Source organism: Staurois parvus, unplaced genomic scaffold (assembly GCF_062004578.1).
Source record: "Staurois parvus isolate SC_StPar_1 unplaced genomic scaffold, SC_StPar_1.0 ptg001161l, whole genome shotgun sequence".
In the NCBI taxonomy this organism is placed as follows: domain Eukaryota; kingdom Metazoa; phylum Chordata; class Amphibia; order Anura; family Ranidae; genus Staurois; species Staurois parvus.
In genome coordinates this window covers 1364768-1508946 of record NW_028318957.1, presented here as the reverse complement: position 1 = coordinate 1508946, position 144179 = coordinate 1364768, and the positions used below count along the sequence as shown (strand labels likewise).

General features: G+C 46.3%; 2 protein-coding genes across 3 annotated transcripts; one reads left to right on the top strand and one right to left on the bottom strand.

Moving 5' to 3' along the window:
• The first annotated feature begins 52921 nt into the window (after nt 1-52921).
• Nucleotides 52922-119019, top strand: VANGL2 (VANGL planar cell polarity protein 2). Of its 2 annotated transcripts, XM_089659489.1 has the most exons (8): nt 52922-53074; nt 73745-74023; nt 76561-76684; nt 83803-84407; nt 91816-91952; nt 98664-98799; nt 101839-102070; nt 109208-119019. In XM_089659489.1, the coding sequence occupies exons 2-8, from the start codon at nt 73953-73955 to the stop codon at nt 109466-109468; spliced, it is 1566 nt and encodes a 521-aa protein (XP_089515615.1). In that variant the 5' UTR covers nt 52922-53074; nt 73745-73952; the 3' UTR covers nt 109469-119019. The 2 variants fall into 2 exon arrangements, with proteins under 2 accessions (XP_089515615.1, XP_089515616.1); XM_089659490.1 differs by lacking the exon at nt 52922-53074 and having other exon boundaries at nt 73319-74023.
• Nucleotides 119020-124438: 5419 nt separating this feature from the next.
• On the bottom strand, nt 124439-142626 carry LOC149439098 (SLAM family member 9-like). The gene is made up of 5 exons (XM_089659488.1): nt 142428-142626; nt 137105-137422; nt 131609-131851; nt 130042-130146; nt 124439-125226 (listed from the first exon to the last, which is right to left on the bottom strand). Exons 1-5 carry the CDS (start codon nt 142486-142488, stop codon nt 125204-125206), a joined length of 750 nt encoding a protein of 249 aa, XP_089515614.1. The 5' UTR covers nt 142489-142626; the 3' UTR covers nt 124439-125203.
• Nucleotides 142627-144179: the final 1553 nt, after the last annotated feature.

Here is a 144179-nt window from a genome sequence, read left to right as displayed (position 1 = left end):
CCGGGCAATAGGGGATCATGGGGCCCCTGTGTCCTTGCCCAAACTCAAAAAAGCCTATTAAAAAGGTACCAGGGGCATCTCATGGGGCCCTCTACTGACCCCGGGCCCTCGGGCAGTGCCCGAGTTTCCAAATGGTCAGTCCGCCCCTGGTAATAACACTGAGGCCCTGGATGCGCAAATAGCAATGTATTGAGGAACTAGTAGAACAGTACAACAGCCCAGTGAGGTGGGACGCCCGTCTGGGAACTCTGTCAATGCAATGGAGAGTCAGCGGTGGTAGGTCCAAGCTGAAGAGCGCTTGCCAAGGGAGGTGGAGTGCTGTGTGATTGGTCTAACCCAAGAGTAGATGTAAGTCCTGCTCTTTTTGTACTCTTCTGGAATCTTTCCCTAACACTAGTACTGTCCTAACAGAGAGGTGAGTTCTCCTTACACTAGCCACTTCACAATTGCATGCCAAAACCTGGGGGCAGGGAATTAAAATGACTTTACTTGACTCAAAATGGCCACCAGGGTCACCTGGATGCAGCGTAGCCATCGGAACACTTCTTCAGGGAACCGAGGAAACCCGTTTCCTCTTGACTTCCTCTCCAGCTCTGGTCCACCTACAGTAGAGAAGACTAGGGGCGGACTGACAACTCATGGGGCCCCCAGGCAATAGGGGATCATGGGGCCCCTGTGTCCTCACCCACACTCAAACCACACCCAAAAAAGCCTATGAAAGGTACCAGGGGCATCTCATGGGGCCCCCTACTGACCCCGGGCCCTCGGGCAGTGCCTGAGTTCCCAAATGGTCAGTCCGCCACAGGAGAAGACAGACTGCACCTGCCTACACGGGTGCCAGTTGAGGGAAACTGGGATCAGAATAGTTGAAATGCCTGATCCAATCCAGGTTGGGCCAGCATCAACATGCGCCATCCTGTGTCCATAGCATAAATGTGAAGAGGAATGTTGTCTGATATAGGATTGGGTGGAAAGTTCATGTCTGTTGGGTGCCAGGTGAGAAAAACCGTGACTGGATCATGCGTTTCAACTAATCTGATCTCAATCGGTTCTTCCAAACCGAGTCCAAACTACAGGTGTCAATATGCTCTCTCCTGCGTTCATAGCATGAACATTTTGTGATATGGGATTGGGGGTCAAGCGTCGGTTGAGCGTCAGTTGAGGAAAACCGAGATCATATTGGTTGAAATACCTGATCCAATTTCTATTGGTTCTTCTATGTTGAGCCATGTTAATGCTGCTGGTTCTTCCAGGAGGGTGCATGTTAAAGCTGAAGGTGTCAACGTGCGACCTCCTGTGTCCATAGAGTCCATCTGAACGCCTGGAAGACCCTAATGTTCATATAACATCCAAAGATTGTCCTAAAGATCCTACTAAAAAGTAGAAATCCAGCCAGTTTTTATTTTTATTGGAATGTGGAAGGCTTGGAACCAGGGGCGGACTGACAACTCATGGGGCCCCTGGGCAATAGGGGATCATGGGGCCCCTGTGTCCTTGCCAAAACTCAAAAAAGCCTATGAAAAAGGTACCAGGGGCATCTCATGGGGCCCCCTACTGACCCCGGGCCCTCGGGCAGTGCCCGAGTTTCCAAATGGTCAGTCCGCCCCTGCTTGGAACCTCAGCCAGGTTTTTTTTTGCCATCTGTGTCCCCCTTGGCGAGGTTTCCTCAACTTCCTGTCTTGGTGACAGGATATCATAGACACGAGGTAGTGGGAGAGCTCTACTTTGGGGGGCAATAACAACAAAAACACTTGTTTAGTACAGTGAGAGCAGATAGAATTTCCTCCCTCCCCTTTTTTTTTTTTGGCCCAGTGACACCAGTTTCCTTCAAGGTGAAAATCAGACAAAAAAAAGGAAATGGAGAAATAGTACTTGCTTCTGGTAGCTAGCAATGAGAAACCGAACCATTGGCTTGACTATGTAGGTGAAAAGCTGAAGACTCGGATGTAGCACGGCCTAGGTTCCTCCAAGTATGGTCCTGCTCTAAGCTATGGAAGCCTCTAAAGTTGGGCAGATATAGATGGCTTTAAGGCAATTCATAAATTCAAAGTAAACTGATGTAGCTTTGCAATGAAAACCCAACAGAGGCTTTTACCCTTCCCTAAAACAATTTTGGCAGAAGGTCCTCCTGTAGGATGGGTTGATGCCACACCTCCATTTTTGGTCATCTCCAGGTTTCCCTTACTGGCCTTTCTTTAGGTGTGACATCATCTCTTGAATCTTCTCCAGATCAGCTGGGTGTGCAAACAAAGCTCCACAAACACTGGGGACTTGGCCAGGAGCTTCTAGTGAAAGTTCTGCTTTATCACCTCTGGTGCTGCAGGGCCCGCATAATTCCATTCCAGTTCTCTTGAGTTGGTGGGAGGGGCAGCCAGGTAAAGCAAGTTCTTCCCATCCCTGAGGTCATGAGATGGGGAAAAGTCAATAGACGTCTAATGGCCTCCTACAGGTGTAACAATGCAGGAACCATACTGGGAACCTCCTACAGGTGTAACAATGCAGGAACCTTACCGGGAACCTCCTACAGGTGAAACAATGCAGGAACCTTACTGGGAACCTCCTACAGGTGTAACAGTGCAGGAACCTTACAGGGAACCTCCTACAGGTGTAACAGTGCAGGAACCTTACAGGGAACCTCCTACAGGTGTAACAGTGCAGGAACCTTACAGGGAACCTCCTACAGGTGTAACAGTTCAGGAACCTTACCGGGAACCTCCTACAGGTGTAACAGTGCAGGAACCTTACAGGGAACATCCTACAGGTGTAACAGTGCAGGAACCTTACAGGGAACCTCCTACAGGTGGAACAATGCAGGAACCTTACCGGGAACCTCCTACAGGTGTAACAATCCAGGAACCTTACAAGGAACCTCCTACAGGTGGAACAATGCAGGAACCTTACCGGGAACCTCCTACAGGTGGAACAATGCAGGAACCTTGCCGGGAACCTCCTACAGGTGGAACAATGCAGGAACCTTGCCGGGAACCTCCTACAGGTGTAACAATGCAGGAACCTTGCCGGGAACCTCCTACAGGTGTAACAATGCAGGAACCTTACAGGGAACCCATCTTTATTTTCAGCTACCCTAGAGTTCTAGATTATCATTGTAGGAACACTTTTTACAAGTCATTTTTACAAGCGATTTTCTCAGTTTGACGAGCTTGGCTCTCCAGACGTGGCCTTCCATAGATTTAGGATTCTTCTATTGTATAATGTTTTTATTACGGTTCTCAGCGAGTTTAATAATGTCCACGGCACTTCCAATTTCAGATGGTCTAGTAATTGCCTGCTAGGGTAGACTTGAATGGCCGAAATTATGCATAGGTACAGAGCCGGGAACTCTGCACAGGGATGGTGGGAACCCCTCATAATGGTCGTTGTGTGTACAGACCCTGGAACTAAGCGCAAAGATGGTGGGAAGCCCTCATAAAGGGCACAGCTGGTGTACAGACCCAGGAACTTAGCACAGGGATGGTGGAAACCCCTCATAATGGGCACAGTGTGTGTACAGACCCGGGAACTAAGAGCAAAGATGTGGGAAGCCCTCATAATGGGAACAGCGGGTGTACAGACCCGGGAACTCAGCACAAGGGGGTTGGGAAACCCTCATAATGGGCAAAGCGGGTGTATAGACCCGGGAACTCAGCACATAGATGGTGGGAACCCCTCATAATGGGCACAGCGGGTGTACAGACCTGGAAACTCAGCACATAGATGGTGGGAACCCCTCATAATGGGCACAGCGGGTGTACAGACCCAGGAACTCAGCACATAGATGGTGGGAACCCCTCATAATGGGCACAGCTGGTGTACAGACCCAGGAACTCAGCACAGGGATGGTGGGAACCCCTAAAAATGGGCACAGCGGGTGTACAGACCTGGGAATCTGCACAGGGATGGTGGGAACCCCTCATAATGGGCACAGCGGGTGTACAGACCCGGGAACTCAGCACAAGGGGGTTGGGAAACCCTCATAATGGGCACAGCGGGTGTACAGACCCGGGAACTCGGCACAGGGATGGTGGGAACCCCTCATAATGGGCACAGTGTGTGTACAGACCCGGGAACTCAGCACAGGGATGGTGGGAACCCCTCATAATGGGCACAGGTGTACAGACCCAGAACTCAGCACAGGGATGGTGGAAACCCGTCATAATGGGCGCAGTGGGTGTACAGACCCGGGAACTCAGCACAGGGATGGTGAGAACCCCTCATAATGGGCACAGCGGGTGTACAGACCCGGGAACTCAGCACAGGGAAGATTGGAATCTCCTCTTCCCCGATGATCTCTGAGACTGTACAGTGCAACTTTTATAGCAAGTCAAAAGGTGAGAGGCTGCAGCAGGGGATGATCTGTGTCCGACATAAACAAAGAAAATTTGCAAAAGTCAAACAATTCCCTTTTTTATTTAAAATTTATTTATTTTTTTTATTTTTGTTCAATACACATGATGTCTAGCAGAGCACGCCATGCCATGGGGCACCAGGGAGCCTTGCAGGGCGACACAGGGCGCTATTTGTAACTTCAACACGCGATGTGCGTTGTGGAACGAGAACTGAAGATTTATGCGTAGAAAATCGCATCCGGCTTCTGACACTTAAGACCTGGAAGGAGGTTTTTTTTTTTTCTTTCCCCTTGGGGGTCATTATTATTATTATTTTTTTTTTTTTTTTTTAAATGAAAGCCAGTTTTACCGGACTATCCGATGTCCTCCCTGGTGCAAGGAATTTCAAGAATACAAAGTCTCGCATGCAATCCTTGTCCCCCGTCACCTGCAGGTCAAATCTCAAGCTTGCGTTTTTTCAGCTGCTTGTTTTCTATTTGCAGTTTGTACCTTTTTGTGTTGCTATGGATAGTTGTACGCGTTCACATTGTTGTATAAAAAGTCATATCAGGATATGTTCACTTGATATTCCTGTTTGTGCGATGCTTTTTGTTTTGTGTTTTTTCTTTTTCACTTTTTGTTTTTCGTTTTTTTTTCGCTTTTTTTTGTTTTTGTTTTTTTTTCCATTAAGATCTGTACTATGCACAATATAGTATAATACGAAGGATAGGAAATTGACTTTAGTTGGAAGCCCAAAATGATGAGCCAAGAAAGGTAGGCGCTTTGCGCTGGGAATCCAGTCCTGTTCCCCACAGAAATATTGCTGTCCGTGAAGCAGTTCTAGACTGCTGTTCCTATTCACTAAACCAGGGATCTTCAAAATTTTATCTGACCCATAGCTAGGGTCGGTGGTGTATCCTCCAGGCTCGGTGAACAAACTGAGTATTCGGATCAGTTGGTCTCTGATGTTGATGGGGACCCTGATTTAAAGGGGACTATGTTGTATGGAGGGACTCAGATGTAGGGGGGCACTATGTTGTATGGAGGGACTCAGATGTAGGGGGGCACTATGTTGTATGGAGGAACTCTGATGGTGACCCTGATGTAATGGGGCACTATGTTGTATGGAGGAACTCTTTTGAGGACCCTGATGTAAGGCGGGACTATGCTGTATGGAGGAACTCTGATGGTGACCCTAATGTAAGGGGGCACTATATTGTATGGAGGGACTATGATGGGGACCCTGATGTAGGGGGGCACTATGTTGTATGGAAGAATTCTGATGGGGACCCTGATATAACGGGACACTATGTTGTATGGAGGAACTCTGATGGGGACCCTGATGTAATAGGGCACTATGTTGTATGGAGGGACTGTGATGGGGACCCTGATGTAATGGGGACACTATGTTGTATGGAGGAACTCTGATGGGGACCCTGATGGTGGGAGCACTATTTTGTGTGGAGGAGCTTTGATGGTGACCTTAATGTAAGGGGGCACTATGTTGTATGGAAGAACTCTGATGGCAACCTTGATGTAATGGGGCACTATGTTGTATGGAGGAACTCTGATGGGAACCCTGATTTAAGGGGGCACTATGTTGTATGGAAGAATTCTGATGGGGACCCTGATTTAAGGGGGGACTATGCTGTATGGAGGAACTCTGATGGTGACCCTGATGTAAGGGGGCACTATATTGAATGGAGGGACTATGATGGGGACCCTGATGTAATGGGGCACTATGTTGTATGGAGGAACTCTGATGGGGACCCTGATATAAGGGGGCCACTGTTGTATGGCAGAACTCTGATGGGGACCCTGATATAAGGGGGCACTATATTGAATGGAGGGACTATGATGGGGACCCTGATGTAATGGGGCACTATGTTGTATGGAGGAACTCTGATGGGCACCCTGATATAAGGGGGACACTGATGTATGGAGGAAATTTTGATGGTGACCCTGATGTAAGGGGGCACTATGTTGTATGGAGGAACCCTGATGGGGACCCTGATGTAAGGAGGCACTATATTGTATGGAAGAACTATGATGGGGACCCTGATGTAAGGAGGCACTATATTGTATGGAAGAACTATGATGGGGACCCTGATGTAAGGGGGCACTATGTTGCATGGCGGACCCTGATGTAAGAGAAGACTCCTTTTTTTTGTTAAAGTATTTTGATGTGAAAGGAGGGGGCCTCTGATGCAATAGAGGCTTCTGATGCGAGGGGGAGGGGGGCACTTTGATGTGATGGGTTGATCTTCTGATATGAAGATATTTCTTGGAATGTATTCATTTAAATTTCATTTGTTCATGAAACTGATTTTTTCCTTTTTTTTTTTTTTTTTTTTTTGTCCGTAAATATTTCTAAAATATATGATGCAAACCTCAGACTGAAAAGTTTGGAGATCCCTATTCTAAACCCTGAAGAAGGGGGCATCTTGTGACCTCTATTCTTAGTATAATACTAAGGATGGGCAATTGACTTTAGTTGAAAATCCAAGGTGATAGGCCAAGAAGCGTAGGCATAGTATACCACACATTTGACTCCCTCTATGTTCTCGGTCATTTGTTTTGTACTGGATATAATAAATAAATTGGGAACACTAAGCGGTTCTAGACTGTCTTTCTGAACCCTGAGGAAGGGTTCTCATGACCTCCATCATAAGGATAGGCAATCGACTTTAACTGAAAGCCCAAGGCGATGGGCCACGTAGGGCAGGCATGACACACCAGCTTTTGTCTCCCTCTTTTCGCTCTGTCATCTTTTTGTTCTGGGAATCCTATCTTTTCCACAAGAATTATGTCCTACACAAAGCAGTTCTAGACTGCCTTTCCTATCTTCTAAATTCTGAAGAAGGCGGTATCATGTGACCTCTATTCTTCGTATAATACTAAGGATGGGCAATTGACTTTATTTGGAAACCCAAGGTGATAGACCAAGAAGGGCAGGTATACCACACTTTGGGCTCCCTCTATCCTCTCAGCCATTTGTTTTGTACAGGAAATCCTATCATATTTTTGTGGGAATTTTGTCCTTCAGAAAACTGTTCCAGACTGCCTTTCCTATCTTCTAAACTCTGAAGATGTGGGCATCTTGTGACTAAGGGTAGACAGTGGTCTTTAGTTGGAAGCCCAAGACTATAGGCCGAGAAGGGATGGCATGGCACACCACATCAACTCGCCATATCAGCCCAAGAGTAGGCATGGTACACCACCCTTTTGACTTTTTCTCTCATCTGAGACAGATGTGAGATGGAGTCAAAAGGGTGGTGTGTACTGGGAACCCTAGGATGTTCGGCACAGGAATATCATCCTACACCAAGCAGTTCTAGACCGCCTTTCCTATCTTCTAAATTCTGAAGAAGGTGGTATCATGTGACCTCTGTTCTTAGTATAACACCAAGGATGGGCAATTGACTTTATTTGGAAACCCAAGGTGGTAGGCCTAGAAGGGCAGGTATACCACACTTTGGACTCCCTCTATCCTTTCAGTCATTTGTTTTGTACAGGATATCCTGTATTTGTGGGAATTTTGTCCTACACAAAGTAGTTCCAGACTGCCTTTTTCTATCTTTTAAGCTCTGAAGATGCGGGCATCTTGTGACTAAGGGTAGACAATAGTCTTTAGTTGGAAGCCCAAGACTATAGGCCAAGAAGGGAAGGCACATCACATCACATCAACTCACCACATCAGCCCAAGAGTAGGTATGGTACACCACCCTTTTGACTTCTTCTCTCATCTGAGACAGATGTGAGGTGGAGTCAAAAAGGGTGGTGAGTACTGAGATGGTCACATGATACCTGCCCTTCTAGGCCTATCACCTTGGGTTTCCAAATAAAGTCAATTGCACAGCCTTCGTATTATACGAGGTCACATGATACCACCTTCTTCAGAATTTAGAAGATAGGAAAGGTGGTCTAAAACTGCTTGGTGTAGGACAATATTCCTGTGCCAAACATCATAGGGTTCCCAGTACACACCACCCTTTTGACTCCATCTCACATCTGTCTCAGATGAGAGAAGAAGTCAAAAGGGTGGTGTGTACTGGGAATCCTATCATGTTTGGCACAGGAATATTGTCCTACACCAACAGGGGCGGACTGACAACTCATGAGGCCCCCAGGCAATAGGGGATCATGGGGCCCCTGTGTCCTTGCCCAAACTCAAAAAAGCCTATGAAAAAGCTACCAGGGGCATCTCATGGGGCCCCCTACTGACCCCGGGCCCTCGTGCAGTGCCCGAGTTTCCGAATGGTCAGTCCGCCCCTGTACACCAAGCAGGTCTAGACCGCCTTTCCTATTTTCTAAACCTCAAAAAATGGGGCATCTTCTTACCTCCTATCCTTCGTAGAATACTAAAGATGGGCAATCGACTTTAATTGGAAGCGCAAGATGATAGGCCAAGAAGGGTACGCATGGCATACCACCCTTTTGGCTTCCTCTGTCACCTGCTTTGTAGAGTGAATCCTATGATCTGTTTCAGGAGGATATTGTCCTACATGAAGGAAAGGCAATATAGAATGGCCATCTTCTAAACTCCTGAAGGTAGAGACCTCTTGTGACCTCCGAAACATGCATTCTCACAGTGAAACTAGTTTCTTTTTGAACCAATTTGTCCACCAGTTTATCCTCAAAAATTTATTGCATTATCCAAGGTCCACTAGAGCAAACTTTTTAACTATGACTTCTACAATGCTCTAATATGGAACTATGGTCCATCTTGGGATCCAGGACTGGCTTTCACCAAACTATATGATGCCAATCAATTCACAGTAGATGTCTCACAGCCTGGTCCTGTATGAATAATAAGCTGGAGAAGTCCTATTTTTTTCTTTTTTTTTTTCGTGAGACAGTTCTCGCTTGCAACATTTCGGAAACTCTGCAATCGATTAGCAGCCTGTTCTCTTAACGAGTTTCCTTTTTTATTTATTTAGGCACCATGACTGATGTTTGTTTAGAAGGGGCTTCACAGTCTGCTGATAAACAGAAGAGAGGGGAAGTGAAAACAAACCGTTCTTGAAGGAATTTATCTCAGCTATCAGGATCATCCATTCTGTAAATCCCTAGTAAAGAGTCTTCTAGTCTGAACGAGAAGGACTAAAGTTGGCCATACTCGGTTGGAAGTTCGAAAACGACTGTTTTCGAGATGTTCCTTCAATTTTATAATGGTGAATTGGGCACAATTTATGATTTATTTATTTTTTTTGACTGTAGGGATGAGGAAAATCAAAGGCGATTGGGCATAAAACTCTCCTCAGCCAGCACCTGGTGGTGCAAGGCCATGTTCAGTGGTCGACCCCCAAATGCTTGCATGGTCTTTTTTCTTAGGGTGCCCAATGCTGCAACATATTGGCAGTTTGTTTCCAGTGTAATAATCTGAAAGGGCTCTTTGCTGGGTAGACCTTTTCCCGCGAGTGACGGTTTTGGAGCTCTGTCCACCCTTCAACGATAACGAGCATCTGTGACTGCCAGAGGTGCTCGTTATCTTCGAGTTGGAGATCAGAAACGACCCAATTAGCGCCAATGAAGCCGAAAATCAGGAGCAACGCTCGCCATTATCAGGCTTTTTACAACCGGCGTGGTTTTGTTGCAAAATATAAATGGTAGTTTAGCGTACAACGCGGGTATTGTTCAGAGAGCAAACAATCCGGAAACATCTGCCGAATGAGCCGCATTAAATGTTGAAGAATACATGCTGCTAATGTTCATTCTGATGAAGAGTTTCCATTGAGCTTCAGTCGCGTCTTCGCCAAAGCTTCTGAAAAACGTTTGGCAGAGAGAGAGAGCACTGAGATATGATATTCAAAGGCAAGACGTTCGAAGGAGGGCATAGGATATGAAATTCAAAGGGAAGAAAGCGAAAGGAGAGTGTAGAGGGATACTAAATTCAAAGGCAAGATGGTAAAAGGAGAGCATAGAGGGACTTAATTCAAAGGAAAGATGGTGGAAGGAGAGCGTAGAGGGATACTAGAATCAAAGGTGAGATGGTGGAAGGAGAGTGTAGAGGGATACTAGAATCAAAGGTGAGATGGTGGAAGGAGAGTGTAGAGGGATACTAGAATTAAAGGTGAGATGGTGGAAGGAGAACGTAGAGGGATACTAGAATCAAAGGTGAGATGGTGGAAGGAGAATGTAGAGGGATACTAGAATCAAAGGTGAGATGGTGGAAGGAGAACGTAGAGGGATACTAGAATCAAAGGTGAGATGGTGGAAGGAGAATGTAGAGGGATACTAGAATCAAAGGTGAGATGGTGGAAGGAGAGCGTAGAGGGATACTAGAATCAAAGGTGAGATGGTGGAAGGAGAGCGTAGAGGGATACTAGAATCAAAGGAAAGATGGTGGAAGGAGAGCGTAGAGGGATACTAGAATCAAAGATGAGATGGTGGAAGGAGAGCGTAGAGGGATACTAGAATCAAAGGTGAGATGGTGGAAGGAGAACGTAGAGGGACACTAAATTCAAAGGCAAGAAGGTTCAAAGAGAGCACGGAGGGGGTGTTTACATCTATTTGGGAAATGGGGGAAAAAATCTTGCTGATCCTTCAGTACAATCCTTGCGTTCTCTCGAACCTCCCTCCCAGTGCTGAGATCGGGCGCGGCGGAGTCGTTTTAGCCAAAGGCGGCTAGGCAGGGCTGACACCACTCTGTCCACAATAATGCTGCGTGTAGTCTGGACTTTTCCTGGACTTGCTGTGACGGATGAAACCCGATGACATGTACATGTAGTGCACAGATTTATATACTGCTAAAAGCTAAAGATTCAAGTTTGTCTTTCAGATTTGATTGGTCGGGGTGGGGGGGGTGGGGGCACGTGGTGGGGGAAGGGGATGAGTGTAATGGCTACTTTTTTATTTTTAGAATTTTTTTTGTACAATTAAATGATAAATATTACAACAATGGCTTAAAATATCTTCTAATTTAGATTTTTTTTTTTAAACGTAAATACGCCTTTAGTTAATACCACCCCCCCATAGTATAATTGCAGTGGGGGATGGGGAGGGTAACATGACTGTCATATGGCAGTAGTTTGCAGCTGACTTTGTGAGGGTGGAATGGCTGGCATGTGGCGGAGGAAGTCTAGAGGGGGGGTCTCGGTTCCTGTTTGAATGATCTGGTCAGGTGGGATGGGATTGTGCAGACAGGGACGGTTCCATCTGCTGGGAGAGGAGATCCTTCTCCATGTGTGTTCACTTCTTGGCTCATTACCCCATGTGAGGAGAGTAAACATCTGACACCGCCGGACGGCTTAAGAAGGAATCTGTCACCTCTGACACCAGATCATGGCGTTGGATGGGACACAGCGGAAATCACTTGAACTTATGTTCATGCTGCAGTTGCTGAGTAACCCGCAGTGGAAAATCACATTCCATTGAAATCACAAATTTTGTAGCTGAAATGCAACAGTTCCTCACTCTGTGCAGCTTTCTAAGTACACTTGTTGGAGGTTATTTTTATACAGTTGAAAACAGGGGCGGACTGACAACTCATGGGGCTCCCACGCAATAGGGGATCATGGGACCCCTGTGTCCTTGCCCAACCTCAAAAAAGCCTATGAAAAAGGTACCAGGGGCATCTCATGGGGCCCCCTACTGACCCCGGGCCCTCGGGTAGTGCCTGAGTTTTCAAATGGTCAGCCCGCCCCGGTTGAAAATGAAAACCTTTTATAGACCTGCTAATACGTCCCTGCTCCATCGAAAACGTAAATCTGCGTATAGCATTTTTTTCTGGTTCCTCCCTCAGCCACATGTTTGATTTACATTTTTATATCAAATACTTCCATTTTCAGTGCATTTATTTTAGTACCTAGTGACATCATCACTAGGTCTCTGTGCTTCTCAGTGCAATGCAGATCATGGCTGGTGGGAGGAGCTGGCAGGGTGGTGTACAGAGTTCTCAAAGGAATTACATTCTGTAAGGCTTTTAATGCTGCCGGATCTTTACTGACAAAGTGACTTCCTATCACGGTGACAACCACTCCTCACATTTTTTGTTATGGGTGACCCGAGGACAGGAAGCGATGGGAAAATCCTCCTTGATGGGGTACAAATGTACATTAAAAAAAAAAAATGTATTATTACTTTTTTTAGTAATTTAAATAATATTGTTATATTTTTGTTCTAATATTAGTATTGTATATTTTGTAGTAGTAATAATAATAATTTTATATTTTTGTATTCATTTATTTAAATTATATATATATATATATATATATAATATAAATATTTATTTAAAAAAAATCTATATATATTTATTTAAAAAGAAAAATATTAAAAAAATATATAAAAAAAATTATATATATATATATATATATATATATATTATATTTTCTTTTTAATATTTTTCTTTTTTAAATAAATATATATAGATTTTTTTTAAATAAATATTTATATATTTTTAAATAAATTATATATAGATTTTTTTTGTAGTAATATACATTTTATTATTATTGTTGTTTATATATGTTTGTAGTAGTAATAATAATATAACTTTATATTCCAAACCTTGGTTCATTTCCAAATTTTATTTTTTGCATTTTTAAACTTTTGTCCCAATAGTTTATTTCCATTAAATCATTATTTTTTATTTTGTTCCTACAAATATTTATTTCAAAATGTAGTATTTTATTTATATATATATATATATATATATATATACCGGTGTGTGTGTGTGTGTGTATATGTATATATATATAATATAAAATACTACATTTTGAAAAAAAAATATTTATATTTATATATTTAGATAGATATAGATATATATATATAGATAGATATAGAGATATATATATATATATATATATATATATATATGTGTGTGTGTGTATATATATATGTGTGTGTGTGTATATATATATGTGTGTGTGTATATATATATATATATATAATATGTGTGTGTGTGTGTGTTTGTTCCAAATATTTTTTTTTTTTGTTCCAAATAGTTTTTCTAATAAATTATTTGTAATAATTTATTGGAAATAAACTATTATTTGGAACAAAAATAGGTATATATTTAAAATAAAAAATAACATATATTTGGAACAAAAATATATAATACATTTTTGGAAATAAACTATTGGGACAAAAACTTAAAAAAATTAATATAAAATAAATTATTTGGAAATAAACGATTGTTTGGAACATAATAATAATATTTTATTTTTCTTACAAACATGTATAATGTTTTATTACTTCTACTCTAAATATATATAATAATTTTGTGTGTGTATATTATAAATATATATAGTTTGGGAAACCAACCAGACAGACATTTTAATTGTTCCGTTTTCCTGTCCAAAGTTGAATATAAAATGAATCGGCCTGAATTAATCTGGGTTAGAAGATGTCTTTCCCTGCACCTGGAGCTCCCCTTGAAGAGGTTGCTGTCAGTCAGTCTCCTGGCGGCGCGGCCTCCCTGCCTTGTAGTGACTTGTACGGAGTCAGCGTGGCATTTCTGATTGTTACAGTGAAACCTGCTGAACCGGCTCCCGGCTTTGTTTACAAATGGATTCCCATTCTGAATGTATTAGATTTCCATAATCGTACAAACGGCGGCTCGCAAAACGCGCTGATCTCATTCCTGCGGAGTCATTAGGGTTTTCTGTCTGAGCGGCGAGAGAATTAAACGTGTCGCTGCGTGGGAATCCAAATGAGTCTTTTATTTTTTTATTTTTTTTTACGTTCTAAATCTACTCGATAAAAATTGTGAGTTGTTGGAACCTCAACCCATATAAAATGATTGCCCACCACACCCCGCACTGCACTCCCTGAGGTCTCCCACGCAGTGCGCTGCTTCTCCCAAATAAAAAAAAAAGACTGGAAACAATGGGATACATTGTACTCGCCGAGCTTGTTACAATGTATCAAAAATCTTTCTTCTGTTTGTGATACAACACTCTGTTTTAGCTGCAACTCCTAGTAAGACGAGTTAATTGGGGATCAGTGGGAAAATGCCCCTTACGTTGGTGGTAAATGGGAAGAATGCCCCCCCCCCCCTTACAGTGGTGGCCAGAATGGCACCTTTGCAGTCATACAGAGGTGGCTGTGCCAAGTGATGGTGTCTGCATAGGTCCAGGTCCAACACCACATGGCACAGCCAGCGGTATGACTGTGAGGGTGTTCTTCTGGCCACTAATGTAAGGAGAGCATTCCTTCCACTTTGCCCCTTACGTTGGTGGTGGTAAGTTGAAGGAATGCTCCCCTTACATTGGTGGTAATAAGTGGAAGGAATGCTCCCCTTACATTGGTGGTAATAAGTGGAAGGAATGCTCCCCTTACATTGGTGGTGGTAAGTGGAAGGAATGCTCCCCTTACATTGGTGGTAATAAGTGGAAGGAATGCTCTCCTTACGTTGGTGGTGGTAAGTGGAAGGAATGCTCTCCTTACGTTGGTGGTGGTAAGTGGAAGGAATGCTCTCCTTACATTGGTGGTAATAAGTGGAAGGAATACTCCCCTTACATTGGTGGTGGTAAGTGGAAGGAATGCTCCCCTTACATTGGTGGCCAGAAGAACACCCTCGTGGTCATACCGTTGGCTCTGCCAAGTGGTGTTATACTTGGACCTATGCAGAAATTAGATGGGAGGTCAGTTGGCCACAGCACAAGGAACCCTTAAGTAAGATTGGACCACTGGAGATCATTGGGAAAATGCCCCTTAGATTGGTGGTGGTTTTTCCCAATGATCCCCAATGGGCCAATCTTACTTAAGGGTTCCTTGAGCTGTGGCCAACTGACCTCGCATCTAATGTGGTCTGCATAGTTCCAGGTCCAACACCACTTGGCACAGCCAGCAGTATGACTGTGAGGGTGTTCTTCTGGCCACCAATATAAGGGGAGCATTCCTTCCACTTACCACCACCAATCTAAGGTGCATTTTCCCAATGATCCCCAATGGACCAATCTTACTTAAGGGTTCCTTGAGCTGTGGCTAACTGACCTCCCATCTAATGTCTGCATAGTTCCAGGTCCATCTGGTAGGAGGTCCATTAGCCACAGGTCAAGGAACCCTTAGTAAAATTAGTCCATTGAGGATCATTGGGAAAATGCCCCTTCGATTGGTGGTGGTAAGTGAAAGGAATGCTCCCCTTACATTAGTGGACAGAATATCACCCTTGCAGTCATACCGCTGACTCTGCCACGTGGTGTTGAACCTGGAACTATGCAGACAACATTTGGATGGGAGGTCAGTTGGCCTAATCTTACTAGGGGTTCCTTGAGCTGTGGCTAACTGACCTCCCATCCGAAGTTGTCTGCATAGTTCCAGGTCCAACAACACTTGGCAGAGCCAGCAGTATGACTGCAAAGGTGTAATTCTGGCCACCACTGTGAGGAGGACATTCTTACCACTTGCCACCACCACCAATGTAAAGGGGAATTTGCCCACTGATCACCAATGGCCTAACCTTACTAGGGGTTCCTTAAGCTGTGGCTATCAGGGATCCACTTACCACCACCAATCTAAGGGGCATTTTCCAAATGATCCCCGATGGTTTAATCTTACTAGGGGTTACTTGAGCTGTGGCTATCGGGGATCAGTAGGAAAATGCCCCTTAGATTGGTGGTGGTGAGAGGAAGGAATGCTCCCCTTACATTGGTGGTCAGAATAACACCCTTGCAGTCATACCACTGGCTCTTCCAACTGCTGTTGGTCCTGGAACTTTGCAGACAACTTCCTAACTAGCCACAGCTCAAGGAACCCCCTAGTAAGATTAGGCCATCTGTGGGAAAATGCCCCTTTACATTGGTGGTGGCAAGTGGTAAGAATGTCCCCCTCACAGTGGTGGCCAGAATGAAGCCCTTGTAGTCATACTGCTGGCTCTGCCAAGTGCTGTTGAATTTGGAACTATGCAGTCACTATCAGATGGAAGGTCAGTTAGCCACAGCTCATGGAACCCCCTAGTAAGATTAGTTCATTGGGAAAATGCCCCTTAGATTGGTGGTGGTGAGAGGAAGGAATGCTCCCCTTACATTGGTGGCCAGAAGAACACCCTTGTAGTCATACTGCTGGCTCTTGGACCTGGAACTATACAGATAACATGGGATGGGAGGTCAGTAGGCCACAGCTCAAGGAGCCCCCTAGTAAGATTAGTTCATTGGGAAAATGCCCCTTAGATTGGTGGTGGTCAGAGGAAGGAATGCTCCCCTTACATTAGTGGCCAGAAGAACACCCTCGCGGTCATACTGCTGGCTCTTCCAAGTGGTGTTGGACCTGGAACTATGCAGATAACATGGGATGGGAGGTCAGTAGGCCACAGCTCAAGGAACCCCCTAGTAAGATGCCATCTGTGATACATTGGTGGTGGTGTCAAGCTCAAGGAACCCCTAGCCGCCCCTGGAGGAAACCTAGGATTCCACGAAACCCTGGCTTTTGCATTTGAAATCTGCCTAGCAACAAGAAAAACGCAACAAAAACGCAACGCAGAAACCGTTCAAACGCAAACTGCATAGGTGTGAACCTAGCCTAAACATTTTCCGCAGAGTTTTGCGTTTTTTGCAGAAACGCAGTACGGTCCATTTAACATGATTCCCTATGGGACGCGTTCACATCTCCGCGTCTTCACCCGCTGCGTTTTCTGGAAAGGGTCAGGGAAATTTTTTGAATGCCAAAAGTTGCGTTTTTGGTTCTATAGACTTCAATGGAGATGCTGCAGAAAAGTATGTAGTGCGTTTCTTATGCATTTTTGCCTCGTTATTGATGCGTTTTTGCTGCGTTGATGCATTTTTGATGCTTTTTGCATTCAAAATCTGCCTAGCAACAAAAAAAACGCATCAAAATGTGTTAAAAAATGGAAATGGAGCCTAACCCCAGGTTTACATCTAAGCATTTTCTGCAGCGTTTTGCGTTTAACATGACTTCCTATGGGACGCGTTCACATCTGTGTTTTCACTCGCTGCGTTTTCTGGACAGGGTCGGGGACTTTTTTTTTTGGAATGCCAAAAGTTGCATTTTTGGTTCTATAGACTTCAATGGGAACGCTGCAGAAAAGCATGCAATGCGTTTTTGCTGTGTTTTTGCCACGTTTGTGATACGTTTTACGTTTTAAATCTGCCTAGCAACAAGAAAAATAAAATAAAAAATTAAAAAAATGCAAAACATGTAAAAAATGCCAGCGCAAAAATGAAACGCACTGCAGAAACGGCTCCAACGCAACCTGTGTAAGGTGTGAACCTGGCCTTACAAAGGGGCGCATGGGCGTTTACGAGACCTGCACGTGCAAGACGGCGCTCTGGGACCCGGCAGAGACCTGTGTCATGTCCGTGATTCCTGTGCATGCGCACAGATGCTGCTGGTCTCTGAAAGACCCCAGAAATAGCGTCTGTGCCCATGTGCAGGACCCCTCCGTGCACACGCAGACATGCCACGAGTCTCTGCTGTATGCACCTGGCAGAACGCCGCCACGTCCGCGCATGCGCAGGGATTTTAAAGATGGTGGCAGCAGGCAAGTATTACAGGAGTGGAGAAAAGAAAACTAAAGCGGCCTCCACATGTAAGGACCGGTAAGCTGCAACATAGAGAACTACAAGGGACACTTTGGCCGCGCAGAGTTGTGGCAACACGTTGGCCAGCGCAGAGTTGCGGCGGCGCGTTGGCCGCGCAGAGTTGCGGCGGCGCGTTGGCCGCGCAGAGTTGCGGCGGCGCGTTGGCCGCGCAGAGTTGCGGCGGCGCGTTGGCCGCGCAGAGTTGTGGCGGCGCGTTGGCCGCGCAGAGTTGTGGTCAGAGGTGTTCTTCAGCCGTAGTGGCCACCTACGCACAGTGTGAAAATGAATGAATTACTCCGCAGTGGAAAATGGAGACATTTGGAGGGAAAGCCGAGCAGATGAAGATATTTATAAACAGGTCAATCGTCCAAATGGCGAACATTTGGCGGCGCGCTCCTGCCGCTCACGCTCCATGGGAGGGGGGAGGGGGGGGGTCTGTGATGTCTCAACGTCTCCTTGCCTACCTGCTTACTGAGCTGTCATCTGTCATTACAGAGCTAAGGGGGAGACGCTGTACAGAGGGCGGCGACATGTACACCACATGTATGGGACGCGCCCGCCGCGCGCTCTTCTCGCTGTCTGTGTCGGTTAGACTCAAGGCCTCGCATCCGAGCAGAAAGACGTCCTGTATTCCTCCAGTCCAGTCTGTGATAGGAGGAATAATAAAACTGGATTTGAATGACTCCAGCTGTTCTATTTATGTTTTTGAGATATATATATATATATACACACAGAGATATATACACACACGCATATACACACACATACATACATACACACACACACACGCATATACACACACATACATACACACACATACATACATACATACATACATACATACATACACACACACACACACACACACACACACACACATACATACATACATACATACATACATACACACACACATACATACTAACATGTACACACACACATACATACACACACACACACACACACACACACACACACTAACATGTACACACACACATACATACATACACACACACACATACTAACATGTACACACATACACGCATATATATACACACACACACATACATACACACATATATACACACACATACATGCATACACGCATATATACACACACACACACACATATATGTGTGTGTATATATATATGTGTATGTATGTGTGTATATATATATATGCGTGTGTGTGTGTATATGCGTGTATGTATGTGTGTGTGTGTATATATGTGTGTATGTGTGTGTATATGCGTGTGTGTGTGCAAATATGCGTGTATGTATGTGTGTGTGCATATATGCGTGTGTGTGTATGTGCGCGCGCGTAAAAATAAATTTACTGGTTTTTTTTATAATTTTTATTTTAAAAATAAGATATATTTTTGCATATATATCCAAATATTAAAAATTAAAGTCCATTTAATTTTAACATATTAAATTATTTTAATTTCATTAATATTTGAAAAAAATTATATATGTATGTATGTATAGAGAGAGAGCGAGAGAGTTGTGTGTGTATATATATTTTTATTACATTTTAATGATTTTTGTGATCATTTTTTTTTATTAATAGTAGTAATAATAATACAAAATATTCTTTTCCCTTTTTTTTTTTTTTTTTTTTTTTTTGCCATCTGCATCGGTAGCGTGCAGGTTTAGGGAGACTATAAGCAAATACCTGGAAGAAAAACGAAATATATATATATATATATATATATATATATATATATTATATTCTTGTATGTATCTCTGCAAATCAGCCTGTGTGAAAGGTGTGAGGACATCTGCATAAATGCCGGTCATCTCTGAGGCTCAGGGGGGAAAGGAACATTGCCGCATCCCTGCGTGATGATGAATGTCTAAACGACGCAAAAAAATATTTTTAAAGGAAATGTACAATGACTTTTATTTTATTTATTTATTTTTTTTTTTACTGTAAATAATCAAAATATGCATTTAAAAATAACAAGAGAAAAAAAAAAAGCTATGTTTGTAGGCGGAGTATGTAGGTACATATGGGGGGGTGGGGGGTGGCAGACATATTGGAACATAATCGGTTGTGCTTGCAGTGCTACACAATGGTTGTTTTTGTGTTTTTAGTCTTCATTCACACCTTGTAGTCTCCTTTCATACCAGCAATGTTTACAGACGCTCTCACATTTGTATGGAAGCTCCCGGGTAAGGAGGTGGGTAGGAGGAGAGAAGGGTTCAGTTTTTGTTCAGGCCCATAAACACCTGAAACCACTTGTCGCTTGTTTACTGGCTTTACCATTGAAGTCTATGGAGTCAAAAACATGTTACGCAGTTCCAAAAATAGCTCTTGTACCTTTTTTTTTTTGTTTGTTTTGTTTTTTTGAGCTTCAAGTGGCTGAGCGCCAAGATGAGAACAGATTTGGATTCCCATTGTCTCAAAAATGGTCAGCTGTGAATGGGGGGCCAAGCGACAGCAGAACAGGCAAATTCTCAGCTGTGTGTTTGAGCCGTAGCGCACCGCAATCCACGTAATGTATTTGTGCGTCACAAGCCATTGAAATCGATGGGCTGCCTTCATGCAATGCATCTCAACCTTCACAAATGTGTGACTGGGCGTGAAGAGTCTACAGCAGCCATTCTCAGAGTTCTTTGGAAGCCTAGGGTTCCTCCCGATGTTTCTATTGGTTTCTTGAGCTGTGGCTGGTTGACCTCCTATCTGATGGTGCCTGCATAGTTCTGCCTCTGATGCCACTTGGCAGATTCAGTTGCATGAGCCCAGTGATGTATTTAGTGGTGTGTATAGGGGACGTTCTTCCAACTGGAGACCAACGTAAGGGGGGGCATTCTTCCAACTGGCCACCAACGTAAGGGGGGGCATTCTTCCAACTGGCCACCAGCGTAAGGGGGGGCATTCTTCCAACTGGCCACCAGCGTAAGGGGGGGCATTCTTCCAACTGGCCACCAACGTGTGGGGGCATTCTTTCAACTGGCCACCAACGTGTGGGGGCATTCTTTCAACTGACCACCAACGCAAGGGGAGAATTCTTCCAACTGGCCGCCAACGCAAGGGGAGAATTCTTCCAACTGGCCGCCAACGCAAGGGGAGAATTCTTCCAACTGGCCGCCAACGCAAGGGGAGAATTCTTCCAACTGGCCGCCAACGCAAGGGGAGAATTCTTCCAACTGGCCGCCAACGCAAGGGGAGAATTCTTCCAACTGGCCGCCAACGCAAGGGGAGAATTCTTCCAACTGGCCGCCAACGCAAGGGGAGAATTCTTCCAACTGGCCGCCAACGCAAGGGGAGAATTCTTCCAACTGGCCGCCAACGCAAGGGGAGAATTCTTCCAACTGGCCGCCAACGCAAGGGGAGAATTCTTCCAACTGGCCGCCAACGCAAGGGGAGAATTCTTCCAACTGGCCGCCAACGCAAGGGGAGAATTCTTCCAACTGGCCGCCAACGCAAGGGGAGAATTCTTCCAACTGGCCGCCAACGCAAGGGGAGAATTCTTCCAACTGGCCGCCAACGCAAGGGGAGAATTCTTCCAACTGGCCGCCAACGCAAGGGGAGAATTCTTCCAACTGGCCGCCAACGCAAGGGGAGAATTCTTCCAACTGGCCGCCAACGCAAGGGGAGAATTCTTCCAACTGGCCGCCAACGCAAGGGGAGAATTCTTCCAACTGGCCGCCAACGCAAGGGGAGAATTCTTCCAACTGGCCGCCAACGCAAGGGGAGAATTCTTCCAACTGGCCGCCAACGCAAGGGGAGAATTCTTCCAACTGGCCGCCAACGCAAGGGGAGAATTCTTCCAACTGGCCGCCAACGCAAGGGGAGAATTCTTCCAACTGGCCGCCAACGCAAGGGGAGAATCCTTCCAACTGGCCGCCAACGCAAGGGGAGAATCCTTCCAACTGGCCGCCAACGCAAGGGGAGAATCCTTCCAACTGGCCACCAACGCAAGGGGAGAATCCTTCCAACTGGCCGCCAACGCAAGGGGAGAATCCTTCCAACTGGCCGCCAACGCAAGGGGAGAATCCTTCCAACTGGCCGCCAACGCAAGGGGAGAATCCTTCCAACTGGCCGTCAACGCAAGGGGAGAATTCTTCCAACTGGCCGTCAACGCAAGGGGAGAATTCTTCCAACTGGCCACTAATGTAAGGGACCTGAAATAATTTTATTTAAGCTTCCTCGTAGTAATAAGGATGAGAAAATGTGCACTAGACTGTCAGTTAGACTCCTAAAACAAAAAATGAATATATGTGCAGACATTATCTCTGCTTGAGTAACAAGCAAACAGCCGGCTCAATAAGGTGCTGACAGGCAAGGAGGTATTCTGTCTGAGTTGGGATCCTGAGCAGCCCAGGGGTGGTGATGGAAGAGACATTACCTGCTGGAAAATCCGAAAAAGACCAAATAAGTAGTCAACGTGCAACAGTACGGCACTAGCAAAAACAACAGTAATTATGTTAGTATTTTGGTTTTGGCGCAGTCGAGCGCGGAATGCTTGGTTAGTTCCTCATTGCTGCTGATGGTGCCTGGCTATTGCCTCAATTACCGGCAGAAGTGCCTAAAATGGATTTGAACTCCATGTTGGCTTTGGGCCATTTTCACAAGGTTGAGACCCAATTCTTCCACCAACGTGATGATGGATAGCATATAACCAACACCAAATTTTTACTTGGAGACCACCAGGCCGTTCATTTCATCAACAATCTTCCTATATTAGATTTTATTTATGCAGCTTATCTATAAAAGCCAACCTTGTAGAGACATCCAAAGGCTCTGAGACCACTTTTGGGTGCCGCCATCTTGAATGTGATATCAGCAGCCCTAAAAGGGACACTCTACAGAAGAGGTAGGCAACTCTGCACTCCAGCTGCGGTGAAGCTACAAGTCCAACCATGCTTCTGGGAGTTGTGGCGGTAAACGTCGCTCGGGGGACGTGTGGTTTTTCGGTAACCGGAGGACTGACATTGCTTGCACCTGTTTATATAGTATTCCCCTTCCCATTTCACATCTTGGCTACTAGGTAAGGTATGTAGGGAGGGGTGGGGCAGAGGAGTTGGGCCAGCACAGACCGCAATTAGACATTGCCAGAGGAGGAGAAGACTGTCGTGTGCAAGGGGGGAGGTTGCCGTGCTAGGAAATTGACTCTTAGAGGAGTCGAATTGGCTAGAAGGTTCAAAGGCACGTTGCAAGCCAGTAGAGAAAAAAAATGTATGGAAAGGAACTCTGCATGGAGAAACAGAAAAATCAAGAATTTTAGCTTACTAGCAAGCTTTTGGAGCTGGTGACAGGACCTCTTTGTTGTAAAGTCACCAATTTTTTTGTTTTTGAGAATCTGTTCCACTTCCAGCTGTTTTCAAGCCATGGAAATGGCCATCCACGAGTAGGCCTACAGCCTCAAATTCGTCAACTTCGTTAGGTGTTTATACAGCTTGCTTTGTGGGATTTACCACTGAGCGTGCCAGCAATGTGCGGTGGGGGGTGGTGGCTTTGTACAAGTCTTTCTTTTCATGTTGGTTGGCCAAACTCTTCCTTGGCTTCTGCACTGCAGGCCGGGAATCCCAAGGAGAATGTTTAGATGGTGGTGGGGCTGGAGGTGGGGAGGGGGGTTTCAGCTCAGGAACGTCATCTGAGGTCTGGACAGTTGGACGGGAGAATGATGGATTGGCCAAAATGTTTTTACTGTGCTGATGGCAGCTGGAGGGTCTCCACGGGCAGCAGGTTGAAATGACTTTGTCGTTGGCCACCGATTTGCCCTTTGTGCTTGGATGAAAGCAACAAAACCAGCGCAGTCCTCTCCAAGTCTTGTGTTGATCGCCTCAAAAACATAGCAAAATATAACGATTTGTCAAAGAAAAAAGGGGAATCTGCCGAAACTGAAAGCAGGAAAGAGACCTACATGTCCTATTTTTTATCTTCAAGATTTCTGAAGTCACCAAGTGGCTTGTATACGTGTTGGCAAGAACATCTATGTTGTCCGCAGGAGTCGATCAACTTGTCCATTTCTGCAGCGTGAAGTTGGAAATGAAACCATTTTTGATTGGGCTGTTGTGGGCAGAAAGGTCTTTTTCTGTTGGCCCAAGATTGCCTAGTCTATGGCTGACGTTGTAGCCATCTAACACTGGCTGTTCCTGTCCATGGCAAGGCCTTCCCGAGTGTCTTCTTACTGGCCCAACCTTTTTTACTTCAGAGGAACCCTTGATTTCAAGGGTTCCTCCAGATCTGAAAATGATTTCAAGGGTTCCTCCAGATCTGAAAATGATTTCAAGGGTTCCTCCAGATCTGAAAATGGTTCCTCCAGATCTGAAAATGGTTCCTCCAGATCTGAAAATGGTTCCTCCAGATCTGAAAATGATTTCAAGGGTTCCTCCAGATCTGAAAATGGTTCCTCCAGATCTGAAAATGGTTCCTCCAGATCTGAAAATGGTTCCTCCAGGTCTGAAAATGGTTCCTCCAGGTCTGAAAATGATTTCAAGGGTTCCTCCAGGTCTGAACATGATTTCAAGGGTTCCTCCAGATCTGAAAATGGTTCCTCCAGATCTGAAAATGATTTCAAGGGTTCCTTCAGATCTGAAAATGGTTCCTCCAGATCTGAAAATGGTTCCTCCAGATCTGAAAATGGTTCCTCCAGATCTGAAAATGATTTCAAGGGTTCCTCCAGATCTGAAAATGGTTCCTCCAGATCTGAAAATGATTTCAAGGGTTCCTCCAGAACTGAAAATTTCATTTTCAGATCTGGAGGAACACTTGAAATCCTTTTCAGATCTGGAGGAACCCTTGCTGAACATTCATTGGGGATTTAGTGGTCAGAATGGGCACCCTTAGAGACGGCAAAAAAGGTCACTAAAGATTGAGCGTTATACCATTGGCTCTTCCAAGTGGCATTGGTTCAAGAACTATGCAGACACCATCAATGGGAGGAATACCTAACTTTTGTAGAGTGGTGATCGGAATGCCACCTTTCTAGATGGCTTGGAAAGATCATTGATGTCAAGCTGCTGACTTTGAGATATATATGTATGTGTGTGTATATATTCTGCAATATGCTGTCCCATCAATTTGTGGATGTCTTCAGCACACTTTTTTTAGACTTTGTAGTATATATTATTTTATTTATTTATTTTTTTTATTATGGAGAATGTTCCGGGAAATGCTGGAACACCAAAAGAAGGGTGGAGGGCGGGAACAGAGTCTGGAATCGCAGCAGCAAGACTCCTCTGTTGTAGTATCCAAGGCATATAAGATGTCGGGGACTACCTCTGCTCCACCCAGAACTGAAGTCTCCATCACTCCGAGAGCAATGCCACTTTAGCTATGGGACTGTCTCAGCTGATTGTCACATCTGTGGTGGTTCTGAGCATGCTCCGTCAACAGGCGCTGCACAGGCAGGTAAGAACAGGCCTTGGATTACGCCGAGGAGCATCTGGTGAAAGATTTGATTGCTCCAACGAGATCATGGCCGTCTTAATTCCCCTTGTAGCAAATCATCTCTTTACAAAGAGGATATTTAGAGGAGAGTGCATTGTGTGTGTGCGTGTCATTCTATAAATCCCCTTCTAATTATCAATGGCATCATAAGAACCGTAGTCATGTGACGGCGATAATTGAGTGCCGAGCTTAGATGTGTTCTGTGATATATCTCTTAATGCAACCGATTGTATACCCGGGATCAAGGAGGAGTGATGGGGCTTAATGACACTGCGAGACACAGGGCTGGGGCTCTCCATATCTGTATGGACTCTGCACAGTCCCACTTCTCCTGTCCTGGATGCCGGGTGTCATTCTCAGTATCTCCTCTTATTCTGTATGTATGGACTCTGCACAGTCCCACTTCTCCTGTCCTGGATGCCGGGTGTCATTCTCAGTATCTCCCCTTATTCTGTATGTATGGACTCTGCACAGTCCCACTTCTCCTGTCCTGGATGCCGGGTGTCATTCTCAGTATCTCCTCTTATTCTGTATGTATGGACTCTGCACAGTCCCACTTCTCCTGTCCTGGATGTCGGGTGTCATTCTCAGTATCTCCCCTTATTCTGTATGTATGGACTCTGCACAGTCCCACTTCTCCTGTCCTGGATGCCGGGTGTCATTCTTGGTATCTCCTCCTATTCTGTATGTATGGACTCTGCCAGGGGCGGACTGACCATTTGGAAACTCGGGCACTGCCCGAGGGCCCGGGATCAGTAGGGGGCCCCATGAGATGCCCCTGGTACCTTTTTCATAGGCTTTTTTGAGTTTGGGCAAGGACACAGGGGCCCCATGATCCCCTATTGCCCGGGGGCCCCATGATCCCCTATTGCCTGGGGGCCCCATGAGTTGTAAGTCCGCCCCTGGACTCTGCACAGTCCCACTTCTCCTGTCCTGGATGCCGGGTGTCATTCTCGGTATCTCCTCTTATTCTGTATGTATGGACTCTGCACAGTCCCACTTCTCCTGTCCTGGATGCCGGGTGTCATTCTCGGTATCTCTTCCCATTCTGTATGTATGGACTCTGCACAGTCCCACTTCTCCTGTCCTGGATGTCGGGTGTCATTCTCGGTATCTGTCCTTATTCTGTATGTATGGACTCTGCACAGTCCCACTTCTCCTGTCCTGGATGTTGGGTGTCATTCTCGGTATCTGTCGTTATTCTGTATGTGTGAGGGACCGCCGAGCGGCACCACTAGCACTCCACTGGTCAGGCGTGCCCAGAGCGCGGAGTCTAAGCCCCAGGGTACTTGTTCACCAGGGCCCCTGATGGTGGGGATGGACTTGTAGTACCCCGAGACCAGGTCGCCTCTACTGAGCACACCTGTCAGTGGTAGTGGTGTTCGCCAGGGGCTCCAACCAGGGAGAGCCAGATGTGAGGAGGTCGGGTGACCCCGATGGGATGGATGGATGGCTGAGCAAGTGCGTAGTCAGACAGGCCGAGTCGGTATTGTAGAGGACGGTAAGGTACAAGGGAGCAGGCAGAGAATCGTCGGGTCACACGCCAGGTCAGCAGCAGGAGGTCAGATCTAATAAGGGGCATCCAGGGAGAGAGGTCAGGCAAGCAAGGGTCTGGGCAGGAGAAATCAGCAAGGTCAAAGGCAATCCGGGTCAATAACTTACTAGGCACAGGTACAGGAACACAGGAAGCAGGTAAGACCAGAAGGCAACGAAATGACAGCTCAGGGACCTTTAAATATCCCGCCCTGCGCTGCCATTGGTGCCCAGCGGGCGGCCGCGGCTTCTACTGCGCATGCGCGAACTCGAACGCCGCGGCCGGCCCGGACCTAGTGCCCGTGTACTGGGTGGAGCAGTGCGCCTGCGCCGGGCCCAACGCGGCGGGGATCGAGGAGATCCCTGACAGTATGTGTGGACTCTGCACAGTCCCACTTCTCCTGTCCTGGATCCGGGTGTCATTCTTGGTATCTATCCCCATTCTGTATGTATGGACTCTGCACAGTCCCACTTCTCCTGTCCCGGATGCCGGGTGTCATTCTCGGTATCTCCTCTTATTCTGTATGTATGGACTCTGCACAGTCCCACTTCTCCTGTCCTGGATGCCGGGTGTCATTCTCGGTATCAGTCCTTGTTCTGTATGTATGGACTCTGCACAGTCCCACTTCTCCTGTCCCGGATGCCGGGTGTCATTCTCTCTCAATAATGGAAATCTCTTTGTAAACCTCTCTGACTGACAGACATGAAGTGGTGGAGTTTGGTACCATTAGGTGACGCTTTGTTTTATACACATGGCAGACGGTTTATCCTTTATATAAACATTTCTACTTGCTCTGCTCCTCCAAGACAGGACTTCACTAGTCCCAATCACTCTGTCAAGCTCTGCTGATTTTTATAAAGCTACAATTATTATTATTTTTTTTATGTTTTCAAAAGGTAATTGAATGTAATTAGGATTTATTTTTAGGATTTATTTTTAGGATTTTATTTAGGATTTTATTTTTAGGATTTATTTTTAGGATTTTATTTAGGATTTTATTTTTAGGATTTTATTTAGGATTTTATTTAGGATTTTATTTTTAGGATTTTATTTAGGATTTTATTTTTAGGATTTTATTTTTAGGATTTTATTTTTGATTGGATTTTTAGGATTGTATTTTTAGGATTTTATTTTTGATTGGATTTTTAGGATTTTATTTTTAGGATTTTATTTTTAGGATTGCATTTATTGTTGATGGCAGTAACCTACAACCATTTTCAATAATGCTTAAAGAGTAACTCCTGTGAAGTCTTTCCAAAGCCATTTCGATAACCATTCTCAGCTGAAACCTTAGGATATATTTTGTGTGCCCATATTCCTCTTTTTTTTTTTTTTTAGGTGGACCATTTTAGTAATTCTGCAAATCTATGTGAATAAGTTCATGGTGTGGCACAATACTCCTCCTATAGAACCATTAAAAAAAAAAAATCCAGTGACTTTGCCAAGACTGAGATGAGGTCATCAATCCGTTGCAGGAAGTCTGAAGCCTTTCCCCAGTTTCCTGTCTCCCGGTGATCACTCTGTGGCTGTACATAGTAACTTTGTAGCAAGTCGCAAGGTGAGAGGCTGCATCAGGGGCCGATCTGTGCCAGACATTTTGTGAACACGGTCCAGAACAGCTCAGGCACCAGGATTTGCATGGTTGTGACATCTCTGAGGCAGGGTCCCAGTCCAGGAAGTCAATGGTGACCCTGTGTGATACCTGAATAAATGATGGTTCCATTCTTCTGGAGATAATAGGAGTAAGGGAATTATCAGGGAGAGAACTATGATCTCTGTGGGACATAATAAATACCTTGAAGTCTAAGTCGGTGTTGATATACAGGGGCACAATTTTTTTGGAGAGCGTCCATTCATATGGCAAACCTTAGAGAGAATTGTTAGACCAATCCGATATCACGCAAGATCTATGAGTAGAGGCCTGAAAATGTAATCCTTTCCCTAATTCCCATTCATCGAACATAAGTTTAGTGACACATTTTGGTCATCTCCACCATATGGCTCTATGGAGTTGGTCTAGGCACCAAAATCGAGCATTGGTGAAGGCCCAGCATTGGTGAAGGCCCAGCATTGGTGAAGGCCCAGCATTGGTGAAGGCCCAGCATTGGTGAAGGCCCAGCATTGGTGAAGGCCCAGCATTGGTGAAGGCCCAGCATTGGTGAAGGCCCAGCATTGGTGAGGGCCCAGCATTGGTGAGCGTTGGTGAAGGCCCAGCGTTGGTGAAGGCCCAGCGTTGGTGAAGGCCCAGCGTTGGTGAAGGCCCAGCATTGGTGAGCGTTGGTGAAGGCTCAGCATTGGTGAGCGTTGGTGAAGGCCGAGCATTGGTGAAGGACCAGCATTGGTGAAGGCCCAGCAGTCAGGCTGTTGCTGCTGATGTGTGTTTTTTGTATATAGAGACCTTTTTGTATCTGCTGTGCTTTGTAGGGATCTGTTTTTTGTATCTGATGGAGAAAGACAGGACTCTGGATAATGTCTCTCTCCAGACCAGGCTTGGATAATTTCCCGTAATTGGAGCAGAAGGGGGGCATTTCAAGGGCAAAGACTTCCCAAGGTGGATTATAGCAGGGGCAATGGTGCTGATGGAATGAAGACATTTTATATTTTATTTTGGTTTTCTTCCACTATTAGCTCTGTTTTTGGTTATTTTAGGCAGGCAGAACCCTTGTATTGGAATGCTTTTGTAGGTTCACGGCATTTGTCTCCTCCTCCTTTTTTGAACAGTGATGACCTCCTCCTTTTTTGAACAGAGATGATGCAGCACATGGCTTAGCCAGCTGTTGTTGGCTTCTAGCACCACCCAGGGGCGGACTGACAACTCATGGGGGCCCCTGGGCAATAGGGGATCATGGGGCCCTTGTGTCCTTGCCCAAACTCAAAAAAGCCTATGAAAAAGGTACCAGGTGCATCTCATGGGGCCCCATACTGACCCCGGGCCCTCGGGCAGTGCCCGAGTTTCCAAATGGTCAGTCCGCCCCTGGCACCACCCCTAGGCTTAGTGCTCCTTGCCAATGGGCAACTAGTTAAGCATCGTCAAATTCTCGCTGTGTGGCTGAAGGATCAGAACTGCCCATCCTTTATAAAAGTGTGGAGAGAACGTTTGGATGCAAACTGGAGACCATCATGTGCTGTAAAGGTGTAGGTTGCTCACATGCATGTTTTTGTTCCTCTCCCTAAAGCATCATTCTTATATTCGGAAGGTCAAGTCAGCATCTCAGGTCTGTGGGCACATTTTAGGACTTTTTTTTATTTTTTTTATTTTTCTGCCTCATGACCCAGAAGGCCTCAACATTGATGAACTTTGATGGCATGATCGTAGAAAAGATTTGGTCCCTGTACCTAAAGCGTTCTTCTAATACTTGATGATCAGGTTGTTGTCTCAGCTCTATGACCCAAAAGAAATCCATGTAGATGAACTTTGTCTACAGTCATTCCATCATCAATGTTTGGCTCCTCTCCTTAAAGGGTCATTCTGATGCTTGAATATCAGGAAGCTATCTTAGGTCTGTAGGAACCTTTTGGATTCATCTTTTTCCCTCGTATTTTTGTATCCTAAAGATCCAGAAGATTTCCATGTTGATGAACTTTATCTATAGTCATTCCATCATCAATGTTTTGTTCCTCTCCCTAAAGCGTCTTTCTGATACTTGAAGATTGGGGCGCCATCTTAGGTCTGTGGGCTCCTTTTTGACTCCTCTTTTTCCAGCCTCCTGACTCAGAAGACCACCACGTTGGTGAATATTGTCTATGGAATGATTGTAGACCATGTTTCGTTCCTCTCTTTAAAGCATCATACTTATTCTCGAAGATCGGGCCGCTCTTTTACGCCTTTGGGTATCTTATGCCTCTTCTTTTCCAGCCTAATGACACAGAAGGCCTCAACATTGATGAACTTTGATGATGGAAGATTTGTAGACTGGCCCCTCTCATAAAAGCTCCATACTTGTACTTGAAGATCGGGTCACTATTTTAGATATGTGGGCACATTATGACTAATTTTTTCCAGCCTAATGACCCAGAAGACCTCTACATTGATGATGGCATGATCGTAGAAAAGATTTGGTCCCTGTACCTAAAGCGTTCTTCCCAAAAGAAATCCATGTAGATGGAACTTTGGCTACAATCATTCCATTATCAATGTTTGGTTCCTTCTCCCAAAGCGTCATTCTGATACTAGAAGATTGGGGCACCATCTTAGGACTGTGGGCTCCTTTTTGACTCCTTTTTCCAGCCTCCTGACCCAGAAGACCATCACATTGGTGAATATGGTCTATGGAATGATTGTAGACAATATTTGGTCCCTGCCTCTAAAACACCATACTTTACTTGAAGATCAGGTCACTATTTTAGATACGTGGGCACATTATGACTCCTCTTTTCCAGCCACATGACCATGAAGACTTCCATGTTGATGAACGTTATCTACAGTCATTCCATCATCAATCTTTAGCTCCTCTCCTTAAACAGTCATTCTGATATTTGAATATCAGGAAGCTATCTTAGGTCTGTAGGAACCCTTTTTGATTTGTCTTTTTTCCTTGTATTTTTGCAGCCTCATGATCCAGAAGACTTCCATGTTGATGAACTTTATCTACAGTCATTCCATCATCAATGTTTTGTTCCTCTCCCTAAAGAGTCATTCTGATACTCGAAGATTGGGGTGCCATCTCTGTAAAGCATCATACTTATTCTCGAAGATCGGGCCACTGTTTTACGTCTTTGGGTACCTTTTATTATACCTTTTCTTCTCCAGCCTAATGACCCAGAAGACCTCTACATTGATGAACTATGATGATGGAAGGATTGTAGACTGGTACCTGTCATAAAAGCGTAATTCAGATACTTGTAGATCGGGTTGCCATCCCAGGTCTGTGGGCACCTTACGACTCCTCGTTTCCAGTCTCAAGACCCAGAAGGCTTCCATGTTGATGAACTTTATCTACAGTCATTCCATCATCAATGTTTTGTTCCTCTCCCTAAAAAGTCATTCTGATACTAGAAGATTGGTGAATATTGTCTATGGAATGATTGTAGACCATGTTTGGTTCCTCTCTGTAAAGCATCATACTTCTTCTCGAAGATTGGGCCGCTGTTTTAGGTCTTTGGGTACCTTATGCCTCTTCTTTTCCAGCCTAATGACCCAGAAGACCTCAACATTGATGAACTTTAAAGATGGCATGATCGTAGGAAAGATTTGGTCCCTGTACCTAAAGCGTTCTATTACTTGATGATGAGATTGTTGTCTCAGCTCTATGACCCAAAAGAAATCCATGTAGATGAACTTTATCTACAGTCATTCCATTATCAATGTTTGGCTCCTCTCCTTAAAGGGTCATTCTGATACTTGACTATCAGGAAGCTATCTTAGGTCTGTAGGAACCTTTTGGATTCGTCTTTTTCCCTGATCTTTTTGCAGCCTCATGACCCAGAAGACTTCCAAGTTGATTAACTTTTTCCACAGTCATTCCATTATCAATGTTTTGTTCCTCTCCCTAAAGTGTCATTCTGATACTTGAAGATTGGGGCGCCATCTTAGGTCTGTGGGCATCTTTTGACTTGCCTTTTTTTCTTTTCAGCCTTCTGACCCAGAAGACCACCATGTTGGTGAATATTGTCTATGGAATGATTGGAGACCATGTTTGGTTCCTCTCTGTAAAGCATCATACTTATTCTCGAAGATCGGGCCACTGTTTTAGGTCTTTGGGTACCTTATGCCTCTTCTTTTTCAGCCTAATGACCCAGAAGACCTCTACATTGATGAACTTTGATGATGGCATGATCGTAGGAAAGATTTGGTCCCTGTAACTAAAGCGTTCTTCTATTACTTGATGATGAGATTGTTGTCTCAGCTCTATGACCCAAAAGAAATCCATGTAGATGAACTTTATCTACAGCCGTTCCATCATCAATGTTTTGTTCCTCTCCCTAAAGCGTCATTCTGATACTCGAAGATTTGGGCGCCATCTTAGGTCTGTGGGCTCCTTTTGACTCCTCTTTTTCCATCCTCCTGACCCAGAAGACCACCATGTTGGTGAATATTGTCTATGGAATGATTGTAGACCATGTTTGGTTCCTTTCTGTAAAGCATCATACTTCTTCTCGAAGATCGGGATGCCTAAAACATTAGGTCTTTGGGTACCTTTATGCCTCTTCTTTTCCAGCCTAATGACCCAGAAGGCCTCAACATTGATGAACTATGATGATGGAAGGACTGTAGACTGGTCCCTCTCATAAAAGCGTAATTCAGATACTTGTAGATCAGGTTGCCATCCCAGGTCTGTAGGCACCTTACGACTCCTCGTTTCCGGCCTCAAGACCCAGAAGGCTTCCATGTTGATGAACTTTATCTACAGTCATTCCATCATCAATGTTTTGTTCCTCTCCCTAAAGAGTCATTCTGATACTAGAAGATTGGGGTGCCATCTTAGGTCTGTGGGCTCCTTTTGACTCTTTTTTTTCAGCTTCTTGACCCAGAAGACCACCACGTTGGTGAATAGTGTCTATGGAATGATTGTAGACCATGTTTGGTTCCTCTCTGTAAAGCATCATACTTCTTCTCGAAGATCGGGCCACTGTTTTAGGTCTTTGGGTACCTAATGCCTCTTCTTCTCCAGCGTCATTCTGATCCTCGAAGATTGGGGCGCCATCTTAGATCTGTGGGCATCTTTTGACGTGCCTTTTTTTTTTTTTTCTTTTTTCCAGCCTCCTGACCCAGAAGACCTCCGCGTTGTAAAAAGTAACTGTTTTCTTCATCGTTAAATTCTCCATAAAAGGTTTCTTTTTCTTGGTTCTTCCCCTCCTGCTGATCAGAATGACCGCTTCGCAATTAAACAGGACTTGCTGAAATGTTTTATTTTTTTTTTGCTATTTTTTTTCTCTCTTCAGTAGTTTTTTTTTTTTTTCTTTGTTTCCGTGTAGAATTGTAATGTTTGCCATCTCTTTACAAATCCTGCTGGCAGGGATTTCTATGAGGTGAAAAGGTTCTGGTCTGTCTGGGCAACAATGTAGAGCTTCTCCTTCCCGGCTGAGAGGTGTTCAACGAGAGTTCCTGCAGCCATTCCCAGATTGATTTAAGGTGTAATGGCTCCGAGGGCGAGGGGGGCCAGGGGGGTGAGGAGGGCGAGGGGGGTGAGGAGGGCGAGGGCTTCACACGGCTGCTGTTGGCAGCGACCATTTTTTTTGGCACGGCGTGAATTATGTTCCTTTATTGTTGTCTAACACAATAGAATGCTGTTTAGAGGAGGAATTATTTTGTTAAAGGGTCAGTCCACCTAGAACTGATCTGATGGTGGATGGTGGAGAGTTAAACCGGACGACGTTCATATCGTAGGGACTCGAGGTTCCCGGGTCTGTACACCTGAGCCCATTATGAGGGATTCCCACCATTCCTGCACTGAGTTCTCAGGTATGTTCCTCTGCTATGGCCATTATGAGGGGTTTCCACCATCCCTGCGCTGAGTTCTCAGGTATGTTCCCCTGCCATGGCCATTATGAGGGGTTTCCACCATCCCTGCACTGAGTTCTCGGGTATGTTCCCCTGCTATGGCCATTATGAGGGGTTTCCACCATCCCTGCGCTGATTTCTCAGGTATGTTCTCCTGCTGTGGCCATTATGAGGGGTTTCCCAGGTTTGTACATCTGCTGTCCATTATGAGGGGTTCTCGCCATCCCTGTGCTGAGTTCCCGGGTCTGTACACCCGCTGTGCCCAGTATGAGGGGTTCCCGCCATCCCTGTGCTGAATTCCCGGGTCTGTAAACCTGCTGTGCCCATTATTAGGGGTTCCCACCATCCCTGTGCTGAGTTCCCGGGTCTGTACACCCGCTGTGCCCATTATGAGGGGTTCCCACCATCCCTGTGCTGAGTTCCCGGGTCTGTACACCCGCTGTGCCCAGTATGAGGGGTTCCCGCCATCCCTGTGCTGAGTTCCCGGGTCTGTAAACATGCTGTGCCCATTATGAGGGGTTCCCACCATCCCTGTGCTAAGTTCCTGGGTCTGTACACCCGCTGTGCCCAGTATGAGGGGTTCCCGCCATCCCTATGCTGAGTTCCCGGGTCTGTACGCCCGCTGTGCCCATTATGAGGGGTTCCCACCATCCCTGTGCTGAGTTCCCGGGTCTGTACACCCGCTGTGCCCATTATGAGGGGTTCCCGCCATCCCTGTGCTGAGTTCCCGGGTCTGTAAACATGCTGTGCCCATTATGAGGGGTTCCCACCATCCCTGTGCTAAGTTCCTGGGTCTGTACGCCCGCTGTGCCCATTATGAGGGGTTCCCGCCATCCCTATGCTGAGTTCCTGGGTCTGTACACCCGCTGTGCCCATTGTGAGGGGTTCCTACCATCCCTGTGCTGAGTTCCTGGGTCTGTACACCCGCTGTGCCCATTGTGAGGGGTTCCCACCATCCCTGTACTGAGTTCCCGGGTCTGTACACCCGCTGTGCCCATTGTGAGGGGTTCCCACCATTCCTGTGCTGAGTTCCCGGGTCTGTACACCCGCTGTGCCCATTGTGAGGGGTTCCTACCATCCCTGTGCTGAGTTCCTGGGTCTGTACACCCATATATACACAGAAACAAGGTATTTAAAACTTTTAGTGTACCCGGTCAGATTACATACAATGATGCAAAGCCCAAGGCCCCCACATGACCGTCTAACACGCCTCATAAAGTAGTCCAAAATTCCTTTTACCTTCCATGGCTGAGCCCAATCCTCCATTTGTGTCTCCCCCCCTCCCAGACACTGCAGCTCACAGTGGGGAGGGTTTCAGCAAAGTAGGCAATGCTGTCAATCAAGAAAGCAGTGGGTGGAAGTGGGTGTGGCTAGGTGATGATTGACCAGCTATGCCACGCCTCCTGTAACATTTTCCTATCATAGTGGACACAGCCTAAATGAGAGTGGCAACTCCGCTCCACTCCAACAGGAGCAGTGCAGCATCGTTGTCACCCCAACTGTAAATCCATCTTTGTCACCTATCTGCAGATGTGATATATAATATTTTATTTTTAGATATTTTATTATGATTTTTTTTAGATATTTTATTATAATTTTTTTTAAATTAATAATTTTTTTTTTTTTTTGCCTTTTTAAGCTGAGATGAGATCTTATACATGTATTACTCAAACTCCTTTTTTAAAGCAAATTATTTTTCTCAAGGGGCGTTGACATGTATTGGGGGCGGAGTTTGATCTGCTAATAAATTACCAACTTGGTGGCTTTAATCCAATTAACTGAAAACCGCTGAAGCTCATCAACTAATCTTGATTGGCGGATTAATTAAACTTCAGGCTCTCCGGCGTGGAGGTAATGAGGTTAAACTTTCCACTGGTTATTGGAAATGAATTTTGACCAATCATGATGGGTCTTTTTTTTTTTGAGCTCCAGGCAGAGGAAAAGACACCAAGTAATGCAGCTCTGTATTTATTTCTGCAGCATTAAATTCATTTCAATTTTTTTTTTTTCTAATGCATGCAGGGTCAGTAGCTGAACATGACCTGCTATCGGCTCGTTACTGTTCCTGTACAGCAGAGCTCAGACTGGGTGAGGTAGAAGCAGCACAAGGCGACAATCAATTGTGCTGCAGTGTTAACCAGAAACATGCTGATAGGAGGAGAAAGCAGAGTGACAGATATGAGCTCAGCAGTCTACCGCTTCTCCTTTCACTGTCCAGTCACAGGTTGGGGCTATGTTCGGGATGGTCAGGCGAGTGATGCTAGACGTCAGACCGGGAACATCTAGTGGCAGAAAAAAAATATTGCTGGGGAAATCTGTCCAATCACAGATGCAAGAGGGACTTATGTCGGCCATAGGTGGGTCGAAAATTGGCTGATTTTTCGGCCGAAAAAAAATTGGCTGATTTTCACACTGTTAGTGGGTTAATTGGTCCGTTTTTCAGGTTTTTTGCACAGTTTTTTTTTTTATCGGTCATGTTGGAAAATTTGCAGCCGATTTGGACGATTTTCCCGGCAATGATGGGCAAATCGGACAGTTGTTTTACCAATGAAAAAATCTGCGCATGAGCCGTGACCTGCAAGGGACAGAAGTTGGGGTGAACTTTATGCTTTAGTCGGCCGAACGTGTTTTTTTTTTTTCGAAAAATCGTCCAATGTTCGACCGGTCTATGGCCTGCTTAAACCGTAGAAGAGAAAATACAGGTCTCGTCCTGCCAGACAGGGCTGTGCTTTATGGCAGAGCTGTGTAAAACCGCTTCCATCTATTTAATTTTGTGTATGTATCAGTTTGCCTGGGATTCAGATATATACAGTCAGGTCCATAAATATTGGGACATCGACACAATTCTAACATTTTTGGCTCTATACACCACCACAATGGGTTTGAAATGAAACCAACAAGATGTACTTTAACTGCAGACTGTCAGCTTTAATTTGAGGGTATTTACATCCAAATGAGGTGAACGGTGTAGGAATTACAACAGTTTGCATATGTGCCTCCCACTTGTTAAGGGACCAAAAGTAATGGGACAATTGGCTTCTCAGCTGTTTCATGGCCAGGTGTGTGTTATTCCCTCATTATCCCAATTACAATGAGCAGATAAAAGGTCCAGAGTTCATTTCAAGTGTGCTATTTGCATTTGGAATCTGTTGCTGTCAACTCTCAAGATGAGATCCAAAGAGCTGTCACTATCAGTGAAGCCATCATTAGGCTGAAAAAACAAAACAAACCCATCAGAGAGATAGCAAAAACATTAGGCGTGGCCAAAACAACTGTTTGGAACATTCTTAAAAAGAAGGAACGCATCGGTGAGCTCAGCAACACCAAAAGACCCGGAAGACCACGGAAAACAACTGTGGTGGATGAGCGAAGAATTCTTTCCCTGGTGAAGAAAACACCCTTCACAACAGTTGGCCAGATCAAGAACACTCTCCAGGAGGTAGGTGTATGTGTGTCAAAGTCACCAATCAAGAGAAGACTTCACCAGAGTGAATACAGAGGGTTCACCACAAGATGGAAACCATTGGTGAGCCTCAAAAACAGGAAGGCCAGATTAGAGTTTGCCAAACGACATCTAAAAATGCCTTCACAGTTCTGGAACAACATCCTATGGACAGATGAGACCGACATCAACTTGTACCAGAGTGATGGGAAGAGAAGAGTATGGAGAAGGAACTGCTCATGATCCTAAGCATACCACCTCATCAGTGATCATGGTGGTGGTAGTGTCATGGCGTGGGCATGTATGGCTGCCAATGGAACTGCTTCTCTTGTATTTATTGATGATGTGACTGCTGACAGAAGCAGCCGGATGAATTCTGAAGTGTTTCGGGAATATTATCGGCTCATATTCAGCCAAATGCTTCACAACTCATTGGACGCTTCACAGTGCAGATGGACAATGACCCAAAGCAGACTGCAAAAGCAACCAAAGAGTTTTTTAAGGGAAAGAAGTGGAATGTTCTGCAATGGCCAAGTCCATCACCTGACCTGAATCCGATTGAGCACTTCACTTGCTGAAGACAAAACTGAAGGGAAAATGCCCCAAGAACAAGCAGGAACTGAAGACAGTTGCAGTAGAGGCCTGGCAGAGCATCACCAGGGATGAAACCCAGCGTCTGGTGATGTCTATGCGTTCCACACTTCAGGCTGTCATTGACTGCAAAGGATTTGCAACCAAGTATTAAAAAGTGAAAGTTTGATTTATGATTATTATTCTGTCCCATTACTTTTGGTCCCTAACAAGTGGGAGGCACATATGCAAACTGTTGTAATTCCTACACCGTTCACCTGATTTGGATGTAAATACCCTCAAATTAAAGCTGACAGTCTGCGGTTAAAGCACATCTTGTTCGTTTCATTTCAAATCCACTGTGGTGGTGTATAGAGCCAAAAATGTTAGAATTGTGTTGATGTCCCAATATTTATGGACCTGACTGTACATACATACATATATATATATATATATAATTATTATTTTTTTTTTTTTTACTTTATTTATTTTTTATTTGTTTTTTATTTGTTTATATTTTTTGTTTTATTTGTTTTTTTATTTATTTTATTTTCTTATTTGTTTATTATTTTTTTTAAAAATGCATCGGTCACATAGGATGACATTGACTATTTATTATGATCTTTTACAGACCATTGTGCATAAATCTGTCCATCAATCAGCCATTAATATATATATATATATATATATATATATATATATATATATATATATGTATATATATATTTATTTTATTTGTTTATTTTGTTTATTTTTTGTTTATTTGTCTTTTATTTATTTGTTTTATTTGTTTTATTTTTTTATTTTTTTTTACAAAATCCATCGGTCACATAGGATGACATTGACTATTTATGTTCTTTTACAGACCATTGTACATAAATCTGTCCATCAATCAGATTATATATATATATATATATATATATATATAATCTGATATATATATATATATCGGTATATACTTTTATTTTTTTTGTTTTGTTTTTTTTGTTTTATTTATTTTTGGATTTGTTTTTTATTTATTTGTTTATTTTATTTTTTTATTTGTTTTATTTTTTTACAAAATCCATCAGTCACATAGGATGACATTGACTATTTATTTATGTTCTTTTACAGACCATTGTACGTAAATCTGTCAATCAATCAGCCATTAATAAATATATATATAAAATAAAATGAACAAAAAAAATAGTATATATATATATATATATATATATATATATATATATATATATATACTTATTTTTTTTGTTCATTTTATTTTTTGTTTGTTTATTTTGTTTATATTATTTTTTGTTTTATTTTATTTTTTATTTGTTTTATTTATTTATTTTTTTTACAAAATCCATCGGTCACATAGGATGACATGACATTGACTATTTATTTATGTTCTTTTACAGACCATTGTACATAAATCTGTCCATCAATCAGCCATTAATAAATATATATATATTTTTTTCTTTCGCTTTTTACAAATGTGGGGCTCTGTCGAGGTACTCCCAACGCACATCTGTGTGGCTCGGACGCCATTATGTTTGTACAACAAAGATATCCCTTGCCCAGGTTAATCAATATTTTGCAGATGAACCGCCACTTTTTTTTTTTTTTTGTTCTGCAACCAGAGTTGCCGCTAATTAAAGGTACCTGACAGCGGCTGTCTTGGCAATCCCCAAAAATGGCCGCTGGATGAGGCGTCTTCCGAAAGACTTCATACCGTCTGAGACAAAAGTCCTTTTGATCTCGGCGTTCCCATCATCCCTCATTCTACCTCCCGACTAAGATTTATTACAGATACGAATTCCCCTCATCAATTATTTACACTGTGCCCTCCCGTTCCCCAGGGCGGTCTGCGCTGCACCGTGGGCGTGCACCAAAAAGAGAAAAAAAAAATACTTCAAATTTTATTTTTTTTTCCCCTACCGATGAAAAACGCGCTCTTCCTCCCCTCGTATTTTGGAAACTAAAAACCCAAATCGTTTTGCTGATAGACGTTGGGCCGGCTGCGCTCCATGGGTTGGGTGAGGTGGCTGCCAGACGGCTCATTAGGGGCTCGAATTAATGGGGCCGAGGCGGTGCGCTCTCCTGTAGGGTGTCACACTTAATGACTCCATAGTCAGGCTGGGCGACGCTTAGGTCGGCTCTAATGTATTCTGGCGTTACTGTCCCTCCATGGTGTCATTCGATGCAAAAAGGGGTGTTCAGAGGCCCTGCGCCCTTCCCTGCCATTGTCAGAGGTTGCAGCGGATCTGCCGTGTGTGTACAATGCTGGTATCTCTGTAATGTATGCGAGTCCTGATGAGGGTCCAAACTGTGCTATGGGGGCTTCTGTACCCCCTCTACTCCCTGTGCTGACTCGGCATTCTGCAGAGCAGTCCTCACAACAGACGTTTATTTAGTGTGCGTGGGATTTTGTTTTAAATTTATTTTTCTAATAAATATATCTCCGGCTTACTCTATCTCATTCTCTGGCTTGCTCTCTCTTTCGCTCTCGTTCTCTGGCTTGCTCTCTCTTTCGCTCTCGTTCTCTGGCCTGCTCTCTCTTTTGCTCTCATTCTCTGGCCTGCTCTCTCTTTCGCTCTCGTTCTCTGGCCTGCTCTCTTTCGCTCTCGTTCTCTGGCCTGCTCTCTCTTTCGCTCTCGTTCTCTGGCCTGCTCTCTTTCGCTCTCGTTCTCTGGCCTGCTCTCTCTTTCGCTCTCGTTCTCTGGCTTGCTCTCTCTTTCGCTCTCGTTCTCTGGCTTGCTCTCTCTTTCGCTCTCGTTCTCTGGCTTGCTCTCTCTTTCGCTCTCGTTCTCTGGCTTGCTCTCTCTTTCGCTCTCGTTCTCTGGCTTGCTCTCTCTTTCGCTCTCGTTCTCTGGCCTGCTCTCTCTTTCGCTCTCGTTCTCTGGCCTGCTCTCTCTTTCGCTCTCATTCTCTGGCTCTCTCTCTCGTTTCGTTCTCCGGCCTGCTCTCTCTTTCGCTCTCATTCTCTGGCCTGCTCTCTCTTTCGCTCTCATTCTCTGGCCTGCTCTCTTTCGCTCTCATTCTCTGGCCTGCTCTCTCTTTCGCTCTCATTCTCTGGCCTGCTCTCTCTTTCGCTCTCGTTCTCTGGCCTGCTCTCTCTTTCGCTCTCGTTCTCTGGCCTGCTCTCTCTTTCGCTCTCGTTCTCTGGCTTGCTCTCTCTTTCGCTCTCGTTCTCTGGCTTGCTCTCTCTTTCGCTCTCGTTCTCTGGCTTGCTCTCTCTTTCGCTCTCGTTCTCTGGCCTGCTCTCTCTTTCGCTCTCGTTCTCTGGCCTGCTCTCTCTTTCGCTCTCATTCTCTGGCTCTCTCTCTCGTTTCGTTCTCCGGCCTGCTCTCTCTTTCGCTCTCATTCTCTGGCCTGCTCTCTCTTTCGCTCTCATTCTCTGGCCTGCTCTCTTTCGCTCTCATTCTCTGGCCTGCTCTCTCTTTCGCTCTCATTCTCTGGCCTGCTCTCTCTTTCGCTCTCGTTCTCTGGCCTGCTCTCTCTTTCGCTCTCGTTCTCTGGCCTGCTCTCTCTTTCGCTCTCGTTCTCTGGCCTGCTCTCTCTTTTGCTCTCGTTCTCTGGCCTGCTCTCTCTTTCGCTCTCATTCTCTGGCCTGCTCTCTCTTTCGCTCTCATTCTCTGGCCTGCTCTCTCTTTCGCTCTCATTCTCTGGCCTGCTCTCTCTTTCGCTCTCATTCTCTGGCCTGCTCTCTCTTTCGCTCTCATTCTCTGGCCTGCTCTCTCTTTCGCTCTCATTCTCTGGCCTGCTCTCTCTTTCGCTCTCGTTCTCTGGCTTGCTCTCTCTCTCTCTCTCGTTTCGTTCTCCGGCTTGCTCTCTCTTTCGCTCTCGTTCTCCTGGCTCGCTCTCTCTCTGGCTCTCGTTCTCCTGGCTCGCTCTCTCTCTGGCTCTCGTTCTCCTGGCTTGCTCTCTCTCTGGCTCTCGTTCTCCTGGCTTGCTCTCTCTCTCTCTCTCGTTTCGTTCTCCGGCTTGCTTTCTCTTTCGCTCTCGTTCTCCTGGCTCGCTCTCTCTCTGGCTCTCGTTCTCCTGGCCCTCTCTCTCTCTGGCTCTCGTTCTCCTGGCTCGCTCTCTCTCTGGCTCTCGTTCTCCTGGCCCTCTCTCTCTCTGGCTCTCGTTCTCCTGGCTCGCTCTCTCTCTGGCTCTCGTTCTCCTGGCTCTCTCTCTCTCTGGCTCTCGTTCTCCTGGCTCGCTCTCTCTCTCTGGCTCTCGTTCTTCTTGCTCGCTCTCTCTCTGGTTCTCCTCCTCCTGGCTCGCTCTCTCTCTGGCTCTCGTTCTCCTGGCTCGCTCTCTCTCTGGCTCTCGTTCTCCTTGCTCGCTCTCTCTCTGGCTCTCGTTCTCCTGGCTCGCTCTCTCTCTGGCTCTCGTTCTCCTGGCTCGCTCTCTCTCTGGCTCTCGTTCTCCTGGCTCGCTCTCTCTCTGGCTCTCGTTCTCCTGGCTCGCTCTCTCTCTGGCTCTCGTTCTCCTGGCCCTCCTCTCGGTCTTGCTTGTTACCTTGCGCCTCCCTTAGTGATTTAAAAATCCAGAATATTCGTTATTCAGAACATGTATAATGTAAAACCAGCCAACTTATTTCATGGGATCGGAAGGCATCATTTCATCAGGGCCTGGAAGAAGAAAAATATTTTTCATTTATATATATATATATTTATTTATTTTATTGTAAATAGGGTTTCTAAGGCTTCAGAATTTATTCATAGTGCTTGTAGTGTACCGCTACATGATCGATTTTAATTTTAATTTTTTTTTTTTTTTTTTTTAATACATCTTCTCAATAAAACATTTACCTACCTTGTGTTTTGTATAGTAAAAGTTTAACTATTCATGGAGGGAAATAGCAGACTGTGCTTAGTGTGAGGGAGGACATTGACTCCCATTGGTCATTACAACCTTCCAAATGCTCCCATGCAGTTTAGTGTAACAGCTCTTGCCAGCCTACGCGTAGGGGAAGGTTTGGGGTAGAGGGGATCTCCCAGCTGTTGTTTCTGAAAATTGTTTGTGTCATGGGTATGGCGATAAGTATTTGGATACTCAGCTGGGGGAGGGGTAAGACAGGAGCCCTGTACCTAGAAATACAGATTTTTAGTTTTTTTTTTTTTTTTTTCTAGAACAAATTGTGAAGCTGGCAGGTATCATGGAGGCAGGATGAAGCACCCTAAGTTGCCTTCCTTGTATTCTGCTTTCATTTTGTTGGGGGTTCACTTTAACACCCCTGGGGAAGGAGCTGGTGCTTGATTATGTCTTTATTTCACCCTTTCATGTGTGACTGCGGTCTAATTGATTTTATCTCTGCAGCGTTTCACCAAGTACGCTGACTGCACTATCTGATCATTTTAAAATTCACAGCTTGAACCGGCCCCATTGTCATCATATGTAATATGCGGCCACAACCAAAAAAATTTATAAGAAAAATAATAATTGCTGAGAAAGGCACTTTAATAAAGGTGCTCCGTAGTTTCCCTTTCCGTCTGAGGTCCCTCAGAAGGGCCCGTATTGAGCCGGAGCATTAAGAGGTGTCAGTGGGTGGTGTCAGTGGGTGGTTTTAATGGCGGAACAATAGGCCTAAGACTTGCTAATACGCCATCACTGGGCCGAAGGGGGTCATTTATGGCTGGGGGGTGAGCGGACTATACAGATGGATACATCTCAGGAGATCCCATTTCCTTCCCCTTTGTTTCACATTGACTGGGGTCAGCCTGACCTGGTCCATACAAAGAGGGCGGCTGTGGAGGATTCTGGGTAATCTGGACTTCTCATCTATGGGAAATTACCTGGAACTGGGAAAAATGAAAATGATGGGTTCTGTGCTTGAGATGTGCGATACAAATATATTTACAAATGATAGAGGAGCCCAATATCTATATATATATATTTCTGAATTTGTAAAACTGTATACAAAAATAAAGCTTTTCTCTGTTAACTGTTATAATTATAATATCCAAAAAATAACTAATTGCAAATTTAAAAAATATATATATATATCTGTGTGTGTATATTTATTTATTTTTTAGGATATTAGAATTATAACAGTTAAAAAAAATAAAAATAATGCTGCACAGAGAAAAGATTTATTTTTGTATACAGTTTTACAAATTCAGAAAAGTGTGTGTATGTATATATATATCATTGGTATTAGTGGGAGGAATAGTGCCCCATCATTGGTATCAGTGGGAGGAATAGTGCCCCATCATTGGTGTCAGCGGGAGGAATAGTGCCCCATCATTGCTGTCAGTGGGAGGAATAGTGCTCCATCATTGGTGTCAGTGGGAGGAATAGTGCTCCATCATTGGTATCAGTGGGAGGAATAGTGCCCCATCATTGGTGTCAGTGGGAGGAATAGTGCCCCATCATTGGTGTCAGCGGGAGGAATAGTGCCCCATCATTGCTGTCAGTGGGAGGAATAGTGCCCCATCATTCGTGTCAGCGGGAGGAATAGTGCCCCATCATTGGTGTCAGTGGGAGGAATAGTGCCCCATCATTGGTGTCAGTGGGAGGAATAGTGCCCCATCATTGGTGTCAGTGGGAGGAATAGTGCCCCATCATTGGTGTCAGTGGGAGGAATAGTGCCCCATCATTGGTGTCAGTGGGAGGAATAGTGCCCCATCATTGGTGTCAGTGGGAGGAATAGTGCCCCATCATTGGTGTCAGTGGAAGGAATAGTGTCCCATCATTGGTGTCAGTGGGAGGAATAGTGCCCCATCATTGGTGTCAGTGGGAGGAATAGTGCCCCATCATTGGTGTCAGTGGGAGGAATAGTGCCCCATCATTGGTGTCAGTGGGAGGAATAGTGTCCCATCATTGGTATTAATGGGAGGAATAGTGCCCCATCATTGGTGTCAGTGGGAGGAATAGTGCCCCATCATTGGTATTAATGGGAGGAATAGTGCCCCATCATTGGTGTCAGTGGGAGGAATAGTGCCCCGTCATTGGTGTCAGTGGGAGGAATAGTGGCCCATCATTGGTGTCAGTGGGAGGAATAGTGCCCCGTCATTGGTGTCAGTGGGAGGAATAGTGCCCCGTCATTGGTGTCAGTGGGAGGAATAGTGCCCCGTCATTGGTGTCAGTGGGAGGAATAGTGCCCCGTCATTGGTATCAGTGGGAGGAATAGTGCCCCGTCATTGGTGTCAGTGGGAGGAATAGTGCCCCGTCATTGGTGTCAGTGGGAGGAATAGTACCCCGTCATTGGTGTCAGTGGGAGGAATAGTACCCCATCATTGGTATCAGTGGGAGGAATAGTGCCCCATCATTGGTATCAGTGGGAGGAATAGTGCCCCATCATTGGTATCAGTGGGAGGAATAGTGCCCCATCATTGGTATCAGTGGGAGGAATAGTGCCCCATCATTGGTATCAGTGGGAGGAATAGTGCCCCATCATTGGTATCGGTGTTGGTATTGGTATGGTATAATTGTTCCTTGTCATTGGTGTCAGTGGGGAGGAATTGTGCCCCATTGTTTGGATCAATTGGCAGAAAAGTGTCGTATTTGTGGGAGGAATAGTATCCCAAGGGCCGGATTAAGGCAACCAAAGGGCCACAGTTGAGAGACCACTGCTTTAGAGTACCCCAATATTGGACATTATGTGACCCTCCCACATTGTACTGCTTGGAGCCTAAGCAGGCAACTGAGTTTTAGTTTTTACCTTGCATCCAGATACGGTGACACCAACACAGGATGTGACGTGAAATCTCCCCAGTGGGGACATGGAGCGCACTAACAAATGAACAGAATCTGTAACCCTTCCTTGCTCCAGCCAGGTCTTTGATCCGCTTGGAGCCGGAACGTTGGCATTGACGTGGGTTTAGCGGCTAGAGATGATCAATTGCCACAAAGTAGCGGAATGTGGATGAAGTCATTGATAAATATGTATGAATCGTCACACAATACTTGATACGTGGTTAGAATCTGGAATTGTGGTGGCTCATACATTGGCCGATTTTTGAGCTTTGTACGCCGATCGGTTTGCTCCATCTCTAGGTTGGGTATTGATGACACGAAGCGGTAGAAGTCGTATTTGGTAGACGGTACAATTTTGACCATCTCTGGATTGGAGCGGGTTTGCATCGCTGTTGATGATCTGCCTTGCGATCGATCGATCGCGTGTTCCCGTCGCCGGGCCAGACTCGGTGACCTGCGCGTCGTCTTTGTCGCTCTCTCCCGTAACATAATGGGAGTCTGTGATTGGTCTGCGCTTTGTACGCGCTCCCCGTTCTCCTTTTGTCTGGCGGCCTGTGCCATGTCACGGATAATGTACTCGTCCCTCCTCTCCATACCGGAGCCCCGTGTGTTCGGCCTCTACAATACCACAGATGGGAAGAGAAGGACGCATTGTTCCTCGGTGTCATAGGCCGCCATTAACCCTTTGTGGGGGGCGGGGAGTGTGGGGGCCATTGTTCTGCTTTAGGAGGACATAAATGTTTAGGAATGTTGTCTGTCAGCTCCGGGAATATTCTACTACCCTGCTGACCTTCCTGGTCAATCATTGGCCTGTGTAGGGGGGGATTGGGGTGCTGGGATCCCGCTCTGCCCATGGCCATGTTATCACTTTACACAGATTTCCCATTTGGATTGGCTTTCTTCAAAAGTCTCCCTAGTGTGTGTGTGCGCGCGTGTGCGTGTGTGTGCGTGCGTGCGTGCGCGTGTGTGCGTGTGTGTGTGCGCATGTGCGTGTGCGTGTGTGCGCGTGTGTGCGCGCGTGTGCGTGTGTGTGCGTGCGTGTGTGTGCGTGCGTGTGTGTGCGTGCGTGTGCGCGTGTGTGTGCGTGCGTGCGTGCGCGTGTGTGTCTTTCCACGGGGTCGTGTTCTTCCAGAAATGTTACCATTGACTAATATAGATTGAGTGGACGGCTAATTGGTTTTCTCCCAATTCTCAAAATTTCTGTTCTTTACCTTCATCTCTGTCATTCTCTCGATTATTCTTTCTACACCCGGCATGTCTCCTGTCTACCCAAAATTCCATCCAATCTATTCCATTCATCCCTTCCTAACACTCTCTCTCCCTCCATCCATTCATCAATCCCTTTCTAGGATTCTGTTTATAAATTCATCTGACCCTTTATAACTCTCTGTCCATCAATTCATCCATTTATTTCTAACTCTTTCTCTCCCCTCTCTCCTCTCTCCCCTCCCCCCTCTCTCCCCTCCCCCTCTCTCCCCTCTCTCCCCTCCCCCTCTCTCCCCTCCCCCTCTCTCCCCCCTCCCCCTCTCTCCCCCCTCCCCCTCTCTCCTCCCCCCTCCCCCTCTCTCCTCCCCCCTCCCCCTCTCTCCTCCCCCTCTCTCCTCCCCCCTCCCCCTCTCTCCTCCCCCCTCCCCCCTCTCTCCTCCCCCCTCCCCCTCTCTCCTCCCCCCTCCCCTCCCCCCTCCCCCTCTCTCCTCCCCCCTCCCCCTCTCTCCTCCCCCCTCCCCCCTCTCTCCTCCCCCCTCTTCCTCTCTCCTCCCCCCTCCCCCCCTCTCTCCTCCCCCCTCTCTCCTCCCCCCTCTCTCCTCCCCCCTCTCTCCTCCCCCCTCTCTCCTCCCCCCTCCCCCCTCTCTCCTCCCCCCTCCCCTCTCCTCTCCTCTTCCCCCTCTCTCTCCTCTTCCCCCTCTCTCTCCTCTTCCCCCTCTCCCTCCTCTTCCCCCCTCCCCCCCTCTCCCCTCCCCCTCTCTCCCCCCTCTCCCCTCCCTCCTCTTCCCCCCTCTCTCTCCTCTTTCCCCCTCTCTCTCCTCTTTCCCCCCTCTCTCCTCTTCCCCCCTCTCTCTCCTCTTCCCCCCTCTCTCTCCTCTCCTCTTCCCCCCTCTCTCTCCTCTCCTCTTCCCCCCTCTCTCTCCTCTCCTCTTCCCCCCTCTCTCTCCTCTTCCCCCCTCTCTCTCCTCCCCCCCCCCCCTCTCTCTCCTCTCCCCCCCTCTCTCTCCTCTCCTTCCCTCTCTCTCCTCTCCTCCCCTCTCTCTCCTCTCCCCCCCTCTCTCTCCTCTCCTCTTCCCCCCCTCTCTCTCCTCTCCTCTTCCCCCCCTCTCTCTCCTCTCCTCTTCCCCCCCTCTCTCTCCTCTTCCCCCCCTCTCTCCTCTTCCCCCCCCTCTCTCCTCTTCCCCCTCTCTCTCCTCTTCCCCCTCTCTCTCCTCTTCCCCCTCTCTCTTCCCCCTCTCTCTTCCCCCTCTCTCTCCCCCCTCTCTCTCCCCCCTCTCTCTCCCCCCTCTCTCTCCCCCCTCTCTCTCCCCCCTCTCTCTCCCCCCCCTCTCTCTCCCCCCTCTCTCTCCCCCCCTCTCTCTCCCCCCTCTCTCTCCCCCCCTCTCTCCCCCCTCTCTCCCCTCCCCTCTCTCTCCCCCTCTCTCCCCCTCTCCCCTCCCCTCTCTCTCCCCCTCTCCCCTCCCCTCTCTCTCCCCCTCTCCCCTCCCCTCTCTCTCCCCCTCTCCCCTCCCCTCTCTCTCCCCCTCTCCCCTCCCCTCTCTCCTCCCCTCTCTCCTCCTCTCCCCTCCCCTCTCTCCTCCTCTCCCCTCCCCTCTCTCCTCCTCTCCCCTCCCCTCTCTCCTCCTCTCCCCTCCCCTCTCTCTCCTCTCCCCTCCTCTCCCCTCCCCTCACGTCCCCTCTCTCTCCCCCCCCCTCCCCTCCCTCCCTTCTCCCCTCTCTCCGCTCCCTCCCTTCTCCCCTCTCCCCCCCCCCTCTCTCTCTCTCCCAGTCATTTTTTCCTATATTCTTTGTTGTTCTGGTAACTCAGGGGTGTGTTCTTTGCCTACATGCTTGGTACTAAAAGGAGGCAAACAAATGCCCATTGTGGGTTTAGCCAATCATCTTTGTATATTCTGGTCCGTGTACCTCAGGGGTGTGTCGTTTGCCTACATCCCTGGTTGTAAGAGGTGGCCCTGTTTCAGAAGGTTAGATGTATGTCTCTGTTCATCCCCGGAAAGTTGTTCCCTTTCCCATTTTTTTTCTTTCCCAAATCGGCTGTGATGCTACTCATTTCCCAACACCCCCACCACACGTTCTCTCGGCAGATTTCTACAGCGCCATCATAAACACCAACTGCCTCCAGTATGAATAATAACTCAACAATCCCAGATTTATTTATTTATGCATTTTTTTTTTAATTTTTTTTATAAATTTGGTAACCATATGTCCCTTTGCACACTCCGATATGCTTTGAATAAATCGCATTTCCCAGTTTTGAGTTTGTGAAATTCCTCATTCTTCCCATCCATCCCTTCTATCCCTGACAGTAACATTTCATAGCCGGTTTCCACAAGGCGGGGTGGAATGCGATAGCGGATTACTAAGAAGGAGATTCGGGTTTTTTTTTTTTTTTTATGGCGGCTGTTCAATATTCGGAGACACCGAGAGCCTCTGATGATGGATGGAGTTGAGATGAGGTAATGAACTTGCCGAGTGCGATCGTGAGACAGGCAGTTTAGGGTTTCCTAACGTCTGCTTGGATTTCCAGAGCCAGGAAGGAATTAATAATCATCCCCTTTAAATTGAGCCTTTCATTATGGAGCCCGCATGCCTCTCTCTTCACTGGGCCATTGTCAGTCAATGAGCGGGGGGGCCTTTGCGGAACGGCGGCCATTTTCAAGTGCTAATCTGTGGACAGGCCTGCAGACCTCCATTCATCACTCCGCCTCGCAAGCTGGCAGCTCTCGAAATATAGAACATATATCCTCTCTCCAGTTTACACGCGCCAAATGGCTAATCTTATTTCCGCATAATGCATGTCGATAACGCGCTGTGTTTCTTTTCTTCCATAGTAAAAAACATAATCCATTTTGCACCGGCCCGGCTGCCGGGAATTGGGGGGGGGGTGGGGGGTATAGGCGCAGGAGAGGAAAATTAATGGGTTTAGCTTTGTTCCTTGTAAATATGTAAGCTTGGAGATTTTCTGAGGAGAGATGAAGGACAACCGGGCTGGTTTTTATTTTTGTGCATTTGTTTTTTATGTTTAATTGGTTTAAAAGGATCCTTTTAGTTAATAAGTCCTAAAAGTATAATCAAATTAGCCATTTGTTCAACCCAACTAATTATTGACGAGAGACGAGAACGTAGCCTAGGCTTTTGAAACTGATGAGGTTGAGTGGTGGAGTGGGCCATATTTTCATTGTGACTCGAAACTTTAGCCATTGTTCTTGTGATCCCCTAAATTTTGGGACCATTCTATGGATCCGTGGTGGGCTGGTGGCACATGCTTTCTTCTATCTCTACTTTGGTTAACCAGCTGTTGTTGCATCACCTTCATACTTAAGGCTATACCATGAAAGGAGTGTGTTGGTAATATAACTTCCATGTCTTGGTCGGCCTTTCTCAACCAGGGTGTCCTGAGGTTTCTTCAGGGGTGCCTTGGCAAAATGTCTAAAAATTGCCCAAAACTTGTATACAAGCCATGCCTGCCTTTTAGTTACACAAAGCCACAAGTTTTCATTGTGTGTACCATTACGACCTTCTAGCTGCCGGTGTCCTGACAACTAATGACATCATCCGTTAACAAGGAGGATGACAGCATCCTAGTTTGACCCTTCCCTGCCGCTTTCCATCAATGCCGGGGTCACATTAGCTCAGTGATGGAGAAAAACTGATGGAGAAGAGAAACACTGGAATACTACTCAGTACCAGTGTGCAAAAGTGTATTTGCTTTGGAAGAATAAATCGCCTCTAATGTTGGGTGTCCTACATGCGTGGATGGTGCTGCATTTATATAAAACTATTAGAATCATTTTTCACATTTTAGAATGGGGCTCCCTTTTAAAATTATGGACACTTTTGAGGCATCCTATTTTAGAATGGTGTGCCTCAAGACTGTCCATAATTTTAAAGGGTGTCTCGGGACTTTCCATAATTTTAAAGGGTTCCTCGGGACTTTACATAATTTTAAAGGGTGCCTTGACTGAAAAAAAGGTTGATAAAGACTGGTCTATGTAAAGATGCCCCCACCACCCAACATTAACATCCACTAAGTCATTGTTTAAATAGGTTTGTGTGGAGGAATTCGAGTGGCTTACACAAAGCCCTGACCTGAACCCTATGGGACACCTTTTGGGATGCATTGGATTACCGATTTGTGAGCTAGGTCTTCTCATCCAACATTAGTACCTGACCTCATAAATGGTGGCCAACTCCATAAAGACATGGTTTTGGAACACCTTGGGGATGAATGAGAACATCAGTTGTGAACAAGGCCTTCTCATCAAATATCAGTACTGGACATCATAAATGGTGGCCAACTCCATAAAGACATGGTTTTGGAACACCTTGGGGATGAATGAGAATATCAGTTGTGAACAAGGCCTTCTCATCCAACATCAGTACCTGACCTCATAAATGGTGGCCAACTCCATAAAGACATGGTTTTGGAACACCTTGGGGATGAATGAGAATATCAGTTGTGAACAAGGCCTTCTCATCAAATATCAGTACTGGACATCATAAATGGTGGCCAATTATATAAAGAGCTGGTTTTGGAACACCTTGGGCGTGAATGAGAATATCAGCTGTGAGCCATGTCTTCTCATCCAATATCAGTACCTGACCTCATAAATGGTGGGCAACTCCATAAAGACATTTTTGCAACACCTTGTTGATTATTATTATTAATATACAGGATTTATATAGCACCAACAGTTTGCTCAGCGCTTTACAATATAACGGGAGACAGTACAGCAACAATACAGTTCAATACAAGAGGGATTTGAGGGCCCCGCTCCTTGGAGCTTACAATCTAGGAGAATGAGAACCTCAATTGTGAAGAAGGCCTTCTCATCCAACATCAATACCTGACCTCATAGATGATGGCCAGCTCCATACAAACATGGTTTTGGAACACCTTGGGCATGAATGAGAACATCAATTGTGAACCAGGTCTTCTAATCCAATATCAGTACCGGACATCATAAATGGTGGCCAACTATTTATAGAGTTGGTTTTGGAACACCTTGGGCGTGAATGAGAATATCAGCTGTAAGCCAGGTCTTCTCATCCAACATCAGTACCTGAACTCGCAAATGATCTTTTGGCTGAATGGTCACAATTTCCCACAGATGGACCCTAAAATTTGAAGAGTGGAGACTGTTGTAGCTTCAAAGGGAGACCAACACAAAATGAATGTCTGGTTTTGGAATGGGATGTCTAATAAGCTCCAGTTTGAGTATCTATCTATCTATCTATCTATCATCTATCCAGTCGTATCCGACCCTTGGCAATTGCATGGACCGTCACTCATAAGCGACTTTTTCCATGAATTCTGTTAGCAATTATTTTACAGGGTAGGTTGCCAGGTCTTTCTCCAACCCCTACCATGCAGGAGAACCCACATGGCCAGAAATTGAGTAGCTATAAGTTTCCCCATTTTGTACCAAGATGTATCTGCCTTGTCCCTGTACTGGTACATGACTGCTTTGTGTATCGAGTTCCATCTCAAATGGTGCACCTGCAGTGAAGTACTTCCCTCAGTCCCACCTTCCAAAGCTTTTATACCAAGGGGGAAGCTTTTGTATGCTATAGCATGTGCCTTTGATGGTCAGAATGGCTTGCCGTCACATGGGACGGCCCTATATCAGCCCACACTTGCCTGTGTGCTTTGAAGAAGAGGCAATTTGGGTCACCAAACCAAATTGCACTGCTACATCCTCCTATCAGTAAAGGCGTTCGTGATGATATTATTGCTCCTTACGACTTGCTCTTTCCTCTACTTAATCCTAATATCTTCTTCTTAGCCCTTGGCATCAATTAATTAATTCATTCATTAGCTAATTGACTCCAATCTCTTTTTTTTTCACAGATCGTGTTCTGAAAGAAGTTTGCTCTGAGGGATCTCGATGTTCGAGGGGTCAAGACTCCATGTTCTCAAGTTTCTGAATCGACATTCCTCCTTAGGATGTACAAAGGACCTTAGGATTACTTAGATCAATCAAACCTCATCCGTATTTTGCTCCTAACTAGGTGAGTTGCATGGGATGTTCTGTAGTCTATCGTCTATATTGTCCTGGAAATCTGGATGGCGCGTTTCCCTTCTCTTTACTGTGGCCATGGTTGTGTCAGCCTGATTACGGCAAGTGTGTAGGTCCTATGAATATACACTGGTTCCTTTTTGTTTGCTGGATGTCAGGATTCGCGCTCACATTTACAATTTAGGAGAGAAAAATGTCTTGCAATGTCCTCCATCCTATTGCATAAATCTGAGAAAACTACGGGCAGCCATTATTGTAAAAAATGCAAATTGCCTGGCTATCATATTGATCTCACTGACCCAGAACATTTATTCAAATCTCGCGTTCTATTTTCCACTTACTGCGCATCTCTCCTCGGTAGGGATCAGCAAAATGATTTTTAATTTTTTTAATTTTCATGCAAATTTTCCGGGAAAATTCTGGTGAAATTTTGGCAAACATTTGGCTGTTGTGGCAATTTTGGCAAGTGACATGGATACACACAAGTTGCAGCGTTGTCTAAGTGACCGTGGTCTTCACCAGAGCTCCTGGGAAATCTGGGATCACTAGGATTTCCAACCAAATGGGAAATCTGGGATCACTAGGATTTCCAACCAAATGGGAAATCTGGGACCAATAGGATTTCCAACCAAATGGGAAATCTGGGACCAATAGGATTTCCAAACAAATGGGAAATCTGGGACCATTAGGATTTCCAACCAAATGGGAAATCTGGGATCACTAGGATTTCCAACCAAATGGGAAATCTGGGACCACTAGGATTTCCAACCAAATGGGAAATCTGGGACCACTAGGATTTCCAACCAAATGGGAAATCTGGGATCACTAGGATTTCCAACCAAACGGTCACCAGGTCCTAGCCTTTGGGATTGCCCCACTAAGTGGGAGGTGGAGCTGAACGACTATGGTGTGGAGTTTGTACGTGAACATCTAGGCAGAAGTGTAGTCAGGTGCATTCAGAGGTTGCTAGTAGACAGCAAGCAAGAATGTAGTGAGGACAATCCAGATCCACAGTAAGCCAGACAATCGGGAGTAAGAATAGCTCTCGTGCACAAAGGATAGCTGGTGTTTCGGGATGGGTTTGGTTTGACCTTGGTTTTGGACTGAACCCAGCCACTGTCGCCCCATCAGCTGCGGCTGGGGAATTCTCCACTTCACAACTGGATGTACAACTGGATGTATACAGAAGGTCGGGGATGTTCATGACATCATTGACCTAATAGGACTACATGACTATGTTGGGTTATTGCCCTGGCTTCAGCTGGTTGGGTGGCAGTGTTTAGTAGTGACCACTTCTTGAGTTTGGTCCAAACCTCTTGCAGTATGTGAGAATGACACTGGTGATCGAACACAGCAACAGCCACTTCAAAGGCTGGAGCTTGAATACCATTTTTGTCAAGGACACACCCAGTGTCATTTTGGGAAATTGTGGAAATCCTGGCAGGGTTTACGCAAGTACCAATGAAAATCCGGACTGGGATTCTGTGAGTGCCATTTGGAAGTTCAGGGTTCGATTCTACAGGTACCATTGGAGGTCCTGGCTGGGATTCTTGAAGTACCGTTGGTGGTCCTGGCCAGGATTCTTGAAGTACCGTTGGAGGTCCTGGCTGGGATTCTTGCAGTATCATTGTAGGTCCTGGCCGGGATTCTTGCAGTACCATTTGGAAGTCCTGGCCGGGATTCTTGCAGTACCATTGGAGGTCCTGGCCCGGGATTCTTGCAGTACCATTGGAGTTCCTGGCTGGGATTCTTGCAGTACCATTGGAGGTCCTAGCCCGGGATTCTTGCAGTACCATTTGGAGGTCCTGACTGGGATTCTTTCAGTACCATTGGAGGTCCTGACTGGGATTCTTTCAGTACCATTTGGAGGTCCTGGCTGGGATTCTTGCAGTACCATTGGAGGTCCTGGCCGGGATTCTTGCAGTACCATTGGAGGTCCTGGCCGGGATTCTTGCAGTACCATTGGAGGTCCTGGCCGGGATTCTTGCAGTACCATCGGAGGTCCTGGCCGGGATTCTTGCAGTACCATCGGAGGTCCTGGCCCGGGATTCTTGCAGTACCATTTGGAGGTCCTGACTGGGATTCTTTCAGTACCATTTGGAGGTCCTGACTGGGATTCTTTCAGTACCATTTGGAGGTCCTGACTGGGATTCTTTCAGTACCATTTGGAGGTCCTGGCCGGGATTCTTGCAGTACCACTGGAGGTCCTGGCCGGGATTCTTGCAGTACCACTGGAGGTCCTGGCCGGGATTCTTGCAGTACCATTGGAGGTCCTGGCCGGGATTCTTGCAGTACCACTGGAGGGCCTGGCCGGGATTCTTGCAGTACCATTGGAGTTCCTGGCCGGGATTCTTGCAGTACCATTTGGAGGTCCTGGCCGGGATTCTTGCAGTACCATTTGGAGGTCCTGGCCGGGATTCTTGCAGTACCATTTGGAGGTCCTGGCCGGGATTCTTGCAGTACCATTGGAGGTCCTGGCCCGGGATTCTTGCAGTACCATTTGGAGGTCCTGACTGGGATTCTTTCAGTACCATTTGGAGGTCCTGACTGGGATTCTTTCAGTACCATTTGGAGGTCCTGACTGGGATTCTTTCAGTACCATTTGGAGGTCCTGACTGGGATTCTTTCAGTACCATTTGGAGGTCCTGACTGGGATTCTTTCAGTACCATTTGGAGGTCCTGGCCGGGATTCTTGCAGTACCACTGGAGGTCCTGGCCGGGATTCTTGCAGTACCACTGGAGGTCCTGGCCGGGATTCTTGCAGTACCATTTGAGGTCCTGGCCGGGATTCTTGCAGTACCACTGGAGGGCCTGGCCGGGATTCTTGCAGTACCATTGGAGTTCCTGGCCGGGATTCTTGCAGTACCATTGGAGGTCCTGGCCGGGATTCTTGCAGTACCATTGGAGGTCCTGGCCGGGATTCTTGCAGTACCATTGGAGGTCCTGGCCGGGATTCTTGCAGTACCATTGGAGGTCCTGGCCGGGATTCTTGCAGTACCATTGGAGGTCCTGGCCGGGATTTCTGCAGTACCATTGGAGGTCCTGGCCGGGATTCTTGCAGTACCATTGGAGGTCCTGGCCGGGATTCTTGCAGTACCATTGGAGGTCCTGGCCGGGATTCTTGCAGTACCATTGGAGGTCCTGGCCGGGATTCTTGCAGTACCATTGGAGGTCCTGGCCGGGATTCTTGCAGTACCATTGGAGGTCCTGGCCGGGATTCTTGCAGTACCATTGGAGGTCCTGGCCGGGATTCTTGCAGTACCATTGGAGGTCCTGGCCGGGATTTCTGCAGTACCATTGGAGGTCCTGGCCGGGATTCTTGCAGTACCATTGGAGGTCCTGGCCAGGATTCTTGCAGTACCATTGGAATTCAAGGCCAAGAACCTTTGAGTACAACTGAAAGCCCAGGCTGGAATTCTGTAGGTACCATTAGAAATCCAGGCTGGGATTCCTCAAGTACTGCAACACCACCATTTTGACAACATGCATTGCAGCCAATGGAGAAGAAGAAATGAAGTATCTTTTGGTTTTCATGGGTGCAATGACTTTTCGGCTGAGGAGCACAATGAGCGGAGTTGAGTTTCCCAAAATGTTGGAAGTTTCTAGATAAATTTTTGGTTCTAGATGACCAGGCAACTGGCCAATCTATAGAGCTATTGCCCTAGGCCAGGGTAACCTCTACTTTGCCCCTTGTTGCTGTGATTGGCTGATAGTACTGCTAGGCATGGGAGGGTCAGCCTGACTCCCCTTCCTCCCATGTGACGGTGCTGATGCTTGTTCATTGGCTGCCAATGCTGTTGGCCCTCCTAGTCACGACGACTTTGAGCTTCCACAAGACTTGCCGTCTCCTCTCTTTGCTCCTGGTGGACGGACGGGGTAGTGCAGTGTAGATGAGTATGTGCAGCTGGGAGAGGGGGGTAAGTTCTGTCACTTTAAGTAGTTATAGCGGTCTTTTATCATTCTTTAGTCCTTTATCCAGCCAGAAAAGCCCGGTGTGCAGTCTATCCCCTGACGGATTATGTGCGGAGCTCCCTTTTGAAAAACCAGTCTGCCAACAAGCGAAGTGGCGAAGTGTGGAGGGAAGATCGGCTTTAGAAATTGATGGCTGGGGGGGGGGGGCTTGGCTCCCTTTTATCTCACCCTTGTTAAGCCCTCTTGGGTTCCTCTTGTGAGTGGTTTTATCCCTCTGCAAACTGGAGGACAACAGACTACAGCTGACCATTGGGAAGGACCTGCTAATGGCTCCGCTGTTTGATCTCCATGTTTGCTGAGTTTTCAGCCTCGTCTGCATTTCTGTTTAAACAATTTTTTTTTCTTGAAACCATTTACAGAGCAGAATATGTGAAGTGGATGCAGAACATCGCGTCGTTCTGGAAAATTGTTAGCACCCCTTTTTAAAAAGAAAGACCCTCCTTCCCGGGTCTATACCCCCGCTGTGTCCATCATGAGGGGTTTCCACCATCCCTGTGCTGAGTTCCCGGGTCTGTACACCCGCTGTGCCCATTATGAGGGGTTCCCACCATCCCTGTGCTGAGTTCCCAGGTCTGTACTCCCGCTGTGCCCATTATGAGGGGTTCCCACCATCCCTGTGCTGAGTTCCCGGGTCCGTACGCCCGTTGTGCCCATTATGAGGGGTTCCCACCATCCCTGTGCTGAGTTCCCAGGTCTGTACTCTCGCTGTGCCCATTATGAGGGGTTCCCACCATCCCTGTGCTGAGTTCCCGGGTCCGTACGCCCTCTGTGCCCGTTGAGGGGTTCCCACCATCCCTGTGCTGAGTTCTTGGGTCCGTACGCCCGCTGTGCCCATTATGAGGGGTTCCCGCCATCCCTGTGCTGAGTTCCCAGGTCTGTACACCCGCTGTGCCCATTATGAGGTGCTCCCACCATCCCTGCGCTGAGTTCCCGGGTCTGTACACCCGCTGTGCCCATTATGAGGGGCTCCCACCATCCCTGTGCTGAGCTCACGGGTCTGTACGCCCGCTGTGCTCATTATGAGGGGTTCCCACCATCCCTGTGCTCAGTTCCCGGGTCTGTACACCCACTGGCCCATTATGAGGGGTTCCCACCATCCCTGCGCTGAGTTCCCGGGTCTGTACACCCGCTGGCCCATTATGAGGGGTTCCCACCATCCCTGCGCTGAGTTCCCGGGTCACCTCATCTGAGGTTTCTCTAGCACTGTTTGAAAACGTAGCGGTAGCTTAAATGGAACTTTGTGGAGAGAATGAAATCTTGTTGTTCCTTTACATTTGCCTCGGAGGTCTGTGAAGGAGGGTGGCGGGTTCCAATCCCGGCTGTTCTACCTCCTGGGCAGGAACATTTGCCTGGCATGGCTGAGCGCCGGCGGCCATGGCGGGGAATATACAAAGCTGGCCTTCTGTAGGGTGTCATTGGAGCTTCTCTCCGCCTGCAGATAATCTGGAATTAGACTGGTAGCCGGTGATGATAGGATCGGGGGGGGGGGGGGGTGTCCCCCTCCATGATTGGACACTGGAACCCGGAACTTCATTCCAGTGACAGGCACAATTGCAGGAAATGATTGAAATTTTCATGTTGAATCTGGAAAAATGCTCTCCGATGCATCATTTTTTATTTTTTTTTTTCTTACAGCTCTGGGAAAATATTTAAAAAACGCTCACAACATCGTTCACACGTGTATCTCTTTCCATGTTGTTATGTGATCACTCAGACTGTACATGGTAACACTGTATCAAGTCATAAGCTTGAGAGGCTGCAGAAGCGGGCTGATCTGTGTCAGACATTTGTGAACATTGTGTCAGGATTTACATGATTGTGCCATCGCTGAGCCGGCATCTCAGCCCAGGAAGACCCTGGGTCATGCCTGAACAAAGGTGACGTCGTCTTTTTGCAGATGTAGTGTTTGCCAAGGCGCTTCAAATCTGTGCATACCGGTATACGGCTATAGGCCTTCTATTTTTTTTATTATCTTTCTTTTTTTCCTTCCATTGCCTGTTCCCTGTTTCTTTTTCCTTTTTTCCCTATTTCCCTTTTTCCCTTTTCCCCTTTTTTTTTCCACTTTTTTCCTTTTTTCCCTGTTCCTTTTTTTTCCCCTTTTTTCACCTCTTTTCCTTTTTTTCACCTTTTTTCACCTTTTTCCTTTTTTTTTTCCTTTTTCACTTTTTTCCTTTTTTTCCTTTTTCCCTGTTCCTCTTTTCCCCTTTTTCCCTGTTCCTTTTCCCCCTTTTTTTTTCCCCTTTTCACCCCCCCCCCCCCTTTTTTTCCCCCTGTTCCTTTTTTCCCTGTTCTTTTTTCCCCTTTCCCCCCCTTTTTTCCCTTTTTTTTCCCTGTTCTTTTTTTTCCCTGTTCTTTTTTTTCCCTGTTCTTTTTTTTCCCTGTTCTTTTTTTTTCCCTGTTCCCTTTTTTCCCTTTTCCTGTTCCTTTCTCATTTTTTCCCTTTTCCTGTTCCTTTCTCATTTTTTCCTTTTTCCCCTGTTCCTTTTTCCCTGTTCCTTTTTTCCTTTTCCCTGTTTCTTTTTTTTCCTTTTTCCCCTCCCCCCCCCTTCTTTTTCCCTTTTTCCCTTTTTCCCTGTTCCTTTTTTTCCTCCAACCCCCCCTTTTTTCCTGTTCCTTTCTCCTTTTTTTCCCTTTTTTCCCTTTCCTGTTCCTTTCTCCTTTTTTTCCCTTTTTCCTCTTTCCTGTTCCTTTTTGTTCCTTTTTTCCCTTTTTCCTTTTCTTTCCTCCCCCTCCCTTCCTTTTCCCTTTTCTTTACTCCGCCCCCCGCCTTTTTTCCCTTTTCTTTACTCCTTGTGCCCCCCTGCCTTTTTTCCCTTTTATTACCCTTTTACCCTCCCCTTCCCTTTCCTCCCCCCCCCCTTGTCTTTCCTTTCCTCTCTCCCCTCCCCATTTCCCTTTTTTTTCTTTTTTTCTTCTCCGCTTTCCTTTTCCTTTCCTCTGTCCTTTTTCGTATTTCGGAAGTCGTCTATATTCTGACACACACAGTCTTTACTGGAAATCAGCAATATGTATGTTTCGAGTTCAGATTTGTTTTCGAATTTGATGTGATTTAAATGATTTCGGACGAAGTTTAGTTTCTTTTTTTTGGATTAGTTGTAAATTCGTTACTATTGATAATTTGGAAATTCGGTTACATCCGAATCACGAACACTTCGCCAGAATTTCGATTCGGAAAGAGACAATCCACACATGTCGATCCTCCGGACACTCTCAACCGTTCCCCTGTAAGTCCACGTGTGTAGCCACGGCTCGCTCCAGCTGCTAATTGTTTGGTGTTCGTTTCCCTCTCTGTGGAATTTTTATGAATCCGCTCAAATTGTTTTCCAGAGAGTAATTCAGACCAGACCGCCCCCCCTCCCCCCCCCCCCCCCCCACCGGGACTTTTTTTTTTTTTTTATATATTTTATTGATCATGTGCAGTTCATTAAAGGAGGACAAAGTGTAAAAAACGGATTGTGCAATCGGAAATTGTTGGTTAGGCAGAGAGTCAATTTTACAGAGTCTTCTAAATTTAGAGTCCTTGTCCTCACACAGCCCTCCCCGGTGTACATTGGGGGCCCCAACGGAAGGCAGAGCCCCCACAGGAAGGGAAACTTCTGCGTCAACATTTTTTAATGACCTCTTTTATAGGCTGTATATATAATTTATTATGCGTATAAAATTTTTATTTTACAAATAATTGAATAAAATGTGCACCCGCAACTCCGGATTCCCAGAGCATGTGTGATCGCTTTCAGACCGGCGTTGTCTAATTGAAACCCTATTGAAGACCCTATTAACAGAGGGCGAGGATGGGGCGTGAAATCGTGTGGGTGTGTGTGTGTGGGGGGGTGACCCGGTGACCCCTCTGATCATACAATTGTGGGTGCATGTAAGGCCCCGTTCACATATTGCATAGCGGGAGTGAGCGGTCCCACTCGCGATTTTTCTTGCGCGATTTTTCACGTCGTTCCGCATGTTGCACATAGAACAGCCCATTCACTTTAGTGGGCATGAAATGGGGGAGGGGGAGGTGTTGCCCCTCTGATCATACATTTGTGGGTGTATATAAGGCCCCATTCACGTATTGCAGAGCAGGATCGCGCTTTCCTGCTCACGATTTTTGTTGCGTGATTTTTGCGCAATTTGCACGTCACATATAGGGCAGCCCATTCACCGCAAAAGGGGTTTTTGGGATTTAAAAAACTGGGATTTACATGAATGTGAAGGGGTGGGAAGGAGGGACAGCGGCAGTTAGGGGAGGGGACTGCGGAAGGCCTTCTCACTATCAGTGATTACTCAGACTGTACACTGTAACTTTGTACTGACAAGGTGAGGTGGGTGATCTGTCTTAGATATTTGCCAGCATAGCCAATCACTGCACAGGCACTGGGATTTACATGACTGTAAACGGCTGGGACAAGGGGTGGGAAGGAGGGACAGTGGCAGTTAGTGTGAAACACTTTCCCAGTCCCCTCCCCCATCAGTGATTACTCAGACTGTACACTGTAACTTTGTACTGACAAGGTGAGGGGGGGGATCTGTCTTGGATATTGCCAACATAGCAAAGCACTGCACAGGCACTGGAATTTACATGAATGCGAACGGCTGGGACAAGGGGTGGGAAGGAGGGACAGCGGCAGTTAGTGTGAAGCACTTTTCCAGTCCCCTCCCCCATCAGTACAAAGTTACAGTGTACAGTCTGAGTAATCACTGATGGGGGAGGGGACCGGAAAAGTGCTTCACACTAACTGCCGCTGTCCCTCCTTCCCACCCCTTCACGTTCATGTAAATCCCAGTCCCTGTGCAGGGCTTGGCTATGCTGGCAAATATCTAAGACAGATCACCCCCCTCACCTTGTCAGTACAAAGTTACAGTGTACAGTCTGAGTAATCACGAAGTGACAAGGTGAGGGGGTGATCTGTCTTAGATATTTGCCAGCATAGCCAAGCCCTGCACAGGCACTGGAATTTACATGAACGTGAAGGGGTGGGAAGGAGGGACAGCGGCAGTTAGGAGTGGGGACTTGGAAAGTGCTTCACACTATCAGTGATTACTCAGACTGTACACTGTAGCTTTGTACTAAGTGACAAGGTGGCGGGGGGGCACCGCGATCTGTTTTACCCTAGGTTCACATCTATGCAGGTTGCATTGTGTTTTGCGTTGCGTTTTTACACTTGCATTTTTGATGCACGTTTTTTTTTTTTTATTAAATTTTTCTTGTTGCTAGGCAGATTTTAATCACAAAATGCATCAAAAACATGGTAAAAACGCACTACCTGATTTTCTGCAGCATTCCCATTGCAGTCTACAGAACCAAAAATACAACTTTTTTGCGTTCAAAAAAGTCCCTGACCCTCTCCGAAAACCGCAGCGGGTGAAACCGCGGAGATGTGAACCTGTCCCATAGGAAATCTTGTGAAATGGACTGTAGTGTATTTCTGCAAAATGCTTAGGTGGGAACCTGGGGTTAGATATTTGCGCTCGCAGGCACCCAGATTTACGATATTATTATGCAGGGTCGGGGCAAGGGGTGGGTAGGAGGGGAAAGCGCACCGGGGGGGCACCCTTTCACCACACACATGCTCCAGATTAGCATCTGTCAAGCAGTAGGCCAGGACTTCATGTCTGCTCTGACAACTGCTGTTGTCACACTGTGCTCAGACATGCCCACCCCCCACCCCATGCACCCACAGCTGACGCAAAACGCACACTGCGCATGCTCAGCTACCGTCTTAACTACTAAAAAGCAAACTATTGGCATGGAGTGTGCACTGCGCATGTGTGGCCAATCATGGGAAGCTGGGGCAAGGAAGGGGGGGAGGGCAGAGAATCGGTGTAGGGTGGTGCACCCGTGCTATGGCACACACCAGCAGCCGGGGGGGCGCAGTTCTGCAGCAAACCTGTACCGGCGTCTCGAGTCCAGGAAGCAGATGTTGACCCCGGGTGATGCCCAAACAAAGATGGCGCCATCCTCCTGGAGGGAAAACCAGATGGAGGCATTGTGGGGGATGGAACATTTCTTGGCATGTGTGCGTCGATCATGAAAATATTGGACGATCGTCCTACTTTAACCTTTGCGATCGCAGGCACCCGAATTTACAATATTATTATGCAGGGTCGGGGCAAGGGGTGGGTAGGAGGGGAAAGCGCACCGGGGGGGGCACCCTTTCACCACACACATGCTCCAGATCAGCATCTGTCAATCAGTAGGCCGGGACTTCATGTCTGCTCTGACAACTGCTGTTGTCATACTGTGCTCAGACATGCCCATCCCCCACCCCATGCACCCACAGCTGACGCAAAACGCACGCTGCGCATGCCCAGCTACTGTCTTAACTACTAAAATGCAAACTATTGGCATGGAGTGTGCACTGCGCATGTGTGGCCAATCATGGGCAGCTGGGGCAAGGAAGGGGGGGAGGGCAGAGAATCTGTGTAGGGTGGTACACCCGTGCTATGGCACACCTCAGCAGCAGGGGGGCGCAGTTCCGCAGTAAACCTGTGCTGGTGCAGTGCCGGCGTCTCGAGTCCAGGAAGTAGATGTTGAGCCCGGGTGATGCCCAAGCAAAGATGGCGCCATCCTCCTGGAGGGAAAACCAGATGGAGGCATTGTGGGGGATGGAACATTTCTCGGCATGCGTGCGTCGATCATGAAAATATCGGACGATCGTCCTACTTTTACCCTTGATGGAATAACTTTATTTAGCTTCCGAATTGAACAGCAGACCCGCCAGGCCGTCTATAAGGATTTAATTTCAAGCCGTTGTGTAGGGTAGGATGGGCGTCTAATCTCCTGGCCTGGACTTTGAGCTATTTCTGTGCGGGGGAGGGGGAAGGGGGGGGGGAGCTGGTTCTTCAGGTTACAGATCGATCAAACTTCCTTTAATTGCAGCTTGCGGTTTCCCTAATGTGTTATTAAGGTATTACCAGCCGGCTCTGTATATTTAAAGCCATTATTCCGATGTATAGAGAAGCACTCTCACATGTGCAGGTGGGATAAACGCTCTCTGACTTTGTGGCGCGGTGAAATAATGGCGGCGAAGGACGGCCTCTTGGGAATTCTGGCCAATGGATAAAAAATGAAAAGAACACTTTGAAAACCCATCAGATCTCAATGGGGAGGAATCTCCTGCTGGATCTCTATACTGACATGGACGGGGGATGGGTGAGGAACATAAGGACGCCCCATCGTTTGATGGAAATGATTGACCTACAGAGGACTGAATTCACAGACACCCCGAAAATCAAAGAGAAGAAATGATGCAGCAGGCGAGTCCATGTTGGTGAAATGTCATTGCAGCAACTCAGAATGGTTTGTATGGCCCCCACGTGCTTGTATGCATGCCTGACAATGTCGGGGGAGGATCCTAATGAGACCACGGATGGTGTCCTGGGGGATTTCCTCCCAGATCTGGACCAGGGTATCACTGAGCTCCTGGACAGTCTGAGGTGCAACCTGGTGGCATCGGATGGACCGAAACATGACATCCCAGAGGGGTTCTATTGGATTTAGGTCAGGCGAGCGTGGGGACCATTCAATGGTATCAATTCCTTCATCCTCCAGGAACTGCCTGCATACTCCCCCCACGAGGCCGGGCATTGTCGTGCACCAGGAGGAACCCAGGAGCCCACCGCACCAGGAGGAACCCAGGAGCCCACCGCACCAGGAGGAACCCAGGAGCCCACCGCACCAGGAGGAACCCAGGAGCCCACCGCACCAGGAGGAACCCAGGAGCCCACCGCACCAGGAGGAACCCAGGAGCCCACCGCACCAGGAGGAACCCAGGAGCCCACCGCACCAGGAGGAACCCAGGAGCCCACCGCACCAGGAGGAACCCAGGAGCCCACCGCACCAGGAGGAACCCAGGAGCCCACCGCACCAGGAGGAACCCGGGACCCACTGCACCAGCATAGGGTCTGACAATGGGTCCAAGGATTTCATCCCCATAACTAATGGCAGTCAGGGTGCCATTGTCTAGCCTGTAGAGGTCTGTGTGTCCCTCCATTGAGATGCCTCCCCAGACCATCACTGACCCACCACCACAACAGTCATGCTGAACCATGTTACAGGCAGCAGAACGTTCTCCACGGCTTCTCTAGACCCTTTCACGTCTGTCACATGTGCTCAGGGTGAACCTGCTCTCATCTGTGAAAAGCACAGGGCGCCAGTGGTGGACCTGCCAATTCTGGTGTTCAATGGCAAATGCCAATCCAGCTCTATGGTGCCGGGCAGTGAGTGCAGGGCCCACTAGAGGACGTCGGGCCCTCAGGCCACCCTCATGAAGTCTGTTTCTGATTGTTTAGTCAGAGACATTCACACCAGTGGCCTGCTGGAGGTCATTTTGTAGGGCTCTGGCAGTGCTCATCCTGTTCCTCCTTGCACAAAGGAGCAGATACCGGTCCTGCTGATGGGTTAAGGACCTTCTACGGCCCTGTCCAGCTCTCCTAGAGGAACTGCCTGTCTCCTGGAATCTGCTCCATGCTCTTGTCTCCTGGAATCTGCTCCATGCTCTTGTCTCCTGGAATCTGCTCCATGCTCTTGTCTCCTGGAATCTGCTCCATGCTCTTGTCTCCTGGAATCTGCTCCATGCTCTTGTCTCCTGGAATCTCCTCCATGCTCTTGTCTCCTGGAATCTCCTCCATGCTCTTGTCTCCTGGAATCTCCTCCATGCTCTTGTCTCCTGGAATCTCCTCCATGCTCTTGTCTCCTGGAATCTCCTCCATGCTCTTGTCTCCTGGAATCTCCTCCATGCTCTTGTCTCCTGGAATCTCCTCCATGCTCTTGTCTCCTGGAATCTCCTCCATGCTCTTGTCTCCTGGAATCTCCTCCATGCTCTTGTCTCCTGGAATCTCCTCCATGCTCTTGAGACTGTGCTGGGAGACACAGCAAACCTTCTGGCAATGGCAGGTATTGATGTGCCATCCTGGTGGAGTTGGACTGCCTGTACAACCTCTGTAGGGTCCAGGTATGGCCTCATGCTACCAGTAGTGACACTGACCCGAGCCAAATGCAAAATGAGTGAAAAACAGTCAGAAAAGACAAGTAGGGAAAAAAAATGTCAGTGGCCTTCACCTGTAAAACCATTCCTGTTTTGGGGGTCATCTTGTTGTTGCCCATCTAGTGCACCTGTTGTTAATTTGATGAACACCAAAGCAGCTGAAACTGATTTACCCCCCCCCCCCCCCGCTACTTACCTGACCAGATCCATATCCCAGGAGTGTCATGGACTTGATGCTAGACTCTAATTACGAAGTCTTCCTTCCAATTTTTTTGAGCGGTGTAGATAACATTTAGAGTGTCGATCGCTCGCCCCAGTGCTAATCTGATCAAGTAACGCCCCCCCATCCCCGTGTCTGAGACGCAGATAAGTCGATAAGTTGTAGCGCTGGTTACGATATAATCGCTTGTAGTAAACACGGCTTATCTGCTTTCCAGGTAAATCTACATCCACCTGTCTTGTAAATGCCTGCCGACTAGAGCCAGGGCCGTGCAAGCGTTTATTTAACACCTTCCCACTCTGCAGTCCTGCACTGAAAGCGCGCGTGTGCTCCCTGCACAGTGACTGAGCTGTCGCTGACAACTCTCAGTTGTGGTTGTCACGGTTTGTGATCAGGCGTCGGCGGGTCAGGCTTCCGGTCATGGGACCACTGTGCAGCAGACGGGGTTTTACCGTAGAATTTGTGCATCCGCTCGCTCTGAAATCCTGTACTGGGAGCGTGCACAGTTGCGCCCTCCCTACACATTGAGCTGTTGCTGACAGCTCTTGATCCCTTGATGACGATTGGGAGCTGGTAGGTCAAGCCGCTCCTGGTCACGTGAATACTGTGCAGCAGGTGGGCCACGATGTAGGGCCACAACAAGTAGGCGTCAGCTCGCTCTGTTCTGACAGCGTGCACACTCGCGCGCTCCCTGCACAGGGGAGGGCAGCAAGACTGGTGGGGGCCAGCGGGACAGAAGGAAGGCACCAGGACGGGGGGGGTGGCAATGTCGCAGGAGGAAGGCAGCAAGGCCGGCGAGGGCCAGCGGGTCAGGAGGGGGGCAGTGAGACAGGAGGGTGGATTGTCATGGGGGAGCATCACAGGAGGGGGGGCAGTGGGATAGGTGGGGGGCAGCATCACAGGTAGGGGGCAGCAGGACAGGAGGGGGAATTGTCATGGGAGGGGGCAATGGGACAGGAGGGGGGCATCACAGGAGGGGGGCAGTGGCATAGGTGGGGGGCAACATCACAGGTAGGGGGCAGCGGGACAGATGGGGGGTAGCAGGAGAGGTGGGGGGCAGAGTCACGGGACGGGAGCACCGGGATATGTTGGGGGCAGAAGGACAGGTGGGGGCAGTGGGACAGCTCTCACCTGTCCAGCAATGGCTCCTCTAGATGTCCACCTGGTTGTTGTGGTTGGGGGGGGGGGGGGGTCGGCGTGGTGCTGGAGGTGGGGTTGTCCACTATCGCACAGGTGGTGGGACTTGGTGGCCCTGGTGACTTGAGCCTCTGGTAGGGAGCACCATTGCAGTTGAAGGCAGCATTGATGAGCTCCGTGGTGTGGACATGGCGGTCGGTGCGGGAGGCCGCTTCCTCCACTCCATGGGCTCTGGGGGGGCTGCGGTGTTCTCCAGGGGGGCAGCTTTCGTGGAGCTGTGCAGCTCTGTGGTCAGCCTGGACTCAGGAACATGGAAAGGGAGTGCCAGCCGAGGATGTGGGGTGAGGGACAACAGAGCAATGTGGGCTGATGGAGGAGGCCCAGGCGCCCTGACAGCGTATGTAATGTAGCACAGCTAGGCCGGAATCAAAGCCTGCGTATGTAATGCAGCGAACATGAGAAGGAAGCCTCACCTGTATATGTAATAAGGCACAGCTAATCGGGAATTGGTGACTGTATGTATTATAGTGCAACTAGGCAGAAAGAGGCCCCTGCATATCGAATGCAGCACAGCTAAACAGGAAGCTGTTCCTGCGCATGTAATGCAGCACAGCCAAACCATATTCGGTGCTTGTGTATGTAGTGTGACACAAGAAAGCAGGAATCCTCATCTGTGTATGTAATGCAGCATAGTTGAGCAGGAAGCAGTGCCTACATAGCTAATGCAGCACAGCTAACCTGGAAGCGATTTTTGCATTTGTAAAGCAGGAATCGGCACCTATGTATGTAATGCAGCTCAGCTAAGCGGGAAGCGGCGCCTGCGTATGTAATGCAGCACAGCTAAGCGGGAAGCGGAGCCTGCATATGTAATGCAGCACAGCTAAGCGGGAAGCGGCGCCTGCGTATGTAATGCAGCACAGCTAAGCGGGAAGCGGCGCCTGCGTATGTAATGCAGCAAAGATGAGCAGCAAACCGCGCCTACAGATGTAATGAGCAAAGATGGCTGCCCCCATGTACCTCCATTACAATGTTTTCTTCACATTTGGAAGAACACCTCCCTACACGTTGGATGTAAAACGATGCAGAGAAGTCCGAGGACGTGGGAAATCCCGCACTTGGAACTATGAAACGTTGGAATACATTTTATTTTTATTTCAGATAAAAGTTTTCTGGCGTCCCGGGAAGGGGTTGGCGGAGGGTTTTGTTTTGTTTTGTTCCCCCCGGGGCCTTTCAGAGCCGTCTCCCTGGAGAAATGTGATCCCATTTTACTGAACAAAAGGAAAGGAGAAGAGAATGGGCTCCTTCCCTCCATTTTTCTCCTTCCTTTGTCGGCCCGGCTCGCCCTCCACCCGGCTCCGCTCCTCGCTCTCCTTCTAGAGGATGTTTGCAGGCCGGCTGCCATCACCTAGGAGACCAGGAAGGAGGGGGGGGGGGGAGGTGCGCCCAGACTAGTCCCCCTTTTTTAGGGGTTTCCATGGCAATGGATATGCAAAAAAATCCTTGCATTCGGGGCGACGGCCCTTCCTGACTGCAGCATCCTGACCTTCCCGTCTTCATTAGAGCAGCTCGGGCCTTGTGAGCTCAACACCATCCTCTCTTTATAGCAAATGGCCTTTTGGTGGCGTTACTATGGCAACGGGGCCTAGTGATGTTTTGGCTGAACCACTGCGACTCCACGCTACACCCAGCGGGAAACGTCCGTCAGATGTCAGTCCGAATGTCGTCCACAGCTGGGCTAAGCGAACCTCTTGCCTCCCCTCCACTCTCCGTACTCCTCCATGTCAGGGCTAGAAAAGAGAAAACTTCGAGAGGGCCTGGGGGTGCTTGCTGGATTGCTTTTTCATACTCTCTCCCACTCACTATCTCCCTCTGTTACACTCCGGCCCCCCTCTATTGCTCGCTCTGGCCCCCCTCTATTGCTCGCTCTGGCCCCCCTCTATTGCTCACTCTGGCCCCCCTCTATTGCTCGCTCTGGCACCCCCTCTATTTTGTTTGCCCTCAATCTTTTATTCTTTTGCGCACACTCAGTCCCTCTTTTTTTTCTTGCTCCATCTTTTTTTTGCTCTCGCCCCCTTTCTGGACCACTCCCTTTCTTTTGCTTGCTTTGGCCCGCCTTTTAGCTTGCTTTGGCTCCCACTTTAGCACACTCTGGGCTCCCCCCCCCTTTGCTCGCTCTGGCCCCCCCTCTTTGCTCGCTTGTTCTCGTGCCCTCTTTTACGCTCTCGTTCTCTTGTTCTTGCGCTGCCTCTTTCGCACTCCCTCTTTTGCATGCGTTCTCTTTCCCTTTTTTCACTTACTCTGGCCCCCTCTTTTGCACTCGATCTCACTCCCTTTTTCGCTCCCTCTTTTGCTCGCTCTGGCCCCTTCTTTTGCACTCGATCTCGCTCCCTTTTTCTTGCTTCCTCTTTTGCTTGCTCTGGCCCTCTCTTTTGCACTTGTTCTCGCTCCATTTTTTGCTCCCTCTTCTGCTCGCTCTGGCCCCCTCTTTTGCTCGCTCTGGCCCCCTCTTTTGCACTCGTTCTCACTCCCTTTTTCGCTCCCACTTTTGCTCGCTCTGGCCCCCTCTATTTTACTTGTTCTCACTCCCTTTTTCGCTCCCTCTGGCCCGCTCTTTTGCACTCGTTCTCACTCCCTTTTTTGCTCCCTCTTTTGCTCGCTCTGGCCCCCTCTTTTGCTCGCTCTGGCCCCCTCTTTTGCACTCATTCTCACTCCCTTTTTCACTACCTCTTTTGCTCGCTCTGGCCCCCTCTTTTGCACTTGTTCTCACTCCCTTTTTCGCTCCCTCTTTTGCTTGCTCTGGCACCCTCTTTTGCACTAGATCTCGCTCCCTTTTTCTTGCTTCCTCTTTTGCTCGCTCTGGCCCCTTCTTTTGCACTCGTTCTCACTCCCTTTTTCGCTCCCTCTTTTGCTCGCTCTGGCCCCCTCTTTTGCACTCTATCTCGCTCCCTTTTTCTTGCTCCCTCTTTCTATCCCACTACCTTTTTTGCTCTTGATCCCTTTCTTGCTCCCTCATTTGCTCGCTCTGGCCCCCCTCTTTTACACTCGTTCTCACTCCCTCTTTTGCTCTCCATCCCTCTTTTTCTCGCTCTCTCTTTTGCGCTCCATCTTGCGCTCCCTCTTTTTGCTTCCTCTTTCGCTCTTGATTGTGTACAGATATATCCTATATCTAACAGAAATCTAATCTCTATCTCTATATATAACACAGACAAACGTTTTTAATTTATTTGACTCTTCATTTCATGAACTTAAACTGCATTGTGGGAATGAGGGGCTCATTCACTTTTGATGTGTTGTGGTTTCATTCCTTGTGAATGGCGCCCTAGCTGTCCTGTACATTGCACTGTAATAAAATGCAGACAGCGGTCATCTTTTTCTGTACATTGACGGAGTTTTGAATGCGCTAGCTGCATATCAACGTGCGAAAATGCATGCACTTTGACGCATGTTTGTGGTGTGACTGGCCCCATTACTGGACAATCTGGTTCCTATGGGCGTCACATGCAGTTCTTGCAGACGTTTTTGCAAATAAGGCCCGGTGATGCAGTGTTGGTATCAATATCTGGCCACGTGAGGTAACACAATGAAGGTCCTGCGACCGAATCGCTAATATTCAGCCTATGTTCTCCTATGGAGACCCAACTAGCGAGATTATCCTTCTCTGTCACTGATTTGTTAGACGAAGCAACACGAGCGTGTGTTGAGCAGTAACTAGTGGGCTAGTAACTCTATAGATACCTGGACGCTCATTTTTCATAAATCTCCCCCCATAATCCTTTCCGTTGAGGACCGAGCCTGGGACAAAAGCTCAATTGTCTCTTCAGTAACCTTATCCCATGCAGAGTATCGACCACACAGATCCATGTTCCTAGTATACGCCGGGTGATGGCTATTGCATCTATCTGACCTGGAGCTTCAGGGAAACCTTCCCACAATGCAAACAGATCATGAATGATCCACACATAGGATCATAGAAGGAACTTTCTGGAAAGACGGCCAGATTATTGAAAGTGTGGACTTGATTTAAGAAAACCCTTCATTCTGATTTCATCAGATATCAAATGTTGCATCGTTTATTCTTGGAGTGCTCTAATGTTCTATAATACTGTATATCTTATATATGGAGAGCGGTGATATCATTTCCTGCTCAGGTCTTTGTTTCTCAACACTCTACGGTGTCCTTAGGATGGAGTGTCCTCCTCGCTGCTCGGGATCTGTATGGGGAAGCCCGTGGGAACACATCTGTAGGCTTTGCCCCATTAGGGCAGATTTCTGATGAGAAGAAAAGCTGTGTTGAGGGTAAACAAACCACTGAGAGTCTCAGAAACCTAAACAGAAAGTTGCCCCCGGGGGGTTAATTTGGTGAACACAATGAAGAATTCTCACTTTCCACCTCCCGATGACATAGCAGCCAGAGAACTCTGTTTTGTCTAAGCCGGTTATACCCGGGTAGAGTTTCGAAAAAAAAAAAAAAATTTGCCTTCGGAACGTTTGCTCAATTTTGAAATAGGGTCATATCCATCGTTCATCAATTTCGGTCTTAGTGGCGAAGGAAGACGAATGAGAAAAATCAAAAATCCATAAGTGAATTTGGTTTTCTTTTGGGAAATGCCATTCTGTCAAAATCGAGTGTTAAAAGCAAAAGAAAAATTTGAAGTACTTTCAAAAGATGCGTGTCAAGTCTCTGATGGAGTTATTGAATGCACTGATTTCGTGTGAAGGTTCTTAGGAAAATCTGCCAGCATGTGGCCCGCCTTATTATCTAATTTTATTTCTTGTGTGTCTAATATGCCACATTATCACTTCAGGGATTGACATCTAACAAATAACTACTGTTTTCATTTAGAACTTTAAACTTTTCTTTTAGTTTTTAACAAGTGTTCTCTTGGGCGAGATATAACCTCACTTCCCATCTTTTGTGATGCTAGGATAAGAGGGTCATGGGGTTACCAACACAGGAAAACACTAAAAGCCGTAAAAAAGAAACTTGAATCCCAACTAAAACTGACCATATCCTAGTAGAATTTATGACCAGCCACAATTCTATTAGTGTATGACCAGCCAAAATTTTATGGCCACCATAACTGCCCAGCTGAAAGCCGACTAGGGGGATGGCCAGCCGAAAGCTGACTAGGGAGATGGCCAGCCAAAATTCTATGTTAGTCATAATTGGCCAGCCGAAAGCCGACCAGGGGATGGCCAGCCGAAAGCCGACCAGGGGATGGCCAGCCGAAAGCCGACCAGGGGATGGCCAGCCGAAAGCCGACCAGGGGATGGCCAGCCGAAAGCCGACCAGGGGATGGCCAGCCGAAAGCCGACCAGGGGATGGCCAGCCGAAAGCCGACCAGGGGATGGCCAGCCGAAAGCCGACCAGGGGATGGCCAGCCGAAAGCCGACCAGGGGATGGCCAGCCGAAAGCCGACCAGGGGATGGCCAGCCGAAAGCCGACCAGGAGATGGCCAGCCAAAATTCTATGTTAGTCATAACTGGCCAGCCGAAAGCCGACCAGGAGATGGCCAGCCAAAATTCTATGTTAGTCATAACTGGCCAGCCGAAAGCCGACTAGGGGATGGCCAGCCGATTAGGGGATGGCCAGCAGAAAGCTGACTAGGGGGATGGCCAGTCAAAATTCTATGTTAGTCATAACTGGCCAGCTGAAAGCCGACTAGGGGATGGCCAGCCGACTAGGGGATGGCCAGCCGACTAGGGGATGGCCAGCCAAAATTCTATGTTAGTCATAACTGGCCAGCCGAAAGCCGACTAGGGATGGCCAGCCGACTAGGGGATGGCCAGCCGACTAGGGGATGGCCAGCCAAAATTCTATGTTAATCATAACTGGCCAGCCGAAAGCCGACTAGGGGATGGCCAGCCGAAAGCCGACTAGGGGATGGCCAGCCGACTAGGGGATGGCCAGCAGAAAGCTGACTAGGGGGATGGCCAGTCAAAATTCTATGTTAGTCATAACTGGCCAGCTGAAAGCCGACTAGGGGATGGCCAGCCGAAAGCCGACTAGGGGATGGCCAGCCGAAAGCCGACTAGGGGATGGCCAGCCGAAAGCCGACTAGGGGATGGCCAGCCGAAAGCCGACTAGGGGATGGCCAGCCAAAATTCTATGTTCACCATAACTGGCCTGCCAAAATCCTTTAAACATTGTGACCAACAATTTTTTTCAGAAATTCCACACAAACTTGCGAACAGAATTCTGATTTATGGCCTTATCAGCAAGTTTGTAGAAAATAGAAAAAAAATCATAAAAAATATGTATTAGCGTGATTTAGATTGTATTTATTGCCTTTCTCCAAAAACTTGTTGACCACATTTGCTGACTGTTTCTCACCTCTTCCCTCCATCTCAGGTGTCCTTGTTTTTTTTTCTTATGAGACGGACCACGCCAGCCAATCAAAATAGAGTCCCTCAAGGTGAAAGTGGATTTTCTGGCGGCGCCTTTTGGCCTGAAGAAGCCTGTGCTGAAAGAGGCGGCGGCCGTGTTGGCAGCAGTTCCAGGGTCGGGGAAACCAAAAACCGTAAACGTGGATCGCCACAAAGGTCGCTACTCTGAAAACATGGACAACGAGTCCCAATATTCTGGGTACTCTTACAAGTCGGGGCAGTCCCGAAGTTCCCGCAAACACAGGTAAGAGATGATGGCCATTCAGAAATAAAAATTGATGCCATGGATGCAGCTATGCTTGCTCAGCTGCTTTGGGGCTTGAGTTTAGTAGGGTTCCAGTTAGGTGTCCTGCATATTTTCCCTTGTTTTCTCAAGGGCACGTTTTACGATTATTATATTGAGGACTTTCTTAATTGAGGCAAATTCTGGTGTTTTGGTTTTTATTTGATTTCATAGGAAATTTTGGGGCTAATTTGATAAATAACTGGGTGGTTGCTGCTTGTCCTATGCAGGATAGTCAAATGGCACACAGCAATGGGAGAGCAGAGAAGGGTCTGATAGGGTGGCAAGCATCAGACGTTTGCTGCAGAGCTCTGGCTAACTTTGATACTGGATAAGACAGTGGTGGTCAGCTTAAGAGATATAGTGGGCTATAGATAAGGCCCCCAGCATGGCCCAAGAGCCATACAGGATGTTTAGTATATGATATGCTACAGCAGATGATCAGAGACTGGTGTCACACTACAGCAGATGGTGAACACACTTCAGGTGAAGGTCAGCGACTGTGGATATGCAGGTGATGACCAAAGTCTGTAGAGTGTCTACAGTCTCCGACCAACAGCTGTGGTCATGCTACCGAAGATGGTTATAGACTGTTGATATGCTACAGTCAATGGCCTTAGACTGTGCACATGCTACAGTCAATGGCCTGAGACTGTGCACATGCTACAGTCAATGGCCTGAGACTGTGCACATGCTACAGGCAATGGCCTGAGACTGTGCACATGCTACAGGCAATGGCCTGAGACTGTGCACATGCTACAGGCAATGGCCAGAGACTGTGCACATGCTACCGGCAATGGCCAGAGACTGTGGACATGCTACAGGCATTGGCCGGAGACTCTGGACATGCTACAGGCATTGGCCGGAGACTGTGGACATGCTACAGGCATTGGCCGGAGACTGTGGACATGCTACAGGCATTGGCCGGAGACTGTGGACATGCTACAGGCATTGGCCGGAGACTGTGGACATGCTACAGGCATTGGCCGGAGACTGTGGACATGCTACAGGCAATGGCCGGAGACTGTGGACATGCTACAGGCATTGGCCGGAGACTGTGGACATGCTACAGGCATTGGCCGGAGACTGTGGACATGCTACAGGCATTGGCCGGAGACTGTGGACATGCTACCGGCAATGGCCGGAGACTGTGGACATGCTACCGGCAATGGCCGGAGACTGTGGAAATGCTACAGGCATTGGCCGGAGACTGTGGACATGCTACCGGCATTGGCCGGAGACTGTGGACATGCTACCGGCAATGGCCGGAGACTGTGCACATGCTACCGGCAATGGCCAGAGACTGTGGACATGCTACAGGCATTGGCCGGAGACTGTGGACATGCTACAGGCATTGGCCGGAGACTGTGGACATGCTACAGGCATTGGCCGGAGACTGTGGACATGCTACCGGCAATGGCCGGAGACTGTGGACATGCTACAGGCATTGGCCGGAGACTGTGGACATGCTACAGGCATTGGCCGGAGACTGTGGACATGCTACAGGCATTGGCCGGAGACTGTGGACATGCTACAGGCATTGGCCGGAGACTGTGGACATGCTACCGGCAATGGCCGGAGACTGTGGAAATGCTACAGGCATTGGCCGGAGACTGTGGACATGCTACAGGCATTGGCCGGAGACTGTGGACATGCTACAGGCATTGGCCGGAGACTGTGGACATGCTACAGGCATTGGCCGGAGACTGTGGACATGCTACAGGCAATGGCCGGAGACTGTGGACATGCTACAGGCAATGGCCTGAGACTGTGGACATGCTACAGGCAATGGCCTGAGACTGTGGACATGCTACAGGCAATGGCCTGAGACTGTGGACATGCTACAGGCAATGGCCTGAGACTGTGGACATGCTACAGGCAATGGCCAGAGACTGTGGACCCCCCAAAGGCGGTGGCCGGAGACTGTGGACCCCCCAAAGGCGGTGGCCGGAGACTGTGGGACCGCCCAACAGGCGGTGGCCGGAGACTGTGGACCCCCCAAAGGCGGTGGCCGGAGACTGTTGGACCGCCCAACAGGCGGTGGCCGGAGACTGTGGACATGTTAGAGGCGTTCGTCAGGGACTTTGGCTTGGCATCATTATAGTCCCTTTACAAACCAATTCTCCTACTACAGATTCCTGAGCCCAAGAGATGCACAACACGGAAGGCATTTGTGTCTTGGACAGTCTCTGCTCATGCATAGTGCCCAATAAGCACTGTCCTTCTCTATGCCCTTTTCCGTTCATTAAATTTGTTTTTTGTTAAGCATTAAGGACTGTTTTATTCTGTTGTGTCCTCAGATGCTAGCAATGCGGTGCATGCCCCTGACCAACCAATAGAGCTGTGTCTATTGTGCGGTAGGATGTTGGGAGGATATGCAACTTTGACTAGGAGCAAAGTCTAAATTTACATTCTGAGTGCCACCCTGTTCATAGAAAGCTTGAAGTATTGAGCTTTAACCATTAGTTATAACATGTGACTTTATTTTGTCTGTACAGAGAACGGAGGGATCGTCATCGATCCAAAAGCCGGGATGGCAGCAGTCGCGGTGATAAGTCAGTCACCATCCAAGCTCCAGGAGAGCCTTTGTTAGACAACGAGTCAACGAGAGGAGAAGACCGGGTATGTCATCTCTCTAAATACCAGGAATTGTGGGGGACGTAAAAGGAATGCAGTTGACAGAAATCAATAAGATGTTGGTCATGATGGTCTCTTATCAAGTATTGGAAAAAAAAAAAATTGCAGATGGAATTGGGTTTTTTAAACACCATCTTCATCTTGTCCTTGTTGTTTGAACTTGTTGGAAGCAAAGCATGATGAGCACTCCTGTGCCATAACCCAACCAGAGAGAAAACTGCTTCAATTGTACCATATTCATAAAGGGGTATGATACTACACCCATTACGGTACCTTTTTTACTGGGGTAAAGTCTAGGATTGGCCGTAGCAACGAAGTTACAGTTCCGGAACCGTTTCTGATGCATAGGCTATCACAGTTGCTATGTACAGCGTGGTCTGCAGGGGTGACCTAGATATTTGGCATTCATCTTTTCATTTTTCTTGAAAAGGTTAACTTGCCCTTTAACTAAAACTGTCCGTATCCAGTTAGATACCTGTATGAATGTTCGTGCCAAAATTCTAAAATATCGGTCAGATCATTCTTTCTTGTCATCGACGTAACCAAATTTTTTTGAAAGCCCTTAAAATGCCATCTAGAAGTATTAAACAGGTTTCATTATATTATGTACAATTCCTGAACGAAAACCCCATTTTATTTGTTTTGAGAGGTTTTCCATCCTTCTACTTTGAATTTTCTCGTCTCGGTCAAAAATGTATTTCGATTTGACTCCACTAACCATTAGAAAATCGAGCAGTCTGAAAAGGAAATCATTTCAAAGGAAATTCTACTGGTGTATAGCCAGCTTAGGAATCGTGGGGCCCTATAGATAGATTTTGTTATGGCCCCCAGTGCATATTAATTTCAGTCATGTGCACTGCTCTGTGCATGCTACAAATCTCATAGTCCATCTCGGGAGCAAGCAAGGGAGGGTGGGTACATTCCTTCATACAGTGGGACCAAGAAAGGGTGGCTACATTCCTACATATAGTTTGACCAAGACAGGCTGGCTACGTTCCTTCATAGAGTGGGACCAAGAGAGGGTAGCTACGCTCCTGTATACAGTGGGACTAAGATGGGGTAGCTACGCTCCTGTATACAGTGGGACCAAGATGGGGTAGCTACGCTCCTGTATACTGTGGGACCAAGACAGGGTGGCTACATTCCTAAATACAGTGGGACCAAGACAAGGTGGCTACATTCCTCCATATAGTGGGGCCAAGACAATTTGGCTATGTTCCCTCATACGGTGGGACCAAGACAGGGTGGCTACACCCCTGTATACAATGGGACCAAGACAGGGTGGCTACATTCCTCCATATAGTGGGGCCAAGACAATTTGGCTATGTTCCTTCATACAGTGAGACCAAGACAAGGTGACTACATTCCTAAATACAGTGGGACCAAGACAAGGTGGCTACATTCCTCCATATAGTGGGGCCAAGACAATTTGGCTATGTTCCCTCATACAGTGGGACCAAGACAGGGTAGCTACGCTCCTGTATACAGTGGGACCCAGACAGGGTAGCTACGCTCCTGTATACAGTGGGACCCAGACAGGGTAGCTACGCTCCTGTATACAGTGGGACCCAGACAGGGTAGCTACGCTCCTGTATACAGTGGGACCCAGACAGGGTAGCTACGCTCCTGTATACAGTGGGACCCAGACAGGGTAGCTACGCTCCTGTATACAGTGGGACCCAGACAGGGTAGCTACGCTCCTGTATACAGTGGGACCCAGACAGGGTAGCTACGCTCCTGTATACAGTGGGACCCAGACAGGGTAGCTACGCTCCTGTATACAGTGGGACCCAGACAGGGTAGCTACGCTCCTGTATACAGTGGGACCCAGACAGGGTAGCTACGCTCCTGTATACAGTGGGACCCAGACAGGGTAGCTACGCTCCTGTATACAGTGGGACCCAGACAGGGTAGCTATGCTCCTGTATACAGTGGGACCAAGACAGGGTGGCTACGTTCTTAAATACAGTGGGACCAAGACAGGGTGGCTACACTCCTGTATACAATGGGACCAAGACAGGGTGGCTACATTCCTCCATATAGTGGGGCCAAGACAGGGTGGCTACATGCCTGTATACAATGGGACCAAGATAGGGTGGCTACATTCCTCCATATAGTGGGGCCAAGACAATTTGGCTATGTTCCCTCATACGGTGAGACCAAGACAGGGTGACTACATTCCTAAATACAGTGGGACCAAGACAAGGTGGCTACATTCCTCCATATAGTGGGGCCAAGACAATTTGGCTATGTTCCCTCATACAGTGGGACCAAGACAGGGTAGCTATGTTCCCACATGTGGTGGGACCAAGATCGGGTGGCTATGTTCCCACATACAGTGGGACCAAGACAAGGTGGCTAAGATCCTGTATACAGTGGGACCAAGATAGGGTGGCTACATTCCTCCATATAGTTGGGCCAAGACATTTTGGCTACGTTCCTACATACAGTGGTACCAAGACAGGGTGGCTACATTCCCAAATACAATGGGACCAAGACAGGGTGGCTATGTTCCTACATACAGTGGGACCAAGACAGGGCGATTACGTTCATTCATACAGTGGGACCAAGCCAGGGTGGCTATGTTCCCAAATACAGTGGGACCAAGACAGGGTGGCTACATTCCTATATACAGTGGGACCAAGACAGGGTGGCTACATTCCTATATACAGTGGGACCAAGACAGGGTGGCTACATTCCTATATACAGTAGGACCATGGAGAACGAACTTAGACACCCTCTAACAGCTGGATCATGGCATCAAAACAATTTGGAGATTTGGAGGAGGCTAGAAGCAATAGAAGGAACTTTTTTTTTTGCGTTAACTATACATACTTGAATATATTTTTATACATTTTTTTTTGTCAGTTTCAAAGTCCTCCAAGGGTCCCCTTCCTACCCTGGGCCCCCATAGCAGTCACATGGGCTGCTCTATCTAGATCTACAAAAATTTGGCATCAAAAACCTTCCTTTTTAGCTACTTGCTAAACCATGCACGTCTGCAGCTGGAGTTCTGCTTTAGTCTGCTTGTTGCTTCTTCTTTCCCTCGCTTGGCCTGGAAGCGTGCGGATAGCTCTGCGTTGCAGCGGAAGTCTCGCTTGTTGCCTGCCATCACCTCGTGACTAATTATTTTCCGCCGGCGTCTGCAGCTTCAATTAACAGGAGAGGTTATTGATTCCTTGCAGCACTTATCGGCATCTCCAGACGAGATGCCGTGGCGCAGCGCTAACAAGCAAGCCCGGCTTCGTAAGCGAGACAGGTCCTCGTGGCTTTGGCCTGATGCCAGGGAGAGCTTGCGAGAGGATTCGCAGCACAGGGGTCGCCGGCTCTCGACCGCCATTGGCTGGCGGTGATATCATTGTTTCCAGGCCATGTGAAGTCCAGGAGGAGATGGCGGAATTTTTTTTTTTTTTTCTCATTTACTATGGAAACTCCGCTTAGCGGCCTGGCTGTACAAATTTACCTTTCCACACCTCATTAAACCAGAGGAAGGAACAAATACCCTTCCTATTAGTTCAATGCCTTCCTCCGGGAGTGTACGGCTAAACTCTTCCGTAAATAAGAGACGGCTCGCCGGTTAAAAATTCAGTTACATATAGTTGTAATGTTTCTTTAATAATGGGGTGATGGCTGCAACAAGAAGGCCGACTGTGCAAATTCATGCCAAGGTTCCAAAATCCTCAGACTACAGTAACATCTAAAGTCCCTTTTAAAGTGGAACTTCACTCCACCCCCCATTAATGGGGTATCCATAAAAAAGAAATAAATACAACATACATGATCCAGTGGTGTTCTGTAGAGATCTGCTGCACCAGTGCCACACCAGGCCTGATGCCACCATCTTCTATGATATCAGGGGATTGGCTCTCTTTTTTGGGCTCTTGCAGCCAGCCTCCTGATGATGCCCCCCCAGAATATCTCTTTCTGTAGAGATCTGCTGCACCAGTGCCACACCGGGCCTGGTGCCACCATATTCTATGACATCAGGGGTTGGCTGTCTTTTTTGGGCTCTTGCAGCCAGTCTCCTGATGATGCCCCCCCCCCCCCAGAATATCTCTTTCTGTAGAGATCTGCTGCACCAGTGCCACACCAGGCCTGGTGCCACCATATTCTATGACATCAGGGGTTGGCTGTCTTTTCTGGGTTCTTGCAGCCAGCCTCCTGATGATGCCCCCCCCAAAATATGACTTTCCAGGTTTTGCAGCTGGGGGTTGGCTGCAAAAGCCAGATAAGGACAGCCAATCCCTGATGGCGCATGTGTGGTAGAATACTCAGAATATCCCTTGAGCTTGTTGGATGCATGACGTGGGTATGGGAATAGTGTTCCATCACTGATGTCAGTGGGAGGAATTGTGTCCCATCATTGGTGTCAGTGGGAGGAATTGTGCCCCATCATTGGTGTCCATGGGAGCAATGGTGCCTCATTGCTGGTGTCAATGGGAGGAATAGTGTCCCATCGTTGATGTCAGTAGGGATTGTGTCCCATCATTGGTGTCAGTGGGAGGAATAGTGCCCCATCATGGATGTCAGTGGGAGCAATGGTGCCTCACTGCTGGTGTCAGTGGGAGGTATGGTGCCTCACTGCTGGTCTCAGTGGGAGGAATAGTGTCCCATCCTTGGTGTCAGTGGGAGGATTGGTGCCTCATCTCTGGTGTCAGTGGGAGGATTGGTGCCCTATCATTGATGTAAGTGGCAGAAATGGTGCCCCATCACTAGTATCAGTGGGAGATATAGTGCCCCATCACTGGTGTCAGTGGGAGATATAGTGCCCCATCACTGGTGTCAGTGGGAGGCATACTACCCCATTGTTGGTGTCAGAGGTAGGAATGGTGCCTCATCGCTGGTCACAGTGGGGGGAATAGCGCCCCATTGTCGGTGTCAGAGGGAGGAATGGTGCCTCATAGCTGGTATTCATGATAAGAATAGTTGATCATTGGTGTTAGTGAGAGGATTAATGTGTTGTTTGGTGTCAGTGCGAGGAATAGTGCCCCATCACTGGTGCCAACGGGAGGATTGGCGCCCCATCACTGGTGCCAACGGGAGGAATAGCGCCCCATCACTGGTGCCAACGGGAGGAATAGCGCCCCATCATTGGTGCCAACGGGAGGAATAGCGCCCCATCATTGGTGCCAACGGGAGGAATAGCGCCCCATCATTGGTGCCAACGGGAGGAATAGCGCCCCATCATTGGTGCCAACGGGAGGAATAGCGCCCCATCATTGGTGTCAGTGGGGAGGAATAGCGCCCCATCATTGGTGCCAATGGGAGGAATAGTGCTTTGTATCATTGGGAGAAATAATGCCCCAAGACCCAGATAAAAGCAAGCAAAGGGCCACACTTTGGAGACCACTGCTCTAAAATAACATGAGATGTAATAAATTCTGTGATGAGTCGTGTTTTCGGTTGGTTCCGCAAAGATTCACTAGTGTTAGAGTGTCTGTAGCTGTAACGTAAGACGTGGAGCCAGCGGCTGTGTATTTCAGACTCCATATTGTAATCCATACCCCCCCTTTTCTCGCTATACCTTAACACGGTCGTTCAACCGGTTAGGTTTTCAGGTCACAAGATCAAACTTGTCGTTCTCCAGTTTATGCGTCCTCTTGAAGAAAACGAACACTCCTGCAGAGCTGCGAAAAAAGCCCCTGAAATAAGTTTCCACATTAAACGACATATTAACACAACAGCTCTCCACGCAGCAATGTGAAAATGCTCGGCGGCTCTCTGCGAAGGCTGGCACCTGTTCGTCTTGTACGTCCGCCAAGTCGGAGCTCCCCCAGCTTGTGCGATCTTGTATGGTGGGAGGAGGTTGGGGAGGGGGGGGCCGCCAACAGTCCCGAGTTATGAGCTGAATTCAAAATAAGAATTGGCTTGTAGAAAGCTGCCGCCAGGAACGCTTACAAGATTTTGTAAGGAATGCTTGGAAATGGATTTAAAGCCTAACCAAACCTTTTTTTGTTTTTAGTTTTGGGTAGAGTGGAAAAAGCTTTTTTTTTTTTCTAGTTTTTTTGTCTGTGACCCTGTAGATTTTTCCTTTTACTTCCTGTCCTTGGTGACAACTGCAACTCTCTTTCCTTGTACAGGTGTCACAAGACAGGAAGTTAGATGGCTTCTAATTCTTCTCTAGTCCACCAAAAAAAAATTATATTTTAGAGATGTGCCCTAAATGGGTACCGAATGGGCAATCAAAGTCTGGCTGAGACTTTAACCAGAAGGTATAAAACTGGCGGCCCTCCAGCTGTTGCCAAACTACAAGTCCCATTAGGCATTGCAAGGTTGACCGTTACAAACATGACCAGGGGCAGACTAACCAATTTGAAACTTGGGCACTGCCCAAGGGCCCGGGGTCAGTAGGAGGCCCCATGAGATGCCCCTGGTACCTTTTTCATAGGCTTTTTTTAGTTTGGACAAGGACACAGGGGCCCCATTATCCCCTATTACCCGGGGCCCCATGAGTTGTCAGTCCACCCCTGAGCATGACTCCCAAAGGTAGAGATATGATGGGACCTGTAGTTCTGAAACAGCTGGAGGGCCTTCAGTTTGACCAGCTGGAGGGCCTTCAGTTTGACCAGCTGGAGGGCCTTTAGTTTGACACCCCTAAGTTTTTAACCCATCCCAATCTTTTTCCACAATGAAATAGTGTTTTTAGCTAGAGTTGGACTTCATGAGAACCTTTGTCAGGATGTCTTCCTCGAGACTTTGGGTAGATTTTCACTCGCTTCCTGTTTCCTCAGTCTCCTCTTTCCCCAGTGATCATTCAAACTGTTCACTGTGTAGCAAGGATAGGCTGTGGTTTGGGGTGATCTGTGTCAGGCATTTGTGAACACAGCCAAGAACAGCGCAGGCACCAAGATTTATATGATTGTATCATCTACGAGTCCTGGACGTAGGTGGTGACCATGGATGATGCCTGAGCAAAGATAGTGCCAGCTTCTGGATAGAAAAAGCAGATGATAGCATTGCCGGGGGTTGGGTGGGGTGGGGTGGGGATGGGGGTACTGTGATATCTATGAGAAGTAATAAACACCTGCAGCATGCTGCACTTAGCATTAAATAATATATCTGATTGCCTCAATTTAAAGTGACTCCTTCTGCTTGGTCAACAGGATGACAACTGGGGCGAAACCACCACCGTGGTCACCGGGACCTCCGAACACAGCATATCCCATGATGACATTACCCGTATCACTAAGGACATGGAGGACAGTGCCAACCTGGACTGCTCCCGCCACTTGGGCGTCATTGTGGGTGGAGCCTTGGCCTTTGTGTCTTTCCTCACCCCCATTGCCTTCATGCTGTTGCCCAAAATCTTACCATGGGATCTGGAAGCTTGCGGCACGCCCTGCGAGGGCCTCTTCATCTCTGTGGCCTTCAAACTCCTCATCCTCCTGGTGGGCAGCTGGGCACTCTTCTTCCGGCGCCCCAAGGCCTTCTTCCCCCGGGTGTTCGTCTTCCGGGCGCTCATCATGGTGCTTATTTTCTTGCTGGTGGTGTCCTACTGGCTCTTCTACGCTGTCCGAATTCTCACCACCGCTGAGAGGAATTACCAGGGGATAGTACAGTACGCTGTGTCACTGGTGGACGCATTGCTCTTTGTTCACTACTTGGCAGTAGTCTTGCTGGAGTTACGGCAACTGCAACCTCAGTTCACCATCAAGGTTGTCAGGTCCACAGACGGAGCAAGCAGGCACTACAATGTTGGACACTTAAGGTAAGCCAAAATATTTTTATAGTTTGTTATGTGTATGGTAGATGGAATAACGGAATAAGCCACTTAGAGCTTGAATGAGATTCACATAGAGCTTGAATGAGCTCTCATGGATAGCTTGGATGAGCCCTCACCTAGAGCTTGGATGAGCCCTCACCTAGAGCTTGGATGAGCCCTCACCTAGAGCTTGGATGAGCCCTCACCTAGAGCTTGGATGAGCCCTCACCTAGAGCTTGGATGAGCCCTCACCTAGAGCTTGGATGAGCCCTCACCTAGAGCTTGGATGAGCCCTCGCCTCGTGCTCGATATATTGTTCAGCTTGTGCAGTCTGATAGATTTGCAAGAGATGAGGTAAAGCACAATCTCTCCACAATGGACTAAGCAGGAAGCAGACAATGCAATGTAATTGGAAAAATGTTTGCTCCACCATGAATCTGTATAAATAAAAATGTTACATAGAATACAAAAGGTTTGTTTTTTTCTTAATTTCAAATATCATGGAAAAGGGGGTCTAGCTTCAGTTGTTTGGGGTTTTTTTTCTGCTTTCTATTGTTGTTCCCCTAAAATTACTCCTAACTTCCTGTCTTGGTGACAACATTGCCACCAAGGCAGGATGTAATGGGAGATCTGCAACTGGAAAAGCAATAAACTACACATTTTGTCATGGGGGGGTTGGGGAAGGGGAAGACCAAACAAATTAAACTCCAGCTCTAAGTTCATCCATGACAGGGGCGGACTGACCATTCGAGCACTCAGGAACTGCCCGGGGGCCCGGGGTCAGTAGAGGGCCCCATGTGATGCCCTGGTACCTTTTTTCATAGGCTTTTTTGTGTTTGGGCAAGGACACACGGGCCCCATGTTCCCCTAATGCCCGGGGGCCCCATGAGTTGTCAGTCCTCCCCTGATCCATGATCATCTCTCTTCAAAACAGCCCCAATGTTCCCGTATCCGAAGCACAGCACTCCTTGTTATGAAAAGTGGCTGAACAGGTCACACAAAGATTCTTATCCTAGACAAGGCTTATCTACCGAAAAACTTTATTATTTCCAAATTAGGGCACTAAAAGTGACTTATTTTATCTTTATAGTTTAATGAGTTTACTGCCCCAACCATAAACTAATTCTGCAGTCTAAACATAGACAATTAAACCACCATTTATTGGCCCTCTACATATAGAGTAATCACGGGCCCTGAAGCAACGTCCTTAGATCATTTTAAACTGCAACTCCAGCCAAAACCCATTTTAATTTTTGGCTAGAACAGGGGTGCTCAACCTTTTGAAGCATGAGGGCCACTTTAGTGATTTAGTAATTGACCTCTGGCCACAGTGAAATGGTTCAGGATGTCAAGTATTTTCTTTTGAATAGCATAATGAACATTTTCCATCTGCAGTTGCTGAATGCCAGGAGGAGGGAGAGGAGGAGAAGCCTGATTTCAGAGGTTTGAAGGAGGAATATGGAGAGGATCAGTTCCTGTATATTCCACCCCCACTGCCCCTCCAGTCCAAGTGTTCAATACAATGTGATAGGGAGGCCGCATGGGCCCCCTGGAGCATGGGGCAGAGTCACCACTGCCTTAACTTATTATACCACACACCCCCAATTACTTGTGTAGCAACACATCTAGACTATGGGGTTTTACCTTCTCCCTCCCCCCAACTGCAAATGTAAATGAGCCTTTACTGTCCTGAGCCCCCTATAAGACTGCTTTCACAGTGATAAGCTGCGGTTTACCCACACCACGGGGGCAGCACAGTGCACCTGCAGCTTTCCTGTGCCATAGACTTCTATTATATCTTGCGGGTGTGGTGCACTTTCTGAAAGCACACCAAAACTCCTGCATTCTGGAGTTTTAGTGCACTTTCAGAAAGCGCACCAAACCCTCAGGATATAATAGAAGTGAACTTCCCTGTTTTGAGGTTGAGGGCCACATCAAAGAACACCGAGGGCCACAGGTTGAGCACCCCTGGGCTAGACTAAGCAATAGTTAGAACTATGTCTATATTCCTATACTATATGGTTAAGAGTTTGTGGACCCCTGATCATCACATCTACAATATGACCAGAGGAATGCAAGGAACCTGAGTGTCACGCACAGAGCCCAGACCTCTACTCTACTGAGATGAAACACCAGTTGTGAGCCCGGTCTCCTCATCCAACATCAGTACCTTAACTCGGCCTATTGAACACCTTTTGGATGAGTTGGAATATCGATTGTGAGCCAAGTCTTCTCTTCCAACATCAGTATCTGATCTCAACCTTACAGGATCACCTTTGGGATGAGTTGGATTACTTATGGAGAGCCAGATCTTCTCATCCAACACCAATACCTGACCTCAAGCTTACTTGACCACCTTTGGGATGAGTTGGAACGCCTATTGTGAGAACATCACATCTACAATATGATCAAAGGTATACAAGGAACATGAGTGTCCCACACAAAGCCCTGACATCAACTCTACTGAGATGGAACACCTGTTGTGAGCCAGGTCTCCTCATCTAACATCAGTACCTGACCTCAACCCTACAACTTTTGGATGCATTGTAATACCGATTGTGAGCCAGGTCTCCTCATCTAACATCAGTACCTGACCTCAACCCTACAACTTTTGGATGCATTGTAATACCGATTGTGAGCCAGGTCTTCTCATCCAACATCAGTACCGGACCTCAACCTTACAGGATCACCTTTGGGATGAGTTGGATTACTTATGGAGAGCCAGGTCTTCTCATCCAACACCAATGCCTGACCTCAAGCTTACATGACCACCTTTGGGATGAGTTGGAATGCCTGTTATGAGACCATCACATCTACAATATGACCAAAGGTATACAAAGAACATAAGTGTCCCACGCAAAGCCCTGACCTCAACTCTACTGAGATGGAACACCTGTTGTGAGCCAGGTCTCCTCATCTAACATCGGTACCTGACCTCAACCCTATTGAACAACTTTTGGATGCATTGTAATACCAATTGTGAGCCAAGTCTTCTCATCCAACATCAGTGCCGGATCTCAACCTTACTGGATCACCTTTGGGATGAGTTTGATCACCTATTGTGAGCCAGGTCTCCTCATCCAACATCATTGACCTCAACCTTATTGGATCACCTTTGCAATTAGTTGGACCTCCTATTGTGAGACCATCATATCTAATTTATATCCAAAGGAACTCTTGTATGCACAGAGCTCTGACCACAACCCTACTGAGATGGAACACCAGTTGTGAGCCAGATCTCCTCATCCAACATCAATACCTAACCTCAACCCTATTGAACAACTTTTGAATGAGTTGGAATACCGTTTGTGAGCCAGGTCTTCTCATCCAATATCAGTACCTGACCTCAACTCTACTGGGATGTGTTGAAACCCCTTTTGTGAGCCAAATCTTCTTATCCAACATCAGTACACAGACACACTCCAAGATCTCATGGAAAGCCTTCCCAGAAGCTTGGAGGATCTTATACCTGCAACGGCAGGCGAAATTGATATTAATGGCCATGGTTTTGAAATGGGATGTGCAACAAATTCATAAGGGTTGTGATGGTCAGGTGTCCACCAACTTTAGTCCATGCGGTTATTCTATAACTGCTTCTTCGTGTTTCTGGACACTGTGTTCTTGTCAATTTAGGAAGTGCGGGGAAATAACCTGTGTTAGAAAGATGTCTATACTTGCCTTTTTCAGTCTCATAACCTCCCCTGTGTAACCTGGTGGCGGCAGCAGGGTAGAGGAGAGAGTGCTTGGCAATGGCTAGTAAAGCCTGGTCCAGTGAAGTAGCAGACCCATCTATTATTATTATTCTAGTTGACACGGGAGATCACGTGACCACACCAGAGTGGCCTGAAAATAGGTAATTATACCCCTTATTTTTAGGCACATTGGTTGGCATAGGTGTTGGGAGGGGATATTTTTAAGGCTAGTGAGGTGTATATCCATAATTTCACTTTAAATACATTATTAAATAGCCACAAATTATATAAATCTATTTTATGTGCACAAAATCTCTTTGAAAACCCAGATATCACCTTGTAAAAGTAGCCGCGACCTCATCGCTGTGCTGTACATAGAGCAGAGCTGTGGGAGGGACCCAGCAGGCTCTGCCCACTACAGAAACCCTTCAAGAGGGGGGCGGAGACCAGACCAGTCACCCAGCACGAGTAGAGAGAGCAGCAGTGAGTGGTCTTTATTACAGGAAGAAAGTCTCACACTGAGAAGAATACACATGATGGATGGATTTGGACAACTGTCTTTTTTTTTTTTTTTTTTTTTTTTTGCAGGTAGTCAGTTGTAACTTCCTGAATTGTCTGCAGATGATTGCAAATCTTTTTTTTTTTTTTTATTCATACAGTTTTTTTTGTTTTTTTTAAACTACCAAGGCCATGGGATGTGTACGATTGTTCCCATGGCAACAGCCGGGAGTTGATGAGCTGGAGCATTAAGATGTTTGTTTCATGTCAGACCAGTGGTGGAATAATCATCAGGGCATTCCCAGAGTACACTGCTTGTAGTACAAAGAACGGGAGGGAAAACATTTTACGTCTTAAGAAAAGCTAAGCATTGGGGTGAATCTGTAGACTTTTTTAAGGTTTTCATATATTTATTAAGAGTATAGTTTTTTTTTTAATAAAAAAAACGGATCAACAATCGTGAATGTAACTCTGACTTGTAATTGATCATCGTACATGGAAGACCAGACATATCTCCTCCTTAATATATGCAGTCTCTGCTTCTTGCTTAGGTATGCTACACAACGCTTGTGCCCTGCTGATTCCATGATAAATATGGACGGTCTGATGGAAAGTTACGCTCTGTGTAGGATCTAATGACTTAAAATATATACATGATGCTCCTGGAAGAAAAAGACCATGGGATGGATTCAGGGGCGGACTGACCATTTGGAAACTCGGGCACTGTCCAAGGGCCGGGGGTCAGTAGGGGGCCCCATGAGTTCCGTCTAGTGGTCATAATGTGGTATTTTTCTGAAATACCTCAATCAGAGAAACAAAGCATTAGGGACACTAGATGGAGATGGGGGTTGTTTGTGATGGCATGAAAATGCTTGAGACATTCGCACAGCAATTTGTAAAAAAAATATAAATAGACCACTAAGTGATGGAGGCTGGAAAGCTCTTTTGGTGACGCCTCCCAAGAAAGGCCTCAAAATTATAAATAGTCTGGGAATCCCCAATCAAAAATCTATATGTGAACCAAACTAAAATGATTAGTTATGGATTCAACCAGGACTCATGGGGTTTTTTTTTTCTTTTTATATATATATTTGTGTTGTAGTAACATAGATAAATGGGCTGATGGTCAAAGAAATTCAGGAACGACTTCTTTAATGAAAACCTCTTTAAAAACATGACAAAACAAAAAAAAAAACACCACGCTCTACAGATCTCATACTATTCCCCCTCAATTTTGGGGGATAAGGTGGGCCATATGTTGAAATATATATAGTCCCATAATGGCCAGCAAAGCTCCGTATTAAAGGGTAAAGCACATGAAGTCCTTGTTAGAGAAATGTTCCTTATATTACAATTCTACATCTTTCAAAGGAGAAGTATATCGCAGAGGAAAGGTAATCTATACACATAAGGTGCAGTCTAGAGGAGGAATATTAAACCATCATTAACCGCCCTCTTGCATTGAACAGTAATAGTAGGTCCACTTTGGTGATAAATGGGTCCACTTTGGTGAGGACAGCAATAATGGGTAGTCTTTGGGCAGAACCAGGGGCAGACTGAGCATTTGGAAACTCGGGCACTGCCCGGGGTCAGTAGGGGGCCCCATGAGATGCCCCTGGTACCTTTTTTATAGGCTTTTTTTAGTTTGGGCAAGGACACAGGGGCCCCATGATCCCCTATTGCCCGGGGGCCCCATGAGTTGTCAGTCCGCCCCTGGGCAGAACACTGATAATTGAAATAAGTCAACTTTGAGAACAGTAATAATAGGTCAACTTTGGTAAGAACATTGAAAACCATATTAGGTCCATTTAGGTCCTCTTTGGTGAGCACAGCAATAATAGGTAGTCTTTGTTAAGAACACTGATAACTGGAATAATAAGTCAACTTTGAGAACAGTAATAATAGGTCAACTTTGATGAGAACATTGAAAACCATAATAGGTCCATTTAGGTCCTCCTTTGGTGAGCACACTGAGAGCCGTAATAAATAGGTCCTCTTTGGTGAGAATGCTGATAACCAGAATAATAGGTCCACTTTGGTCTTCATTGGTGAGAACACTGAGAAAAGTAAAAATAGTTCCTCTTTGATGAAAAAATTGATAACTGGAATAATCGGTTGACTTTGGTGAGAACATTGATAATGGTGGTAATAGGTCTTCTTTGGTTAGAACATTGAAACCGTACCATTAGGTCCACTTTGGTAGGAACAGTAATAGGTCAACTTTGGTGAGAACAGTAATAGTAGGTTCTCTTTGGTGAGCACATTGAGAACCGTAATAAATAAGTCCACTTAGGTGAGAACATTGAAAACGGTAATATTAGGTCTATTTTGGTGAGATCAGCAATAATAGGTCTTCTTTGGTGACTATATTGAGAACAGTAATATGTTCTTTTAAAAACATTAAGAACAGGAATAGAAGGTTCACTTTGGTAAGAACAGTAATAATAGGTAAATTTTCGTGACAACATTGAGAACCATAATAATAGGTCCCGTTTGGTGAGAATGTTGAGAACAGTAATAATATGTCCACTTTGGTGAGAACAGTAAAAATAGGTCCTCTTTGATGGGAACATTGATAACTGCAACTTTGGTGAGCACATTGAGAACAGTAATAAATAGGTCCACTTTGGTGGGAATACTAATAATAGGTCCTGTTTGTTGAGAACAGCGAGAATAATAGGTTCACTTTTGGTGGGAATAGTAATAAGTCCTCTTTGATGAGAACATCGAGAACGAGAATAAGTCCTCTTATGAGAACACTTATGATAAGTCCGCTTTGGTGAGCACATTGAGAACAATAATAATTTTGGCCACTTTGGTGAGCTTACTGTGAACCATGATAAATAAGTCCACTTTGGTGAGAACATTGAGAACCGTAAGAAGGCAAAAGAAAAATCAATGATTTTAGATTAGGTGCCCTTAGTCATTCCAGACAAAAAGACCAGCATACGGTTAGCAGAGTTGGGGAACTACAGGTTTTATAAGTTATATACAAAAATTTGGACTTGTATCTTTTTCACCTGTATGGTGGCCATGTTTGTCTCCAACTAGATGGCAGTCATTTTTGTTCTGCTAGATATATCTGTATTTTGTCAGTCTGGTTGATTCACGACCTCTGTTCCCATGTTCCTCCTGTTTTGCCCTTGTGTCTTCTCCCCCCTTTTGGCACACTTGTTAATTTACCGTCTCTCCTCCCCACCCGTCCCTGTCTGTTCTACTCACAGTATCCAGCGAGTCGCTGTATGGATTTTGGAAAATTATTATCACGACTTCCCCGTCTACAACCCTGCCCTCCTGAACCTGCCAAAATCCATCCTGAGCAAGAAAATGTCTGGATTCAAGGTCTACTCGCTCGGAGAGGGTGAGACGATGATAATACTGTTCCTGGGCCTTTTTGGTTTTTTCCACTTTGTCTTCACCTGTTGTCTCCTCCCTGTCTAGAACCTTGTCTACATAGCTTGTGTTTATGACCTCTCTTGGGTTGTCCTCTACGGTTAATACCCAACTCCAGATAGTGTGGAAGAGTTAGAACCTCAACCAACTTTCTATTGATGTATGTGCCTTCATTTGGGAAATTATTTCCTCACTTCCAGGCTATTTGATGGACACCTGTGAACCCCCCCTCCCCCCTTCATGTTTGATAGGTGTCCAATAAAACAGGAAATGAAGGAAATCCTCTCAATGGGAACAGCAAGAAGTCTACATTTTCTAGTAAAACCTGGAAAGTTTAACATTTTTCTTAGGATTGTAATGCTGTCTGTGTCACCATGAGAGAGATTTGTCCTCACTAACTGTCCTGGTGGTGGAAAGAGGACGAGAGAAGACATTTCAAGGGAGACACGGACAGCATTTAAAACATGACAGATGTTCTAACTCTTCTCTGTTCTATACAAAAGTAAAGTTTTGGCTGGAGTTGGATTTATTGACAATCTCCACCTATTCTAATATCTTGGTTTTAGGAGGACACTAGGGCATAGATTCACCCATTTGTTCTCCATATCTCTGAGATGGCAGTGGTAAGATCTTCCCAGAGTAATCTGTGGTTCCTACAGCTAAACCAACCTGTACCTTGGCCAAGCAATAGAAAGGATTGGGTTCACGTTCATCCCCACTATGCAACAGCACTTATTTTTTATTTTCAAACATTTTTTTCTTTGGTGACGCAGTACATTTCAAGGTACAGTAAGACCAGGCTTAGATGCACACAATGGGGTTGATTGACTAAAACTGGAGACTGTATACTCTGGTGCAGCTCTGCATGGTAGTCAATTGGCTTCTAAATTCAACTTGTTTTTGACAAAAAAAAAACTGGAAGCTGATTGGTTTCTATGCAGAGCTGTGCCAGATTTTGCACGCTACGGTTTTAGTAAATCAACCCCAGTGCATTGAAGAAACGGGTAGGCATATTGTAGGTCACGCTTGGTGGCATTCACAATCGAGTATCTATAAAGGTTGCCCAAGGGTTATGGATAACGTGGTAGTGCAATATAACGTAGATCTCATCATTTACTCAACATATGAAAAGTGAGAGCTAGACAGCAGAGAGAAGAGAAGTAAAATAAAAAGCCGTAAAGAAGTTGGGGGGGAGGGGTATATAGGGGGAAAGGAAATGGAAAGGCAGGGTTGCTGGGCTACCATGCCCCCCTGGGAGGTGCACCTTGTACAGCATCCTAATAATTCATAGCTGTAGAAAACATCTGTCAGAGGTGAGTGGAATGAAATGCTTGACCCAAGCGGTCCCAATTTTGTCAAATTTGGTCATTCTTTCTAGTAGTATTGCCGTTGCATTTTCATAGCTTAAAGTCCAATTATTTCTGTCTTTTAATTTTGTGGAAATTGAGGGTTTGCCAGGATTTTGCAATAGTTTGGTAGCACATACTTTTGTGGTGTTCCCCTGATGCCTTGTTCATCTGCTGTGTGTGTTGAGGAGAAGCTCTCTGCTAGATCAGACTCACTATAGTTAGACTTACACAGCTAAAGACTCTTCCCACCCTCGTCGCATAGAAATGGGCAAATCATGAAGCACCATTGCTATCACTTGAGTGGCAGGGGAGTTAGAGTTGCATGCTACTACAAACATGTTCATATTGACATATCCCCTCCAGCAGATGGAGCTCTCAGCTTTTTTTCCCATCTTTACTTGTCAGTTCTTAGCTGCCCAGTAGGGATGAGCTTGGGAACCAATGACTTTGACAGTAAAAGTCCATGTGGCCATAGTTCATCAGTGGACCTGCATAGAGAAAGGGTCCCAAAAGCCGCACGCCTAGCAAAACCATTACTAAACAGGTGAAAGCCGCCTCAGCCAGCTTCATCCAAAGCCACGCCCCCATATTCGATTAGTGTTTTTCATGAGCATTCACTCCCTTGGTTGCAGTTGATTGGGCAGGATTGATTGCTTCCTTCTGGGTTCGGCCCAAGTTGGGACCAAAGCTGAGCTCATCTCTACTGCTCAGCCGAGAAGAAAGAACCCTTGCTTACAGAGCTTAAGAGCTGAGTCCCTTGGTTGCAGTTGATTGGGCAGGATTGATGGCTTCCTTCTGGGTTTGGCCCAAGTTGGGCCAAACCCAATGACTTTGACAGTAAAAGTCCATGTGGCCATAATTCATCAGTGGACCTGCATAGAGAAAGGTCCCAAAAGCCTCACGCCTAGCAAAACCATTACTAAATCGGTGAAAGCAGCCTCAGCCAGTTCATCCAAAGCCAAACCCCCATATTCGATCAGTATTTTTAATGAGCATTCCCTCCCTTGGTTGCAGTTGATTGGGCAGGATTGATCGCTTCCTTCTGGGTTTGGTCCAAGTTGGGACCAAAGCTGAGATCCTCTCTACTTAGTCGAGAAGAAAGAACCCTTGCTTACAGAGCTTGACAGCTGACTCCTTTGGTTGCAGTTGATTGGGCGGGATTGATCGCTTCCTTCTGGGTTTGGCCCAAGTTGGGACCAAAGCTGAGCTCCTCTCTACTGCTTAGTTGAGAAGAAAGAGAACCCTTGCTTACGGAGCTTGAAAGCTGACTCCCTTGGTTGCGGCTGATTGGGCAGGATTGACCGCTTCCTTCTGGGTTTGGCCCAAGTTGGGACCAAAGCTGAGCTCCTCTCTACTGCTTAGTCGAGAAGAAAGAGAACCCTTGCTTACGGAGCTTGAAAGCTGACTCCCTTGGTTGCGGTTGATTGGGCAGGATTGACCGCTTTCTTCTGGGTTTGGCCCAGGTTGGGACCAAAGCTGAGCTCTTCTCTACTGCTCAGTCGAGAAGAAAGAACCCTTGCTTAAGGAGCTTGACAGCTGACTCCTTTGTTTGCAGTTTATTGGGCAGGATTGATCGCTTCCTTCTGGGTTTGGCCCAAGTTGGGACCAAAGCTGAGCTCCTCTCTACTGCTCAGTTGAGAAGAAAGAACCCTTGCTTACGGAGCTTGACAGCTGACTCCTTTGTTTGCAGTTGATTGGGCAGGATTGATCGCTTCCTTCTGGATTTGGCCCAAGCTGGGACCAAAGCTGAGCTCCTCTCTACTTTTTAGTTGAGAAGACAGAACCCTTGCTTACGGAGCTTGACAGCTGAAGTGGAACTTATCATGCTCACAATAATTCAGAGAAGTGATCCATTGCCCTCCTTCCTCTTTCTTTTTGGGTTCTGATGTTTCTCTTTATTGTGAAGCAAAGGAAGGAAAGTGTTAAATTTTGCACCACTGTAAAACGCTGGCTGAACCACCAGCGGGTTTAAAGATGTTTCACCACCCTCTGTCCTCCGCTAGGCATCTCCCTTTCTTACGAAACCCAGTTCCCCCTTTTATTTGTCAGCTAAGGCCGACAGTGCAGTGATTGGTTGTCAAGGGTGACACAGACCTCCTTGTAGATTCTCGCGATCACAAGAATAGTTCCCACCATCTTTGCTTCCCATGACCTCTATAACTGTCTGCCTGCTACACACAGACATGAATCTTGTCTTGTTCTAGTTCCTTGTGGAAAAAAAAAAAGCTAGCGCACAGGAGGCGGGGCCCCTTCCATTATGAAGGTTGGATGAAACCTCCTCCTCGAAACCTTTCTCTCCCTTTAGGGCATCGAGCTGAATATCAAATTATGAAAGTCAAAAACTTCAAAGCTGCTGTCTGCGGTATGGAGGCCTCGTTGGGCTTCTCCAAGAGTTTGACATGAAACGTGGAGGCTGCGGGCAGACGCTTCAAATTCAGTTTTTTTTAACCCTGGATGGGACTCCCTTAGTGCTTTGCATTTTGCATTTTTTGTATAGGAAATTTCTGCTTTTTTTGAATTTTTTTTAATATATATATATATATATGTGTGTGTGTATATATATATATATATATATATATATATATATATATATATATATATATATATATATATATATATATATATATATATAAAATTTAGGCCAGAGCAGTGGGAAGATGAAATGAAATTGTTGTCGGCAGGGCTTTTTTCTCTCAGACAATAGGTACAGGTACTCCACCCTTCCAAGTCACCCCTTGTCTCCACCCCCTACCCACCTCCGTTCACCTTTTCATGGTTCCATCCTCTACCCACCTCCCAACATTTCCTCTTTAGATAATACAGAACCAAGCTGTGTAATTGTTATGGAGTTTAATGATGCCAAGAAGAGCAGTAAAGTAGATCCCCTGCAGCCAGCAATAATAGATCCCCCAGCAACAATAGATCCTCCACCCCCTACAACGACAAATCCTGCAGCAACAATAGACCCCTCCCACAGCAACAATAGATTACTGAGCAAAAATAGATCTCTCCAACAATAGACCCTACAGCAAAATACCCATTCAGCATCAATAGATCCACCCAGCAACATTATATCTCCCAGCAGCCAGCATCAATAGACTCCTCCCTCAACAGTGGATCCCTCCAAGCAACAATCGACCTCTGAGCACCATAAAACCGACCCCCATCTACAATAGATCTCCCAGCAGCTAGCGTCAATAGACCATTACATACTTTCAGTACAGGAGGTGCCAGAACTTCGTTCCCCGATGTTCCTGCTAAAAAAAATAAAACCTGGTTGTCGGATTTGTTCACCTTTTGCTAGCTTTTAAAGTGTGACTTTTGAAAAATACTCAGTTGTTGGTAACTATTTGCTGTCTGTGAAATGCAGCGCGTTCCATGTAGCTAGAGCTCCTGCCCTGTCTACGGAATGCAGAATTATCCAGGCAGCTAGAGCTTCTGCCCTGTCTATAGAATGCTGATTAATCCATGCAGCTATAGCTCCTGCCCTGTCTATAGAATGCTGATTAATCCATGCAGCTATAGCTCCTGCCCTGTCTATAGAATGCTGATTAATCCATGCAGCTATAGCTCCTGCCCTGTCTACGGAATGCTGAATTATCCATGCAGCTAGAGCTCCTGCCCTGTCTATAGAATGCTGATTAATCCATGCAGCTATAGCTCCTGCCCTGTCTATAGAATGCTGATTAATCCATGCAGCTATAGCTCCTGCCCTGTCTATAGAATGCTGATTAATCCATGCAGCTATACCTCCTGCCCTGTCTACGGAATGCTGAATTATCCATGCAGCTATAGCTCCTGCCCTGTCTTCGGAATGCTGAATAATCCATGCAGCTAGAGCTCCTGCCCTGTCTACGGAATAGTGAATAATCCATGCAGCTATAGCTCCTGCCCTGTCTTCGGAATAGTGAATAATCCATGCAGCTATAGCTCCTGCCCTGTCTAAGCAATGCTGATCAATCAATGCAGCTATAGCTCCTGCCCCGTCTATAGGATATTGATTAATCCATGCAGGTATAGCTCCTCCACTGTCTATGGAATTCTTACCATCTTTCGAAGCTATAACTACCTGCACACTCTACAGAATGCCAGTCATTTCATGCAGCTGTAATTACTGCATTGTCTGAGCATTTCATGCAGCTATAGCTCCTCTACTGTCAATTCAGATGGCAGTCATTTCATGCAACTATAGCTCCTGCACTGTCTATGGAATGCTCAACCATGCTGTGCAGCTCTAACTCCTGCACTGTTTACACAATGCTGAGCATTTCATGCAGCTATAGCTTCAGGGCTGGAACTAGCCTGTCCCGATGTGAAGGTAAAGTAAAAAAAATGTCTAGGGGGCAGAAGACAGGGGGTCGCTGCCGAAGGGGGGGGGGGGGGCAAAGGACAGGGGGTCACTGCTCCTTCTATTATCCCTGTGCGGCACATGGCACAGGCAGTAGAGCACCTCTTCCCCACAAAATACATAAGTGAGATCAGTGTAGTGTCGGTCAAGGCCGGCGTAGTGTCGGTCAAGGCCGGCGTAGTGTCGGTCAAGGCCGGCGTAGTGTCGGTCAAGGCCGGCGTAGTGTCGGTCAAGGCCGGCGTAGTGTCGGTCAAGGCCGGCGTAGTGTCGGTCAAGGCCGGCGTAGTGTCGGTCAAGGCCGGCGTAGTGTCGGTCAAGGCCGGCGTAGTGTCGGTCAAGGCCGGCGTAGTGTCGGTCAAGGCCGGCGTAGTGTCGGTCAAGGCCGGCGTAGTGTCAATTTAGGGCAGCATAGGGGCAGATAGGGTTGGCTTTGGGGAAGGGCCATTTCTAAAATCTGGAGGGGAATAGCCCACCCCAGCACCCCCCTAGATCTGGCCATGTTTAGCTTCTGCACTGTCAATGACAGGCCAAACCTTCCATGTATTTCATGCATAGTATAGCTCCTGCTGGGCAACTCCCAACTGGACACTGTGAATACTTCAGGAGTTTCTTCTCCTGCTAAAAGCTCTTTGAGTTCCCAAGTCTACACATCTGCTTTGGCCTTTATGAAAGGTTCCCACTCTTCCAGTTAGATTTTTTTTTTTCCATTAATTTCAGAATGGGTAACATGCAACCACAAAAGTAATGGCGCCCTAAAGTAGGCCAGGACACGCAAAACTTCACTGCGGATAAGAACAGTCAGCAACTCTGATGTGGAAATATCACCACTGTAGTCTCTTATAGAAGCCAATGGGTGACTCAACCTACCGTACTCCACCTTGGGTGCCTCAACTTTTCTCCTTTTCCTATATGTCCTGTATTTACTATAATATTTATTTAATCTCATCACTTCATGTTCCTTTTTTTTTTTTTCCTCCTCTAGAAAATTCTACTAACAACTCCACAGGGCAGTCTCGGGCAGTAATAGCTGCAGCCGCCAGGAGGAGGGACAACAGTCACAACGAGTATTACTATGAAGAGGCGGAGCACGAGCGGAGAGTGCGTAAGCGGAAAGCGAGGTATGTCTACTATGAATCCGCGATCTCTGGGAGCACAGGTCTTCTCCCCATTGTTGGCAATACAGGAAACCGATTGGGAGTTCGAACATTTGCTTTAGAAGATACGGAGACTTAAAATATCTGTTGCTTCGCTTATAAATGTAGGGGGGTGGGGCTTAGTGCTGCAAGAAGGTGTGTGTAAGTCTTGACTTGGACAGTGAAGTCAAGGCCCAATGTACAGCCTTCGGAGTAGGATCCATAGAGACTCGGGGATCTACACAAGGGCAGTGACATGTGATGGGGGGGTTTGCCCAAGAACTAAAATGATAAAGGGTAATTCACATCAACCCTTCCAACCACTACATATTCCTCCAGTAGCAACCTCAGGTCAGCGCGCCATGCCCTTCTATCGAATGTGCTGTGACTTGGGGCAGGTCTTCTCTTTGTTCCTCTGGGTATCAACAGAGCATGGAGTCAAGGTAGTCCGTATGCTTTGCACAAGGTCACTTTTATAGGCTTGAAACCTTGACTCCAGTGTGTCCTCCAATATGGCTGTCCAGGGCAGGTAGGTGAAAAGTTTCTGCACTCCTCTAAGCAATGATAAAAGGTTTTCAGTGCTTTACGCCAAGTATGTTCATTCGGGTTTTTATGCGTTTTACGGGTTTTATGAGTGGGGAGCGTGTGCGGTGTAAGCCCCTTCACACATCTCCGAATATAAAAAATGATTATCCCGTATCCCTTAATCATTGTTGTTAATTCTCTCTTCTCTCCCTCCGCGTAACGAAAAGATGTCACTGCATTTCTACGGCCGTCCCAACAATTCCAGGACTTGCGCGGGCCTGTGGGAGAAAACTGTCATCATCCTCCTGTTAGCGATAATCCCGGGGTAGATAAATGTCACTCTCACTTACAATAATAGCCGATGCCAACAACAAAAATTGAGCAAATCTTTCATCGGGTTCTTTGGTGTGTTTTTTTTGGTATAGTAAACAGCGCCTGTTGTACTTTGCGTAAATTAAAATTAGTTGAAAGAATGGAAGGTCACCCGGTGCGCTCAAAGACTTGGTGGAGGCAAGCCCATGTGATCGCACCGCCATGCAGTTTCCCCTTGTAAAGATGTAGACTCCTATTACTGTAACCTCTTGTCATTCAACTGCCAAATCCCAGAACTTTAGAGCAGTGGGGTGGGTCTTGGTGTAGGAGTGGCAAAATCTTGACTTTGGTAATTAAGTCAAAGCCCTGTATACAGTCTTGACCTACAAGTCAAGGGGTTTCTAAAAAGACACTGAGATTAAAGACGTACCCAGGTCCTTGCCAACACCATAAGGTGCCAGATCTTCAGACAGCCCCATACACGGTCTTGGCCTATGATGCGAGGAGGTGTTCTGTAGGGACACATGGTGTTGGCAAGGACCAGCATAGGCCTTCAAAACAATCTGTGTCCCTACAGAACACCCCCTTGCGTCATAGGTCAAGGCTGTGTATGGGGCTGTCTGAAGATTTGTGCACCTTATCACCTTATGGTGTTAAGGACAAGCTTGGGCCTTCAAAACAATCCATGTCCCTACAGAACACACCCTTGCATCCTAGGTCAAGGCCGTGTATAGGGCTGTCTGAAGATTTGGCACCTTATGGTGTTAAGGACCAGCATAGGCCTTCAAAACAATCTGTGTCCCTACAGAACACCCCCTTGTGTCATAGGTCAAGGCCGTGTATGGGGCTGTCTGAAGATTTGGCACCTTATGTTGTTGACAAGGACCAGCATAGGCCTTCAAAACAATCTAAGGTGCCAAATTTTCAGACAGCCCCATACACGGCCTTGACCTATGATGCAAGGAGGTGTTCTGTAGGGACATGTGGTGTTGACAAGGACCAGCATAGACCTTCAAAACAATCTGTGTCCCTACAGAACACCCCCTTACATCATGGGTCAAGGCCGTGTATGGGGCTGTCTGAAGATTTGGCACCTTATGGTGTTGACTAGGACCAGCATAGACCTTCAAAACAATATAAGGTGCCAAATTTTCAGACAGCCCCATACACGGCCTTGACCTATGATGCAAGGGGGTGTTCTGTAGGGGCTCAGATTGTTGTGAAGGCCTATACTGGTCCTTGTTAACACCATAAGGTACCAGGTCTTTAGCAAGTCCCATATACAGCCTTGACCTGGGATCCATGGTGGTTCTTTTGGAAGACTGAGATTGTTTTGAGTACCTGCATAGGTCCTTGCCAGCACCATAAGGTACCAGGTCTTTAGCAAGCCCCATATACAGTCTTGGCCTATAATCCAAAAGGGGTTCTTCAGGGATGCGTTTTTTGAAGACCTAAACAGGTCCTTGCCAACACCATAAGGTACCAAGTCTTTAGCAAGCACCATATACAGCCTTGACCTGGGATCCATGGTGACTCATTTAGAACACTGAGATTGTTTTGAGGACCTGCACAGGTCCTTGCCAGCACCATAAGGTACCAAGTCTTTAGCAAGCACCATATACAACCTTGACCTGGGATCCATGGTGACTCATTTAGAACACAGATTGTTTTGAGGACTTGCACAAGTTCTTGCCAACACCATAAGGTGCTAGATCTCTAGCAAGCCCCATATACAGCCTTGGCCTATAATCCAAAAGGGGTTCTTTAGGGACGAGTTTTTTGAAGACCTAAACAGGTCCTTGCCAACACCATGAGGTGCCAGATCTTTAGCATGCCTCCTTTTCACCCTTGACCTGGGATCCAAGGTGGTTCTAAAGGAGAACCAAAATTGTTTTTGAAGACTTAAACAGGTTATGGTCAACGCCAGAAGGTGCCAGATCCTTAGCAAACCTCATATACAGTCTAGACCTATGAGCCAAGGGGGTTCTATAGGAACACAGATTGTTTTGCCAGGCCCTTGCCAACACCATGTGGTGCCAGATTTTTAGAACTGTTGCCTCTTACTAGGATATTTTATGGTCTAACAGCTGAAAGTCTAGTCTTATGAAGTCCTTGGCTGTTGCTTTTTTTTTACTAGATACTTCAATTGCTCACTGTTTTCTAAATTAGCTGATGTTGTCCTCCTAGGTTGGTGGTAGCTGTGGAAGAGGCCTTCACCCACATCAAACGTCTCCAAGAAGAAGACCAGAAAAACCCACGTGAGATCATGGATCCCCGAGAGGCTGCCCAGGCTATCTTCGCTTCCATGGCCAGAGCCATGCAGAAATACCTGCGCACGACGAAACAGCAACCGTACCACACGATGGAGAGCATTCTCCAACACCTGGAGTTCTGCATCACTCATGATATGACACCAAAGGTTGGTGGAGATTATTTCTTCATTATGATGCTAGTAAAATGTTACTGTTTTAATACCCTATGTGTCGGAGTGCCATTGTGCTGTTACCAGGAGTATCACGGCACCATTTTGCTGGAACCACGGACTATCAGGGGAGTCTTCACTAGGACCCTCAACCGCCAAGGTGCCATTGTTCTAGGCCCCTGAAGTGTCAGGATGTCATTGTGTTGTCCTTTCCAAATGTTGGGGTGCCATTGTGCTTTCACCCAAAGTGTCAACATTTTGGGGACCCCCAAGCATCATGGTGTCATTGTTTTTGGACCCTCAGGTTTTATTGTCCCAGGGATTACTGGGTGCCAGGGTTCCGTTGTTAGGGTGCATTTGTCCTGGGGTTGTCAGGGTGTCATTACCCCGGGGACCCCCAGGAGTCAAGGAGCCATTTTACTTTTAGTTGCCCTATGAATCCTGTTTTATTTAGCATCTGTTTATATATTTTTCTGTTTATAGCCGCTGTAGTTCTAGATGGCTGTTGCCGTTTGGTTTCCAAATCGGGTCCAAAACTAGCATCTCGCGTAACCAGATACCGCGCTGTTTATTTGTGACGGGGCCTGTGAAACATTTCCAACAGAGGTGCTAATCCCATGTTGGGTGACTTGTTAAACTGTGGTTTACACCCAGTCCCGGTTCAGCAGTAAATTTTCCGCTTGTAATATGATATGCAGGTTTTTGTTGGGGTTTTTTTTTTTTTTTTTTGTTCACAGTTTTACAATAAAAAATCACAAGTCTGCCACCTAGTGCGTGCTAGGTATATTGCAGCTAGAGGCCGCCTTCAGCTCCTGCCCACAGCGCTGGGGTATCGGTTTCACTTAACCAGCCGTTACTGTACCTTGTGCTCGCAGGCCTTGAAATATTTATGCCGCTTATTTATATTTAATTGCCGCTTCTCTGCCATGGCTTTGTCCTGGGATGAGCAGATGTGTCGCATCGCACCCCCCGAAGCCTTTAATGTACGACCGGGAGCGGCACGGAGGCCTTCTTAATGGGTCATTGTGACGATCGTAAATGCTCCTTTTGTGTGGCAACAGACTGCTGATTGCCAAATTACTGATATTCCTCTCTTTGGAATCGGCTCGAGCTTTAACTCTTGTTTGGCTTTTTTTTTTTTTTCTTTTGGAGCTGCATAGAAAACAAAAATATGTCCAGTGTTGTGTATGAAAATGTACAGCGGGGTAGGTACTACAACAGGGGCAACACTGCTATTAACAGGTCCTTTGCGAATTGATCCCTAAGTGCGCGTGTTATCATGAGCATTAAAGAGCATTGCTCGTCTTTTTTTTATGCGGTTTGTACAAAGGTGTCTTGTTTTGACATTTTCATTTTGTTTCACGGGTGGAATTTTTACATTGTGTAAATTTTTTTTACTTTTTTTTTGCTGTTGTAAAAAGGTGGGGTTTTTTTTACATTTTAGTTCATGGGTGAAATTTTTTTTTTTTTAAATACATTTTTGTTTTATATTATAAAGTTTTTTTTTTCCGTTTTTTTTTTTCTTTGCTTTTTTTGCTTTTGTAAAAAGGTTTTTTTGTTTTTTCCATTTACATTTTATTGCATGGGTTACGTGTGTGTGGTTTTTTTACATTTCTGTTTTTGTGAGTAAAGGTTTTGTTTTCTTTCTTTGCTGTTTTAAAAAGGTGTTTTTCATTTTATTGCATGGGCTAGGTGTGTGTGTGTATGCGTGTGTGTGCGTGCGTGCGTGTGCATGCGTGTGTGTGTGTTTTTTACATTTTTTGTTTTTGTGAGTAAGGGTTTTTTTTTTTTTTTTTTTTTTTGCTGTTGTAAAAAGGTGTTTTTTTTCATTTTATTGCATGGGCTAGGCGTGTGTGTGTGTGTTTTTACATTTTTTGTTTTTGTAAGGGTTTTTTTTTTCTGTTTTCTTTTTTTGCTGTTGTAAAAAGGTGGGTTTTTTTTTACATTTTAGTTCATGGGTGTGATTTTTTTTTTTTTTTTTTTAAATACATTTTTGTTTTATATTATGTTTTTTCCATTTTTTTTTCTTTGCTTTTTTTGCTTTTGTAAAAAGTTTTTTTTTGTTTTTTCCATTTACATTTTATTGCATGGGTTACGTGTGTGTGGTTTTTTTACATTTCTGTTTTTGTGAGTAAAGGTTTTGTTTTCTTTCTTTGCTGTTGTAAAAAGGTGTTTTTCATTTTATTGCATGGGCTGTGTGTGTGTGTGTGTGTTTTACATTTTTTGTGAGTAAGGGTTTTTTTTTTTTTTTTTTTGTTTTTTTTTGCTGTTGTAAAAAGGTGTTTTTCATTTTATTGCACAGGCTAGGTGTGTGTGTTTTTTACATTTTTTGTGAGTAGGTTTTTTTTTTTTCTGTTGTAAAAAGGTGTTTTTCATTTTATTGCATGGGCTAGGCGTGTGTGTGTGTTTTACATTTTTTGTTTTTGTAAGGGTTTTTTTTTCTGTTTTTTTTTTTTTGCTGTTGTAAAAAAGGGGTTTTTGTGTTTTTCATTTTATTGCATGGGTTTCGTGTGTGTGTGTTCTTTTGCATTTTTTTGTTTTTTGTGAGTAAAGGTTTTGTTTTTCTGTTTTCTTTTTTTGCTGTTGTAAAAAGGTGTCTTGTTTTTTCCATTTTCATTTGATTTCATGGGTGAAGTTGTGTTGTGGTTTTTTGTTTTTTTTGTTTTTTTGTTTTTTTTACAACTGTAAAATTTCTTTAGTCCACTCTCTATTTTTTTTTTGCTATTTTTATTTTATACTTTGTTAATTTTTGCTAATACTGTCTATATACAAATAGATTTACCATATTTCTTACAATTTAATCCAATCACATAAATTGACTGGATGACGAGAGTAATCATTTATTCCAACACCTCCAATCTCTTTAAATGTTAAAATAAATTGTGTACGGTTAGCATATATTTATGATTGTCTAGATCGTATTCATGCAGACTTGTACCATTATTTAAGGGCCACTTTAAAAAAAAACAAAAAAAAAAAAAACAAACTCAAACCGCATGCAGAAACTTAATTCATGTAAATAAAGTATATCTATATAATATATACATACATACAATGAGGAACAGAAGTATTTGAACCCCCTGCGATTCTGCAAGTTCTCCCACTTCTCCATCATGGAGGGGTCTGACATTCACATTTTAGGTGCATTCCCACTCTGAGAGACAGAATTAAAAAAAAAAAACAATTCAGGAGATCACATTGTATGATTTTTAAACAATTTATTTGTCTTGCACTGCTGAACAGAAGTATTTGAACACCTAAGAAACAGCAAGAATTCTGGCTCTCAAAGACCTGTTACTGCGCCTTTAACAAGTCCACCTCTACTCCACTCATTCATCTCACTTAGTAGCACCTGTCTGAGCTCTTTAAAGACACCTGTCCACCCCACAGTCAGTCAGACGCCAACTACTACCATGGGCAAGACCAAAGAGCTGTCAAAAGACACCAGAGACAAAATTGTGGACCTCCACAAGGCTGGAAAGCGCTACGGGGCAATTGCCAAGCAGCTTGGTGAAAATAGATCAACTGTTGGAGCAATTGTTAGAAAATGGAAGAGGCTAAAGACGACTGTCAGTCTCCCTCGGACTGGGGCTCCATGCAAGATCTCACCTCGTGGGGTATCACTGATGAGAAGAAAGGTGAGGAATCAGCCCAGAACTACAAGGGAGGAGCTGGTCAATGACATGAAGAGAGCTGGGACCACAGTTTCAAAGATCACTGTCGGTAGAACACTACGCCGTCATGGTTTCAAATCATGCATTGCATGGAAGGTTCCCCTGCTCCAGTCATCACATGTCCAGGCCCGTCTGAAGTTTGCCAATGACCATCTGGATGATCCAGAGGAGGCATGGGAGAAAGTCATGTGGTCAGAGGAGACCAAAGGAGAACTTTTTGGTCTAAACTTCACTTGTTGTGTTTGGAGGAAAAAGGATGAGTTGCATCCCAAGAACACCATCCCTACTGTGAAGCATGGAGGTGGGAACATCATGCTTTGGGGGTGTTTTCCTGCGAAGGGGACAGGACAACTGCACTGTATTAAGGGGAGGATGAATGGGGCCATTTATTGTGAGATTTTCAGCAACAACCTCCTTCCCTCAGTCAGAGCATTGAAGATGGGTCGTGCCCTGGTCTTCCAACATGACAACGACCCGAAGCACACAGCCAGGAGAACCAAGGAGTGGCTCCGTAAGAAGCATATCAAGGTTCTGGAGTGGCCTAGCCAGTCTCCACACCTAAATCCAACAGAACATCTTTGGAGGGAGCTGAAACTCCGTGTTGCTCAGCGACAGCCCCGAAACCTGACAGATCTAGAGGAGACCTGTGTGGAGGAGTCGGCCAAAATCCCTGTTGCAGTGCAAACCTGGCCAAGGACTACAGGAAACGTCTGACCTCTGTAATTGCAGACAAAGGCTTCTGTACCAAATATTAACACGGGTCTTCTCAGGGGTTCAAATACTTCTGTTCAGCCGTGCGAGACAAATACATTCTTTACAAATCATACAATGGGATTTCCTGAATTGTTTTTTTAAATTCTGTCTCAGAGTGGGAATGCACCTACAATGTGAATGTCAGACCCTCCATGATGGAGAAGTGGGAGAACTTGTAAAATCGCAGGGGGTTCAAATACTTCTGTTCCTCAATGTGTGTATACATATATATATTCTAATTTTTTTTTTTTTTTTTTTAATTTACGTGAACTAAGTCTCTGCATGCGGTTTGAGGTTTTTTTTTTTGTTTTTTTTTATTATTATTTATTTAAAGTACATATACATACACACACACCACACACACACATTTATTTGTATATATATATATATATATATATATATATATATATATATATTAAAATAGTTTATTTACATGAACTAAGTTTCTGCATGCATGTACTTTAAAAAAAAAAAAAAAAAAAATCCTCTAACCGCATGCAGAAATTTCGTTCATGTAAATTAAAAAAAAAAAATTATATATATATAAAATATACATTTTTTTTTTCTTTTTTTTTTTAACTTACGTGAATTTAAGATTCTGCATGCGGTTTGAGGTTTTTTTTTTGTTTGTTTTTTAAAGTACATCTATATACATACACAGACACATATATAAATATACACATTATATAAATTTTATATATATATATATATATATATATATATATATATATAATGTGTGTATGTATATGTACTTGGAAAGAAAAAAAAAAATCCTCAAACCGCATGCAGAAATTTGTTCATGTAAATTTAAAAAAAAATTATATGTGTGTATGTGTGTATATGTGTGTGTGTGTGTATATATATATATATATACACACAGTTGCAAGAAAAAGTATGTGAACCCTTTGGGATTACGTGGAGTTTTGCATGAATTGGGCATAAAATGTGCTCTGAATGTCATCTAAGTCACAACAATAGAAGAACACAGTCTGCTGAACATAATACTACACAAACATTAGATGTTGCCATGGTTTAATTGCACATAACATGTAAACATTCACAGTGCAGGGAGGAAAAAGTATGTGAACCTTTGGACTTAATAACTGGTTGACCCTCCTTTGGCAGCAATAACCTCAACCAAACGTTTCCTGTAGTTGCAGATCAGACCTGCACAACGATCTGGAGTCATTTTGGACCACTCCTCTTCACAAAACTGTTTCAGTGTAGCAATATTCTTGGGATGTCTGGTGTGAATCGCTCTCTTAAGGTCATGCCACAGCATTTCAATCGGGTTGAGGTCAGGACTCTGACTGGGCCACTCCAGAAGGCGTATTCTGTGCTGTTGCAGCCATTGTTTTGTTGAATTACTTGTACGCTTTGGGTCATTGTCCTGTTGCATCACCCATCCTCTGTGGAGCTTCAGTTGGCAGACAGATGGTCGTACGTTTTCCTGCAAAATGTCTTGATAAACTCTGGAATTCATTTTCCTATCAATGACAACAATCCGTCCAGGCCCTGAGGCAGCAAAGCAGCCCCAAACCATGATGCTCCCTCCGCCATGTTTCACAGTGGGGATGAGGTTTTGATGTTGGTGTGCTGGGCCTTTTTTTCTCCACACATAGTGCTGTGTGTTCTTCCCAAACAACTCAATCTTGGTTTCATCTGTCCACAGTATATTTTGCCAGTAGTGCTGTGAAACATCCAGGTGCTCTTTTGCAAACTTCAAACGTGCTGCAATCTTCTTTTTGGACAGCAATGGCTTCCTCCGTGGTGTCCTCCCATGTACTCCATTCTTGTTTAATGTTTTCCTTATTGTAGATGTGTCAACAAAAATGTTAGCATGTGCCAGAGATTTCTGTAGGTCTTTAGCTGACACTCTGGGATTCTTCTTTACCTCATGCAGCATTCTGTGCTGTGCTCTTGCAGTCATTTTTACAGGACGACCACGCCTAGGGAGAGTAGCAACAGTGCTAAACTTTCTCCATTTGTAGACAGTCTGTCTTACCATGGACACATGAACATCAAGGCTTTTGGAGATACTTTTGTAACCCTTTCCAGCTTTATGCAAGTCAACAATTCTTGATCGTAGGTCTTCTGAGAGCTCTTTTCTGCGAGGCATGGTTCACATCAGACAGTGCTTCTTGAAACCAGTAAACCCAAAACAGGTGTGTGTTTTTTAAGGGCAGGACAGCTGTCAGCAACACATCCAATATCATCACACTGATTGGAGTCAAGGTTGGCTCACTCCTGGCTCCAATTAGCTCTGGGAGAAGTCATTAAGCTAGGGCCTCACATACTTTTTCCTCCCTGCACTGTGAATGTTTACATGTTATGTGCAATTAAACCATGGCAACATCTAATGTTTGTGTAGTATTATGTTCAGCAGACCGTGTTCTTCTATTGTTGTGACTTAGATGACATTCAGAGCACATTTTATGCCCAATTCATGCAAAACTCCACGTAATCCCAAGGGGTTCACATACTTTTTCTTGCAACTGTATGTGTATATATATATATATATATATATATATATATATATATATATATAACAGAAAATATACTTTTTTTTTTTTTTTTAAATTTACGTGAACTAAGTTTCTGCATGCGGTTTGAGGGTTTTTTTTGTTTTTTTTTTTGTGTGTGTGTATGTATTGAGATGCATTTCTGCTACTCATGTTTTTTTTTTCTTTTTTTTTTAACCCTGCAGGCCTTTCTTGAGCGGTATTTGGGCCCCGGCCCCACCATCCAGTATCACAAAGACCGCTGGCTAGCCAAGCAGTGGACATTGGTCAGCGAGGAACCCGTAACCAACGGATTGAAAGACGGTGTTGTGTTCGTCTTGAAGAGGCAAGACTTCAGCTTGGTAGTCAGCACCAAAAAGATCCCTTTCTTCAAGCTCTCAGAGGAATTCGTCGACCCCAAATCTCATAAATTCGTGATGAGGCTTCAGTCGGAGACTTCCGTTTGAAGCCCTTGGACCTTCATACACACAGAAGGGATACAAAGTCAAGGTGTACATGGTTGTCCATCTTTTCTTCTTCCTCGGTGGCTTTTTCTTCTTTTTTTTTTTTTTTTGGTTTGTGCTGTTTGACCTATGGCAAAATCAACATGACTTTTTTTTTGGTGTGCACCAAACCTCAACGATTGTTTCTGTTCGAACGTCCATTATTCACAAACATTTTTTTTTTGGACTGAAGACCCATCAAAACTTCCATTTTTGCTAAAAAAAAAAAAAAAAAAAAAGAAAAAAAAGAATCCATTCTTCCAGTGATCGGGGCACTTATTGACTCTTTTCAGAGCTTTCGGTTCCTTTGGTTCCCACCACCTCAGCAATAATTAAGATCAACAACTCTTCGCATCGGCTGAGACTTAGAACATGGACCACGTTTTGAGTGCTTCAGGAGGACCTTCAACCATTTACACCAGCCGAGGCCATAACAGGTTCATGTTTGGTGCCAAATTTAAGGGCTATCAGCTGAGGCTTTTTTTTTTTTCTACTCTCCATCCCTGGTGCTTTCCCGTCTTTTAACTGTGAGGGGGGGGAAAAAAGTGAACATTTTTGAAGCTTCAGCTCAAGAGCTTCTCCAACACCAGACAAGAAAAAAAAAAAAGTGGCTTAATTCATAAAAGGTCCCACCAACTGTCGTATTTGCCAACCTGGCTTGGGTGGGCGAGGAATTCTCATAGACTGAAAGGTTTTGTATGTTCAGACAGTTCTCAGAAAACCACTAAACTGTGGCGCTGTCCTTTTTTTTTTTGTTTAAAAAATTTGTACAAATCTGTAACTTTAATTCTGTAAATGTCCATCCCTGAGGATTTTAATTTTTTTTTTTTTTTTTAATTTGGAGAAATATATTGCCTTTTTTTTTTTTTTTAAGTTGGGGGGGAGTGGTCTGAATTCGCTTGTAGAGTACACCATAAACCTGTCAAGGTTTTTATTTGAGGGCAAAAAAAAAAAAAAAAAATTAGCTCGATTGTATGAACGATTTTTTTTGTCCGATGGTGGCAAACGGGAAATTTCAGACTGTTACATTCCAATAATGTATTAATACGTCAACTAAGTGCACTAATTTCTCACATCATCTCGTTTACCGCCTTAGTCCGTAGACCCCCAAAGTTTGGCTGGCCGGGTGACGTTATGATCATTTCGGGTGTGTCAGTGTTGAAGTTCCTTTTTCTTTTTTTTTTTTTTCTTTTTTTTTTTTTGTGTGTGCGTCAGTGTCGCTTCAGAAGTACAAGATAAGAACACGGTCACCCAATCGTAATCGTCTTTTAAAAAAAAATTTACTTCAACCAACAACTACTATTTTGAGAAGGTTTTGTCTACAGGAAAAGTGTGGTGTTTGTGAACACATTTTATGTATTTTTTAAAAATTGTTATTTTAATTTGGTTTTTTTTTGTTTTGTTTTTTTAATTTTGTTTTGTTTTTTTTGTTTTTTTTTTTTAATTTTGTTTTGTTTTTTTGTTTTTTGTTTTTCAGGTCAACTTTTTCATATTTTTTTTTTTTTATTTCTCATTGTAATGTCTCACTTTTAGTATAAAAAAAGAAAAGAAAGAAAAGTTGACATTTCTAGGATCCCACTACTGAAGGACTTTAAAAGAACAATGAAAAAAAAAATAAAGTTGTTTTTACACTACCTAACCCAATTTTTGGTCGTTGGTTTGGCAAATTGGTCTTTTTTTTTTTTTCTTTTTTTTTTTCTTTTTTTTTTTTTATGAGCTAGACCTCTTTGAAAAATTGGTGACGGATGAATGTAAAAAAAATGATCATTTATCAAATGTTTTTTTTTAATATGTGAAACCTTCTGAAATCTTACTAGTTCTGGTGCAAAAATGCCAACTGCTGTTGCTGAGTTGAGTCGTACCCCAAGGCAATGGAAATATTTCTTCAGAATGTGTGTGGTTATCTGAGAGGGCCGTTCAAGTCAAACCGGGATTTTTGAGTTTATATTATAAAATAACAAATTTTAAGAAGTGGAAGCTGCATTTATTTTTTTACATACTCCCCTGCTACATTTCTACACTTATCCCAGAATTGCAAAAATTCCTGGAAAGACTTGTCAGTACACCTGAACCATCCTAGGATGTTCATGAATGGTTGTGTTGACCGTTCCCACAGAAAGATCTCACCAGGTTTAGGTCGATTATATCCAGGATCAGGCGTTCCACGAGTTGAATGTTCACAGGAATGACTGCAGTGGGCTGGGAACCGCCACGGCCGGGATTGTCACTGACGAACGTACCGCCATCTTTGATCATTCAAAGGTCCTACTGCAGCTGAGCGTCTCCTCACCGTACTGTGCTAGAAGTCTTCTGTAGATATCGGCGGGTTTTGTGTCTTCCTTCACAAGAAATGTCATCACCACACGCTGTCCCATACACAGTTGTCTGCCGTCTTAACGGACACTGGACTAGCCCCTGACATGTGCTCCACCTATCAGTGATTGGACACACTGGCCACTTACTACTGCGTGTAGTGCCGCCACGCTAGCATCCCTTTTGATGCCTGGAAAATGAAAAGTCCCGGTCTGACTTGAGCGCCCCTCATATGTGGAGAGATTTCTGGTTGGTTTCGAGTAGGGAAGGGTAAGAACCTAATCAGGTTGTGGTTGCTACCTGTTAAAACCATCACTTCCATCTTTGGGACACCTTGACTCATAGGGTGTCATTGACCCAGCTGGAGAGATTTCTGGTTGGTTTAGTGTAGGGAAGGGTAAGAACCTAATCAGGTTGTGGTTGCTACCTGTTAAAACCCTTACTTCCATACTAGGGCACCTTGACTCATAGGGTGTTATTGACCCAGCTTGAGAGATTTCTGGTTGGTTTAGAGTAGGGAAGGGTAAGAACCTAATCAGGTTGTGGTTGCTACCTGTGAAAACCCTGACTTTGTTCCAAGTCACATCTTCCTTGGCTCACAAAGTTTCATTGATCCAAGAATCCTAGTCACATATTGACTCCTAGGGTGTCATCAACCCAGCTTGAGAGATTTCTGGTTGGTTTAGAGTAGGGCAGGGTAAGAATCTGATCGGGTTGTGGTTGCTACCTGTGAAAACCCTCACTTCCATCCTAGTCACACCTTCCTTGACTCATAAAGTGTCATTGATCCAAGAATCCTAGTGACACCTTGACTCCTTTGGTATCATCAACCCAGCTTCAGAGATTTCTGGTTGGTTTAGAGTAGGGAAGGGTAAGAACCTAATCAGGTTGTGGTTGCTACCTGTGAAAACCCTCACTTCCATCTTTGGGACATCTTGACTCATAGGGTGTCATCGACCCAGCTTGAGAGATTTTTGGTTGGTTTAGAGTAGGGAAGGGCAAAAACCTAATCGGGTTTTGGTTACTTGCTGTTTAAACCCTCACTTTTGTCCTAGTGATACCTTCCTTGACTTATAGGGTGTCATTGACCCAAGAATCCCAATACTTCCTTCTTCTACAAGGTTCTTTGCTGCCCCATTGGACTTTATTCTTTCATTAAATGTCCCCACTAATGCTGTCAGGAAGTCCAAAAACGGGGGAAAAAGCTTATGGTCATAATTGTGGTTGTTTTTAATTATCCAGTTTTATCCAACACAGCCATTTTTTACCAGGGTTCCGTGGAGCCCTAGGGTTCCTCCAGAGCTTTCTAGGTGTTCCGTGAACTGCTTGACCTCTCATCAGATGGTGCCTACATAGTCCTCGGGTCAATGTCCTCGAGCCATCTACATGAACCCAATGATCTTTTTTTGCTGTCTCCAATGGTGGCCTTCTGACCAGTAGCTATAAATATGAGGGACACCCCCCCCCCCCCCCCCCCAATGACCACCAATGAATTGGGTTTCGCTAGGGGTCCCTCGAGACCTGAAAATTATTTCAAGGGTTCCTCTGCAATAAAAACATTGAGAGAGGCCGATCTAACGGTTCAAAACATGTGACCCCAAGACTTTGTCCAAAGTCTTGGTCACAATAAATAAAATGGCCTTATTTTTTATTTTTTTTTTATATTTTTTAAAGCCGATTTCCAAATATACAATTTTTTTAATAGATCAGTTTTCCTAAACTGGCCAATATTTCTGTGATCCTATTTTTTGGGTCCAAGTGAGATGCAGTAGTTGCATTGATGACCTCAAAAAATTGTCAATTGTTACCTCAACATTTCCGTAAGCCGTGTCCTTTAAATCTAATCTATTTTCGGTTCCAGACAAGGTTTTGTTTTCTAAAAGTTTTCACAAAAATAAAATAAGTTTTTTATAAAGTGAAGGGTATCCAAACATTCTAGGCAAAGGACCAGATAAGGATCCTTCACATTTGGGGGGGGGAGGACTGTGGCCAGTAGAAGTAGAAGATGAACCAGCTTCGGAGGAATTGAACAATCCCTCAGGCTTGGTTGTCAGTGGAGTAAGAAGTTGTCAGTGGTATTGGTGGCAATCGTTGGTATGGAGGAATGGTGCCTTATAGTCTGTGCCAGTGGGAGGAATAGTGCCCGGTCATTGGTGTCGGTGGGAGGAATGGTGCCCGGTCATTGGTGTCGGTGGGAGGAATAGTGCCCCGTCATTGGTGTTGGTGGGAGGAATGGTGCCCCGTCATTGGTGTTGGTGGGAGGAATGGTGCCCCGTCATTGGTGTTGGTGGGAGGAATGGTGCCCCGTCATTGGTGTCGGTGGGAGGAATAATGCCCCATCATTGGTGTCGGTGGGAGGAATGGTGCCTCATCATTGGTGCTAGTGGGAGGAATAGTGCCCTATCATTGATTCCGTCGGTGGGAGGAATAGTGTCCCGTCGGTGGGAGGAATGGAGCCCCAACATTGGTGTCATTGGGAGGAATGGGGCCCATCATTGGTGTCAGTGGGAGGAATAGTGCCCCATCATTGGTGCCAGTGGGAGGAATAGTGCCCCATCATCCGTAGGAGAAATAGTGCCCCATCATTGGTGTCAGTGGGAGGAATAGTGCCCCATCATTGGTGTCAGTGGTGCACCATCCCCGTTAGATACTCTTTTGTATTTAATCTGGCCACAAAACCTGTAATTTCTGAAACCTAGCCTGTTCCGTGGCTGGTTTAGGCAATTTTTGACTCCAAGCAGCCAGTGATATGAAATGATCTACAAAAATCTAGGACTTGAGCGTAGCCACGCCTCCTGCTCATTATGCCATACTGCAGTTGGGAACCCAAAAAACATGTCTGCCATGTCCCATGAAGAACGTTGTGTCTTGAGGCCATCCTAAAGACGTAATGGGCGCAGGGATGGCAAAGATGACACCAAAAAGGCTGTTTTGGATGGTTGTATCAACGTTCATCCAATCATTTCACTAGGGACTGATGACCTCACTGTGGTATGATTCAGGTAGTGAAAAAAGAAATGGCCACCACTGCAATGTCACTGCTTGCCGGAAAATGGATAGGCCAAGTCACGTCACTTCAAATCCAATGAATTGTTCATTTCCATATTGGCCTTCTTAAAAATGGATGTGGCGCACAAGATGGCTGTCCGTAGTATTTGTAAGTGGCTTGAAAAACAACATTTTTGTCCCAGAGGAACCCTTGAAATAATTTTCAGGTCTTTGGGAACCAGTGCCAAAACCAGGTCATTGGGAGTCATTGGAGAAAATGCCCTTTGGGTTATGAGGTCATCATGTTTAGAAGGTCTCTTTGGGAAAAATATCATTGCTCTGATCATCTGTACAGAGCCATTCAGTCAGGGTTTATGGAGCACCCTCCCCCATGTCTCATAAACAGCGTTTCTCAACCTTGGTTCCATGGACATCTAGGTCTCCTCTAGAGATTATTATGGGTTCCTTGAGCTGTGGCTCATTGCCACACCATTTGCAGCTAGAACAGCTTCAGTTCTTCTGGGAAGGCCTCCGCAAGGGGGAGGAGGGTGTCTATGGGATGGTTTGACCATTCTTCCAGAAGCAATTTTGTCAGGTCAGGCACTGATGTCGGGGGAGGAGGCCTGGCTCGCAGTCTCTGCTCTAGTTCATCCCAAAGGTATTCTATGGGGTTGAGGTCAGGACTCTGTGCAGGCCAGTCAAGTTCCTCCACCCCAAACTGGCTCCTCCATGTCTTTTTGGACCTTGCTTTGTGCACTGGTGGGCAGTCATGTTGGAACAAGAAGGGGCCATCCCCAAACTCTTCCCACAAAGTTAGGAGCATGGAATTGTCCAAAATGTCGCCTTAAGAGTTCCCTTCACTGGAACTTGGGGGCCAAGCCCAACCCCTGAAAAACAACCCCACACCATAATCCCCCCTCCACCAAATTTTACACTTGGAACAATGCAGTCAGGCAAGTAGCGTTCTCCTGGCAACTGCCGAACCCAGACACGTCCATTGGATTGCCAGACAGAGAAGCGTGATTGGTCACTCCAGAAAACACGTATCCACTGCTCTAGAGTCCAGTGGCGGTGTGCTTTACACCACGGCTTCCGAGGCTTTGCATCGCACTTGGTGATGGAAGGCTTGGATGCAGCTGCTCGGCCATGGAAACCCATTCCATGAAGCTCTCTACGCACTGTTGTTGGGCTCACCTGAAGGCCACACCAAGTTTGGAGGTCTTTAGCTATTGACTCTGCAGACAGTTGGTGACTTCTGCTCACTGTGCGCTTCAGCATGCCCTGACCCCGCCCTGTCATGTGACGTGGCCTACCACTTGGTGGCTGACCTGTTGTTGTTCCCAGTTGCTTCCACTTTGTTATAATCCCACTAACAGTTGAGTGTGGAATATTTAGTAGCCAGGAAATGTCACGGATGGACTTATTGCACAGGTGGCCACCTATCACGGGACCACGCTTGGAGTCACTGAGCTCCTGAGAGCGACCCATTCTTTCACCAATGTTTGTAGAAGCAGTCTGCATGCCTAGGGGCTTGATTGTATACACCTGTGTCCATGGAGGTGATTGGAACAGGTGGAAGGTCAAAGAGCTACAGTTCAAGGAACGCAGGTTGAGAATGCCTGTCTGTTTTTGTGACTGTTTTGGTGGGGGTCCAGTCACTCTGATTTGTTTTTTTTTGCTTCTGCTCAGAAGTCTAGAGGAATAAGTATATGGCCTAGAAACCTTCAGTATCTAAATATGATGGCCTCAATACCTTAGATCAGAGGTCTCCAAACTACAGCCCATGGGCCACATCTGGTCCTCTAAAATTTATGCTTGACATGCGTGTTCCAGCATTCATTATCTCCTCTGTCCAGACCTTATTTGCCTCCCAAGTTTCACCCTTCTGCTACAGCATGCTGTAAGCCTTACAGTGGTAGGGGGGAATCTGATCTAAGAAGCGACCCTAATGAGGACCCTAATCTAAGGAGGAGCTCTGACAGGAATTCTGATCTCAGGAAGAGATCTGATGGCCCCTGATGTAAAGAGGGGCTCTGATGGGAACCCTGTCATGAGGAGCTCTGATGGGAACCCTGACGTAAGGAGCTCTGATGGAGACCCTGACGTGAGGAGCTCTGATGGAGACCCTGACGTGAGGAGCTCTGATGGAGACCCTGACGTGAGGAGCTCTGATGGAGACCCTGACGTGAGGAGCTCTGATGGAGACCCTGACGTGAGGAGCTCTGATGGAGACCCTGACGTGAGGAGCTCTGATGGAGACCTTGACCTAAAGAAGGGCTCTGATGGGAACCCTAACGTAAGGAGCTCTGATGGAGACCCTGGCCTAAAGAAGGGCTCTGATGGAGGCCCTGGCCTAAAGAGGGGCTCTGATGGAGGCCCTGGCCTAAAGAGGGGCTCTGATGGAGGCCCTGGCCTAAAGAGGGGCTCTGATGGAGGCCCTGGCCTAAAGAAGGGCTCTGATGGAGGCCCTGGCCTAAAGAGGGGCTCTGATGGAGGCCCTGGCCTAAAGAGGGGCTCTGATGGGGACCCTGGCCTAAAGAGGGGCTCTGATGGAGGCCCTGGCCTAAAGAGGGGCTCTGATGGGGACCCTGGCCTAAAGAGGGGCTCTGATGGGGACCCTGGCCTAAAGAGGGGCTCTGATGGAGGCCCTGGCCTAAAGAGGGGCTCTGATGGGGACCCTGGCCTAAAGAGGGGCTCTGATGGGGACCCTGGCCTGAAGAGGGGCTCTGATGGGGACCCTGGCCTGAAGAGGGGCTCTGGTGGAGGTCCTGGCCTGAAGAGGGGCTCTGGTGGAGGTCCTGACCTAAAGAGGGGCTCTGGTGGAGGTCCTGACCTAAAGAGGGGCTCTGGTGGAAACCCTGACGTAAGGAGGGGCTCTGATGGGGACCCTGACGTAAGGAGGGGCTCTGATGGGGACTCTGACCTGAGGAGGGGCTCTGATGGGGACCCAGATGTGAGGAGGGGCTCTGATGGGGACCCTGACCTAAAGAGGGGCTCTGATGGGGACCCTGATGTGGGGCGGTGACTCATTTATCTATAAAACTGTGTTTTTTTTTCATCCTATAAATGTTTATAAAGTAAAACCCCATAATATTGGTGGGCTGTGGGAGCTGATTCTGCTTCATTCGTGATCAAATAGGGGGGGGGGGGTGTTCTCACCTTTTTGCTAAGCATTCTTTATGGGTAAAATTATACAAAAAAAAAAAAGTTGGGTACATCTCTGCAACACACACACATTTCCTCATGTTTTTATTCTTCAAAACTACTGGAAAAAAATGTTGATCCTGCCAGAAATCCCATGAGCTCCTAACTTCCTGTAATGGGCTGACAACTGTGCTTCTGCTGCACAGAAATTCCAAGCAGTGTTGTCAACCCTGCCCAGTTCTCCCCTGCTTGGCTACAGAACACCACCCCTGCCTTCATTTCTGTAACCTAAGTGAAGGATGTGGGGGGAGGTGTTTTGTAGTCCAGCAGGGCTACGAAGGTCCTGTTCAGATTTGTATGCGTTTTATTTATTTTGTCCCACTGATGTGTTTTTCGGTCCCTCGCCGGCACAATGCACTTCCCAGGTCTCTTCTTGCACTCCATGTAGCAGGCTGTAGGGGTCGAACAAGATGGCCGCACCTTTGCGCCGATGCCGTTGACCCTTTTTCGATCGACGCGGACTGATCTCTGCGACTTCCCTACAGCTCATCTGAATCTGCAAATGCAGGCAGCACAGACCGTTTTACCTTTCCCCTTGTGAACCTGTGTGAGAAGCCTCAGCTGGAAGCTGCAATCCAGCAGCCCTGGGGCAACGAAGCTGAACATATTTTCAAAACGCAAAACGTTGTCCCGGTCTTGGCCGAATTTTACATATGGAAGAGTTAATGCTGTGTTACCCTGGGTTGGGGGAGGGGGGATGAAAAGATGGGCCTGTGATTGTAAAATAAAAATAAATTTTATTTTTATTTTTTTTTTTCTACTTTTTTTTTTTTTTTGTATGTCAGGGCTGGTTACGATGTGCATGTCTGTAGAATACTGTAAAATGTCAAATTGTTTTTTTTCTTATTTGTCACCTTTTTTTAATATATATTAAAAAAAACAAAAAAAAAAACTTTTTACGGTTTGCAGTGACTTCAACCTGTTCGACATTAGAATTTTTTTCTTTTTTCTTAAATTTAGAATAAAACCTTTTTTTTTTGTATAAAATAAAAAAAAACTTTTTTTCGGAAGATTTCTCTTGCTTTTCTTGGTTGTTTTGTGAGTGAAAATGCACGGGAGATGAACACAAATTAAAAAAAAAAAACAGGCTGTGATACCGCGGCATTTGGACGATGTTAGACTGACATTCCCATCCTCCATTACCCAACAACCAGGCTGTGATACCGATGCTAGACTGACATTCCCATCCTCCATTACCCAACAACCAGGCTGTGATGCTGATGCTAGACTGACATTCTCATCCTCCATTACCCAACAACCAGGCTTTGATGCCACGGCTAGACTGACATTCCCATCCTCCATTACCCAACAACCAACCTGTGATTCCACGGCATTCGGATGATGCTAGACTGACATTCCCATCCTCCATTACCCAACAACCAGGCTGTGATGCCGATGCTAGACTGACATTCCCATCCTCCATTACCCAACAACCAGGCTGTGATGCCGATGCTAGACTGACATTCCCATCCTCCATTACCAAACAACCAGGCTGTGATGCCACGGCTAGACTGACATTCTCATCCTCCATTACCCAACAACCAACCTGTGATTCCACGGCATTCGGATGATGCTAGACTGACATTCCCATCCTCCATTACCCAACAACCAGGCTGTGATGCCGATGCTAGACTGACATTCCCATCCTCCATTACCCAACAACCAGGCTGTGATGCCGATGCTAGACTGACATTCCCATCCTCCAATACCCAACAACCAGGCTGTGATGCCGATGCTAGACTGACATTCCCATCCTCCATTACCCAACAACCAGGCTGTGATGCCGATGCTAGACTGACATTCCCATCCTCCATTACCCAACAACCAGGCTGTGATGCCGATGCTAGACTGACATTCCCATCCTCCATTACCCAACAACCAGGCTGTGATGCCACGGCATTCGGACGATGCTAGACTGACATTCCCATCCTCCATTACCCAACAACCAGGCTGTGATGCCGCGTCTAGACTGACATTCCCATCCTCCATTACCCAACAACCAGGCAGTGATGCCATGGACAATGCTAGACTGACATGAAGGGGAGGAGCGCTGAGCCCCAGAAACATGCTGAACGCTTCCCCTTCATCAGGACTAAAAATCAAATAATGGAGGTACCTGGACTGGAAAAGCCAGGATGAAGGGGGAGTGTTGAGCCCCAAAAATGCTTTGGCGTGTGTTGGCTTTGCAAAAGAAAAATCTTTTTGTGTTTGTTATGCAATGCCAACGTGTTTCTGGGGGCTCAACACTCCCCCTTCATCAGGGCTAAAAACCAGATAATGGAGGCACCTGGACTGAAAATAGAGTGGAGGAAGGGGAGGAGCGCTGAGCTCCAGAAACGTGTTGGCTGTTGCAAAATAAAAACTAAAAATGTTTTATTTGGCAACACCCGACACATTTTGGGGGTCAACACTCCCCCTTCATCAGGGCTAAAAACCAAATAATGGAGGCACCTGGACTGGAAAAGCCTGGATGAAAGGGGAGGAGCTCTGGGCCTCAGAAACGTGTTAGCTGTTGCAAAAACAAAAATTCAATCTTTCGAAGAGAATTATACAAGCAGGAGTGGAGATTCCCCGCCCTCATCCTTTCAAAACTTTACTAGACTCCTCTTGGCATCCAGCAAGACCCCACCATTGCTGGTGAGCAGCCGCTAGGACCGTAGAGCATTCTTTGCTGTACAATGCATCTCCACAAGGCTCAGTGCTTCTCCAATGCTCCTCCTCAAGGCTCAGTGCTCCTCCAATGCACCTCCTCAAGGCTCAACGCTCCTCCAATGCACCTCCACAAGGCTCAGAGCTCCTCCTCAAGGCTCAAGTTTTTTTAAGGCACACTTGCTCATTAAAGCCAATAGCAGATCATCTGGCTTATGGAAAGCATGCAGACGTGGCCAAGAACATTGGAATGGGGGAAGATGTATGCTTTGAGGGACTTTATTTGGTTGCCTCAAATGATGATCTCAAGGATCTTCACACATATCAGCCTCTGGAGTTTACAGATCGTGGTCCAAAAATATGAACGACCAGCAAGCTGCAAATTTTGGGGGTGAAAACGCCTCGAGAGGTCAATAAGATAGGAAGTTCACAGCCAACAGTGATATGGAGGAGGCCATCCACACACACCATGTAGAGGAGCACCAGGGTGCAACACCAGGCTCCTATGTCCGCTACCAATAGGAATACGCTGCTACAGCTGGCAATTGTCTGCAAAATACAAATCATGTCCCATGGAATGGCTTTTATGATGTTCCTCACTTGCAACCAATTACATTTCAATTTTTGGGGGGTACTAATTCAAGCATTTGAGTTCTGTTTGGGTAGTAGTTCCTGAATGTCTCCGCTAGGTGTCACTGTCTTCCAGGTATATGAATGCTCTATGTGCGGTGGCCTGACCTGTAGCTGTGGAGCTGCGTGCATTAGTAGAGTGCAGGGGCAGACTGGCAACTCATGGGGCCCCCGGGCAATAGGGGATCATGGGGCCCCTTTGTCCTTGCCCAAACTCAAAAAAGCCTATGAAAAAGGTACCAGGGGGCCCCCTACTGACCCCGGGCCCTCGGGCAGTGCCTGAGTTTCCAAATGGTCAGTCCGCCCCTGGTAGAGTGTGTACAGTCAGGAGCAGGGGCGGACTGACAAGTCATGGGGCCCCCGGGCAATAGGGGATCATGGGGCCTCTGTGTCCTCACCCACACTCAAACCACACCCAAAAAGCCTATGAAAGGTACCAGGGACATCTCGTGGGGCCCCCTACTGACCACGGGTCCTCGGGCAGTGCCCAAGTTCCCCAATGGTCAGTCCGCCCCTGGTCAGGAGCATCCAGGGGCAGACTGACCATTTGGAAACTTGGGCACTGCCCGAGGTCAGTAGGGGGCCCCATGAGATGCATTTTTCATAGGCTTTTTTTCGAATTTGGGCAAGGACACAGGGGCCCCAATGATCCCCTATTGCCCAGGGGCCCCATGAATTGCCAGTCCGCCCCTGGGGGCGTCCCTAGGCAGGTGCGGGGGGTGTGTGCCGCACTGGGTGACACCTACCGCATAGGGTGACACCGGACCCAGTCCACGAAAAGGTAAGTTGTAAAGCAAGCCAACGATCCCCGCAGGATGGATCGGATCTGCGGATTGAGCATAATGGATTGGAGTCCGATCCATTATGCTCAATCCACAGATCTGATCCATTCTGCGGGGGATCGTCGAAGGGGGTGTCACCCAGTGTTACCACACTGGGTGACACCAACCCTAGGGACGCCCCTGTGTACAGTCCATTATGCTCCCCAATCCGCAGATCCGATCCATCCTGCGGGGATCGTCGGCATGCAACCTATACCAGGTGACACCGGACCCGCTCCAACCCTAGGGACTCCCCTGTGTATAGTACAAGGTAAATGACAACGCGCTTTTCGAATTAAAGTGGGCAGGGGTGGACTGACAACTCATGGGGCCCCCGGGCAATAGGGGATCATGGGGCCCCTGTGTCCTTGCCCAAACTCAAAAAAGCCTATGAAAAAGGTACCAGGGGCCCCCTACTGACCCCGGGCCCTCGGGCAGTGCCCAAGTTTCCAAATGGTCAGTCCGCCCCTGTTAAGGGGTAACAAAAACATTTTCACTATTAGGATGGATTGTCGCTCTCATTTGCTCTTTTGTAAGGTGATAAAATTTGTAACTAACCTTCACCAAGTGGCTAAAAAAAAAAAGTTACAATAAATCCTTTTTGTATAAAAATGTATTTTACACAAGACTATAAATAAATATATTGTATAAAAAGAAAAACAAAAATATTTTCACTATTAGGATGGATTGTCGCTCTCATTTGCTCATTTGTAAGGTGATAAGATTTGTAACTAACCTTCACCATTAAAAAAAAAAAAAAAAAAGTTACAAGAAATCCTTTTTATCTAAAAATGTATTTCACACAAGACTATGAATAAATATATTGTATAAAAAGAAAAACAAAAATATTTTCACTATTAGGATGGATTGTCGCTCTCATTTGCAGGTTGATAAGATTTGTAACTAACCTTCACCAAGTGGATAAAAAAAAAAAAAGTTACAATAAATCCTTTTTGTATAAAAATGTATTTCACACAATACCATGAATAAATATATTGTATAAAAAGAAAAACAAAAATATTTTCACTATTAGGATGGATTGTCGCTCTCATTTGCTCATTTGTAGGTTGATAAGATTTGTAACTAATCTTCACCAAGTGGCTAAAAAATAAAAAAGTTACAAGAAATCCTTTTTGTCTAAAAATTTATTTTACACTAGACTATAAATAAATATATTGTATTATTTTTATCATTAGGATGGATTGTCGCTCTCATTTGCAAGGTGATAAAATTTGTAACCAACCTTCACCATTAAAAAAAAAAAAAAGTTACAATAAATCCTTTTTGTATAAAAATGTATTTCACACAATATTATGAATAAATATATTGTATAAAAGGAAAAACAAAAATATTTTCATCATTAGGATGGATTGTCGCTCTCATTTGCTCATTTGTAAGGTGATAAAATTTGTAACTAACCTTCACCAAGTGGCTAAAAAAAAAAATTACAATAAATCCTTTTTGTATAAAAATGTATTTCACACAATACTATGAATAAATATATTGTATAAAAAGAAAAACAAAAATATTTTCACTATTAGGATGGATTGTCGCTCTCATTTGTAAGGTGATAAAATTTGTAACTAACCTTCACCAAGTGGCTGAAAAAAAAAAAAGTTACAATAAATCCTTTTTTGTATAAAAATTTATTTTACATGAGACTATAAATAAATATATTGTATAAAAAGAAAAACAAAAATATTTTCACTATTAGGATGGTTTGTTGCTCTCATTTGCAAGTTGATAAAATTTGTAACTAACCTTCACCAAGTGGCTTAAAAAAAAAAAAATTACAATAAATCCTTTTTGTATAAAAATGTATTTCACACAATACTATGAATAAATATATTGTATAAAAAGAAAAACAAAAATATTTTCATCATTAGGATGGATTGCCACTCTCATTTGCAAGGTGATAAGATTTGTAACCAACCTTAATCATTAAAAAAAAAAAAAAAGTTACAATAAATCCTTTTTGTATAAAAATTTATTTTACACAGGATTATAAAAAAAAACATTGTATAAAAGGAAAAACAAAAATATTTTCACTATTAGGATGGATTGTTGCTCTCATTTGTAAGGTGATAAAATTTGTAACCAACCTTCACCAAGTGGCTAAAAAAAAATAAAAAGTTACAATAAATCCTTTTTGTATAAAAATTTATTTTACACAATACTATGAATAAATATATTGTATAAAAAGAAAAACAAAAATATTTTCATCATTAGGATGGATTGTCACTCTCATTTGCAAGGTGATAAGATTTGTAACCAACCTTAGATTTGTAACCAACCTTAATCATTAAAAAAAAAAAAAAGTTACAATAAATCCTTTTTGTATAAAAATTTATTTTACATGAGACTATAAATAAATATATTGTATAAAAGAAAAACAAAAACATTTTCATCAAACAGCTGCAAGTGTTGCCGCTTTTCTTCGCCAGGTCTCTGTTCTGTTACCCGTTCAAATATAAAAATGTCAGTTCTGTTCAACATCGCAAATGGCTTAAAGCGATAGTAAACCACCAAAAAAAGGGGGTCCCCTGCAGGTCTAAGCAATAATGTTCTAGCATAAAACAAAAAAAGGGGGTCCCCTGCAAGTATTCTTGCATCTGGAGACACAGCGAGCCTGGACAGAGGGTGGGAGCTGCAAGCTGGTGATTGGCTGCTAGGGCCGTCCTGCATCCTAACAACCAATCACCTGCTGATGATTGGTTGCTAGGACCACCCTGCATCCTAACAACCAATCACCTGCTGGTAACTCGAGCATCCCCGCCCTCTATCCAGAGCTGTCCTGCCTCCTGAAGATGGCTCTGAAAGACAGCGGCGGCTCGTAAATGGCGGGACCGGTGTCACCTGGATGCGGCGTCACCCCCATAGCGGCACCACTGTATAGAGCAGCAGAGCTGTGTGAATCATAAGACTGGCTGAACAGGATTTGACACATTTCAATAGGCAACCCAGTTCACAGATGTGTATTCCAATGTAGTATTTAGCTGTCCAGCTGGAGTCCCACTTTAATATGGTCCTCCTGGAGATAGTGAGCCTGGAAACGCTGAACGCCGGACTCCTCCTGAGCCGCCGGGCAGAAACCCTACGAGGCGTCACTTCTGCACCCTGTGAGAGATAATACAACTATGAACAGAACTGCATGGAGTGTGTTTAGTATAAAAAAAAACCCTGCATAGCTATTCATTCAGTGAAACTGCAGGTACATTCGTTCTGGGGCAAAATCGAATGTTCTGTTTCCTCCACAGGGCAAATGTTATTTATTCATTAAAAAAAAGAAAGAAAGAGTGGTTTTGGACAATACTTCATTATGGCCACTAGATGGAGCCAAGATCCTAGGACAAAAAATGTCAGCTCCATCTAGTGACCAAGAAGAGGTATTTTCCTGAACCTGTTTTTTTTTTTTTTTTTTTTAATGAAAGAATAACATTCAACAAGTGGAGGAAACAGCCTTAGAACATTCCATGATGCCCCATATTCAGAGAAAAAAAGGAGCCAGCTATTTCACATGACGATTTTTTTTACAACCCTAAATCTTCATGAAAGCAATTATTGGGTGGGTTTACCATTAATTAAAAAAAGAAAAATCTGTATTATAGACTCGCTTTATCTTCCTCGGGTTCTGGGGATTAAATCTCTGCAGCTTCACCATCCATTCATTTTTTTTTTATAGTTCTGAAATTGGGATTAAGGTGGGCAGCACAGTGGCTAAGTGGTTAGCACTTCCCCCTGGCAGTACTCGGGTCATTGGTTCGAATCCCAACCACGGCACCACCTGTCTGGAGTTTGCATGTTCTGTCTGCGTGGGTTTCCTCCGGGTACTCCGGTTTCCTCCCACACTCCAAAGACATGCTGGTAGGTAAATTGGCCCCGGTATGTGTATGTATGAATGCGAGTTAGGGACTTTAGATTGTACACCCTTTGAAGGTTAGGGACTGATGTGAATGTCCTCAGTCCCCCCACCCCCCCAGCTCCCCATTAATGTCCCTAGTCCCCCAATTACTGTCCTGTCCCCCTCTTACAGCACCAGATTTCTGTCCTAAGCTCCCCCATCACAGCACCTCATTACTGTCCTCAGCTTCCCCCACAGCACCCCATTACTGTCCTCAGCTCCCCCATCACAGCACCCCATTACTGTCCTCAGCTTCCCCCCCCACAGCACCCCATTACTGTCCTCAGCTCCCCCATCACAGCACCCCATTACTGTCCTCAGCTTCCCCCCCCCACAGCACCCCATTACTGTCCTCAGCTCCCCCATCACAGCACCCCATTACTGTCTTAAGCTTCCCCCCCCCCACAGCACCCCATTACTGTCCTCAGCTCCCCCACACAGTACCCCATTACTGTCTTCAGCTCCCCCCCCACAGCACCCCATTACTGTCCACATCTCCCCCACACAACACTCCATTACTGTCCTCAGCTTCCCCCCCCCCCAAGCACCCCATTACTGTCTTCAGCTCCCCCCCCCACATCACCCTATTACTGTCTTCAGCTTCCCCCCACAGCACCCCATTACTGTCCTCAGCTTCCCCCCCCCCCCACAGCACCCCATCACCATCTTCAGCTCTCCAGCACCCCATCACTGTCCTGAGCTGCCACCCTACAGCACCCCAGTACTGTCCTCAGCTCCCCCCTAAAGCACCCCATTACTGTCCCCACAGCACCCCATTACTGTCCTCAGCTCCCCCCCACAGCACTCTATTACTGTCCTCAGCTCCCCCCCCCAAAGCACCCCATGACTGTCCTTAGCTCCCCCCCTGTAGTTGGTGTATACAGGGGCGGACTGACCATTCAAGAACTCGGGCACTGCCCGAGGGCCCAGGATCAGTAGGGGACCCATGAGATGCCCCTGGTACCTTTTTATAGGCTTTTTTTGAGTGTGGACAAGGACACAGGGGCCCCATGATCCCCTATTGCCCGGGCGCCCCGTCCCTGGGTGTATGTATGAATGTGAGTTAGGGACCTTAGATTGTACGCCCCTTAAGGGTTAGGGACTGATGTGAATGTACAATATATATGTAAAGTGCTGCGTACATTGACATATAAGTTCCTGAAATAAAAGTAAATATATAAAAATGTCTGAACTTGTGTTCCCAGCTCCACCCACCTGCTGTTGTCATGGTGAAGAACAGGCATGTGCTCAGTCTCCTAGCCCCCCCCCCCCCCCCCCATGTTTACTGTGCATTGTCTCCAGATGAGAGGCGGCACCAGGGGCTGATCTGTGTCATACTGACCTCCAATGTAAAGAGGGGATTGTAAAGGCACTTCGTTTACTTTTATATGTTTTATTTCATTAATAAAAATTGAAAATAATTTTCTTTTTTTTAAATGATCTGCTGGGGGTGTCACATGTATCGAGTAAACTTCATTATTTATTGATTTATTACAGTATATATACGACTTACTGATGGTGCTGATGTGTCATGAACTGTAGTTGTATATTTTAGGCCACAGTTTTCTGAGACCCCAAACTGCTGGGGCTATATGAATCCTGAATAATATCTCCTTCAAGGGATACTCCATGGAACAAGGGAGAGAATCCAGGAGAGAACTGCCATTTCTTTTCTATGTGACAATCCAACAGTGCCATCTAATGGTGAATTTTAAGTAGTACATCCTCCATGCCAATAAAGTCCTCTCTGTGGTCAGAAATCCAGGATGGGGCCTGAATTTGGCATTAATTCCATCCATTAGCCAATTCTTTAGATGTAATCATGGCTACCACAACCCCGCATTCACTATATCCGCTCTCCCCGGACCCCGCATTCACTATATCCGCTCTCCCCGGACCCCGCATTCACTATATCCGCTCTCCCCGGACCCTGCATTCACTATATCCGCTCTCACCGGACCCCGCATTCACTATATCCGCTCTCCCCGGACCCCGCATTCACTATATCCGCTCTCCCCGGACCCCGCATTCACTATATCCGCTCTCCCTGGACCCCGCATTCACTATATCCGCTCTCCCCGGACCCTACATTCACTATATCCTCTCTCCCCGGACCCGGCATTCACTATATCCACTCTCCCCGGACCCCGCATTCACTATATCCTCTCTCCCCGGACCCTGCATTCACTATATCCGCTCTCCCCGGACCCTACATTCACTATATCCTCTCTCCCCGGACCCGGCATTCACTATATCCACTCTCCCCGGACCCCGCATTCACTATATCCTCTCTCCCCGGACCCTGCATTCACTATATCCGATCTCCCCGGACCCCGCATTCACTATATCCGCTCTCCCCGGACCCCGCATTCACTATATCCGCTCACCCCGGACCCCGCATTCACTATATCCGATCTCCCCGGACCCCGCATTCACTATATCCGCTCTCCCCGGACCCCGCATTCACTATATCCGCTCACCCCGGACCCTGCATTCACTATATCCGCTCTCCCCGGACCCCGCATTCACTATATCCGCTCTCCCCGGACCCCGCATTCACTATATCCGCTCTCCCCAGACCCTGCATTCACTATATCTGGTGTCCCCAGACCCCGCATTCACTATATCCGGACTCCCCGGACCCCGCATTCACTATATCCACTCTCCCCGGACCCTGCATTCACTATATCTGGTGTCCCCAGACCCCGCATTCACTATATCCGGACTCCCCAGACCCCGCATTCACTATATCCACTCTCCTCGGGGGGTTCCCACTATCCCTGTGCTGAGTTCCCGGGTCTGTATACAAGCTGTACCCATTATGAGGGGTTCCCACCATCCCTGTGCCGAGTTCCCGGGTCTGTACACCCGCTGTGCCCATTATGAGGGGTTCCCACCATCCCTGTGCCGAGTTCCTGGGTCTGTACACCCGCTGTGCCCATTATGAGGGATTCCCACCATCCCTGTGCCGAGTTCCCGGGTCTGTACACCCGCTGTGCCCATTATGAGGGGTTCCCACCATCCCTGTGCCGAGTTCCCGGGCCTGTACACCCGCTGTGCCCATTATGAGGGGTTCCCACCATCCCTGTGCCGAGTTCCCGGGTCTGTACACCCGCTGTGCCCATTATGAGGGGTTCCCACCATCCCTGTGCCGAGTTCCCGGGTCTGTACACCCGCTGTGCCCATTATGAGGGGTTCCCACCATCCCTGTGCCGAGTTCCCGGGTCTGTACACCCGCTGTGCCCATTATGAGGGGTTCCCACCATCCCTGTGCCGAGTTCCCGGGCCTGTACACCCGCTGTGCCCATTATGAGGGGTTCCCACCATCCCTGTGCCGAGTTCCCGGGTCTGTACACCCGCTGTGCCCATTATGAGGGGTTCCCACCATCCCTGTGCCGAGTTCCCGGGTCTGTACACCCGCTGTGCCCATTATGAGGGGACACAATTGCATAAAGCAGGGTTGCTACAATTATCTTCTAAGGAAGTCTATGAGTGGATATCAAGCTCCGGTTTCCTCCATACAAGACAGGACTGGGAGGAGATGGATCTGCAAAGTCACGTAAGGCATTACCACTGTAGGTCGGTGACATGTGGACCTCCCTCTCCTTATGTCCAATATGGATGCTCTTCTCACAACCCTTCCTAAGGAAGCTGTTCAACATTTTCGTTGCTCACCTGGGTAGTGAACACATTGAGAGGCAGCACAGTGGCTAAATGGTTAGCACTTCTACCTAGCGGTACCTAGGTCGTTGGTTCAAATCTGCACCACCTGCCTAGAGTTTGAATGTTCTCCCTGTGCCTGTATAGGTTTCTTCCGGGTACTCCGGTTTCCTCCCACACTCCAAAGACATGCTGGGAGCTGAATTGGCTCCTGTCTAAATTGTCCCTAGTATGTGAATGTATGAATGTGAGTTTGGGACCTTAGATTGTACGCTCCTCGGGGGCGGGGACTGATGTGAACCTACAATATATATGTAAATTGGCAGCACTATACAAGTACCTGTAATAAATAAACTACAAGAAATACTTACTTTTTGTTACTCTGCGGTATATAAAATAAGCGATGCCAGCAGTGACAAGAACAATGAAAACAATGACCCCCAGGCGGATGTCCCTTTCATTGCCGGCCTTCGTTCCTGAAAGAAATACAAACACGATACAAATAGGTCATCATTCCTTCAATTTCCAGTTGAATAATAACGAATGCGATTTTCTTAAGCTGCCTGTCCACCCAAAAATATTTATTTCCTATGAACATCAGCTCCATCTAGTGGCCGTAAGGCAGTATTTTCCTGGTTCGCTATATTCTGTATGAAGGAAAACATTCAACCTAAGGAGAAAGCAGCCTAATAACATTCAATTTTGCCCTCATTCACACAGAATGAATGTATGTGCAGTTTCACAGGAATCATTTTTTAATAAACATGCCTGACAGCAGCCCTTAATATAAAATAATGGCCGCCAATGTCGGCATTTTCATGCACTAATGGTGGCAAAGGCTCCCTGCAGTAATGGCGGCAAGGTTAGCGATTCCTTGAAAACTGACTTTACTGTCATTGATTATTGGCCCAGAGCTCAAAATAGCCGCCACCCCTCTCCATGTAGTGTCTATGCTGATTGGCCCAGAGCTCAAAATAGCCACCACCCCTCTCCATGTAGTGTCTATGCTGATTGGCCAGAACGCACAATAGCCGCCACCCCTTTCCATGTAGTGTCCATGCTGATTGGCCCAGAGTGCAAAATAGCCGCCACCCCTTTCCATGTAGTGTCCATGTTCATTGGCCCAGAATGCAAAATAGCCGCCACCCCTTTCCATGTAGTGTATATTATTATTGGCCCAGAGTGCAAAATAGCCACCTCCCCTCTCCATGTAGTGTCTATGCTGATTGGCCCAGAACGCAAAATAGCCGCCACCCCTTTCCATGTAGTGTCTATGCTGATTGGCCCAGAACACAAAATAGCCAGCACTCCTCTCCATGTAGTGTCTATGATTATTGGCCTAGTGCGTAAAATAGTGACACCCCTTTCCATGTAGAGTCTATGCTGATTGGCCCAGAACACAAAATAGCCGCCTCCTCTCTCCATGTAATGTCTATGATTATTGGTCCATAACACAAAATAGCTGCCACCCCTTTCCATGTAGTATCTATGCTGATTGGCCCAGAACACAAAATAGCCGCCACCCCTTTCCATGTAGTGTCTATGCTGATTGGCCCAGAACACAAAATAGCCGCCACCCCTCTCCATGTAGTGTCTATGATTATTGGCCTAGTGCATAAAATAGTGATACCCCTCTCCATGTAGTGTCTATGCTGATTGGCCCAGAACACAAAATAGCCGCCTCCCCTCTCCATGTAATGTCTACGATTTTTGGCCCAGAACACAAAATAGCCGCCTCCCCTCTCCATGTGGTGTCTTAGATTTTTGGCCCAGAACACAAAATAACTACCACCCATCTCCATGTAGTGTCTATTATTATTGGCCCAGAATGCAAAATTGCCACCACCCCTCTCCACGTAGTGTCTATGCTGATTGGCCCAGAGCACAAAATAGCCCCCATCCCTCTCCATGTAGATGAGACATGAGATATTCAGTTACCTCTACAGAACTCTGAAGGTTTAACAGTCTTGGTGACGTTACTGACGGGGTTCTTGGCGGTACAGCTGATGTTGAGGCTCGAATGAGCATCTTCTATATATAGAAGGTTACCAGTAATGTTTTGGCCACTTCTCCAGGTCACGGTCACGTTGGGTTCCTTCACCACACAAGTAATAAGAACGCTACAAAGCTCGGCGTTGGTGATGTTGCTTTCTAAATGGATGTCTTCTACTGATAATATCTCTGCAGGAGACCAGAAGAAACATCTCAATAAACATTCCAAATTGATGTATTCTGTTTTTTTCATGTGCTCTTGGAAGGTGGTCACTCACCTTCCCAAAGCATGGTGACCAACCTTGTGCCGCTATTGTGGGATGGGTTGTGAGTGTAGGGGTCTACTGAAAAAATGAGAAGCCCATTGGATACATGAATTTAAAGAGAACTCTAATTGACTTCTGAGTCATCTTGATGCACCTTTACTTGTGAGTCCTTCTCAGTTGGGGAGTCACTGAGCAGGCGTCCATTTTATTTCCCCACCAGAGCTCTGGAATGGCTCATAATGTATTGCTAACATCTTGGTGTTGGCTGCTGAGCTGACCAAAATAGGGTCTCGGTGTCTTAGAGTCCAAAATAAGGTTAGATTCCAAGCGAGAAATTTCTATAATGTTGATGTGGGAAGACGCAACACACTCCAACCAACCCATATGTAAGTGAAGATCAAGAGCATCGGCTCCTCCCAAGCCACCACTGATGCATTTTGTCCCACCCACCAGGGTTTAGTCATAGAGGTCTAGAGATCTCATAGAGGTCTAGAGGTCTGTGGGACGATTTATGTCAGAAGGCATGGCCTGGGAGAAATCTATTCTGAGGCTGTTCTCGATCTTCACTTGACACATGGGCTGCTTGGAGTGCAGCGTCTTCCCACCTCAACATTACATATTGGGCTTGGATGAACACTATGGACATCGGCACCCAGATTTCAGTTGATCACCAATCAGCCCATGTGTTAAGTGAAGATCGAGAACAGCCTCAGAATAGACTTCTCCCAGGCCATGCCTTCTGACACTTTCGTCCCACAGACCTTCGATCTTCACTTAACACATGGGCTGATTGGTGGTCAACTGAAATCTGGGTGCCGATGTCCATAGTGTTCAACGAAGCCCAATATGTAATGGTGAGGTGGGAAGACGCCACACTCCAACCTACCCATATGTTAAATGAAGATCAAGAGCATCGGCTCCTCCCAAGCCACCACTGATGCATTTTGTCCCACCCACCAGGGTTTAGTCCTAGAGGTCTATGGGACGAAATGTGTCAGAAGGCATGGCCTGGGAGAAGTCTATTCTGAGGCTGTTCTCGATCTTCACTTAACACATGGGCTGATTGGTGGTCAACTGAAATCTGGGTGTCGATGTCCATAGTGTTCAACCAAGCCCAATATGTAATGTTGATGTGGGAAGACGCCGCACTCCAATCAGCCCATGTGTTAAGTGAAGATCGAAGGTCTGTGGGACGAAATGTGTCAGAAGGCATGGCCTGGGAGAAGTGTCAGGGCAGGAGCGGTGGAATGGACGCGCAGGTCTAATGGTAGGGTCACGCACCGACTGACGACAGCCACCACCCACAGACTGGAGTCCCTCAGGGCGCGGAGTCTAAGCCCCAGGCTACCTTTCACCAGGGCCCCTGGAGGTGAGGATGGACTTGACGCAGCCAGGGACCAGGTCGCGGCCCCCGAGTAACCCCAGCTGCGGAAATGGCCGCCGCCAATGACATATAGCTGGTGGGAACCAGATGGGAAACGATAGCATAGTCGGACAGGCCGGGTCGATAACAGCGGGACAAACAGTACAAGACAGCAGGCGAGAATACACAGGTCACAAACCGGGTTCAGCAACGGGAGGTCAGATAAAGGGATAAGGCAGGGAATAGTCTTAGTCAAAGCCGAGTTGGTTTCCAGGAAAGCAACGAGAGTAGAACTAGAGCTTGCTGCAACACAATCATACAGGACATGAATGCAAAGAGCAAGTGCAGACAACAGGCTTAAATGTGATAAACCACACCCCTCTGGGGGAGGGGCCGCAGAGGCCTGAAAGCATAAAAGAGCTCCCACCATGCTTTGCAGAAACTGAAGATGGATGCCAGCACATGGAGCAACACCAACTCTGAGGAAAGGTAGGACCTTGACAAGAAGTCTATTCTGAGGCTGTTCTTGATCTTCACTTAACACATGGGCTGCTTGGAGTGCGGCGTCTTCCCACCTCAACATTACATATTGATCTTGGATGAACGCTATGGACATTGGCACCCGGAATTCAGTAGATCACCAATCAGCCCATGTGTTAAGTGAAGTGCGACTGCAGTGCGGTGCAGGAAATGTACAGGATTCACAGCATTTCCAGCACGTCATTGGTGTGAACCCGGTCTCATCCAGGACCAGTGTGGCAGCAGTAAAGTGGCTTCTGCTTGGTTGCTATGAGCTCTTGCACTTTACATTCAATAAATCTGAATATGTTGGATTTTATAACACTTTGAAACTGTAAAATGTTGCTTCCTTTATGTGAGACGGTCTTCCTCCATTTTTTCAACACTGAGATGTCACGATGTGATTTCCTGCCCCATACATTACATATCGCGTTGTGTTCTCCTATGCTGGTCATACATTATACTGTTTTCCTATTACAGGTACTTGTATAGCGCCATCAATTTATGCAGCGCTTTATATATATATATTGTACATTCACATCAGTCCCTAACCTTCAAGGGGCGTACAATCTAAGGTCCCTAACCCTCAAGGGGTGTACAATCTAAGGTCCCTAACCCTCAACGAGCGTACAATCTAAGGTCCCTAACCCTCAAGGGGCGTACAATCTAAGGTCCCTAACCCTCAACGAGCGTACAATCTAAAATCCCTAACCAGGGGTGGACTGACAACTCATGGGGCCCCCGGGCAATAGGGGATCATGGGGCCCCTGTGTCCTTGCCCAAACTCAAAAAACCCTATGAAAAAGGTACCAGGGGCATCTCATGGGGCCCCCTACTGACCCCAGGCCGTGCCCGAGTTTCCAAATGGTCAGTCCACCCCTGTCCCTAACCCTCAAGGGGTGTACAATCTAAGGTCCCCGACCCTCAAGGGGTGTACAATCTAAGGTCCCCGAACCTCAAGGGGTGTACAATCTAAGGTCCCTAACTCACATTCATACATACACATACTAGGGACAATTTAGATCAGAGCCAATTAACCTCCCAGCATGTCTTTGGAGTGTGGGAGGAAACTGGAGTACCCGGAGGAAACCCACGCAGGTACAGGGAGAACATGCAGACTCTGGGCACATTGAGATTTGAACTGGTAATCCTAGCACTGGCTAGGCAGACATGCTAACCACTTAGCCACTGTGCTGCCCAGTGTCCTTTAGATTTTCCTCCAACTATGTAGTGCAAGGGCCTCCTGACTGACCGCAGACAAATGGAAAGTGTTCAGGTTTCACTTCTTATTATATGATTTTGTTAAATCTAAAGGAAAATTGTACTTTACACTGGAGAAGGGCGGGGCAGCTGCACAGACAATTGTCACCATGTGATCCTGATTAAAGGGAATCTACAGTGGTCAGTATATACAATATGTTATTTATTACAATCATTTTCTCATTTTCTATTCTCTCTCCCCCCCTCAAAGGGTAACTACACTTTTTGGCAAAAATAGCAAATAAAACTATATATATACACATACTATATTGGCAAAAGTATTTGATGGATGCTCAATTCCAACATCACCACCAAGATGGAAGACTTGAGGTAAGTTACATGGGTTTAACAAATAACGATGAAGAATAAAAGTAAAAAAAAACAGTCCAACAAATGACAGGGTTCACCCAAGAAATGGAGCCTATGCCCAACTGCACTTACAAGGCTTCCATCTCTCCCCCCCCCTTCCTCTTCCCCTCTCTCCCCCCCCCCCCTCTCCCTCTCCCTCTCCCCTCTCTCCCCCCCCCTCTCCCCTCTCTCTCCCCCCCCCCCTCTCCCCTCTCCCCCCCCCCCTCTCCCCTCTCTCCCCCCCTCTCCCTCTCCCCTCTCTCCCCCTCCTCTCCCTCTCCCCTCTCTCCCCCCTCCTCTCCCCTCTCTCTCCCTCTCCCTCCCCCCCTCTCTCCCTCCCCCCCTCTCTCTCCCTCTCCCCTCTCTCTCCCTCTCCCCTCCCCCCTCTCTCTCCCTCCCCCTCCTCTCTCCCCTCCCCCCCCTCGCTCTCCCTCTCCCCCTCTCTCTCCCTCTCCCCCTCCTCTCCCTCCCCCCTCTCCCCCCTCTCCCTCCCCCCTCTCCCCCTCTCCCCCCCTCTCCCTCCCCCCTCTCCCCCCTCTCCCCCCCTCTCCCCCCCTCTCTCTCCCTCCCCCCCTCTCTCTCCCTCTCCCCCCCTCTCTCTCCCTCTCCCCCCCTCTCTCTCCCTCTTCCCCCCCCTCTCTCTCCCTCTCCCCCCCCCTCTCTCTCCCTCTCCCCCCCCCTCTCTCTCCCTCTCCCCCCCCTCTCTCTCCCTCCCCCCCCTCTCTCCTCCCTCCCCCCCTCTCTCTCCCTCTCCCCCCCCTCTCTCTCCCTCTCCCTCCCCCCCTCTCTCTCCCTCCCCCCCTCTCTCTCCCTCCCCCCTCTCTCTCCCTCTCCCCCCCTCTCTCTCCCTCTCCCCCCCTCTCCCCCCCCCTCTCTCTCCCCCTCTCCCCCTCTCTCTCTCCCCCTCTCCCCCCTCTCTCTCTCCCCTCTCTCCCTCTCTCTCTCCCCCTCTCTCCCCCTCTCTCCCCCTCTCTCCCTCCCTCCCTCTCTCCCTCCCTCCCTCTCTCCCTCCCTCCCCCTCCCTCCCTCTCTCTCCCTCCCTCTCTCTCCCTCTCTCCCTCCCTCCCTCTCTCCCTCCCTCCCTCTCTCTCTCTCCCTCCCTCTCTCTCCCTCCCTCCCTCTCTCTCCCTCCCTCCCTCTCTCTCCCTCCCTCCCTCTCTCTCCCTCTCTCTCCCTCCCTCCCTCTCTCTCCCTCTCTCTCCCTCCCTCCCTCTCTCTCCCTCCCTCTCTCTCCCTCCCTCTCCCTCCCCTCCCTCTCTCTCCCTCCCTCTCTCTCCCCCTCCCCCATCCCTCTCTCCCTCCCTCCCCCCCATCCCTCTCTCCCCCCCCATCCCTCTCTCCCTCTCTAATCGCCCCTCCCTCCCTCTCTCCCCCTCCCTCTCTCCCGCTCCCTCTCTCCCGCTCTCTCTCTCCCTTTCCCGCTCTCTCTCTTTCCCGCTCTCTCTCTCTCTTTCCCGCTCTCTCTCTCTCTTTCCCCCCACCTCTCTCTTTCCCCCCACCTCTCTCTTTCCCCCCTCTCTCCCCCCCCTCTCTCCCCCCCCCTCTCTCCCCCCCCTCTCTCCTCCCCTCTCTCCTCCCCCCTCCCCCTCTCTCTCTCCCTCCCCCTTCTTTCTCTCCCCCCATCTCCTCCCTCCCTCTCCCCCCCGCTCTCTCTCTCCCCCTCTCTCTCTTTACAACAAGACTTACTGTAGACTTTCAGGTCATAATGTATCATGTAGATCTCTTGTGTTGCTTTTAGCTGTAGACTTGCACTGTAGACCTTTTGATCTTCCTGGCTGAGGTTGGATATTCCTATAGAAGCATCTTCGGTGGTCCACATGTTCCCTCTGTGGTTGGGATCCCGAATGTTGATGGGTTCCCCTGGCTTTGTTTTCACTCTGACATCACCATCGTAGACCCAGGAGACGTCTTCAACATCATTCCTGCTGAGCTGAAGAGTGACATTGCCTCCCTCCGCGCCAAAGACCAACCGCGTTTCCTCATTCTGAGCCTCACAAATCACACCTAGGGGACGATTAAATGATGGTTATATGGAAACATAGAAGACTGATGGCAGAAAAAAGATCAAGCAGTCCATCGGTTCTCCACCATTTCATTGTTCTTCAGTCTTTGAGTATGTTTGTCCCAAGTAAGTCTGAATCCACTTACTGTTAGACTGACTACCTCTGCTGGAATCCTATTCCAAGCATCAACTACTCTTTTGGTGAAATCATACCAAGAATAGCAGGACTGGCCACACACAAAAACAAAAATCCAAATCCCTGCCTGGGTATGGCAGCTGCTGTGTTCTTCACTGAAAGGATCGATGTTCCACAGTGCGCAGAAGTCACCAACTGTCTGCAGAGTCAATAGCTAAAGACCTCCAAACTTGGTGTGGCCTTCAGATGAGCCCAACAACAGTGTGTAGAGAGCTTCATGGAATAGGTTTCCATGGCCGAGCAGCTGCATCCAAGCCTTCCATCACCAAGTGCAATGCAAAGCGTCGGTATAAAGCACGCCGCCACTGGACTCTAGAGCAGTGGAGACGTGTTCTCTGGAGTGACCAATCATGCTTCTCTGTCTGGCAATCCGATGGACCTGTCTGGGTTTGGTGGTGGCCAAGAGAATGGTACTTGCCAAGTGTAAAGTTTAATGGAGGGGGGATTATGGTGTGGGGGTGTTTTTCAGGGGTTGGGCTTAGCCCCCTAGTTCCAGTGAAGGGAACTCTTAAGGTGACATTTTGGACAATTTCATGCTCCCAACTTTGTGGGAGGAGTTTGGGGATGGCCCCTTCCTGTTCCAACATGACTGCCCACCAGTGCACAAAGCAAGGTCCATAAAGACATGGAGGAGCCAGTTTGGGGTGGAGGAACTTGACTGTCCTGCACAGAGTCCTGACCTCAACCCCATAGAACACCTTTGGGATGAATTAGAGTGGAGACTGCGAGCCAGGCCTCCTCCCCCGACATCAGTGCCTGACCTGACAAATGTGCTTCTGGAAGAATGGTCCAACCTTCCCATAGACACCCTCCTAAACCTTGTGGACGGCCTTCCCAGAAGAGTTGAAGCTGTTATAGCTGCAAAGGGCAGGGCCAACTCAATATTGAACCCTACGGACTAAGACTGGGAGGCCATTAAAGGTCATGTGTGTGGAAAGGGTGGAGCTAACTCAATATTGAACCCTATGGACTAAGACTGGGAGGCCATTAAAGGTCATGTGTGTGGAAAGGGTGGGGCCAACTCAATATTGAACCCTACGGACTAAGGCTGGCCACACACTACACAATTTTCTGTCCAATTTCTGCCCAATTTCCTTTAGATTTACCTTCAACTATGTAGTGTAAGGGCCTGCCCAATTGGATACAACTGAAAGTGTTGTTTAGGTTTGACCTCATATTATATGTTTTTTGGTAAATCTAAAGCAATATTCTCAAGAAAATTGTATAATGTATAATAAAGTGCTGATATAAATGGTTAGATGTCCATAAAAGTGATGTATGGAAGATCCCACGTGGTGACGCAACGTCGTGACGTCACGTCGCCAGCACCACATGGGTCCCGGTGACCATCTTGGATTCCTGCACATGGTCAGTGAATTTTGTTCTCTGTATATCTGCAATATATGGAATAAATACATCCCATTTAAAGCAGTATTACGCTATTGGCCTCCTCTTTTTGGGCTCTTCACGAGCTTTACTAGCCCACAGAGCTGCATTAGGAGGACGGCAGAGTCATTGCTGACAGCAGAGGAAGCAGTGAGGGAACTCCAGACCATAATTACCCGTAAAGGGACCTTCAGCTGACCTACTGAGAGTGTATATCTCTAAATGCGTGATTTGATTGCGCATCTGGTGAGTGCGCAATTCTTATATTACCAGACATATCACCTGACCATTGGGTAGATATTATAGATCACCAGCAATTGAAGATCATCATGGGATCTTCCGTACACCACTTTTATGGACATTTAACCATTTATATCAGCACTTTATTTAGCACCAGTGCAGGGGCGGACTGACAACTCATGGGGCCTCCGGGCAATAGGGGATCATGGGGCCCCTGTGTCCTTGCCCAAACTCAAAAAAGCCTATGAAAAAGGTACCAGGGGCATCTCATGGGGCCCCCTACTGACCCCGGACCCTCGGGCAGTGCCCTAGTTTCCAAATGGTCAGTCCACCCCTGCACCAGTGGTCACTTTATAGTGACAAAGATTTACATGATCACCAATTCATTTTATGGTTGTTACAATACCACCTTGTTGCACACCACTAGTCACTTTATATCGAACTGAATATTTATTCATCCATCATTTTTTGTGATTGTTTTTTGACACTTTCTACTGTGTAATATATATTTAGCTCTGCACCCATTTTTATATTGATGTTTGGAAGGCTTTTTTGGTATCTTTTGGTGTTTCAGCAGCTCAGCCATTTTAGCGATCACTTACTTCCTTGTGCTTTCTAGTTGATCCCACAACCAGTACAAGTACAGAAAAAGGAGATTACATAATTCGGCAAACAGCCTTGGTCATACAAGTAGTGTGTGTGTATGTATGTATGTGTGTATATATATATATATATATATATATATATATATATATACACACAGTTGCAAGAAAAAGTATGTGAACAATTCTTGATTGTAGGTCTTCTGAGAGCTCTTTTCTGCGAGGCATGGTTCACATCAGACAGTGCTTCTTGAAACCAGTAAACCCAAAACAGGTGTGTGTTTTTTAAGGGCAGGACAGCTGTCAGCAACACATCCAATATCATCACACTGATTGGAGTCAAGGTTGGCTCACTCTTGGCTCCAATTAGCTCTGGGAGAAGTCATTAAGCTAGGGCCTCACATACTTTTTCCTCCCTGCACTGTGAATGTTTACATGTTATGTGCAATTAAACCATGGCAGCATCTAATGTTTGTGTAGTATTATGTTCAGCAGACTGTTCTTCTATTGTTGTGACTTAGATGACGTTCAGAGCACATTTTATGCCCAATTCATGCAAAACTCCATGTAATCCCAAGGGGTTGACATACTTTTTCTTGCAACTGTACAGTTGTGTTCAAAATATTAGCAGTCAGACATCACTAACCGGATCAATCACTGTTTTTGGTAGAAATGATATTTCTACATGGCAAATAATTTCCTAGCAGGTGTAGTAGAGTCATAGAAATCCAACAGACCCAACAGTCATGACATGCATGCTGCTGATTTGATAAACAGGTGGCAATTATTGCCCTTATTTAAGGAAGGAAGGCAGCAAATGTTGGACATGCTGGTTACAGTGCATTTCTCTCTGAAATTCTGAGGAAAATGGGTCGTTCCAGACATTGTTCAGAAGAACAGCGCACCTTGATTAAAAAGTTGATTGGAGAGGGGAAAACATATAAAGAAGTGCAGAAAATGATCGGCTGCTCAGCTAAAATGATCGCAAATGCTTTAAAATGGCAACCAAATCCTGAAAGACGTGGAAGAAAGCGAAAAACTACCATTGGAATGGATAGAAGAATAGCCAAAATGGACTCAGCCAACAATCAGCTCCAGGAAGATGAAAGAAGGTGTGACGTTCCCTGTGAGGACTGTTACAATTAGAAGACGCCTATGTGAAGCCAAGCTATCTGCAAGAAGTCCCCGCAAAGTCCCACTGTTGGGAAAAAGACGTGCTGAAGAGGTTACAATCTGCCAAAGAGCACATTGACCGGCCTAAAGAGAAATGGCGCAACATTTTGTGGACTGATGGAAGTAAGATTGTTCTTTTTGGGTCTAGTGGGCGGAGACAGTTTGTCAGACGACCCCCAAACACTGAATTCAAGCCACAGTACACTGTGAAGACAGTGAAGCATGGTGGTGCAAGCATCATGATATGGGGATGTTTCTCATACTACGGTGTTGGGCCTATTTATCGCATACCAGGGATCATGGATCAGTTTGAATCCATCAGAATACTTAGAGAGGTTATGCTGCCTTATGCTGAAGAGGAAATGCCCTTGAAATGGGTGTTCCAACAAGACAACGACCCCAAACACACCAGTAAACGTGCAACATCTTGGTTCCAGACCAACAAGATGGACGTTATGGAGTGACCAGCCCAATCCCCGGATCTTCATCCAATAGAAAACTTGTGGGGTGACATCAAAAATGCCGTTTCTGAGGCAAAACCAAGAAATAGAGAAGAACTGTGGAATGTGGTCCAATCATCCTGGGCTGGAATACCTGATCACAGGGGCCAGAAGTTGGGGGACTCCATGCAACACAGATGTACAGCAGTTCTCAGAAACAGTGCGACTACAACCAAATATTCATGAAGTCATTCAAAGGAAAGCAAAATCTTCAAACATTTCTCAGTTTATATAGTGAATGTTTGAGTTTGTAAAGAAGAATACAAACACTGCGATTTTTTTTGAACCGTCTAATATTCACTTTTCTTCAATTTTTTTAGAGGAACAACACAAATTTGATGTATTTTTCTTCATGTTGTGATTTGGAATAGAATGTGTCGTGTTCCCAATGCATTTGTGTGGATGGAAATAAAAGTATTAGAAGGATTTTCAGCTTTATTCACTTTTTTTTCAACTCACTGCTATTATTTTGAACACAACTGTGTGTGTGTGTGTGTGTATATATATATATATATATATATATATATATATATATATATATATATATATATATATGTGTGTGTGTATATATATATACACAAACCACTAATTTCAGCTCATCTGCTGTCAGAATACACCGATCGAGCAGATTTTCTCCAACTGGATGATTGAACAGAAGTCGATTGGCAGATCTACTTCTGTTCACCTGCAGTGGTCACACATGGATGGAAATGTAGCCAGCCTCTGCTGAGCCTCCCAAACATCGATCCATCTACGGTCAGCTTTAGATCGATCCCCATATTTCTCAGTTTTGGGAAATATGGGGATCGATCTAATGTTTTGGGAAATCTAAAGTCGATTGTACAAAGATTTCATGGTCAGATACGGTGAGCCTAATCATTTTGTAAAAAAAAAAGGGTAGTAGACTTACCGATTGTCTTGTAAAGGACCGTCAGGCAGAGCAGGAGGATGTGTCCACTTCTTGGTGTCATTGTCCCGTTGAAATGAAAAGTCGCTTTTCACAAAACAATCCGCCCGAGAAAAAAAAAGGAAGCGGAGCGATGGACTGAGCCAGTGTGAGGTCAGTACAGGATGTAATATCGTGACTCAGAAGGTCTGATGTCTGTCCCGTCATTTAGATTTGGTCACGGCTCCTCTCCTGTGTACAAAAAATATATAAACTAGGTCTTCACTTCTCAGCCCTCCCCCTCCGTTTCCTTTAGACTGTCAGCTCTTGAGGTCAGGGGTTTTGGTTTATTGCTACATTGTAGTTTCTTCGCTTGTTTTATAATTTCCCCACATTGTCTGCCTAAGTGATGATAAACTCTCTGCCCCTGATGTATCCTCACAGGAGCTAATAAAATGTTACATTGTTTATAAACAGTCATGACCAGGGGCGGACTGACAACTCATGGGGCCCCCGGGCAATAGGGGATCATGGGGCCCCTGTGTCCTTGCCCAAACTCAAAAAAGCCTATGAAAAAAGTACCAGGGGCATCTTATGGGGCCCCCTACTGACCCCGGGCCCTCGGGCAGTGCCAGAGTTTCCAAATGGTCAGTCCACCCCTGGTCAGGGGCAGAGATACTGCCATGATGTATCCTAACAGGAACTAATAAAATGTTACATTGTTTATAAACAGTCATACATTTTCCAGCTCTTGACGACGCGTTGTACCCGTAGTACAGCCCAGAAACAATAGTGGTGCATTTTGTTTTTTGGGGTTTTTTTGTTTACCTAAAACACACTGATACTGACACTAACTGACGCTGATAACAATTAAAAAAAAAAAAAAAAAAAAATCAAACCCTGACCTTTGACCCATTTTTTAATCTTTATCTTTTTCTTAACACACATTTTTTTTCTCTCTATGATGAGGGAGAAGGAGAGGGAGACAATGTATAACGGGATGTATATAACGATACAATGTATAAAAGGATGTATATAACGATACAATGTATAACGGGATGTATATAATGATACAATGTATAACAGGATGTGTATAATGATACAATGTATAACGGGATGTATATAACGATACAATGTATAAAAGGATGTATATAACGATACAATGTATAACGGGATGTATATAATGATACAATGTATAACGGGATGTATATAATGATACAATGTATAACGGGATGTGTATAATGATACAATGTATAACGGGATGTATATAATGATACAATGTATAACGGGATGTGTATAATGATACAATGTATAACGGGATGTATATAACGATACAATGTATAAAAGGATGTATATAACGATACAATGTATAAAAGGATGTATATAACGATACAATGTATAAAAGGATGTATATAACGATACAATGTATAAAAGGATGTATATAACGATACAATGTATAAAAGGATGTATATAACGATACAATGTATAACAGGATGTGTATAACGATACAATGTATAACGGGATGTGTATATAACGATACAATGTATCTCTCTCCTCCATTCAGAGAGAAGAATAAAAACAAGGGGGGCGGGCTTATGTAGCGATATGTGCATTCCAGTTTTTTCTTTTATGCGTTTTGGTGGGTTCCAATGCATTTTTGATACATTTAATCTCATTCCTGAGCAGTTCTGTGCAGGAAAAATGCAGCCAGTTCTGCTTTTTTTTTTCTGCAACCGGAACGCTCCGGAACTGCAAGCGCTGATGTGAACTATGACA

What these genes read in the sequence shown, in the direction of transcription:
- VANGL2 (XM_089659489.1), top strand. Translation starts at nt 73,953, where the DNA reads ATGGACAACGAGTCCCAATATTCTGGGTACTCTTACAAGTCGGGGCAG. An exon ending in CGAAGTTCCCGCAAACACAG is followed by an intron (nt 74,024 to 76,560) that starts GTAAGAGATGAT and finishes TTGTCTGTACAG; the next exon opens with AGAACGGAGGGATCGTCATC. An exon ending in GGTCTACTCGCTCGGAGAGG is followed by an intron (nt 91,953 to 98,663) that starts GTGAGACGATGA and finishes TTCCTCCTCTAG; the next exon opens with AAAATTCTACTAACAACTCC.
- LOC149439098 (XM_089659488.1), bottom strand. Translation starts at nt 142,488, where the DNA reads ATGACACCAAGAAGTGGACACATCCTCCTGCTCTGCCTGACGGTCCTT. An exon ending in GGTCCTTTACAAGACAATCG is followed by an intron (nt 137,423 to 142,427) that starts GTAAGTCTACTA and finishes ATCGTCCCCTAG; the next exon opens with GTGTGATTTGTGAGGCTCAG. An exon ending in ATACCGCAGAGTAACAAAAA is followed by an intron (nt 125,227 to 130,041) that starts GTAAGTATTTCT and finishes TATCTCTCACAG; the next exon opens with GGTGCAGAAGTGACGCCTCG.